At 32.3% G+C, this 101,494-nt stretch overlaps 10 protein-coding genes, 2 non-coding genes and 2 pseudogenes across 19 annotated transcripts; 8 read left to right on the top strand and 6 right to left on the bottom strand.

Annotated features, from left to right (window-relative positions):
- Window positions 1-3,043: 3,043 nt before the first annotated feature.
- LOC129888176 (small nucleolar RNA snoR83) lies at window positions 3,044-3,179 on the bottom strand. Its single transcript, XR_008766598.1, has one exon. It is a non-coding gene; the product is annotated as a small nucleolar RNA snoR83 (small nucleolar RNA).
- A 2,333-nt stretch (window positions 3,180-5,512) lies between these two features.
- On the bottom strand, window positions 5,513-5,584 carry TRNAG-UCC (transfer RNA glycine (anticodon UCC)). Its single transcript has one exon. It is a non-coding gene; the product is annotated as a tRNA-Gly (tRNA).
- A 742-nt stretch (window positions 5,585-6,326) lies between these two features.
- On the bottom strand, window positions 6,327-6,953 carry LOC129884493 (putative lipid-transfer protein DIR1). Its single transcript, XM_055958789.1, has one exon. It carries the CDS (start codon window positions 6,879-6,881, stop codon window positions 6,573-6,575), a length of 309 nt encoding a protein of 102 aa, XP_055814764.1. The 5' UTR covers window positions 6,882-6,953; the 3' UTR covers window positions 6,327-6,572.
- Window positions 6,954-11,186: 4,233 nt separating this feature from the next.
- Window positions 11,187-15,829, top strand: LOC129885470 (UPF0496 protein At4g34320-like). Of its 3 annotated transcripts, none has more exons than XM_055959752.1 (2): window positions 11,187-11,249; window positions 14,503-15,829. In XM_055959752.1, the coding sequence occupies exon 2, from the start codon at window positions 14,543-14,545 to the stop codon at window positions 15,653-15,655; it is 1,113 nt and encodes a 370-aa protein (XP_055815727.1). In that variant the 5' UTR covers window positions 11,187-11,249; window positions 14,503-14,542; the 3' UTR covers window positions 15,656-15,829. The 3 variants fall into 3 exon arrangements, with proteins under 3 accessions (XP_055815727.1, XP_055815726.1, XP_055815725.1); XM_055959751.1 differs by lacking the exon at window positions 11,187-11,249 and adding an exon at window positions 13,327-13,412; XM_055959750.1 differs by lacking the exon at window positions 11,187-11,249 and adding an exon at window positions 13,336-13,903 and having other exon boundaries at window positions 14,503-15,828.
- Window positions 15,830-16,630: 801 nt separating this feature from the next.
- On the bottom strand, window positions 16,631-19,791 carry LOC129885469 (probable 1-acyl-sn-glycerol-3-phosphate acyltransferase 5). The gene is made up of 4 exons (XM_055959749.1): window positions 19,556-19,791; window positions 18,422-19,168; window positions 18,146-18,276; window positions 16,631-17,100 (listed from the first exon to the last, which is right to left on the bottom strand). Exons 2-4 carry the CDS (start codon window positions 18,991-18,993, stop codon window positions 16,691-16,693), a joined length of 1,113 nt encoding a protein of 370 aa, XP_055815724.1. The 5' UTR covers window positions 18,994-19,168; window positions 19,556-19,791; the 3' UTR covers window positions 16,631-16,690.
- Window positions 19,792-22,136: 2,345 nt separating this feature from the next.
- LOC129885471 (tyrosine--tRNA ligase 1, cytoplasmic-like) lies at window positions 22,137-28,405 on the bottom strand. 2 transcript variants are annotated; one of them, XM_055959754.1, is made up of 12 exons: window positions 28,317-28,405; window positions 27,986-28,168; window positions 27,839-27,910; window positions 27,427-27,574; window positions 26,372-26,661; window positions 26,190-26,286; window positions 25,224-25,329; window positions 25,049-25,131; window positions 24,715-24,860; window positions 24,501-24,606; window positions 23,981-24,040; window positions 22,137-22,488 (listed from the first exon to the last, which is right to left on the bottom strand). In XM_055959754.1, exons 2-12 carry the CDS (start codon window positions 28,066-28,068, stop codon window positions 22,468-22,470), a joined length of 1,212 nt encoding a protein of 403 aa, XP_055815729.1. In that variant the 5' UTR covers window positions 28,069-28,168; window positions 28,317-28,405; the 3' UTR covers window positions 22,137-22,467. The 2 variants fall into 2 exon arrangements, with proteins under 2 accessions (XP_055815729.1, XP_055815728.1); XM_055959753.1 differs by having other exon boundaries at window positions 27,986-28,084; window positions 28,317-28,399.
- Window positions 28,406-31,807: 3,402 nt separating this feature from the next.
- Window positions 31,808-37,065, top strand: LOC129887515 (uncharacterized; annotated as a pseudogene).
- Window positions 37,066-39,454: 2,389 nt separating this feature from the next.
- On the top strand, window positions 39,455-41,744 carry LOC129885472 (uncharacterized). Its single transcript, XM_055959755.1, has 2 exons — window positions 39,455-39,673; window positions 40,747-41,744. Exon 2 carries the CDS (start codon window positions 40,771-40,773, stop codon window positions 41,431-41,433), a length of 663 nt encoding a protein of 220 aa, XP_055815730.1. The 5' UTR covers window positions 39,455-39,673; window positions 40,747-40,770; the 3' UTR covers window positions 41,434-41,744.
- Window positions 41,745-45,958: 4,214 nt separating this feature from the next.
- On the top strand, window positions 45,959-53,459 carry LOC129885473 (cytochrome c biogenesis protein CCS1, chloroplastic-like). 2 transcript variants are annotated; one of them, XM_055959756.1, is made up of 7 exons: window positions 45,959-46,402; window positions 50,885-51,104; window positions 51,192-51,303; window positions 52,003-52,275; window positions 52,389-52,559; window positions 52,672-52,755; window positions 52,846-53,459. In XM_055959756.1, exons 1-7 carry the CDS (start codon window positions 46,066-46,068, stop codon window positions 53,047-53,049), a joined length of 1,401 nt encoding a protein of 466 aa, XP_055815731.1. In that variant the 5' UTR covers window positions 45,959-46,065; the 3' UTR covers window positions 53,050-53,459. The 2 variants fall into 2 exon arrangements, with proteins under 2 accessions (XP_055815731.1, XP_055815732.1); XM_055959757.1 differs by having other exon boundaries at window positions 45,959-46,366.
- A 9,685-nt stretch (window positions 53,460-63,144) lies between these two features.
- LOC129885475 (protein DETOXIFICATION 32-like) lies at window positions 63,145-66,131 on the top strand. Of its 2 annotated transcripts, none has more exons than XM_055959758.1 (7): window positions 63,145-63,684; window positions 63,813-64,354; window positions 64,643-64,729; window positions 64,847-64,903; window positions 65,006-65,244; window positions 65,340-65,545; window positions 65,640-66,131. In XM_055959758.1, exons 1-7 carry the CDS (start codon window positions 63,421-63,423, stop codon window positions 65,736-65,738), a joined length of 1,494 nt encoding a protein of 497 aa, XP_055815733.1. In that variant the 5' UTR covers window positions 63,145-63,420; the 3' UTR covers window positions 65,739-66,131. The 2 variants fall into 2 exon arrangements, with proteins under 2 accessions (XP_055815733.1, XP_055815734.1); XM_055959759.1 differs by having other exon boundaries at window positions 63,600-63,684; window positions 63,817-64,354.
- A 3,062-nt stretch (window positions 66,132-69,193) lies between these two features.
- Window positions 69,194-71,711, top strand: LOC129887519 (protein DETOXIFICATION 33-like; annotated as a pseudogene).
- A 1,245-nt stretch (window positions 71,712-72,956) lies between these two features.
- On the bottom strand, window positions 72,957-78,250 carry LOC129885476 (4-hydroxy-3-methylbut-2-enyl diphosphate reductase, chloroplastic). Its single transcript, XM_055959761.1, has 10 exons — window positions 77,834-78,250; window positions 77,345-77,541; window positions 76,409-76,588; window positions 76,194-76,325; window positions 76,026-76,100; window positions 75,829-75,934; window positions 75,647-75,741; window positions 74,211-74,396; window positions 74,044-74,130; window positions 72,957-73,273 (listed from the first exon to the last, which is right to left on the bottom strand). Exons 1-10 carry the CDS (start codon window positions 78,093-78,095, stop codon window positions 73,208-73,210), a joined length of 1,386 nt encoding a protein of 461 aa, XP_055815736.1. The 5' UTR covers window positions 78,096-78,250; the 3' UTR covers window positions 72,957-73,207.
- A 6,070-nt stretch (window positions 78,251-84,320) lies between these two features.
- On the top strand, window positions 84,321-87,385 carry LOC129885477 (uncharacterized). The gene is made up of 7 exons (XM_055959762.1): window positions 84,321-84,488; window positions 84,562-84,658; window positions 84,769-84,907; window positions 86,048-86,130; window positions 86,271-86,405; window positions 86,604-86,708; window positions 86,859-87,385. Exons 1-7 carry the CDS (start codon window positions 84,415-84,417, stop codon window positions 86,985-86,987), a joined length of 762 nt encoding a protein of 253 aa, XP_055815737.1. The 5' UTR covers window positions 84,321-84,414; the 3' UTR covers window positions 86,988-87,385.
- Window positions 87,386-89,980: 2,595 nt separating this feature from the next.
- Window positions 89,981-98,093, top strand: LOC129885478 (probable E3 ubiquitin-protein ligase ARI2). Of its 3 annotated transcripts, none has more exons than XM_055959764.1 (7): window positions 89,981-90,349; window positions 90,802-90,834; window positions 90,921-91,200; window positions 91,681-92,161; window positions 95,237-95,785; window positions 95,858-96,024; window positions 97,540-97,661. In XM_055959764.1, the coding sequence occupies exons 1-7, from the start codon at window positions 90,230-90,232 to the stop codon at window positions 97,551-97,553; spliced, it is 1,644 nt and encodes a 547-aa protein (XP_055815739.1). In that variant the 5' UTR covers window positions 89,981-90,229; the 3' UTR covers window positions 97,554-97,661. The 3 variants fall into 3 exon arrangements, with proteins under 3 accessions (XP_055815739.1, XP_055815738.1, XP_055815740.1); XM_055959763.1 differs by having other exon boundaries at window positions 89,982-90,349; window positions 97,607-98,093; XM_055959765.1 differs by lacking the exons at window positions 89,981-90,349; window positions 90,802-90,834 and having other exon boundaries at window positions 90,980-91,067; window positions 97,607-98,093.
- Window positions 98,094-101,494: the final 3,401 nt, after the last annotated feature.

The following is a 101,494-nucleotide window of genomic DNA, read 5'->3' on the forward strand; positions in this document are numbered from 1 at the left end:
CCTGACTGTTCTGAAGTTGGCCATATTCCATCTGTCTATTGTCATGAGGCCCTTAATATCACTAGGAAGATCAACAAAATCTGGAAAAAGAGTGTTCTGATGATTATCATGACATAAAGAGGCTAACTTGTTAGCAACTTTGTTTGCCTCTCTATAACAATGCTGCAAAATGAGCCCGGTGTTCTCCATATGAATTTTTAGCTCTTCTACTTCTTTTTGAATTGTCCAAGGGGTAGTGTTCAGCTCGTTGATACACTCTACCAGAAGCTCTGAGTTACTCTCTGCTAAGATAAATTCATAGTCATTATTGATACACCATCTGATCCCATAAAGTAATGCCATAGCTTCAGCCCAATTACTAGTTCCTTCTAGATTTAAGGAGTATGCAAACAATAGACGGCCTTCACTATCTCTAATAACCCCTCCTTCTCCACATAGATCATTCTTGCAACTTCCATCAAAATTGAACTTTACAAAACTAGTTGAGGGTTTAAGCCATCTAACTATTATTCTTCTCTTGTTGTTAATGTTACTCCTCATCAGTTGAATGATTAACTCCCAATTAAGTTTCAATTTCACATTCACATATTGACTCATTACTAACTATGTTAGTGTGACAGAGATCTGATTCATGCACTTTCTAATGCAATGCTTCTTTTTTTCCATACTTTGCCACACATCTTGTTTTTCATGTTTCCCCGATCTCATGTCACTTTGTTAAGTTTTATTTAAATTGCTTCTTATTTTCTTATCTATATCCTAGCATTTGATGTTACATTAGAAAAATGTAAATTTTAAAAATAATTATATATAGATAGAATTAAAAAAAACCGTTTACTAATTTTCTGTCATTAGAAATTTAAATCACTAACTTCTTACAATTATTGCTCAAAATTTTTAGTTCAGAGCCTAGAGGTATGAGCCCATCACATAATGTATGAATTAAGCGTGTACTACAAATTCAAATCGAATAATATTTTTATTGAAGTGAAAAAAGATAAAAAGATGGATTCATTATCTATTGAGTTTCAAATTGTGCATCCTTGACTTTCACAATTTTCAACATAAGAAAAAAGAACTTTCTCATACTAGAGAAACCTAAAAACCAATATTTCTAAACTATAAGGACCCAAGTGATCATCAATGAACTTTATAAAAATCACCTAGTGTTTTGTTTCTTGAGATTTAAACCTAGGATCACTTGATGCTCAATCCACTTTATTGATTATTAGATCAATATTCCGGATGCTAGAAAACAAGTTTTACCACGCACATAACGAGTTAGTACTCGTTTCACAACTCAGGTGACCCACTGACTATTACAAAAATTATTTTTTTTTGGATAGTATTATATTGGAGTTAGATAGATGTGTTTAGACATGCTGAACATGGTAAGTGGGGTAGATTGTCAACGAGCTATCATTTCAAGCTCAAAGTAATTAAAAATGCATTAGTTGTTGAAGAAGTATTTGTTGAGTTTTACACGAGGTGAATGAGAAATAAATAATTGTGACCTTTATAAAAAAATTGTGTTTTTTTTAAAGGATTGTGACCGTTCTGAAAGGTTATCTCTTTTTCAAAAGATTGTGACATTTTTGAAAGGTCGTAATTATTTAAAGAGTTATGACTTTTCTGAAAAATTGTGACTTTTTAAAACGATTGTAACATTTTCGATAAGTCACAATAAATACATGTTCACACTATGTTTTGTTATCTATAAATAGAAGATTTTCCTCTTATTTTTCAACAAAGAATTTTTCTCTTGGATACATTCTTACAAATAAAATTGATAGAGTTTGTGTGTGATCTCGTTGTTGAATTTTGAGTTTGCCCAAATTATAAAAAATTGAAGGACCGCTATTTTTGTAATAGTTTATTATTTTATCTTGGGACGAAATAATTCATAACCTCGAACACATTGAGAGAATTAAATTTCTTAAGAATACATAATAAATTTTGTGAACTCAAATTTATTTTTATTTTTTATATTTATTATTTTTAATTTGCTAACTTTAATATTAGAGACAACGTTATAGACTTAAACTTCAAAATCATTAAAAGTCGAAATAGAATTGGTTGAGAGATGGGACAGCTTTCCATGTTATAAAAGGAGTCTCATAAACTGGATATACTAAACAAATAAATGGTCAAGTAAACTAGAACTGTTACTAGTATATGATAAAGTCATTGGCACCACTACTAATTTCACGAAATAACATGTAAGTTAATTCTTACAACCTTATTAATATCATTTTTTCTATAATGGTTTCATTAATTGCAATATTTAATCTAAATGTTCACTTTTAGAAGAAAAATAGGAAACTCAATTTTCAGTCTTAAAAATCTGAAATATACGTAGATTAATCTGAAACCAAACTTAAAAAATCTAATCCAATTGAAACTTACTTAGATTAAATTTGAATTATAATTTCTTTAAATTAAATAAAAAATCAAAAATCCAAATATCAAAACTTTCATATCAAATCCAAATTGACCAACGCACACCCTTATTTTTAGTCAGATCCTGAATAAAGCTTATTTAAGTGGAAGATTTTCAACTTTAAAATAGTTAATTAGAATAGAATCTTTCAAGTAATTGTTTTGTTCAGCAGCAATGGTTTTTTGGACACTTCAATATAAAATTGTATGCCTAAAATCCCCAAAGGAACCTTTGGTCTTGGCAAGTTCTTTCCGTTTATTCCAATTTATTACTTTGATTTACTTTTAGGGTAATTTAACCGGAGGCAAGTAAATATTTCTACTTATTAGATTACTCGAAAATTCCACTAATTTTCAGCGTCTATTATAGAATATATATTGAATGAATCACAATAGAGCCCCTCCATTCCTTTACTTTTTCGTATTGTGCCTAATTCAAAATTAAATTACGAAATTCATCTTAATTTATATGATTTGCCTCTCAAAAATAAAACAACAGTACGAATCTAACATGAACATCATGTTTCAAGATCCAAGTTCCAGAGAAGTTGCTGTATTTGGCTATCAAATACAGCTTTTAACTAAGAAGAAAAAAAAGGAGAAAATATGTATGGGAATGGTTACTAGTAAACGCCTCTGTTGAAAAAATAGAAAAGGCATTATCAGCGAAACCTCCATTCATTTCTGATTGATTTAGGCTTCCCATGAATCAAATAAGCACTTTGTAGCTTATTTGGGATTATGAAAGCCATTTACACTTACAATCAAAACAAACACATTTTAACAAGAAAACATAAAAAGAAGAAGAAATGGGAGAACCCTAGAGTACTAAAAGCGTGCGCGGCCATCTCTGCTTTATATAGTGAACAATGAACTGAAACCCTATGATTATTACTCTTTTGACCCCTTAAATTTGTTCAAATTCACTTTGTTCCTCCCACTGTAGGAAAATACCCACTCATATGACCCATCTATACTAACCGACCCGAATTTGCAAATAAAAAGCCCTTATATACGTCCACTTAAATAATTAGCTAGGTGACTCGAATAGAAACATGGCAAAATCTTTTTTTTTTTTTTTTTGGCTAAAAAAGAGGTCATGATTCAACCAATAAGTTAAGGATGATTATCTTTAGACTTTTAAACACTAGTTAAATATTTTTTGATAGCTTCTTCCTTCGGTCAATTTTGTTGTTTTGCTTGTTGGCTTTACATCATTGTGATGAAGGTACGGACATTAAAGCATAAGATTAAATTGATTTAAGTCTCCAAATTACTGGTGAACCAGGCAAATAGTGTTGTACAACAGTTGTACAAGGATGCTATTCTTCTCTTGCTGTGTATGAATCAAAATGTCACTAATGACAAATTTTTTTAGAACAAAATGCTAATTAATTTGAGAAAGCATTATAATTTATTTCAATTAGTACTCGTGAGCTTGAGTTATATATTGCTATTTAAGTAGATGTATGAGCACAATGAAAAGCTATAATTTTCATTTACATAGTTCAACTACAGTTATAATTAAAAATATTAAGGATGCAATAGAACTTGCTTAGAATCGATAAAGCTTTTGATCTTCTTACGTATTCTAATTAGCAATTTACTTATAATTATATAATCTAATAGCTTTGAGTTCAAAATATAAATGACTACTCAAACCTAACGTCCTTTTAGGCACACAGACTAATATTTCAAGGTTATCTAACTAAGAAGCAGATATCACGCTCAACAGGTGTCGTTTACTCTAAGTTTTCAAATATTCTTGGTAAGTTATTTTTGGGTAAAATTTTGATGGACCACAAATTTTCTCAAGTTTTGGTGAAGTTTTAAAAAATATTATTTTGTACCTTTAAGTTCTAAAAATTATTTAAAATACCCATAAGTTTGTGTTATCATTTTATAATGAACATGTTCCGTTAAGAAAACCTTATAGCATAATTAATAACAATCAACAACGACAAAATAACAATATAGGCATGAACAATACATTAGTCGAATTAAAAATACATTGTTCTTTTTTCTCAATACTGTCATTCAAACTATTCTTTTTCGGATGAGGTAATAGGAATGTGGTTGTTGACACGTTGAGAGAAGTTTCATTAAAGATGATTGGTGGACATTTTTATAGATAAATTTTATTTAAGATGGATTAATGGAGTGAGTTGTTAGATAAATATTTAATTGGAATTAATAAATGATTGATGTTTTTATAAAATATAAAAGTTTGGGATAATATTTAAATTTTTAAAACTTTTCAGATTCCCAAGTTCTACTTTTTTTTAAAACTTGGAAACTTGAGAATTTTGCCAAATATATTTGTCAAATAATGATAATTATACGAACAAACACAAGTTCTTAAGAATTTTTCAATTTTTTCTCAAACACTACTTGAAACCAAACACTTACATAAATTGGATTGTAACTTTTAATTAACATGTTGATACTAACAAGAAAAAGTATTATTCTAGATTTGGCAAGAACTCAAGGTGTTGTCTATCCCAACATCTTTCATTTTTAAAACTCGAAACCAAAGAAAGTAAACTTGAATAGATAGAGTATGGTGCGTTCTAATTAGATTTGACAAATGAATGATTTGGATTAAATTTGGACGGATCAAAATAAATTGAGTTAATAAATGAGCGGATTATTAACTCTCTTAATAATTACTTTGACTGAAATAAAATAGAGTTAAAATAGGCTAAAATACATATCAAAATTCGACCAGCACAATTCTTATCAAGTTTTAATTATTTTATTTATTCTTTTATAATTTTTCATCTTTCTTTATTATGATTATATAAAATATATCAACTAAAAATGTTTTTTAAAACTATTTTGATAAGATTTCTTATTAATCAATTTGAGTTATATATGAATGTAAAGTTTAATGAGCTTAAAGTAGATGGATCAATAAATAACTCAAAACTAAATGAATCAAACGCATTATGATTTTATGGGCTAATTTGCCACCTCTAACCGTAATCATTGTCGATCCCAAACTGAGTTATAAAGACAGGAAATAAAGCAAAAGGAAGAAGACACTCAACAAATAGACACAGCAAAAACAGTGTGCGTCTGCCGGGAGTCGAACCCGGGTCTATTGCTTGGAAGGCAATTATCCTAACCGTTGGACTACAAACGCTTCAGTCATTAAATATCCTCAAGACATAATAAAGTATGCTTTATATTTTAATTGACAATTATTTTTTTTTATAAAAAAACTCTTAAAATTTGTAATTTTAAAAAGTTATAGAAATTTGCATCATTATAAATCATCTCAAATCATCTCGGTAAGGGTACAATCGAACTTTATAAAGTTAAATTATTTCTAACTATACAATTATATTATAATTTTCATAACATTAAACAAAACAAATTGAATAGTTAATATGAATAAATTCATCCCTCCATTCAACAAGTCTTTCTCTCTCTACATATATAAATACATACACACGTATGTGTACAATTTTAATTTTTAATTAGATAAGTAATTATATATATATAGTCGGCTTGCTTGATAATTATATATATAGTCGATTTGCTTTCATTATTTTTTACTTAAAATCAACTTTTACCGTCCTCTAAAATAAAAAATCAAAATCAAATCAATTTTTACCAATTTCTAAAATGTCAAATCAAAATCAAAATCAAATCAAACCAAACCAAGTATCAGATTTATTTTTTCTTTGATTTAGTTCAATTTTTTGGTTTTCCATATATAAACTCTCCTAATATTTTGATAAGTTCTAATCCAATAATTTAATGAGTTAGTTTGAGTGCAATCAAGTCCATCATATTAACAAACACTTTGTATAACTCAACTTGTTTAAACTTGAAGGGATTAGAATTTAGACATATTACTAGATAATAAATTGATTTTGTAATTACTTCAACAAACAAAACGCCAAACTTTATTAAAATAACTGGTAAGATCAACCGCACAAAGTTGTTCAACATCAACTCTTGCCATAAAATACAACAAAACAAAACACATGACTATGGGAATCACACACTTAAAATTCAAACACCAACAAATTAATTCACCACATGATTATAATGAGTGAATTAAATATAAGAGAAATTAAAGGGGTAAGTGTCACCTTCAAACCCTAGATCCGTCTCTAATTTAATTAATTAACAGAGCAATCAGGAGACTTAAGTTTGCATTTAGAGGGAAGATCCATAGCAAGAGTGGAATTAATATTGAAAGTAGACAACAATGGACTGTTCTTGAAACTGCAAAGGCAAGGCAAATCTGCTTTGCCTAAAGCAGCACAGCATTTATCAGATGGTGGCAATGGTTTAGGCCCAGATACTGCTGGCTTGCATGTCATTAAGTCATTAATTGTTAAACCACACGAGGGACTCTCTGCACTCGCCATTATCGCTGCCACTATCACTAATGCTGCAAAAATGACAAACTTTTGCTTTGCTTCCATATTGATCGATCTCTCCTATTTTATTTTATTTTAAAAAATTATCTTATTTTTTGGTGTGGTTTTTGTGAAAGTGGTTAAGGACTTATATAGAGGATTATGAAGACCTTGGCTAGTTGATGATTTTTATTTTAGTTGATGACATTTCACGTGCAGTTCCAAATGATATGTCCTAGCTAGGAAAATATAATGTTTTTAGTACGTACCAGATAAGAACGTACAGTTACATTCTACCGTTACATTCTCGATCGGCTTAAGGGTGTGTTCCCTACAAATAGTTTGAGTTTAGTTTTGTTCGGTATGCAAATTAAAAATATTTATGTATAATTTAGACAAATAATATGAGAGGCGGGGGTGGGGTGTTAGGGGTAATATTGGCGTGGTGGGAATGGGGCTAGGGTTGAGGGGAAGGAGTGAAGATGAGGTGTGTTGTAGAGCGGGTATGACTCTATAATTACAGTATATGAATGAGTTAGACATCCCGTGAGTAGGGGATAAATGGATTTAAAGGAATAAAGTTTGGGAGAATCTTGAGAGCGACTAAGAAACAGGCAAATAGTAAGTTGGCAAAATTGGCTTCACATATCACGGACTTCATTTCCCTAATACTTATAAACCTTTTCTAAGAGAGTAGAAACAAAATTTGTAGTGCTTTTTAGCCTGTCTAATCAATTACTTTAGTGGTCACGAGAGTGATAATTTTAATGTAATATACTACTTGTATATGATAATTTTGACCCTTCTACTTATAGTTATTGATGCCCATGGTACTGTTGTGTTGTTAGACACTGGATAGCTATGTGGAGATAGAGAAGCCCAGTGCAGATCCCCAAGGTCTGGGTTGGATGAGAGAAAGAAGCCCTAAAGTGAGATAATATGGGAGATTTACACTATTAACCACTTTCCTGGACTTATATTTACAAGTTTAGCAACTTAATGAAAATAAGACAAGTTTGAAAGCAGTCACCTCCTCTGGAAATTAAATTCATAATCAAAACTAGTACTAAGGCCAGTGATCTGATTTCGGAAAAGTGGCAAACTTTTAAATACAAGGCACAAAGAACATGAAATGAGAAAATGATTATGTATCGTGTGGAATTAATTGTTGGTTTCTATTGTTGATAAGAGGTGACATGTATTTTATCGAATTAGTAGAGGTAGGTAAGCGCAAGCTTATTCGAATACCATAATTATAAAATAAAATAAAATAAGTTATTTAACCTAGGCCAGATTTTAATGGAATCGGTACCATCATTACTACGAGACTTTTTACTCTTTATTTCATCATTTCAATGGGGATGACAGTTCTAAAAGATATTCAGTCATTGAAATCATAATTTTACTTAAAGGTAAAGCTTTATTTATTTCCTAATTAACTAAAGTCAAATAATAAACCAAATTATAAAACAAACTCCAGTGCAGAGAGATGATGGTAAAATTAGCTCATAGAAATATAATCAGTTCAACTCATTTAAGTTTGGATGAATAATTTGTCCATATTTTTCAGCCCAATCATTTTAGCTCAACTTTTGAGTGAATCAATAACACGTCGATTTATTAACCCAACTCATTTAGAAGACCCACTCAAAAAAATAAAAATCTTTCCGTAGGAAACGGGAAGAAAACAAAATCAAAGCGTGTCTTCTGAACTTCTCCTTCAGTTTCTTTTTCTCGATAATATAAAAAAGAGTTTGGAACAAGACATATGTAAGAAATTATTACGAAATAGCTGCAAATGAGCATATTAAATAATAAAAATGTAAGATGTAAATATATGCAAGACAAATAAAAACGTTGCTAGTTTTTATCCAAAGTTTAAAAACTGTATTCATATTTCAAAAGGTTTTTTATTAGAAAATTTGAAGAGATAAAAAGTTAAGTAAAGAATGAGAAACATATGAGTGTATTATCACAGTCGATGGCCTTCAATATTGCAATGCTGCCTGATGATTCATTTAGGTTCAAGGACTAGAATTAAATGTAGTCCTAATATTTAAAACATTTTTTTTTGTGAAATTTGTTATATATATCACAAGCTAACAATATTAACTTCTAGTTAGGTGTATGGATTAAAATTGCACACTTTATTTAATTAGAGGTTAAATACTTAGTCTAATAATACAAGGATCAAAATCATAATATGACAATAATTCAAGGACTAAAATTACTTGAATTCATGCCGTATTAGACATGTTAAAGAAAAAGTGTTAGCGACTTAAAGTTTATGAATTTTTATAACAATGTTTAAGTAAATAACTATATTCACATTTTAATATGGATAAATAACGGAATTGCAATCCAGTTGTATCTTCACTGTTTTCTAGTCGTGTGTAAATGTAAATGGAATGAAAGAGAAAATGAAAATGGAGAGCCAAAAACGTTAGGAAGCACGTGAGGGATAAGAAATATATTGGTTTTCTGTATTTGACGTAGCGTACAATCCTTTTGAATCCTACATCAGGCGGCAACCACTGAAATGATGACACGCGTCTATCATCATGACGTGTCACTCCCTGAATACCTGGTTTGATAAAAAAACTCCCAACAGCTCCGAAAATAAAGTAGACGGTGCTGTTTTGTAACATAACTGTTTTTGCTTCTCCCTTTTTTAAAGCTCCCTCCAGTTCACTGAAATGACCAATATACCATTGTCAACCTTTTCCCTAAGATTCTATGTAATAAATAAATAAATGTTATTAAATAAACTAATTTAGCAAAATAAAAAAGAAAGATAGTAAGAGAAAGAGAGAGTTGAGAAGATATCAATGTGTATTAATTTCATAACACATGAGGCTATTTATAGCCAAATGTGAGTTAAAGAAAAAGCTATAATAATAGAAACACAATGATGACTATTAAGTGATAACATCATTATGTAGGGAATAAGAAGAAGAAACATTAGTGGGCAGAAAAAAGTGATAATGGACAGCCATAAATCCACAAACTATTTCACAACAAAAGAGGGATAAATATATCGATAAGTAGTGATTCTTTTAGTTGTGTAATATATATATTTTTAAAATTGCATTATATAAACAATATTCTTTTTTGTCCTTTAGATAAATAAATTTGACATCGATTAGTAGTCCAACCTTTTCTTTGGTTTTATATTGATTAATGTTTATTGAGGCGGTTCATTTCATTTATGAATATAATATTTTTGATATAAAATATAAATTTATGTGTGAAAATTGATTAAATTTTTTCTTAATAAATATTTAGATAAAATAATTCATAATTTTAAGGTTGAATGAGAATCTTAAAAATCAAAAATGTAGTGAATGTGGATAGTGATATATTACTATTGTCACAATAAAGAGGTGTATTTGCAGAAAATTTAGCAATAATTGCATTAATGTCATCGCATCACAGGTAATAGAAACTTCTTTTATCAGTTGACATCAAATGTAATTATTAATTGTGGAAATTTATGATGCATTATTTAAACCTTGGTACCTAAACATTACGTACAGAAATTTTAAAACCATTGCATTCAAACATCACAGTAGACACTTGTAACAATGACAACTGTCATCTAAACAACAAAAGAAGAACCAAAAAGATAAAAAGGGGGAAAAACAAGGCAACAACTAATGACTTTCATGGCAAGTTACTTGGTCTTCCACATAACTAATTTTGCCTATAAATATTGCTGCTGCCTAGGGGTGTACATGGACCGAGTTGGTTCGAATTTTTTATAAATTAAACCAAATCATTTGTGTCGGGTTATTAAATCTATAAATCAAACCAAACCAATAAAAGTCGGGTTTTTCGGTTTTTTTCGGGTTTTTTGGATTTTTTTTGGATTTTTTCGGGTTTCTCATAGTATCTAATAAAAAGCACAGAGCAGTGCTTCTTAAAAAGAGTTCTAGTACAAAATATCAACATATAAGATGGAAGCACAACACTGTTTGAAGTTTTAACTTTATAAGATAAGTTTTTTTTGTATATTATTTAGATGGGCTACTCAAGTCCAAATCTAAATGTAAGAAAGAAAACAAAAATTATGAAAAAATTTTAAAAAATATTTATAAATTACATTTTAATAAATATTTTTATGTATAACATAATTTAAAAGTAGTATATCTATAATCGGGTCGGTTTGGGTTCGGTTTGACTTTTTTGAGTTAAAACCAAACCAACCCTATAATGGTCGGTTTTTTTTTTTCAAACACCAAATCAAGTCAAACCAAACCACTAGTCGGGTTTTTTTTCCGGTTTGATTCGGTTTGTCGGTTTGATGCGGTTTATCGGTTTGTCTTGTACAACCCTACTGCTGCCCATCATAATTTTTACCCAACAAAACCACAGCTAGTATAATAAGATACTTCTCAAGTACGATTGAAGATTTAACACACTTTGAGATCATTGGTAAGTTAAATTCTCCATTAGTTCCTTACTACATTTACATTGTGAATTAACAAATGGCTTACCATCGGTAAACAATACAAAACGAATGCAATGCATTAGTAAAAGATTTGTTGTTCCTTGAAAACATCATATATATAGCAATAAGCTAATCGAGACCTAACAAAAATGTACCTTCACTCAGCTCTGTGTAGGTAAATTTTATACCATTTTCTTTAATTTTACTAACGACAATTAATGGTGCTTTAAAACAAATTTTTGATGATAAAATGTGTCAACATTCACCGTGGAGGGATGTGAAGGTTTGAATACATGGTTTTGTGTAATATCACATGACTATGAGCTAATATTTAAAATTTGAGTTAGAGATTCAATAATGTTGATTTTTATCGTAGTTTATTATAGTCAAATTCATTTCATTTTTTGATAAATCCGTTGTTGGGTTTTCTTATTATGTTATCCTAGCTTCACTTGTGGCAAAACCTAAGCAGTGGCGGATTCAAGACTGCAAATTGGGAATAGTATTCGAGGTCTAAATTTGGGAGTCTAGTGCCACTAGGCTATCTTTCCTATTTGATCTAGATGGTTCAAAATTAGTATATGTACAAAAATATAGAAAAATCTAGCTTATATACTATGTAATTTTTTGCCGAGGAGGGTCGGGTGAACCTCCTGGCACCCACGTAGGTCCCCCGGCACCCACGTGACATGCAAGGGGTACTGTTTAAATTGTTCCACATCAGTTGTAGAAGAATGAGAAGATTTCTTTATAGGATCGTGAATAATTTCTCAGTTTTTTTATTATATGTAATTTAGATAAACACAATGCAATAAGCCTAAATATATCAATAGACCATAAAATAATCTCATCGCTAAAAATATATCATTAGAGATCATATTTTAAGCTCGATATTAAATTTTAGTCCCTAATAACCCTTTTTCTTATAGGGAAGGTAAGCGTAGAGGCAAAGAGGCTGAGGGCACCCCGAAGGGGGTGGGGGGGGGGGATTGATCGGTGAGAGTAGAAATGATCAGATCATCAATCTAGAATAAGTTTAAACTTATTTTTTTTATTCTTACTGAAAAAGAAATTAAAATTTCTAAAAAAATCTTTCTTTCTTTAAAAAAAAAATATTTTTCAAAATATTTGGATAAGCCACATGCCAAACACACCCTAAAAGGACACTCATTTGTATCTATATAGAGAATTGAGTCTCTAGTAGTACGTAAGTGGCTCGACTTTATCATCTATCTCATACCAATTTCACCAAGGAAGATTTATATAATTTTGTTTCTTCATTTCCTTTCTACTCTCAGTAATGATTATCGTTTTTCTTTTCTACCATAGTTGATCAGATTAATATTGAAACCATATGGTCCAAATTTGACTTTTTCTCAGCCCAATTGGTCGTGGAATCTATTGCTTTGTGTTCAAGGTTGACTCTTGAGTACATCAACTACCCTCCAGATTAATTAAACCAGTCAATATGCAAGTAAATGTGCTGTCCATCCCTATAATTTAACATGCTGCAGCTGGTTGTTTATTTTATTTTTTTAAATACTAAAGTTATTATTTATATTTATCTTTTAGGTGATTTGTTAATATATTTTTAAAATGTGCATTGTTAATATATAAAGGATATGCAAATCTTATTATTACCTCGTGGATCAATCTAAGTAAAAGAAAAAGAGAACGATGAGAAAACATAGCAGTTAATAAGAAAAACATTGTAAAGTCTACGAGAAATAAATAATAACAATAATAAAAAAGTGCGATAATCGAAACACAAATAAACAACATATGACAAGAATTACAAGGGTACAACTAGTACTTCAATATGCACTATAACAAATATAACTCTTCCTAAAGCTAGACAACATTTTATCTCTACTAGTTTTCTACCCTGATACTCGACCGCCACTATATTTACTTCTTGAAATATAAATAGGTGTTTTGGTCATTTCATCAAACAAACAAAAAAAAGAGTCAACTTTTGTTCAGGCTTTGGTCATTTTCTAGATCTTTACCTTTATAAAAATGAAAATCTTATTGAAACATTTATTTTTAAAAAGAAATAATAAACAAAAGACCCATGTTTTCTTCTCGTCTCTCTCTCAACTCACTCTTTCTTTTCTTTAAGCTGAAGTTTCACAGTTTCTTACTTGGTATCCTTCATCATTTTCCCTTGCTTTCCGCGTTAAATTAGAACTAACTCTGTTAGCATTTACATTACTCTTTATATATATCTATTATTCTATATGAAATTTTTATACATATCTACACTGAAAAATTAAGCTTGAACCAGAAAGAACATTGCTTCCCGTGTTTTCCATCTGAAATTTTGTTTAATTAAACTCATGCGTGCAAGCTATTTGTTCTAATTTGTGTTGTGTCAACCCCAAAGCATTTTGCTTGGCTCTTAACACTTTCATTTCTCTATAAGCTTCTTCCTTTATCCCTAGCCTTTAATCTTTATCTTCCCCTTTTTTTTATAAATACCTGCTGCTTACCCCTCTTTGATTTTTCAAACTCCATTCTTGAACAGAGCATCATAACTTGAAAGATTGTCTTTTTTTAGCTGAAAATTACATTTATTAGCTGCCCCATTTGAGATCTTGGGTCAATTTCTTGCTGACAAGTTGGGGGAATCTATGATGTAAGAATCTGTTGGATAAAAATTGGATCTTTTTCTGTTTCTGGGTACTTCATATTTTAGGTGAATTTGTTCAGTTGCTACTGTTTCTTGGTTGTTTTGTTTTGATTTGATGTTATGTTGTGAAAGTGATTTTTTTTTGGGTGGGACCTTGTTTTTGGCATTTATTATTTTGTTCTCCAAACTTAGATTCTTGAATAAAGCATCATAATGTTAAAAAGCTTCTCATTTTAGCTGAAAATCTTGAAAAGTTTTACATGTATCTCAGTTGCTTGTTTGTGATCTTGATTTATCTCTTGCTGCAAAGTTGGGGAATGTATGAAGTATGGTTCTGTTAGGATAAAGATTGGATCTTTTCTATTTCTGGGTACTGCATATTTCAGTTTTTGCTCTTTTTTTTGTTAAGTTGTTGCAGCTTCTTGTTGTTTGTGTTTGATGTTATATGTATGAAAGTGATGTTCTGGTTGGACCTTTTTTGTTTGAGTGTAACAAATTGTTCCCTTTTGAATTTGGAGTTTAGCTTAAAGAGGATTATTTGTTTTGGGTTTCTGTCATAGTTTTAAGTTGTTAAATTTCATTTCTAAAATTCTGCATTTTTGCAGCTTGTGTAAAGATTTGTACTGAAATTGAGCTTTGAGAAATATGGGAGGACACATGAGCAAAAAGCCTGGTGAAACTTCAGCTGGAATCGACAATCTGCAGTTCAAAATCGAGCTGAATTCATATGAAGCTGCGTGCAGGGCTGACACGGACTTACAGTCCTTTGATACGAATCTACAAGCTCGAACCAGTCATATTATCAATACCCTTGCTGATGGGGTTGAAGTTAGAGCACTTTCGTTTGATTCCTTGAAGGAAGTAACCGGATGCCTATTGGAAATGAATCAGGAAGTTGTGAAGGTGATATTGGATTGCAAGAAAGACATATGGAAGAATCAAGAATTGTTTGAGCTAGTTGAGGAGTATTTTGACAATAGCCTCAAAACTCTGGATTTCCTGGCTGCTTTAGAGAAATGCCTAAAACGTGCTCGGGATAGCCAATTGCTGATTCTTGTGGCACTTCAACAATTTGAAGAAGAAAGTGGGGTTGAAGGGAATAGATACACCAAGACTCTAGAGGAACTGAAGAATTTCAGAGCTGCAGGGGATCCTTTCACAGAGGAATTTTTCCAAATTTTCCAGTCTGTTTATACACAGCAAATGCTGATGCTTGAAAAGCTGCAGCTAAAAAAGAACAAGCTTGATAAGAGGCTTAAGTACATCCATGCTTGGAGGAAAGTGTCAAACATTATATTTGTGGCTACATTTGCAGCTGTTTTGATTTGCTCAGTAGTGGCTGCTGCTATAGCTGCACCTCCGGTAGCATCTGCTCTGGCTGCTGCAGCGTCGATTCCATTGGGCTCAATGGGCAAATGGATAAATTCCCTTCTCAAGAACTATGAAGATGCTGTCAAAGGACAGAAAGAATTGGTCAACACAATGCATGTAGGTACTTTTATCACAATTAAGGATTTGGATAGTATCAGGGTGCTGATAGATCGATTGGAAATCGAGATTGAATCACTCTTGAAGAAAGTTGAGTTTGCTATTGATGAGAATGCTGTTAAGGTTGCTATAGAAGAGATCAGGAAAAAGCTGGATGTTTTTATGAAGAATGTTGAAGATCTTGGAGTGCAAGCTGATGTGTGTAGCAGGGATATTCGTCGGGCCAGGACTGTTATCTTACAAAGAATCATCAAACCCCCAAACCATTGAAGGTTACAGCATGCTGAAATTTGCCTAAGCACTGAACATTTATCTAATTTTCATAGCTTGTGATGTTAAATATATATATATATGAAACTTAATCTGAAACATATATCATGGTTAGAGAACTCCTTAGCCTTTATACCATGAATAATAAGATTTTTATTGGATTCTTTTTATAAAGTATATCAATTACTTCTTTTATTTGTTATTCGTTTATTCTTTACATGAATAAATAAAAATACGCAAATTACTCTATTATACATGTTAAGTTTACCTTCTGAATCTGATACATGCTGAGGCTGCTTTTGTCAATGCTTTTCAGTGGCTATATTCGCTTCCCTTCAATGATAATGTCCAAGTTTGGTACAATAAAATCTGATCTTTCTCTGAAAATGGACAACTACTCGAAAAGAAAACGTTTTACCCCCTTTTAACTTGCTTACCCGGTGCATATCTAGTTTAGTCGAGCTTGTGAATTTCGAATAGCAGATAGTTAAACCCAAAATGCAATATTTTCTTTCCTTTCTTGCTCTCTCGTCTTTCTTCATTTGACGGGAAAAAAAAATTTATATATGATTTTTCCACTCATACCTTCAGACCATTTAAGAGTCAACATGTTAGGATGGTCCCAAACCCTTTGAAAGTTTCATCAAGGATTCGGTCAAGAAAAGGAAATAAGAAATTTACGCGTTTAATTGTTAGAGCCAACATAAAAATAGTCAATATATGATGAATATTCACCTCACAGTACAGAATTGGGGTCTATCAGAAACCTCTCTACCCCACAAAGGTAAGGGTAACGTCTGCTGTATCCTACCTGCCCAGACTCCACCTGTGGAATTACACTGGGTATTACGTTGTTGTTGTTGTATTCATCTGACAATACTAATAACTATAGAAACATGATAACTGAGGATTCACATAGACCAATCTCAATGGGATTGAAGAAAGGAACTTCAAGGGATCACAACAGACAATGAATTCAACACAACACAGGGAAACTTGTACTAAATTAAGGCTCGCTATAAAAGGCGACTACAATCATAAAGATACAATGGGCGAAGGCCGAAAATTGAAGTAAGTAGCTGTTGCCAAGTATGCACAGACAGAGGAAACATATATCTTGAACCAAATGGACGAGAAAAGTGTAAGATATGTACAAAGTGCAGTCAATGTTAGCACAAAGATGAAGTTTGCTAAACACTTGGCTGTAGACAGCTCACTTTCTGTTCCTTCACGAGGGAAATGACCTTGTGAATGAAAATCAGACAGTAATTTATCCTTGTCACAAAATGTATCCATCAACCATGAAGCAGCCTCATTTTCAGATTCTGGTATATCCGCAATAGCAATACAGCGTACATGCATATGAACTTCAGCTGGATCAACCCCAAAAGCATTGTCCAAAAAAGAAGGGCAACGATGCTTGTAGCCAATTGTGATGTCATAAACTGAAATAGCGTGAAATGGATAGTCAAAAGAAGCGTAATTGCTAGTCTCATTGACTGGTCATTTATAGACTAGCAACCAAATGAAAGTATACTTGAGAGATAACTGCTTGAAGAAATTATGCTTAATTATTTTAATGAGAAAAATAAAACCAATAGGGCAAGACCATAATGAATATAGTATGGCTCATGTGAAGTTCTCATTCTAATGCATATGCAACTAAAAGCATGGTATATTAGTAAAGACATTAAGACAGACATCTGCTTGATGGTACTCTGCTCTCTCTTAAGTGGACTACTGGACCGTAACTATAAATATCTAAAAGATATGGAACTTCTATTTTTGATATGTGAGGCACTAATGCCACATATATCAAAAGGAAAAGAAAACAGCAAAGATACTAAATCTAATCGGACACCCTTGTCCACCACGGTCAGCATTGACATGACAAGCTTCTAATATACCAACTACTTATCCACAGTACACCTACGAGTCTAAGAATATCCCTGAACCAAGATGAGCCGATTCTGACTTCACAGAGGAAAGCATGATTATTATGTTCTACCTCTTATATTACCAAATACCAGTAGAAGATGCGTTGTTGCTAGCTTACAGAATATTAGATGTCCAGGAAACCACACCAATTACGTTACAACCAAATCTGAAGGCAAACTATTGACAACCAAATGCCACAAAACAGATTCATATCTGAAGGCAATTAGTTATTGTACTGCCATTAAATTTAGTCCAAAAGCAGACTCCATCTAAATAAATCCACTAAATGCCTTATGCCCCTCATTGTTTAGGCAGGACAAATGAGGAAGTAATAGCAAATACTTGGGTCACCTTGGTGAGAACAAGGAGGAAGGATACTGGATTCAAGATATGCAATCCATATTCAGAGTAAATAGAGAACTTATGCGACTGAAGTAATTCAATATAGCATCAGAAAATATTACTCCTGCCTTATGGAAGGTCAAAAATAGGAAAATTATTATTATTATCAGCCAAATAATTACACAAGGAAGAAGATAAAAGAAATGCTACCTGCATCCAAGGAACCTCTCAATTCCTCCAAACACGCATAAAAACCCTTTGTCTTTGGAAGAAGTATGTTGTTCAGGATTGGCAATCCGTTTTCAGAAGCATATTTTTTACTACGAATGCACTTCTGTTCTCTGTATTAAAAGTAAGGAAGCCAGTAAGTTCTTTAACTAGTACTGGAGAGAAAATGCACTAATTTATCATGGCATATGTGACACACACTCAAACATAAATATACATTAGAATTGAAATACAGAGTTAAAAGGTAACAGGAAATACGTGAAATCAGTGCCTTCTGGAAAAACAACAAGCCACAGTGGATCTTGAGGATCATTATAGGTGCAAAGCATATGATGCAGCTTCACTGCATCAGCCTCCCATCTTCTCTCAACAGGTATGAACTCCATGACATGAAAAACCCATCCAAACACAGGCAATTTCATCAAACTACTCTTAAGTATATACCTGAGTGAACCGACACATCCCTTGCGCAAAGCAAGATCCCACAAGTACATCCAATCAACCTCAGTTCGATGGTTTGCAATAACAAAGACTCGCTTCGCAGGTGGAACAGAATCTCCAGAGATTACCACTTTGGTTTTGTTAATTTTTTCAAACCAAAAGGGCCACAAAGCTAACCAACATCCAAAACAGAAGGATGTTCCCACTCTGCTATAATGGACACTGATAGCTCGCAAGCCAGTAGCAGTCCAAAAGCCAAAATACACTAACACCATAAATGCAGAGAGTAGTAACACAATTAGACAGAAAATACCCCTCACCATCCTCAGCGGGGATAATTTACGGTGCCTTGGTTGCTTTCCAGAATCATCACCCATTTGAACATTCATGGCTGTTGGGGAAAGCAGAGTACAAGTACCAAAAGATCCTTATGTATTTCGTGTTGAGCTTAAATTTGAACTTCCTCTCACATCTCATCACAGATTAGGCATCAAAATGCCAATTAACCAAGTGGGATTTGGTATATGTGCCAAACAAAGGCCTCCCTAACCCTAGTCCCCTACCCTGTAAAACATGAACAAAATGTTATTTTGTTAGCTAAACCAAAAAGAACAGCTCTACACTTGCTATAAACTCATGAAAAATTAAATCTTGATGTAAATAAAAACATTAGAACTTAAACATAAAGTTGAAGCTTTTTAGCTTAATGTGGCTTTAACTGTAATTCTTCTCTTTCAAGAAACACATACAGTTAATTTTAGAAACAAGCAGCATTATTCCTAATCTAAACACCCAAGTCAGCAACCTTAAACTTAAGGGTAAAATTTTCACTAATCAATCAGCTAGACTATAAAAAAAATTAAAAGAATAAAAATTGAGCTCAAATTCAAGAACACAAAACACAAATTCTTGAAATGTACAAAAATTCAGAAATGTAAATCTAGAGGATACCTGAAGTAGCTGACAACTTTGATGAGTTTGAAGGATCCAATGTGGCTCGACTATCAACGGTACACTTTCAGCTGAAGACCGAAGAAAGTTTGTATATGGAAATTAGGCTTCGGGTCGGGTCTTTCATAAGGTCTAATAATTGCTCTGCGCTTCTCTGCTTTGGGTGGCAATCAATGATGGGTACGTTTTTCCTTTCAGCCACATTCTCCTGATGGTGACCCTAATATTTTTATTTTGTATTTATTACGCTTTGCCACATAACTAAATCGATATATGTTAGATTAGATTGATACAAAAAATAACTTAGCGTTATCTTTGGGATACATGCTAATTAATTTTATTTGATGTATTTTTTCATTTGAAATAATACATCAAATTTTTCATTTCAAACTTACCAGCATAATTTACTTTAATATTTTAATTATAGGAATTTAAATACTCTCTTAAATTTTTCAAATGAATTAAATATCACTTTATAGATGCAATACCAATTTCACAAATGAAAGGTGATATACACGCGCGTCATACGTCGAAAAGTGAACAAATTGACTTTCCATTTCATTTTTAGTGTTCATCCATCTTCTTCCTCACTCCATCTTCTTCATAATCTCAATAGAATACAAAGTAAAAATTATCCTTCCTTTTTACAAAAAAATCCAGATCCTTTGCTTCATTTCAAACTTCCATTTCTCATATTGAAGAACCCATTTATTAGATTCTCTTCAAATTTTCTTTGGTACCCATAAAGATTTAAATCGAACAAATAACTTAAACCCCACACACAAATCAAAAACTATGAAAACACATAAAAGAAAGAATGAAAGAAAGTCAAGAAAAAGGGTAGGATGTACACAAACTTTATCACTATCTCATGGAGAAAGAGAAACTGTTTTCGAAAAATCCTCAACTCAAAAATCACAGTCCCAAGTAAGAGAAAAACAATATATATAGCATAATGACAAAAAAAAAAAAACGATGCAAATTTACAAGACAAAGAACAATAACGATAGCAAAGTAGTATGATAATCAAAGGCAATAACAATACAACTATAAAGGCACGCCTAGACCTACGACCATCCTAAACCAACAAGCAAGACACCACTCTATTTCTACTAGCCTTCTCCCCTAATCCGCAACCTCCACTCCTTTCTATCTAAGGTCATGTCATCAGTGATATGGAGTATTTTTTTTGAAACTTTAAAAACTTATTTAAACTTTTAAAAAAAGACTAAAAATTCCGTTATTTGACTAAACCTTATTTATCTAATTAAAAGTAAGGCTGAACCCATCGATGACCCCCTAAAGTTGACACCAACTTTCACTTAGACACCTCAACTAAGCTTTGTTCATTTTAGACACCTTATGTTAGGCCCAAATGTGTCATTTTGACACTTTTCGCTGATTTGGCACATGGTGTGTATTGCACGGACATCTGAGCGCGTGAAAAGATTTTTTTGTATAATATATTTTTTTTCCTTCATCTTCTTCTTCACCTTTTCTCTCTTCCGTCAACTACACCTTCCACCACCACACATTTTCCCCTCTATATTACCACCGGAACCATCCATCTCCTTCATTTACTTTTTTCTCCACCAAGAATCACCAAATTTCCACTCTTCTAATTCATCTGTAACAATAATTCGAAAAAATTAAATCTGGATCTAAAATAATTTTCAATGAAACCTCATTTTCATATATCCACAACTTGAAAATTCTTATTGAATAAAAGCTATGTAATTAATTTTATTAAGTAAGGATCGGGAGAGTGTGAAGTTGACTGAAAAAAAAGTTGGAAGATTGTGAATGAGTTGTGCTTTGAATCTGCGAAGAAAGGAGCATTTTTGTTAAGATCCGGAGAATTCTTATCTTCAAGAAGACATTTCTATGCCTATTTTTCGTCTTTGCCCTTGAATCTTTTCAAAAGTAAAGTTTCTAAAAAAAAAATCTCAAAAAGCTGGAAAAAATATTGAGTGCTAAATTTTATTTGGAATGAACAATAATAGTATTCGTATTGCAATGCTTGATTTAAACATTGTTCCATCACTTTGGATTGAAGTATTTGAGATAGAAATTAGAAGACTCCATTAAAGATCATTTGAAGCTTCTTGCAAAATAAGCCCAGAAATGATTTTAATAAAATATTTTTTACTTTTCTTTTTATTAAAAAATCGTTATTTAAAAATTATTTGAACACAAATGACAAATGTCATCATTTCATTTGACATTTTATACGTCATTTCGCAAGTGTAAAACACACACACGTTATATTTTGTTGACTGTGAAAAAAGTGTCAAAATGACACATTTGGACCTGACATAAGGTGTCTAAAATGAACAAATCTTAATTAAGGTGTCTAAGTGAAAGTTAGTGCCAACTTTAGGAGCCACCGATGGGTTCGCCCTAAAAGTAATGAAAGTGTCACTCTACCTTCACATGGTATGAATAAGATTAGGAATAAGATAGCATACACACCACCCTATTCAGATCTCAATTACGGGGATTACAATAGGTATGTTGTTGTAAAAGTAATGGAGCTCTAGCCAATTCGTTTATTGCAAATTTTGCCCATAAAAAAGAAATACACCGTTAAAACACATGGTAGATCATCATATAAGATTACGTACGGTACAATCAAATGGATGAGAAATGACACACTTAGAAACTGAATAAAAATACTATCTGGAAATCACCATGTGAGCTAACAAATGTTACAGCATTTTCTCTGTGAAATGCCTGCATTTCAATAACAGCAGAAGTACAAGAAAAATACTAAATCAAAAATGATGGGTGTCTATGATGTCAAAACTTTCTTTTGAAACCAAGTCACTTAAGCGTAGTGACGAAAAACGGAATGGAAATTCCAGACAGCCATCACCATCTCTCAATCCACTTACACTTCATTCAACTATACCTCATCTTGTTACCTTGAAACTCTGAACAACAGAATACAGCAAAATTGAGATCAGAAAGTTGCCATAAAACTAGTTTTGAACACTCACCCCATCAAATATAGTCAGGACAAGAGCCACAAAAATGATATACTATAGTGCTATTGTTTCTGAATGTTCAACTTTCAAATTATCTTTTAAGCTTGCTTACAGAATATCTACACTGGGCTAAAATGTTTGAGTGCATTGGACTATGTGAAATAGTGTTTCTGTGATTGGCACAAATGTGTTTTGCCTTTCTCACCTAAATTGTGTGCTTTGTCATTGTCATTTTTTCATTAGAAATTGTATGTATTGCGCGGGAAGGAATGTACTCTCAACAGTCTAGGAGAGAAAGTATTCAATTTGAGCCATATAATTAAACAATCAATCATCCCTTTTGAAAAAGGAGTAAATCTGACTGTAACTCAGCCCATAATTCAGATTACTCTTTTCTTGTATCAAGAAGCCTCACTAACTAGTAAGGAAAGCAATCACATGGAAAAGGTGAAAAAGACATGGGGACCAAAACAGTAGATATAAGAAACAAGAGCATCATAATTTTAGCTCTGGCTTAACGTTACGAGCAAAAAAAAAAAAACATTTATGTAGGGGCCAAAATGAGCCCAAATATAGATAACCCGCCCAAACTTTTATGGGTTGGGCTCAAGATAATTTGTATTGGGTTCAATCTCAATCTATTCAAGCCTTAACCCATTTTTAAAAAATCTTCAATTGAGCCCAATTTAATCTTCAATTTCAACCCGTTTTAAGACTTTTTTTTGCATTGGTGTAATGTATGTTCTCATATTAAAGGTATGAATTACTATCTATTTTATATCTTTTAGGATTAATCTATCAATTTGTAAACTTTTATTTTTATTTTCTTGAGTTGAAATTCAAATTGTGGTTATAAAAGGTAAAAATAATATGTTTAAATTATTGAGATTATGTGGGTCAAATTGGAGGGGTCATGACCCAACCCGAATTTTAGCCCAATTGAGCCCAACCCATTTGAGACCAAAGTAAATTTGGGCAGGTCATGACCCAACCCGATTTTTATTTCATTCCATTTTAATATTCTCAATTTCAACCCAACCCGCCCATTTGATACCCCTACATTTATGGTTTAGTCCAGGTTAAGGTGGGTGTAACTGATGAAAGAATGATACAAGGGGATCACTGTAACCCAACCCACAACTTGAAGATAGTCCATGTAGAATTACCTCTCACAGAACTCATGAAAAAATTCAATAATCTATTCTATTATTCAATCATAATTTGCTTTTTCAATAATCTTCATTTTGATAAACAGAGCAACTTAAACAAACAGTAGTTGCACTTTCGTCAAGGTAGAATTCGGAAAATATATTCACCTTCACAATTATTTTGGAACTAAACAATTGTACCCTGACCCCTCAAGTGACAAAGTCTAGTTAACACCGATGAGCCATTATATCCCAACACAGAACATTTAGGCAAATTCAAGAACGCATACCTTCACCCTTTTCATAAGGTCTTTGGCTGTCTGATCATTCTTAAAATGATCACGCACCGGCTGCATATCATATTAAAAACTAGGTCAGGCACAAAACTGAAGAAAGGTAGAATTACAAATATATTGAACTACAAAAAATAAAATTTGTGGTGTATCAATGTGAGACAGTACTAGGCATCAAGTGTGCAATATCTTAAATTTAGTATTAGTTGATATTAAATTGCCGATATGATTGATTACTGATTATTTTTATCAAGTAAGAAATGAGGTACGCTACAACGAAGTTATTCTAGGGTGTTGGGACTATATTAATTGTATATATCAAACTCAAAGAATTATGAGGTAATAACACCAACAATCAAGCTATCACTTTTCACATTAGAGCTACTAAAGTAAAAGTAGAATATCAAAATGCAGAGTCAATGCAGACAAACAGGGCAAAATTGGTAAATTTATCAATTCGTAGCTAATACAAGGACAGCAGAGGAGATTGGATAATGAATTGTATCAATGTATCAACCTGTAATATCTTATTGACTGCTTTCGATAATGCAGGTTTCAGGTCTGCAGGATGCAAGCTCCCACTTTCATAGTCAGCAGCTAATTCTTCAAAATTCTTGTAGGTCCTAGTGTGGGAAGAAGAACAAAATGAAAAACGATAAATTGAATAAATGAGTGTGCTGTTGTTAGTAAATCAGCTATATGGATATGAGAAAATGTGTGAGATGACTCACTTGTCACCACCATTCTCAGCACTTCGCTCAATTTTGAACTCATTAAACCAAGGGAGGATGATATACTTGATGTACTCCAGACATGGATTCTTTTCTACAACCTTTGGTGGACAAAAAGCCTTCTTTATCTTGACATTTACTTCTGCCTTCGGTGTTCATGCATGGCACAGGAATAACATACTGTCATTGCACTAAAACCTCGAAGGCAACGAAATCACAGGCTAGAAAAATCTATTACGAACACTGACACTCTACACCTAAAAACAATTGTAGCACAGTGTTACAGGTGACAATATATATAGCTAGATAGCCTAGAGGTAAAATCTGTAAATACCTCTTCATCCTCCATGTAAATGGAAGAAGAAGGGTCACTCTTGGACATCTTCTCTTGACCTTCCTGCAAACCAGGGAGCATATCTGCACGCCAAGATCATAAGGAAACAAACAAATCAAAAAGAAGAGTTAGTTAAGTAAAAAAGAGTTTGAATTCTAGAAAAAAAAGGTCTTACGATGGGACAATATGATAGGCTTGTTTTTTCTCTTGATGTCATCACAGTACTCTCTTGCAAGTACATTAACCTTTCGCTGGTCCATGCCAAGTTGACAGATGTCAGCCTATAAACAACAAAATTCCTTATTTAGCTGGTACAATCATAATTTAAACAAGTAATTACCATTGAACAAAAACACACATAATAGTACAGGCAACAAATGAAGCAAAAAGTACGCAGCTCTCATATCTGTCCATATCAAGAAGCATATGCTATTGAAACTAGAAACTCAAGGCAAGCCAGCTATATGCATAGAAACAGCTGGCAATGCATTTTTTACTCATTGATAACCTAGACAAGCAATAAACATAATGGCATTGCAGGGTTTTTCAAGACAAGCAAGAAGCAGATTATTGACATTAGAGGAGTACTTCGCATGTCTTAAAAAAGACAGTGAAGGTGCATCTATTTTTGATGAAGTCTCACAAAAGACGCTTATATTTGACAGATCCTTTCTTTAAGAAAATTCACTCCTTTTTTTCCCACCCCTCCCCTAAGAGGATCAATAGTGTTCCCACTTATCCTCCAGCATGACTCAAACCCTCAGCCTATCGGTTGATGGTGGAGGTGCTCAACCACGCGAACAGCCTCATTTGTCTTTTAAAAAAATTCATTAGTTATTCCATCTTTCAAAGCTGCTCTGATTTTGCTGCGGAGAGAAAGAATTAGCATTTAGGAGTGGTTGAAGAAGATGATGGTGCCATTCATAAAATATACAAGAAATAGCATTCTGACAAGTGCATGGCGCAGCTAAAAATGCGGGACAACTCATCTTTGTTGGTGGGATATCGAATCCTCACCAATAAAGTGAAATTTCAAGTAGCCAACCAACTAACTGAGCTACTAAGATTCCCCTTTGACTTATCCAGCTAACTGAACAAGAAAGAAAATATTTCCTAACAGTTAGTTATAAAAACAGATTACCTTAAGGAAGAATATGTCAGCACATTGCATGCACGGGTAAAAAATCTGGGCTGCAGTCAACTCATCTTGCTCAGACCGACCCATAATTTGGCAGCACCTTATAATGAAGAAAAAGTATGTGAGCAATAACTGACTGCTCCTTTTAGAAGAAATAAGAGAGGTTGAAATGCCTTAGCCTTTACCTTAAAACCCTTGGAAGCTTGTTCCTTCGAGCTATGTCCATAACAAGAGGCCAGTACTCATGAGCTCTGGAGTTAATCTCTTTTGAAGACCACAAAAATTCTACTTGATCCCCTTCAAGATTCATTCCCACAGCCTTCCATATCTCAATCAAATATTGACCAACAACCTCAATTTTCTTCAAATCACCTCCCATCTTGTTATTTAGCTGGGCAAACCAATCTGCAATCCAGATCTTCACCTTGCAGCCAGCCGAAGTCAGTTTGTTGACATTTAGTGCCTTCAAAACTCCCTGTTTAGCAAAGAAATTGCAAAAGAGAAAAAAAAACACAATCATGAGATGCTAAAAATAACACATAACTGCACAGGAGCCCCTCCACTAATTTCAGTAGTTGACCTGCACAAATGTAACAGGAAGAAAGAATGGCATAAATTAAAAGTAAATTCTAGTGAAACATAAACAATGAAACTTTTAGGTGTTAAAAAGAAAGTAGGACAAGAACCTAAGCTTCAGAAAGGTGGCTCCATAGGCCCCTCATGCGAAAGTATTATTATGTTAATGGAAAAAAATAGGAATTTGACCATTGTAGGGACTGGACTTTTCAGCATCTTAAAATACTTGGGATCAATAAGAATGACAGGTAGAATTGAGATTAAATTACAACACTCGCACAGCAGAATCTGAAGTTGTTTGGCTTACTAGGCAAGTATAAAGTGGAGTGTGACCGTTGATTTGATCTGACTCCCCACCCAACCATAGAACAAAGACAAATCTTCCCCTCCCCAAATCTGGCAACCACTTGAAGTCAACCCATGAGTTTCTTTATTTATTTATTCCTTTTATTTTATTTTATTCACAAGTGAAAAAAAACCTGCTTTTATTTTATTCACAAGTGAAAAAAACCCTGCATCTGAAAGAAGTAGATTACTGATCAGGGGGCAATTCTGAAACAAAATAAGCCACACGCATTCTGCAAACCAGAAACTTGGCAAGTGGTAAATTTTTATCATCTTCACTGTTGCAGTTAAAATGTGGATGGAATTCAAGTTTACATACCTGAGCAATGTGCATTCGACCAGAAGGCTCAAACCCATCATAGCAAACGGGCTGTGGCTTCTTTGCCAAAAGATTCCTCAACTCATCCTCCTGTATGCACTCCTCCCCAATACTCCTAACAATATTGAACTTTTCCTCCAAAGTCATCCTAAAACATCAGTATGCAACAAATTCAATATCACGTATGAACAAGACTAGAAAACCCAAAGGGATGCTTTCATAGACTAACAAAAAATAAAATCCAATGATACTATCAAACAACCAATCCTCTACTCCGAACTAAGTGGATCCTCTATAACTGTTTCATGCTATTCAGTGTGCATTCATTTCAATACTCAATAACTAAGATTACAGGTATTTAACAGATTGTCACAAATAGAAATGACATTACCCCGAGAGCATATTGACTTACTGTGAAGCTGAAATGGAAGCTGTCAATGATAGTGCATCAATAGCTTCTGAAGCTTCTTGGTTATCCATCTTCCTGCGTCCACGTAGAATTACGGTATTAACTGATTTTTCTGGTAATTTTTACAACTTATTGTAGAGAGAGACTTACTGGGGTGTGGAAATAGAGTGATCAGATGAAGAAGCCGCGGGAGTGAGTGCATCAATGGCGTGCGAAGCCTCTTTGCTATCCATCTTTCAAAGCTGTTCTCTGAACAAGAATTAGGGTTTAGGAATGGTTGAAGAAGATGATGGTGACATACAACAAGTAGTACTCTGGCATGTGCATGCGCAGCTAAGAATGCGGGTCAACAAGCAATTTAAAATTGATTAAGAAAGGAAATCTAAAGATTGTAACAGAAGTACAACAAGCAGTATATTGTAAGAAAACCAATATACTGCTAGAAATTTGACACGACAAAGAAAGAGAGAGAAAACCAAACCTCAGAAATGGCAGAGATGGAAGGAGAAGATGAAGGGGAAAGAAAGAAAGCGATATAAATTAGGGCTTTTGTTTGAGGGCTGTTTTTGGCTTCCTTTTTATTTCCCCAACCCCATCCCCTCCCTTTTTTTTTCCAACAATGTGAAAGATGAGTTCCCCGGACAAAGAGCCCGTTTGGATGAGTTTAAAAAAGTAACTTTTATATATGAATTGCTTTTAGAACTTTAAAGTGCTGAAAGTTATTTTTATAAATAAGAAGTTGAGTGTTTGGATAAAAGTGCTTAAATGAGGAAAATTATGTGAATTTTATTCTTTAAAAGAATAAAAAGAGTAGTTTGGGAATTTAGTTAAGATATAAGGGATATAAAAGTAATTTTCATGGTCAAAGAAAATGACTTTAAGCACTTAGAAAAAAAAAGTTAGGAATCCTAACTTTTCATTTTTGACTGACTTTAAGAACTTTCTGGCTTAAAGTTAGCATTAGGCAAACACGTCTAAAAGCTGAAAAGGGGCTTTAAGTTGGTTTTGACCAACTTAAAGCCAATCCAAACGGGCTCTATCATTTTCCCCGAAATTTAGTTTTAAAATCAAAATTTTTCCTCAACTTTTAACAATAATTATTTTTCTCTTTTTATTCTAATTAATTTTTCAAAATATCAGTTTTACCTTTTGTATTATTATTCTTGATCTTTTTTATCATGAGTTTTTTTTATTCTAGGTAACAAATTTTCTATTAAAAACAAAAAAAAATTATTCAAAAAACTAAAGTAAAAAAATCTTAATTGAATATATAAATTATTGACGTTCTATAATAAAATAAATGAGTAGAGTAAAAATTAAATATTTTAATAATAATCAAAACTCTAATGTATACTATTTATCCTTCTTAATCTAAGTATTTATAGATTTTTATTTAAGCACATTAAAATTATAAGTAGAATAATTTTTTTATCAGTTTATAATTAAAATTTATGTTATTATTTATGATTATTATTTTAATTATACATGTATTTAATATGTATATATATATATATATATATATATACATGTTTCAATTCTCTCTTATTATTAAATGTCTGAATAGATAAACGATTTTTGTTTGTTAATAATAGAGTATTTTTTAAATAAAAAAATACTTACAATACAAATAGATAATCTTTTAATTTTTTTTATAGGATATACCTTTATTTTTATTAATATTTTTGTATTATTTTTGAAATATATTTAAAAGCTATTATATTAATTATTATTTTTTATTTGTATAAATAGTTGATGATATATAGAAAATTAATGGCAAAATAGATATTGCATGAGATAAGGGGAGGAAAATAATTATTATTGAAAGTTGGGAGAAAGTTTAATTTTTAAACCAAACTTCAAAGGAGGATTGGGGGGGTGGGGGGAATTATTTTGACCCACGAGGTAACATCCAATTAAGCTATTAAAATTATCCTACTTAGCTATTTTCCTTGTTTTCTTTTATTTGTTTCTTATATTACATAAAAAATATTATTTCATCTTTTTTTGTCACTTTGCATATCAGGAGAGATACATATTTCATTGTATAGTATTAATTATTTATTTTAAATTATTTCATAAAACATAATATTATACATCAATTGATATACAACAATAACAACGATCCAGTGAAATCCCACAACGTGAGATCTGGGGAGGGTAAAGTATACACAGATCTGACTCCTACCAAGGTAGGATGGCTGTTTTCGAAAGACACTCGGCTCAGTAAAATTAAAAAAAAAAGTCAAAGAAGAATAAGAAGTTCAAAGCGATATGGAAAAACAAGTATCGAAAGCAACCCAAATAAAGATACATCAATTGATATATCATGATAAAATTATTCATATTAATTATTTGTTTATTAAGAAGCATGCAACGTCTAAAAAAAATTAGGACCTTTTCAAAAAGTCATTATGGAAATTGAATTCAGTGTAATTGCACAGTTTGACATGTTTGATTGGTCAAGTAATTACTTGGTCAGCAGGTAATTGACAAAAAATAATTACACTCTTCAATTCTCAAGTGGAGTTGTAAATTGTTGGTAATTACATAGTGTAATTACAAGATGATTACTTTTTAATTTCTTTCTTTTATTTTTATTTTTATTTTTATTTTTTTCGTTTTAATTTATGTTTTATTTCTATTATTTTATGATTTCTATTATTCTAATTTTTTTAATTTTTTTTTATATTATATTATTTATATTTCATAATTTCCTTCTTATTTCTCAACTTCTACTTCTTGTGATTCCATGCAATTGTTCGTATTATCTATTTTTATTTATATTATATTTATTTTTTCATTTAGCATAATTTTGTTAGTATTCTAATTTCTTAATCAAAGTAAAATTCATTGTTGAATAAGGTTATAGACTTGCGTTTTACTTTCCAATCATATATGTACCTTATGTTGAAATTTGACATAAAAGTATTGTGTTGATTTTTTTATTTGAATTTTTAACTAATGTTGTATTTTTAGTTCTAATTGATTTTTTTTAATAGTATTAATTTGATATTTCACAATAATAATATGTAGTTTCCACTCAAATCTATAGTTATTACTATTAAAGTTCAATTCACCGTTAATGTAAATGCTGAACAAAAATAATTTTTTACCTAGCAAATAACTTGTATTTTGCTGGTAATAATTTCAAATCACTTATATATTTGTATTTTATATAAGGGACTTGACATTCTCACTTATGCGATCACAAGAGTGATATTTATTTGAAAATGGATAGCAACTTCAACGAAGAGAGCAGATCCATTACAGACCTATTTTCTTCTTGTTCAACTCGTAGTTAGATACTTTTTTACACATATAAAAATAATAGATAATTTCATGAAATCACTCATGCATAGCGTAAAAATTAAGAAAAATAATTTTACGTGACATTTTGTTTGTATGGTTGTTACCCGTTATATTGTATTGTATTGTTAGTTCAAATACAATGTTTGTTTTGATTGTTATTTAAGTATATTAATATCGTATCGTTTAAATCTATCGCTAGATAACGACGAAAAGATCCATTTTGTGTAACTATCGATTTGGTGTATTGCATAGTTATTTTAGTTTTTTTGTTACCTTAATATTTTCTTCTCATTTTGTCCTTACTTATTATTAAATAATTCTATTTTATCAACTACTCTTTTTTTGTTTAATTAGAGTAGTTCTATCACATATACTACAATTTCTTTTATATTTTTTTATTAAATTATGAATATGTCGTCGCATTATTTTTTTCCCCACCCTATAAAGTTTAGCTTGCTATTATAACTTCGCACAAGAAAGAAAAGGTAAATTAGGGGAAAATTACCCTAAAGAAAGAAAGGTAAAAACTCTCTTTCAACTACCTAAGTCATAGTAGCCACTGCTATATCGTAACTGCAATTTGTAAATGTCCTCTATTTCCTTGATTTCTTACATTGTGATATTTCTTATCCGATTGTCTCCTTCTAATGGTGGACGTGAAATCACTGTGTTGCAGATGGAGTCTGTGTCCAACGCCTAGAGCATCCCTGCTGTGTTTGGGATGCCAAATTCTTAGACAACGGCGACATTGTGACCGCATGCTCTGACGGTGTTGTGCGCATTTGGACTGTCCATCAGGATAAGATTGCTGACCCGCTAGAACTAGAGTCATATGCTGCCCAACTCTCACAGTACACGCTCAGTAGTTTTGCCATCCAAACTCTTCTAATTCGTCTTTCTCTGCCATATTTTTGTGGATTCTAATGAGTCCTTACTATATTCTTCGGCTGGCATAAAGCTTTTCTGTGATTAATAGTGTAAGATGAATACTTCGGCATGCTGCACTTGTTTATGATAATCACTATGTCACAAGTCTACCATTTTCATGTTATCTTTATGTTTTTGTTTTGTCCTTTGCCCTTTTTATGGATTCTAAAGGTGCTTGCTCTCTTTGGAGATTCTAAATTCCTAGTTTGGTTTGTGCATGAAGTTTGTCAAAACTAAACGTTTTTCTTTCTCTTCATTTTCTCTTACATGCGGCCGTTGAATAAAAGATGCTCACAGATGCATTGCTGTTTGGATACCAAATTATATATTGGTGGTCTAATTCAAGTTATATTTCATTTTATCTTAGGAAGAGAGTTGGAAGGTTGAAATTGGAAGAGTTTCCTGGGCTTGAGGCCTTACGAACCACAGGTGTGAATATGATAATGCCTATTGCTATTGTCCTAAGTATCAATGATTTGAATCGTCTCATCATTTTTCATAAGTTGTCTCGTCAATTTACTGTTGGACCAATTAAAAAGAAGTGTCCGGAACTGAGTAAAAGTTGGATGAGTGACCCATCAAAAGTAGAAAAGGAAAAGAACAAGTAGTGCTTATGTGACTATTTTTGCTTCTATTTCAATATTCAAAACTAAGAACCTGCTCAAAAAAACCTGAGTGTAATATGAAAAATCTAATATCTGGCACTGCCTGAAACCTTTATTATTGGAAGTGAATACTGGATCGAGGTTCTCTCCTCTCTGTAACGTTTTTCTTTTGATTTGTTGAGCAGGTACTAGTGATGGACAGACCAAAGTTGTCCGTGAAGGAGACAATTGAGTGGCGTATGCATGGAATATGATGGAACAAAAGTGGGATAAAGTAATAATAATATTTATGTTTGTATTTTCCTTTCAATGATATATTCTCCATATATTTGGTCATTTTCGCATCCAACGGTGTGGCCTAGTGGTCAATGACGTGGTTTGAAAACCATGAGGTCTCAAGTTTAAATCTCCAACAGTGACAAAAAAAACTAGGTGATTTCTTCCCATCTGGTCTAGCCTAGGTGGACATAGTTACTTGGTAAGTGTCGCTGGTGGGAGGTCTGCAAGTACCCTGTGGAATTAATCGAGGTGTGCGAAAGCTAGTCCGGACACCACGGTTGTACAAAAAAATTTCGGTCATTTTCATTCCTAGTCTCGTGTATATTTGATTGTTTCTTGTGCTCTATTGCTAAAATTTTGGTCTGAATATGCATGAACATCCTTGTAGCTAATTTGTATTAGTTTATGTCACTGTCTGCATTTTACAGGGTCTGCATTTGTGGTGGATTTACGTTCTTCTGTGTAGTCAAAATTGCAGTTGAGTAGTTTCTGTTGCTAGCCTGTCTACATACTTGACGCCTTGGTCATATGCATGCTGTTGTTTTCTCATTTATCTATTATTAATTTTAAATTGTCTATGAGTTGTGGTCCTCTGTTCTTATGCTTTTTGTCATCAATTTAGATTGGTGAAGTGGTTCACGAGCCTGATGATGGCATGGCACGCCCTCTTCTTGATGGAATCCAATATGATCATGGTCAGTACTGCTTATTCCACTCTACCCTCTTCACACTGGTCTTTTATATCATCTTTTTACTTCCAATCACCATTTAATTTTGTTGTTGGATACAGTGTTTGATGTTGATATTGGAGATGGTGAACCTGTTCGCAAATTGCCCTGCAATCGCTCAGGTATTTTAGTTTTCCGTTTTGAGTTATTTAGGGGGATGTTTCTGTAGTATCTGGAATTTGGGTCTTCCTCAGCTTTTTGTAGGCATGGCGTGGTGTAGTTGTAATACTTGGCCACATCTTACTCTTGAGTTTTCTAGGAATAACCTTGCATGCTTGACTTGTTTGAGTTTGTAGATATTTTTTTGTAAGGGATTTTGCAGGTGTTTTATCTGTCTTATATGGGAGACTATGGGTGCTTCGATTTGCTTTTTTAAAGTGGTTTATAAGTTAAAAACCATAAGTTGGCTTTTGGCCTTTTGGCTACTTTTTCAGCCTTAAAAAAGTGTTTTTAAGCACTTTTTGAGTTACCTAAATACTTTCAAAACTAAAAAAGAGCTTAAAAGCCACAAGTCAAAAATAAGCCAATTCAAACACACACTGATATTATTAAAGGGTCTTTGAATAGATATGAGACTTTTATGATGGTTTTGTTTGGGCGCGGTTATTATGATACTAATGGATTTTAGTGAGGTATTGTCAATGCATTTGCAATGAGGACTGTGGATAGGTTTGGAAAATGTGTTATCCAATTGGGGAATGTATTTGCGATTGTCACTACTGCCTTCCGATCATTATTTCACATGCCATTTACTTAACGATGAACCAAAATTTAAAATCTATATTTATGTGAGTTTTAGGCATGAAACCATTAATAGCATGATTTAGGTTTTTCTTGGCTATTGAATTAAAAATTATCAGAATTCTTTAATTATATTATTTGCTGGAAGAAAAAGGAGAGAATTCAAGAAACCAAGGGCTTCTTGGACCTTTGTTATTGTTTGTTTATTCGTTCGATTTTTTTTTCTTTTTTGGTGTTTATTATATATAATTTAGTACAACTAACTTAAAAAAACAATTTAAGTAGGTGGTGGTAGGAGTTTTTAAGTAGGTCTAGGGATGGGCAAATTACCCCATGAAAATATGACCTGCCCAAAGCAGGTTGGGTTATTTTTCTGTCGGGTCAATTTGCGCACCATCCAAGTCGACCTATCTAAAAGTTGGATTGATTAGGGGTAAATATGCAACCCATATTAACCAATAAACAAATTTGTCAGTATATATTTTTTAATTTTATTGTTTGATATGTTAGATATAGCCATAATATTGAACAAAAAGTTCTATTAGTTTTGTTTGGTAATTTATCAAATTATCAGAAAAGAAATTAAAATTTGGTCACAATTGGGTGGGTTGCTCTATGGCCCGTTGTTTAGCCCATTTTGACTCATCTCATCTCAGCCAAAGTAACATTTTCATTGATTTAGCCTATTTTCACCCACCCAAATTCAGGTGAGCTCGTCCATTTGACAGTCAAAAGTAGGTTGTATCACTTACAAATCGTATTTAGCTAAACCACATTTTGAATAGAAGATGAAACTCTAGAAGCAAGCTGAGGAGATTAAGTTTGAAAGCTTTGGGAATTTTCCTTGGAAAAGACGTGTCTGTGTTGTTAAAGATATTATTAAGCAAATAAATCAAAAATGTAGTCTCTCTAGCAATTTAACTTTTAGATGAGAGGATCACACACTTAAATATGGTATCAATGTAAGCAAAGGTCATATTTTGAGTCTCACTGCCTCCATTATAAAAAGTATATTCACGTGTTTGGCTCATGAGAAAGAGTAAGGCTTGCACTTGAGGGGCTGTTTTGAAGATGCTATTAAGTAAATAAATTAGAAGTGTATGCATTTCTTCTCTCAAAACAAAGTGTGTGTTTTATCCTTTCTTCATTCTTATAAACCTTCTTCTGTTTTAACTTTTTAGGGAAGTTGCGCTCGTTCCTGCATGACTTCTGCATGGATTTTTATGTTTTGAGGATTATGCGTTCTTTTTTGCCATCAATCTCTATCTAATTTCTTAGTAAAAGGGGCATAACTTCTCTGTTTCTTAGACAACTCTTCGTGACCTGACATCCAAAACTTCTTTTGATTAATTGACAGATAATCCATATGACATTGCTGACAAGTGGCTACTCAAGGAGAATCTGCCTCTTTCTTACCGTGAACAAATTGTGGAGTTCATTCTTCAAAATACTGGTCAGAAACAGTTTACTCCGGATCCATCATTCCGTGACCCCTACACTGGCAGTTAGAAATATTTATTTGGCTATGGAATAATACTTCGATTTTGATTTTGCTGCTGCCTCCGCTTTGTCCCTCTGGTTAAACATGTCTCATATTTGTTCCTATGTCTTACTTGCAGGTAGCGCTTATACAGCTGGTCAACCTTCAAAGCCTATATATCTATTTCTGCACTACCTTTATTCTTATATTATCCAACTTCCACAAGTTCTTTCGTGTTCTTGTTCTAACCCAGTAATTTATTGAATTTGCAGCTACGCTGTACTCTTAATTGAAAAGAAGGATGAAGAGGGACAGTCTCAAGTTCTTTCGGCTGCACTTGAGGTTTTTACCATTTAGTGATTGCTTCTGCCTTGCCCTTCCGAATTCTGTCTCTCCCCTCCCGTGCATTTCACTGGCTACTTCTGAGAAACAAAGTATTAATGCACTTCTGGTGGGAATATCTTTTCTATCTGCAGATTGCAGAAGAGGAAAGTGTTGAAGCTGATGCAAAATTTTGGGCTTTAGTTGCCATAGGATCACTGGTATGTTCTCGTAGCTCTTTTCTTGAATTCTAAGTAGGAAATATGCCTCAATCCTAAAATCTGTTTATTTTCCCGTTATTTAATTCATAATACCTCATTAAGTGATGCTTGAGGGTGTTGTTAAAAGAATTGCGATGGACTTTGATGTTGCTAATATTGCAAAAGCAGCAAAGGCATCTAAAGACACAAAGATTGCTGAAGTTGGAGCCGACATTGAGCTCATCACAAAGCAGAGTTGAGCTGGTAACTTAACATGGGTCACGATTTTAGGACATTTTTTGCCAGAGTGAAGATGCGCACGCAAGAGAATTATGCTCTGGTTGTTTACAGCTTTGGTCAACAAGAAGGATGTGGATAGTCCCTTCGGCAGCTAGTATGTTTGTTGCTGTAGGAGGGTACCTTTATCTGTCTACCTTCGAGTTTATTCCTGAAACAATGTCACTACTTCTCTCCGTAGAACAGATATTTTCAGTTTTGTTATTTTTGTGGTCGACCACAATGGTGAAACTGGTATTGCAAGGAAAAGAAAAAAAGGATGAATGTGATGAGAGAAGGGAGTAAAACTTGTAAAAGCAGTCAAAATTGGCAATGAAATCTGAAGCAGCGTGTCCTTGACCTTGCTTCGTTTTCATTTTTTTATTTTTTTTTAAGAAACCACTTAAGTGACAAGCGTATATCCTCTCGATCCCCAAACTATAAAAAGTTAAAAATTCCTATGCTACATGCTACTACATGTTTAGGAGCTTTAGAAAGTCAAATTTAATTTGTGCCAAAGTGGATATGGTTGCCTAAAATTATAAGACTTTATAAAAGATTCTAAAATTAGGCAGGAGTTGACGTAAAAAGCCTATCTAATTTAAGAAATATGTTATATGTGGCGTTTTGCATTAGCCAATAGGAGTTCGAATGTCAATTATCAAAAAATTATTAATTCACTAATCCAACTAAAATTCCTGGTTTATAATTGGTTGTTTTTTCTTTAATTGATTGTTTTAGACTCGGATAGTTTGGTTTGAATACAAATTATGTTAAGATCAATTGTCTTGATTTTATTTTTTATTGATTTTTTTTTTTGTTAACTGAAATTTTTCATTCATAACTAAAATAGTTCGTTACAAAACAAAGTAGTAATGGGACTGCTATCTCATTCTATCCATCTATCTTCGTACTCATATGACATACAAATCAAGAAATCTAAGTTATTACATTGCAAAATGTCTATACTCTAAGGATACTGATTGAGGGACCGAAGTACTAGTTGCCATTTGCCTTGTGCTGACCTCTAATATAGATATGCATTATAACCTCTCTAAAAATCTAGTCTGTGCACAATTTTCCTACTGAAATCTGATTTTATGCACAATCTTCTAGCTGAAATCTAATTTTATTCCTTTCTCTCCATATAACAAAGACTGTTATTACAAACGCACTAGTAACAATTTCAGCTCGTCCTATAATCTTCTTAGAAATAGTACTAGTCCAAGGTAATTATATTCTTTAGTCAGCTCTAAAATGGCATGAGGTTGCAGCACCCGTTTCACCTTCAGAAACCATGATTTGCTTTCCACTCCTTTGAGTTGGGTTTTCTCCCATTATACCTGACCTCTGCATCACCTCATGTGTTGGTAGCATCTCAATAGTATTACATCGATTCTCAGAGGTGTTACCCTTGTCACTGCCCAGTTATGACTTGCCACTCCTTTGAGTTGGGTCTTCTCCATTATGCCTGACCTCTGCATCGTCCCATGTGTTGGTGGCATCTCAACAGTATTGAAGTGATTTTCAGAGGTGTTACCTTTGTCGCTGCCTAGTTTTGGCTTAACAGCTTGTCAAACTTGTTGCTTTTTTCTTTGCTTCCTCAAATTTCTCCTCTACACTCTAGGAGCTGCCACATTCTTCTCTTGCCCAAGCTCAGTATGCTATGCATTAGTCTCTTGATTGGCCTCCTTTTTATACTAGTATTCATTATTTTCAAATTTCAGGTATTCATTGCAATATTTTGGTCTCCAATCATACTCCACTGATTGATCCCTTGGTATTCATTGCAATATTTAGATGTGAAGCTATTTGTGTGTAGAGATCGATCCACTGCACTAACAATTTTACTTAACGCGTCTACTGACCAGTAGCTCACAGATAGCTCAGGAACTTTACCATAGAGGAATTAAGCTAAGTACCTCCTTATCTAGCTCAAAGTCTAGTTCCTATTACTTGAGAACCAATGATCTATTATTAATACAGTATGGTGCTTCAGTAAGTACCCTCTCCTTTTCTAGCTTATTCTAAAATTTATAGATAGAATACTTATCATCATGAAAAAGAACCTCGAGGCCTGACCTTCCACATTCTAGCTGAGTAATTCTATATTTGATTAATCGAAGGTGTGTCACCACCTAGTACATAACCAATTAGGGCAGATTCTCAAGTCTTCACATGATCCTTGTTATTACCTTCCTCTATTTGCACAGTCAAAATTCCACTCTTTAATGTTGGAGGAACATAGTTTAGTGACGTACCTTCACTGCGGTTTCTCCATTCTGGTCCATTGGTTGGAGTTGGATGAGTGGAGGCTTCAGCATCAGGAAAACATAGATGCTGAAATATTGGTTCTCTACTTTACTACTTGACAAATCTCAGTTGCACCTCATCTCAATTATAGCTTGAAATCTTGGGGGTAGATAGCTCCCAAACATGATAGAGTCCAATAGTCAGAGTGACGGATTCTTTGCTAGGAATCGTAGCTCTATGCTGTGCCATAACTAATTTCGATCATAATTGCTTCCTTGTGTGCCAAAATTCAGCTAAGAGTGTCAAACATGCGCCCTTTGTTCACTTTTGATTATTTGATTTATTGTATTAAAATAATGTAAATTGTATAATTTTTTTAAAAAAATTGCTTGCCTATAAAAATATCCTCCATTTTACGATAACAATAAATTCGTGTATCTTAATTTTATCTTAAGAAGATAAATCGGCTATTTTTGACATACCTAACTTATTTAGTTTGAAAAAAGGTTGGAGGACCACAGTACCAAATTAACATTGAGAAAACTACCCAAGTAGATTCGTGAGTGTACAAATTAGGTACCTACCGACAGTAGAGCTAGAAAACCCCTTTTTGGTATTGGCCATACCCATTCTTGATTTCCCTTTTCATTTCATGTGGGTGTCTGTCATCCATTTTCTTTTCTCAGCTCACTTCAAGATTCCTCGTCTTCTGATTCCAGGTGGATTCTTTCTTTCTTTTTTAACTTAATGTGTCAAATATTGTACTATTTTGCTGTGTGATTGGATCTGTTTTTACCAGTTTTTAGGTTAGAGAATTGATTGTTAACTACCCAGAATGTTTCCTGATTTTTTTTTTTACTTTTGAGAAGATAAATTGTGAGGAAATGAAGTAAATTATGTTTGAATTGAGATCCGTGGAGTAACTTTTGGTGGGTTTAAGTTCCACTATGCTAGGATCTTGTTCTGGAATATTGCCTCAAATAGAGGTTTCTAATTTTATCTTGTTGGTAGTTTCTTTTGATTTTATCATACTTTAGGTTTGCTATCTTATATCATGGCTTTCTATTGGTATAAGAGTATTAAGGTTAGATGGTCAACATTATGGTCAAAGTTGATTATCAAACATTTGGAGACTCTGTCAGTTTTCACTTCATGGAAAAAATCCTTTCTTTTTGATAAGCAATGTTTCATTACCAAAAAAAAAAAAGCACTTATAGAGGGCAGCCCTGTAGGCTATGTGCAGGTTTCGGGGAAGGGTGCACTATGTTGGATCTATAGTACACAATCTTACTTTGCATTTCTGCGAGAGGTGGTTTCCACAACTTGAATTGTGACCTCCTGGTCATACGGTGACAACTCTTACCTTGGTGCTAGAGACCACCCTTCATGACAGAGAAAGCTCTAACTAATGTCTAGAAATCTTCTGCACTTGTAGTCAGGAATGAGTGTCTTTGGGAGTTACTATCCCCCGTTTCAATTTGTTGTCTCGTTTTGGTGGCACGGAGTTTAAGAAAATAAAGAAGGTGATTTAAGTTATTGTTCATGGTTCTATGTAAATATATGGACACAGAAGTAGTTATTTCTGTCTGGTTGGCACGGAGTTTAAGAAAATAAAGAAGGTGATTTAAGTTATTGTTCATGGTTCTATGTAAATATATGGACACAGAAGTAATTATTTCTGTCTGGTTAACATTTTCCGCTCTCACTTGTTCTTTGTTTCTTTCTTGTCATTTCATTCAATGATGTCACTAGGTTAATTAAAGTCCGGCCTCTGCTTATGATTTGCTGGCAGGTTTTCGATTCTTGGTTTGTGGATATGGATTGTAGGACAGGTGAATCATTGGATGCTTTGCATTCAGCAGATATGAATTCTGACTTTGGTGATTTTGAATGCAATATCTGCTTTGAATTAGCTCAAGATCCTATAGTGACTCTTTGTGGACACCTTTATTGTTGGCCATGCCTTTACGAATGGTTACAGGTTCATTCACATTCCCACGAGTGTCCAATATGTAAGGCTCTCATAGAAGAGCACAAGTTGGTTCCAATATATGGACGAGGCAAAGCAAGTTCTGACCCAAGATCTCGGTTAAGACCAGGAATCAATATTCCTAAACGTCCAGTGGGTCAGAGACCTCAATCCGCTCCAGCTGTAGATATGGACTATCTCCGACATGATGAATTCGATTCCATAGGGGGGCTCATGCCTATGCCCATACCGAGTGCAGGGTTTGGAAACTCAACGTTATCTGCTCTTGTTGGAGCTATTCCAGCTTTGTTTAGTCTTAATGTACATGGATTTCATGATGCCACTGTTTATGGGGCGACTACTGGAGTTCCATACCTCTTTTCTGGTTCATTTCACGGGGGTTATGCTCATGGTTTCCATCACCCAAACCACCTAGATGGGACAAAGTTCTTTATGAAGGTGCTTTTCTTGATCGTCGGTTTCCTCTTAATTATTTCCTTAATTTCATAAATATACTAGTGTATATCCTATAGTGTGCTAGACCTACATGTGTGTAGTAAACCAGTGCAACTATCTTGCATGTCGTCGTTAGGAGTTAGGATTATGTATTTACTGTTATTAATTAGCACTAGAATCTGCACCAAGTTTTTAATTCTCTCCAATAAAAAGATGGTGGGAGCTTCTCCTTCAAATTGTTGTATAACTAATTAACACAAAAGGGTGATGGTTAAGTGAATTCTTGATTCACATCCATGGTAATTTCTCTCCTGTCCATTTGTATAAACCCGTACAGTTGTGTATGAAGTTTTTGGTGGGTAATATGTTTGGGCTTGAATTTTTCAAAGTAGGAAAATTACGCTAATAAGCAAACATATAATGAGAAAAACCCCAAAATCATACACTTTTTTTGATTTTAGACTCAAAATAATATATATTCTTTATATGGAGCACTAATAGTCCTCTTTCTTTAATAAAGTGGTGCACTTTTAGTCATAATCCTATACACCGTTGCTTTCTTAACAGAAGACTCCTCACATGCATATCATGACATGATTTTCTTTCGAAAATGGCTCTCACGTCATTGGAAAAAAATGGAACCCTTTTTTCAGCAGAAATAGAAGTAGTAACTCTTTTATTCACTTCAATAAGCTTGCTGTCTTAGTATGTTCTTTATTAGTAATTTTTAGCTGACATTCTAAATTATTTTTGATAAGTTACAATCAATAGATCTGTAGATTTTTTGGTTCATCTACATGATTTTTTGAGCCGAGGATCTATTGAAACAAGCTCTTTGCATCTTATCTTTCCCAAACTTCACTTGTAGGATTATACTAGGCAGTGGCGGAGGCAGAATTTTAAGTAATGAGATTTAAAATTTGAAAAAGTAGACAGATGAACTATCCGAAGGAGGTTCGACATTTACTATATATACATAAAAAATTATTTAACTATATATAAATTGTATAAATTTTTGTCGAAGAAGGTTCGGATGAACTCCCTCATTGTAAGGTGGCCCCGCCCCTGATATTAGGTATGCTGTTGTTTTATGCTTTAAAAGTTCTCCTAAAGAGACCGTAGCTATTCTTTTGGAGGGAAAGTAATAAATCATGTCATGATATGCATGGGAGGAGTCTTCCGTTAAGAAAGTAACGGTGTTTAGGGTTATGATTAAAAGTGCACCACTTTATTAAAGAAAGAGGACTATTAGAGCTTCATATAAAAGAATATGTACTACTTTGAGTCTAAAATCAAAGAAAGTATATGATTTTGGACCCTTTCTCAACATATACTAGTTAATTAGTTAACATAAATATAGTTTAGCTAATTTATAATTCGCCACTAACATTTAGCGTTAATTACGGTTCGAGTTTGTATAATTCACACGTTTGTATAGTTTAAAATTTGTATAACTTTTGTATAATGTAATTTTGTATGATATAATTTGTATAACTGTTTAAAGTTCAGATGTTTGTATTTGTGTAAATTCGTTATTGGCATAATACACAAATATGCCCTTTAATTTGGTCTCATTTCACATTTATACATAAAATTGTCATGTAGAACGAATGTGTCTATTTGTTCAAATTTTGTATAGATAAAGTGTTTACTCCTATACTAGTAAAGTTGGAGGTGATAGTTGCTAACTGAAGTCAAATTAAAAGTCATATTTATGTATTATGCTTTTGTTATTTCGAATTTATACAAAAATAACTCATTTACACAAACGTACCTATGAATTATACAAACTCACCTGTGAGTTATAAAAATAAGGCAATTTAAATTATACCTACAACTCGTAAATATGCAAATTATACCTAAGGAGCCTAATTAAGTTTATTATAGTGCTTATTTGTGAAGTTTCTCCTTCAATTACAGTTATTCATGTTGGACTAAGTGACAGCCCAAGGTGAAAGTCCAAAATGAGTTCTTGTTTGGCCCAAAAGGGTTAGGTCCATGCTTTGGATTGCTTGCATCGTATCACTCTTTAAATTCTGTCCCCCATTACGCAAATTTAGCTCTGGAATTGGGGCCTCAAAAGGCCATTTGTGCAAATGTTTCCACGTTGTGCTTCTAGTTTTGATTAAGTTGTGTATGTTTGCTACTTCTCTCTTGTAATAATCAACTTTTTTCTGTAACAATGATATTATTCTTTTCAATAATTATTATTAATATATCAAATTAAAGATATACCCCACAAGTAAATCAATTACACTTGAGAATTGTTGGAGTGCATTGGATATATTCATCCTTGTACGTAAAGGTAAATATCAAGTCCTTATTCTTGTTGTTTTAACTCGTGGCTGACTTTCTAAGGTTGGAATCAAACCATTTTCAACCCTTTGCATAAATGGGATATTAAAATATTAATTAGCACTAAAGCAAGCAACATATGTTTAAACAAGACGCGTGTCTTTTTTCCCTAAAGAGAGAGAAGTTAGAGATGAGACAAATGTAAAATCAAAATGAAGTGAAAAGGTTGAAAATGGTAATTCACTCCGCAAGAAATGAGACTTTTGTTGAAAGGAGTGTATAAATTGGTTAGTATATAGTCCAATGGAAGTCTTACAAATAGCACATGTCGCGTGTAGTTTAATGCAAGTTGTGGGCTTATGCTAGCACGCAATGCATGGCTGTTGATGTCGCAGTTAATTCAAAATCTCAAGTTTATGAGACTTACAGACTACATCGATCTCAAATTATTATTATTATAATAAAATTAAGTTCATCATCAAATATTTACAAATATGTGGGTAGGGTCTGAATAAACGACATTTGTGCAAATTATGGCCTGTTAATGTGACCTAAGTCTTTCTTTATTAAGCGATGGTGTTATTCTTTATGAAAATTATTATTATATTAATAGATATATCAAATTAAAGATGATATATATTAGCTAGCTAGGATATCCCACAAGTAAAGAAAATACTTGAGAATTGTTGGAGGGCATTGCACATATTCCTTATACGTAAAGGTAAAGAATAAGTTCCTTATTCTAGCTGTTTTCATGGCTCACTTTTTAAGGTTGGAATCTTGCATTATCAACCTTTTGCATAAATGGGCAATTTAACAATATTAGCACCTAAATTCAAGCAACTAATTTCTCTGAAGCATACGTATTGTTATTTGTCCCAAAGTAACAAGTTTGAGATAAATCAAAATGAAGTTTCCTCCTTATTGGGAAGTGATTGAAAATGTTTTGATTTCGTAAGAAATGAGACTTTAGTTGAAACACGAAAGGAGTGTAGAGATTGGTTAGATTAAAGCACATGCATATGGTCATGGAGATAGTGTGTATTATAATGCAAGTTGTAGGCTTATAGAAGCACGTCATGCATGGTTGTCTTTATCCATCCCTTGCTCCATTGTTGTATCATTCACTACACTACATTATCAATAATTCGACTACAAAAAAGTATCTTTTTTTGGGTATTTTTCAACATATATACCATCTACTGTAATCCACGAGCAAGGTTTGGGGATCGGAGTGTACTAGTGTGTACACAATCTTACCCCTATTTTATGAAGGCTGAGAGTTTGCTTCCGAAAGACACTAAAACATATATAGAAAAAAATCAAACGTGTAAAACAAACAACATAACTGAAGAAACCATGCTGAAAACAATTAACAAGAGAACAACTGGTAACAACAAATTATACGATAACTGAAGCAAAGAAAATAACATGCAATACTAAAATTGAAAAATATAATAAGATAGTATAATAGTAATAATAACAATATTGATAAGCGAATTATACAACACTTGGCTACCTACCAATATTCTACATCTTTAGCCATGACGGTTGTTTCTATGTCTGGTTCAATGAAATGAGAGTTTGTACCATCATCTTTTATTTTTGATGTACTCACTTTTAATTTGAGTAGTAATTGAGAAAGGCAGATTTTTTTAAAAAATAAAAAGTAGACTTATGTACTAATTTGATCCAACAATAACTACGTCTACATCGCAAACCGCTTTAGTTTCAACATCACGCTTTTAGTACGTTAAACTTACATTTGCTATGTGTAAATTGTAATGTGTGTGACAAGAGTTTTGATCAAAATATGCATAGATTTCAATTTATTTCCCTCTTCTAGATCATGGAGAATGACAGTTTTAATTACGAGAATCAAAACATCTCTATTTAATTTTGTGTGAATTGATCATCAAATATTGATTCTTCAGTTTTTCTTTAATAGAATAAAATTTAATTATATACTGTGGTTATTAAGATTAATGTAAAGAGTAAAAAAATAAATAAATTTTAATTAAAAATAAAAACTTTTCTATCTCAAATATAAGTAAAATAATTATATCATACAGAACGAATCATGATGCAGTAATATTGTTGAACTTAAGACAATTCAGAGAAATGAAAAGGATCTTATGCATTAATGTAATTTGGTTTGCTTAGAATGTTGCCCAAGTACTATAATTTGTATAAAGTACGTTGGAGTAAGTACTAAGCAATATTAAGGAAGTACTAAAAGTAAACATGTATAAATAGTTGTGTAGTACACACCCTCTCTCCCACCCCTTAGATATGTAGATGTAGATAAATTAACCAAAAAACGGTCGTTACAACTCCATCACAAAACCAAATTAATTAAATTCTAATCTCTTTTAAAATTCCCACACATCAATGGAGACTCTTAAATTTTCAATTAAACCCCATTTCCAAAATCATTTCTGTGTTCCTCAAAATTCAAGAATTGGTGTTTATAACGAAAAAGGTCGCACCTTTTCATTTACTCTTACTTGTAAGTTCAAGACTTCAAAAGGGAAGAAAATTAGCAAAAAAAAGAAAATTTCTTGGCCGGACTATGACGGAGCGCCACCGCTTTTGGAGCGGAAGAAGGCGGAGGAAGCCACCACTAGGAATAATGGCCTTAAGACCAAAAGGGTATTATTGGGAGGACTGTTGAATTTGCCTTTGGCAATTGGTGAGATGTTTTCTGTTGCTGCCTTAATGGCCTTAGGTAATTATTATCATTACATATTTTTAACAACAAAGTTTCAACTTTCAAGTTGGTGCAATTTTTTTCACACATGAACAATCTCTTTATTCATTCGTCACACATGTGGGGATAGGTATCTATTTCTATTTAATTATAATAATATGTCGATGATTTTTTTCTCATGAGTAAATAATTGTGCTCTTCTTTCCTTCATGCAGTTAAGAACGTACGGGTTCAACTGAACCCAACATTTTTAACACATATGCTTGTAAAACATATCTAAATTTTCAACATACTAAATTTTAACCAATGATCAATGAAGTGCAATTGTTCAGTGATAAAAACATAAAGACTTGGGTGGCTATAATTATTAGTAATTCCTAGACAAATAAGCTAATCCGTATGCATGTCTCGTTTATTGCACATATTTTTATACATATAACATATGCATAATATGTATGCACACCTACAAAGTCAATCATAAACTAATTGGGGTTCGTTATATGAATCTTCAATGTCTATACCGTGTTCAATTGTACATGTGTGTTTGTATTCTTATGATCAGAGATTGCATCATATGCTTGGATGTTTTTTCATTCTTCTATTTTTCGATTGGAAAAAGGCTCAAATATGCCATCGAACTTTGAGAAAAGGCTCATTTATGTCATCCGTTAAAAGTTTGACTCATCTATGCCATTTTTTGTAATCGTCCATGGCATTATTTGTAAATTAAAAATATTTTCCATTTTGTAAAACTATTTTGTACACTGGTCAATTATGATTCGGCCACATCATTACTAAATTATTTTTTTAAATGGAAAAGGTTTAAATATGCCATTGAACTTTGAGAAAAGACTCATCTATGCCATCCGTTAAAAGTTTAGCTCATCTATGCCCTTTCAGTTAACAAATAATGGCATGGATGAGACTTTTCTCAAATGAAAATATCATAAATGAGCCAAACTTTTAACGGATGAAATAAATGAGCCTTTTCTCAAAGTTCGATGACATATTTGAGCCTGTCCCCTTTTCGATTTTAGAATAGAGAAAGCTGGAGTAGTCCTTAGTTATTTGGCTTAGAGCTCTCTATGTTTATGATCTTTTTTCCATATGACATCAAAGAAGAGAACAAAATATAGAGCCTGCATTGTTTCAATGATAGTAGGACTTGGGTATATTAGACGATGCCTAGATATGTACTGAACATTATTGTTCTTACTAGAATTCACCTTGATTATCAGATTTCCTGTCTGCTTAAACTAACAGGAAACCTTGATTTTACTCCTTCTTGCTATTTGTCCATACTAGTAGTCGTGGTATAGCTCCTGTAGTTTCTTGTACTTCGATTATCGTTATTTTGTTGTAGTTACTATTCTGTTACTATCTGTTGTTTCTTGTACTTTTGTTACTTTTTTTTTCTGTATTGCTTTGGACTGTTTTTCCTTGAGTTGAGGGTTTACTGGAAACAACCGCTCTACCTCTGACCACACACTTTGTGGGACTGCACTGGATATGTTGTTGTTTATATAGTTGATAACACTCTAGTATTGAATGCCTCGCTTGTTCTTTCTTTTTTAAATTTCCCTATTATGTGTATATTAAGTTTGAGAATTCTTTCTGAGAAGAAAAAGATCAAAACAGAACTGAAACTATATTGAACAATTGAACTACATTCTAGCACAATTTGGAATTACTCCGATCCATTGATTCAATCAATCCAATCTGTACATAGACCCCTCTTTATATAGAAGTGATTTTCTTATACAAAGTCTAACTAACTTCACATGATGCACATGTGCTTGTAACAAACTTCTAATAACCAACTGGCACAACTCTAACAACCAACTAGCACGTGCCTAACAACTTTCTAACTAACAACTTTCTAACCGATCTTTCACAACTGTTGATCTTTTACAGCAAATACATCAACTTAGTAATTCAATACACCCCCTCAAACTGAAGGGTGGAATATATCGAACACACCGAGTTTGGTTAAAAGAAGTTGATGTTGAGTAGAACCTAAACCCTTAGTAAGGATGTCAGCAGGCTGCATGTTAGGACAAAGATACTTAGGATTAATAAAATTGGATTTCACCCTTTCTCAAATGAAGTGACAATCAATGTCGATGTGTTTTGTACGCTCATGAAAGACTGGATTTTCAGCTATTTGAATAGCTGATTTGCTATCTGTATATACCAAGATTGGAGTAGCAACTGGGAAATGCCATTCATCAAGTAATCCTGCCAACCATACCAATTTTGCAACAAGAGTTGCCAAACTTTTATATTCGGCTTCAGCTGAGTTTTTACTGACTGTTTGTTTTTTCTTGGACTTCTAAGAGATTAAAGAATCTCCAAGTTTCACCATGTAGCCAGTGACTAATCTTCGTGTATTGGGACATGAGGCCCAATCTGAGTCACAATATCCAGTGAGCTCTATATAGGACCAGTTCCCCTTTTCAGCATTATTCCAAGTCCTGAAGATTTCTTGATATACTTAACAACTCTTAGTGTAGCAGCCCAGTGTGACTCCTTAGGATGCTGCATAAATTGACTCAAAACTTGCACACTAAAACATATGTCAGGTCTTGTGTTTGTCAAATATAGTAATTTCCCAATTAACCTTTGATATGCTGTAACATCCTCCAATTCTGGATCAGTAGAATTAGAATTTCCAACATGTTGATCAAATTATATACTTGTTAACTTGTGATTAAACTTTAAAGGAGTGCTTGCAATCTTTGCTCCACTGAGGCCAGCTTCTGATATAAGTTGTAGAGCATAATTTCGTTGGTTTAATAATAGTCCTTTCTTTGACTTCAGGGCTTCTATGCCTAAGAAATATCTGAGATGCCCCAAATCTTTCATTTTGAAATGCTGATGCAGTGTGGCTTTGGCCTCTTGAATCATATGAGAGCTAGTTCCAGTGATCAAGAGATCATCTAAATACACTAAAATCACAACTAAGTTAGTGCCCTCCTTTATGATGAATAACGAATGATCATGAGCACTATGTGAGTAGCCTGCTGACAATAATGCTTCAGTGAACTTGATGTTCTATTGCCTGGATGGCTGTTTGAGACCATAAAGTGACTTCTTTAATTTGCACACCTTAGTATCCTCTTGTTCCTGAACCCAAGAGGAAGAGTCATGTAAATGTCTTCAACTAAATCTCCTTGTAAAAAAGCATTATTTACATCCATTTGAGAGAGTTCCCAACCATGTGATGTTGCCAGGCTAAGTATGGTTCTTATGGTAACCATTTTTGCAACTGGAGAGAAAGTATCATGATAATCAAGGCCCTGTCTTTGAGTATAACCCTTAGCAACTAATCTAGCTTTGTATCTGTCCACCTTACCATTTGCCTTATATTTAATTTTGTATACCCATTTTGAACCAATAGGCTTGGCACCTGGGGGTAAGTCTACAATGTCCCGAGTTTCATTTTCTTCCAAATCTTGAATTTCTTGCTGCATGGCATCAATCCATAGCTTGTCATGAGATGCCTCATGAAAAGATTGAGGCTCTAAGGCTGCTGAAAAAACATGCAGATAAGCTTGATAACCTGTGGACACATTGTCATAACAAACATGATTAGTGATGGAATGAGGACTGGACTTCTTGGGCACAACATAGTCCTTGATCCACACAGGAGGTCTACAGGTTCTACTAGTCTTCCTTGGTTAGCACCGAATGTGGACTCTTCAATAGGTACAGAGGTAACAGGTGTAGAAGAAGCATCAGAATAAATATGAGGTGTTGTGTTAATCTCTATAGGATGCACAGTTGCAGGCTGGGAAAGGTCCTCTATAGACAAATCTGGAACTTGAATATGAGGATTTTCTGCATGTTCTACAAATCCTAGTTTGTTTTTAACTAGAAGTGCCAGACGCATGGGTCTGCTCCACAGTCCATAATTTTCTGGTCCTGTGAGCTTCATAGGAATCAAAGCAACACCAGGAATATCAGACACTTGTAAGTGAAGTGGATGATTGTGATTTGTTTGCGGATCTTCTACTGTTTTATTTCTGTGTGTCTCCACCATTGTTGAAGCTTCAGTAATCAACGAGTGACAGCTTCAATCCTTCAATTTTTCCCTGTGATCAGAGCTCTGATACCATATTAAGTTTGTGAATTCTTTCTGAGAAGAAGAAGATCAAAACAGAACTGAAACTATATTGAACAATTGAACTACATTCTAGCACAATTTGGAATTACTCCATTGATTCAATCAATCCAATCTGTACATAGACCCCTCTTTATATAGAAGTGATTTTCTTATGCAAAGTCTAACCAACTTCAAATGATGCACACGTGCTTGTAACAAACTTCTAATAACCAACTGGCACAACTCTAACAACCACCTAGCACGTGCCTAACAACTTTCTAACCGATCTTTTACAGCAAACACATCAACTTAGTAATTCAATAGTGTGCCTCTCTATTTGAAGATTCTGCAATAACTGGATTTCTTTCTATTTTCCAATTTTTTCTTGCCTGCAGGAAGTTCTATCATTGACCAAAGCGAGGTTCCAGAATTTGTCTTTCAGAATTTTCCTGAAGATCATCCTCTCTTCTGCTTTTTCTCTTGGAAATGGATCACCCTCAGCCTTGATCACATGTTCTCATCGCCTATTTTCCTGGGGACATTGGCTCTATTAGGTGCATCATTGATGGCTTCCACATACACAACACAAACTCCACTTGTGAAGGTAGCAAGAAGGTCTGCTTTTGATTTCCAGTTTGAGTGAATTTTTTCCTCAAGTCTCTAAAGGAGATTAAAATTAACACTTGCTGATTAAATCTGCAGGAGGTCTTTCTCGAATTCAGCTGAGGCTATTCATAAGAAAGATGATGTAGACACTCTGCCTAGAGCATCGGTTGAAGACACGGGTGTCACACTGATGGGAGCTGGATATGAGGTATATACATCACAATGTCTTCTAACTGATTAGTCTATGGTTTATTTTAGTCCTTAATGTAATATCTAAAATGACAGGGGATACTGCCCTGTAATTGAATGGATGAATCAAGATATATTAAGCTTTACTCATACGACAGATGCTAGATTACATGTATGAATAGACAATTATCAACAAGGTTGCTCAAGCACTACCCTTTCTTTTTCGAAAAAATTCTCGAAAGTTACTAAAATGTAAACAATATGCCAAACTTTATCGAGGTAAAGATATAGAGTGGTTTGAAATTGGATCATTTGTGTTTTCCCATTACTCAACAACAACATACCCAGTGTAATCTCACAAGTGGGAGTTTGGGGAGGGTAGGATGTACGTATTACCTTACCCCTACCTTTGTGGAGTAGAGAGGTTGCTACCAGTAGACCCTAGGCTCAAAGGAAGAAGAATCAAAGTAGAATTGAAAGGAAAATAATGACAGCAGAATAGCAAGATGAACAAGTAAACGAATCAATGAGGAATAAGATGGATGAAGAAAATAGAGATTTTGGTTTGCTGTAATACAGAACAGAAGTGTTATAATTTAAAATCAGATCGCTTTAATCATGGATCCGTGCATGACTAGTTAGACACAACATCTTTCAGTTTCTTAATTTAGTTAACAATGACTTCATATTAACATTTCAGCAACCTTTGCATCTTTAGGTATTCTTAAAAGGGCCAGCTCTACATGCACTTAAGGGGTTGGCTGATCGAATTGTTTCAATTGGAGTACATTTGGCGCTGCTGCTTGTAATGTCAGGAGGAACTCTCGATGCAGCAAGTAGTTTAGGAGAGGATGTGACTGTTCCACAGGGTTTAAATTCTGTTGTGGAGGATGTTCTTACACCGTCAGGGATTCTATCGTCATCTTCTGATGCATCTCATACTGAGTATCATGTCAATCGATTCTACGTGGACTATGATGAAAGTGGAGAGGTATGCACATTCAATTTACGTGAACTAACTAACTACAGTTTCCCTTTCCACAAACTCCTGAATAACTCATTTCGTCGTTTCTATTTTTCTGTTGTCTATACTATGTATTGCAGGTTTCGCAGTTCCATACTGATATTTCTCTGTTTGACCTTAATGGAAAGGAAGTACTGAGGAAAACCATACGTACTGGAGTTAGAGGACCAAACTCCAAACTCCCAATTGAGATTGACGGATCAAAAACTGTCATTGCAGACGCGATTGGTAGTCGTGACTTGGACCTAAAGGTACAAGAAAAATTAATCCTCATTAGAAGTAGCAACATATATAGTTTTTTTAATTATTTTTTTTATGTTATGTGTGCATTGTTTGTTGAGTGTGTAGTATGTTTGGCTACAGATTGATTCAGAAGCACCAATTGTCTATGCTGGTTTTGGTTCTCTAATGCTTTCAACTTGCATTAGTTATTTGTCACATGCACAGGTAAAAATCTGTCCCATTTAGTCAACAACTTTGACCTAGTAAATTCAACAATTTCTGAATAGTTTTGGCTTGTATAAGTATTTTCGACAGCTCTCTACCTTACAAGAAGGAATAACTGAGGTGGTTCGTGGTAAGACTAACCGAGCGAAGAGCGAGTCCTTAGACACAGTGGATCGCTCGCTCGATCAAACCCCTGAGGTATTTGAATCATCTTGTACAGAGGAATCTGATAGTTTCATTGGCATCAGAATCCAAGTTGGAATTTGGAACAAAAAACATCAAAAAAGAGTTTGATATGCAAGTAGCTCTGAAGTTAGTACAAAAATGAGAATGCAGAAGTCAAAAAAATTGATCACAAAATCTTGATTTGATAAAGACCTGGGTTTCAAATTTAATTCATTGTCAGGGTAGGACAAGTTATAGATCAAATTATTGACTTTGTAATGTAATTAGTTGTCTATTTCTCTCGTTTTGGCGGCTGATTAGGTAGAGGTATTACAATTTACAGGTGTATAAATTAGTATGTATTTTATGGGGGAAAAAAGGTTCTTAGGATAGATTTTGACCTTTATACATCACTAAAATTGTTCTGTTTCTGTTTATAGCCAGAAGGAGTTGTATATCTACATGTAAATAGTAGTTGTTCTTACAAAACAGTATAACAAAAAATACATTTTAGGTAACCTGTCTTATTTTTCGATTTATTAATTCCACTCTTTGCGGATCGATTTTGTGGGTATGCTGCTACATTTTCAGATATAGCTTAATGTCACCGGTAGGGGCGGACTGAGAGTGTCAATAATAGGTTCAACTGAACTCAATAATTTTGGTTCAAATTTTATATCTTGTCTTGAAAATTCATTGAATATATACAAATAATTAATTTAGATGAACTTAGAAGATTCAAATCTTGACTTCATCTCTGATTATCAAGTTCATCTAAATCCGATATTTTCAATGCGCAACATCATTTCCTCTCGATATTTGCAAGCCATAACTTTAGAAATATAATACACCATTTATTGATCGTTTTATGCGTAGAAACATAATTTCCTCGTATAGTGTTCTTTCTTTTTGTGATTTGCAAGTGACAATTTTAATTAATGAGGGTTGTGTTGGTGGGGGTTTTGATTGTTAGTCAATAGAGTTTGGTGTGACTTGTTTTTAATAAGATGTAAAGAAATTGAACACGAATTTGTTTCGTGGAGCCAACTTTGACAACCAGGTTTGCTAAACGCCAAACCTTAGCATTTCCTATCTACCTATATTATGGCTGAGCTTTGACCATTTAATGATCGTTTATTTCTTTTTCTTTTATACACATACATTTAGTAAGGGAAGAAATGTGAGCTCCAAACACCACCAAGGATGTGAGGGATACGATTCCACCTTTCTTAATCAGATGTATTAGATTTAATCCTTGAGAATGGAAAAATCTTTAATAAAGAGCATTTTTCTGTTTAATATGTCTTATATAATGTGAATTTGAATTAATTAGACCAACAAATTTGAGTGTCATATAATTATATAAAAAAGAAAAAATTGACTAAATGACATATTAAAAACTATATACTACTAGTTCTAATGGGACTCTTTAAATTTCAATACCTAGCAATAGAAATCTAACAATACATAACAATTATTAAAGCTACATTTTTTAATTAAAAAAATAACCTGAAAATAATAAATAATAATGTAATTAATAGAGAAGATATTTATTCCATAATTAAAGGTATTATAACTAACATAATATTGGAATTTCTTAATTATCTCTCAATTTGTTTGCTTTGTGGTTTTTATCTCCCTAATTAGAATTTCTATTTCCTTCTTTTCTCTTTTTGCTCTGCACCATTTTTGTTGTCGTTAATTTCAACATGAAATATTATTTGTGCTCAATATTAATTCAACACATAGATTGATGTGATTCAGCAGGTTTGCTTTAATGTTTTTAAATTTTTTTGTGTCTTTTTTTTCTTTTTTTGGTAAAGTATTTTTTTCATACTATAGGTTCGTTTGCCTGATTTTATAATTTTTGGTGATTTGTTTTTTGCTAATTTTTTCTTTTGTAATGGATATTGATTTTTTTCGCAATGTTAAATATTAATTATACACATAACAATGGCTTAATTAATATTCTGTCGGTTCAACTTGATATAACCACCACTATTTAGGCTTGATTAATGTAATCAATTTAAGTTAAAGGGTTAGGTATAGTTTTTTGTCTCACAAAATGTATATAAATTGATTTTGTGCAGTAACTCGTACAGGAAAATTTCTGTATAGGAAGAAATTATAAATTTTGATCTATATTGTTCAAATGTAGAATAATATTGTGTTGTATTAATTTAGGTATAATTCGTGGTGTCAAATTTAAATGAATATGCTATATGATTTTGATTTATTTTGTGGTTTCGCAAGTTAATGAATCAAATGCATGGTATTGGTATGAATTGTGATTTCAAACAAATGTTCATAAACTGTTCAAAATTAATATTTTCTCATAATTACTTGTGTATAATTGATTCATAAACTGATTTTTTATTGTTCAAATTTTTTAAACTGGTCTATTATATAAGTTTGGTATGCTACATGGTTTTTAAAAATAAAAATTTTCAACTATATTATATTGATATATATTCTGGTTTCAAGAAATATATAAATTTGATTTTGTTGTATGATTATGCTTTAATTTATGGTTTTAAAAAAATATTTATAAACTGTTTAAGATTAATTCTGAACCACAAAAAATATCATTATGAATTTTACTCCAAACCACTTTATAAATATCATTTCAAAAATACAATTCATACCAATTACGGTAGGTCCATTTAATTTTGAAATCATATTTCATACCAATGTCATATAATTAAGTACAAACCACATAGTTTAAATCATTATTTATACCACAATTCATACAGTTCATATTGTTTATTGTTGATATGAAATAAGATTTTTTGAATATACCCATTTGAAATCGCGATTTATACAAATATATCAAATTAGTATATAATTTTTTTTTTGTAATCATGATTCATACAAAAATATCATACACTAGATCACATTATGAACCATTTTTATACACAAAAATATTTGTAAAATGTATTAGTATAAACTGATTTACAAGGTCATTTCAAAATAAGCCACAATTCATATCAATATCATACAATTGTGCAGTATGATGAATTAAAAATTAAAAATTAAAATTAATATATATATATATATATATATATATATATATATATAAGCTTTTTAATTCATTGATAGAGAGTAACAAATTGAATATCAAATTTATTTGAAGAGACTGTGTAAGAACAAGAAATATTTGGAGAGAGAATGATGTAACTTTGTTTTTATTTTTAAAAATTGAATATAAAGAAAGAAAGAGGAATAAAATGTGCTCATAATTGGTTCCTTAATTTTAGCCTACTTAATCGATATCTTTAATAACGATCCTTAGATATCACACTAATACGGTAAGGAATATAAAGTGAAGAGAGAAAAATATAATACTTAAAAATGAAATGTTAAAGATAGTAACTCATTAAATTTGAAAATAAAAATGAATTAAATAAATTAACTCAGATCTGTTATAACTCATAATTAAGTTATTTTATTAGTAATTCCTAATTAATAATTTCATGTGATGTAATATAGAATCTTAAATACATATATAGAGTAATTTTCACTATAAAAAAAGCCCCAAAGACAAATAAAAAAGGATGAATAAAAAATTAACAATCAACGTAAAATTAGTTAGCTCGTGATGATACAGCCAAATTTAGCTAATACCCATTTTAATAATAAATAATGATGGAGACTCAATTGGACGAATGGTTCCATCTTTTTTGGTACATTGAACAAATTTTTCACGAGGGTACAGAATTTGAACTCTGTAACATGGTATTGAAATTATTTCTTGATTTCATATATTAGACAAATATTATTTGACATTTATTTTTAGTATAGTGGACAAGTAAAGATGGACGGAAGGAGTAGATTATTTTTTTTGTTATGTACGATCAAACCTCGTTATAGTGGTAGGGTTTGTCTAGAAATTTTATGACTATTGTAGTGATCGGGTGTTATTATATATGTATACTGACATTTGAGATTTAGATTTCATTTAATTATTATAAGTAGAAGTACACAAAAAGTTAATTTAATAATTTTGTTTAGTTTAATAATTTTGTGTACGAAGAAGGAATGCATTTTTAACCAATTTAATCTAAAAATTGAAAGAGTATGAATGTAAAAAAGACAAATATCATTCATGACCATAATTGATAGGCATCATTTAAATACAATACTAGCTTTTAAATATTCATACTTAAAATTTACTATGTGAATGACACTAATAATGATTACTATAAATATTTTACGTAATATTTTATTGTAATACATAATATATTTCTTACAAATATCATTGCACAATATTTGAATATACTTGTTATGGTGGAATAATTCTACAGAGAATGTATTATTATAATGTTTAATGAATGTCAATGATGTTATGAGTAGAATATTATTAGTGAGAAGTAAATATAATATGAAAAATCCTGGAGAAAATCAATTCATTATAATGAAATATTGTTATAACGAAGTTTGACTATACCTAATAAAATAGTCTATTTATGTTGATGAGAAATATCATATATCTTAATTAGTTAAAAAATTAAGGTACATGTAAATTGGCCAATTCTTCATTGTTATTTCCATTTTAACCATCATTTTACCTGATTTTCTGCCTATTGTTTTTATGATATTTTTTTTGATACTAATAGTATAGTTGAAAATGAATATCAATTTAAATTTATAAAATGACAGTTATATTGGAAGTGTTATAAAATACACTAACTTAACAAAATAAGGAGGAGAGAGTAAAAGAAAAGAAAGAGCGAATTGAGAGATGTATTCGTCCTTTTTTTTTCTGTGTATCATCCTTTTACATTGCAAAGCATGCCATTTATAGACTAAAAAAATGATGGACACAAGTGGACAACTTGCCCACTTACAAGGAAAAGTAATCAAAGTCGAATGTGCCTCGTTAAAAACCTTGGATGTCCACGTGAAATGTGCCTCGTTAAAAACCTTACTAGAGAAAATTCAGTGGAAAAAAGCCTAATGAAAGAAAAAAAGTACAAACATCTGGTAATACGCCTTAAGTGCTGCCTCATTAAAAACCTTGCCAGAAAAATCCAGTGGGACAAAACTTAAACTAAGAAAAAAAGAGTGCAACGCGTATTATACCCCCCTAATGAAGACATCATCTAATATCTCGAAGATGAAGCATTCCAATTTTGTATCTCAATTTCGCAAAGGTTAAAGTTGGCAATGCCTTAGTGAACATGTCTGTTAAATTATCACTTGAACGAACTTGTTGAACATCTATTTCACCTTTCTGTTGAAGATCGTGAGTAAAAAAGAATTTTGGTGAAATGTGTTTTGTTTTGTCTCTTTTGATGTATCCTCCCTTTAATTGAGCTATACATATAGCATTATCTTCGTACAATATTGTTGGAACGTCTTTTATCAAAGAAAGGTCATATGTTTCTTGAATGTGTTGAGTTATTAATCTTAACCAAACGCATTCTCGACTTGCTTCATGAATGACTATTATTTCTGCATGATTTGAAGAAGTGGCAACCATAGTTTGCTTTGTTGAACGTCATGATATAGTTGTACCACCACATGTAAATAAGTAGCCCATCTGCGATCGACATTTATGGAGATCAGACAAATATCCTGCATCTGCATAACCAATCAATTCTGACATGGATTTATTTGTGTAAAATAATCTCATATTTGTGTTCCCTCGAAGGTATCTTAATATATGCTTAATTCCATTTTAGTGTTTTCGCGTTGGGGAAGTACTAAATCTCGCTAACAAATTTACTGAGAAAGCTATATCTAATCTAGAATTGTTGGTAAGATACATTAATGCACCAATTGCACTAAGATATGGTATTTCAGCACCAATAAGCTTTTCATCATTTTCATGAGGTCGAAATGGATCTTTATTAATATCAAGAGATCTCACAATCATTGGGGCACTCAGTGGGTGTGCTTTATTCAAGATCCCCATTTTATTGCATTATTTCAATAGCGACATTATAAGCAAAATTGTTGTCGACAATTACATTATTTCAATCCCATATTTTTCCTCATGAGACATAATTTATTAAAATTTCTTCATTATTTATAGGCGTCTTAACCTCTTCCAAGGTTTTATCAATTGTTATGTCTCCTCGCTCTTCTTGAGCAGGTTCTTTCATATCATACCATCTTGATTGTTTATTCCTTTTCTTTTTTGAGGATTTTTATCTTTGGAACTGATCGGTCTACCACGTTTTAAATGTGGTTTAAATTTATTTGCATTCATTAATTGTCCTACTGGACATCAACTCGAATTGGAGCATTAGCAGCTGGAATATGAGATTTAGTAACTCTTGATAGGTCACTGAATGCATCTGGCAGTTGATTTGTAATATTTTGCAAATGAATTATCTTTTGAACTTTCAGTTCACATTTATTTGTACGAGGATCTAAATGAGATAGTGATAATGCATTCCAATCTATTTCCTTTTTCAGCTGCTTATTTTCTCCCCCTAATACTGGGTATATTGATTCATCAAAATGACAATCAACAAATCTTGTGGTAAATAAATCTTCAGTCATATATTCTAAATATTTTATGATAGAAGGAGATTCATATCCAACATATATCCCTAATCTTCTTTGGAGTCCCATTTTTGTGCATTGTGGTGGAGCAATTGAAACATATACTGCACATCCAAATATTCTAAGATGGGAAATGTTCGATTCCTGACCAAAAGTCAATTATAAGGGGGAGACTTTATGATAACTTGCGAGTCTGATCCGAACAAGACTTACTACATGCAAAATAGCATGACTCTATAATGAAATGGAAAGTTTTGTTCTAATAAGCATTGATCTAGCAATTAATTGAAAATGTTTAATCAATGATTCAGCTAGACCATTTTAAGTATAAACATGAGCAATCGGATGCTCAACTGTTATCCCAGTGGACAAACAATAATCATTAAATGTTTAAGATATGAACTCACCAACATTATCAAGACGAATTGTCTTTATTGCATAATCTGGAAATTGTGCTTTTAACTTGATTATTTGAGCAAGTAATCTTGCAAATGCCATATTACGAGTTGATAATAAGCACACATGTGGTCATCTTATAGATGCATCTATTAAAACCATATAATATTTAAATGATCCACATGATGGGTGAATGGGCCCACATATATCACCATGTGTACGTTCCAAAAATATTGGAGATTCATTTCCCACTTTGTTTACTGATGGTCTAGTAATCAATTTACCTTGAGAATATGCAGCATAAGAGAATTCTTTAAATTGAAGAATCTTTTAGTTCTTCAAAGAGTGTCCATGTGAACTCTCAATTATTTTGTGTATCATATTACAACCGGATGATCCAATCGTTCATGCCAAATAATAAAATTATTTGAGTTAGCAAATCAGGTTTACTATGGCATGTATTTCAACCATGCTAATACTTGTGAAGTATAAGTCAGGTGAAAGAGCGGATAACTTTTCAAGTATAAACTTTTTGCTCGAACTCATTGTAAATGTAAAGATATTCATTCTTTTCATCATTTGTAGTCTCAATATGATAACTATTTTGACGAATGTCTTTGAAACTTAATAAGTTTTTTTGAGACTTACTACAATATAATGCTTCATTAATTGTTAAATTTGTTCCTTCGACAAGTACAACTTTAGCTTTTCCGGATCTTTCAATTAATCTTGTGCTACCAAATATTGTATTAACATTAGCTTCTTTCATAATCAAATAAGAGAAATATTTCTTATCTCTTAAAATAGTGTGTGTTGTGGCACTATCAATAAGACATATATCATCATAATTATTTTTGGATCCAACTAATGACTGAGGAATTTCCATATTCTGATATAAAAATTAATTTATCTGAAGAAAATTAAAACTTCGTGCTGACAACGTATTATAAAATATACTAACTTAACAAAATAAGGAGGAGAGAGTAAGAGAAAAGAAAGAGAGAATTGAGAGATGTATTCGTCCTTTTTTCTTTCTTTGTATCATCATTTTACATTACAAAACATGCAATTTATAAACAAAAAAATGATAGCACAAGTGGGCAACTTACCAACTTACAAGAAAAAATAATCAAAATGGACAACCACCCCAGTTATTCTTTAACAAGAAAGAAACTTTTTGAACTAAAAGACATTTAAAATGGGACCCAAGGGAATAGGAAAAAAATACCAACCGACATTCCTCTAATAACTTCCTTATTGACTTTTCTACCATTCTATTTCTGTGAAAGAGAAACTGACAAGACATTTGATAAAATTATTTTACTCAAATATAGGTAGTAGTAATTAGTCACATAATTAATATATATGAGTACCACGTATGAAAAAAATAATGATAATTTCAAAATTTAGGGGTTGGTAAGACGAACATATGTATAGTTATTTTTTGCTGTCTAATAACGAGGTGGATATCATATCATTATCAAATATTATATGATAAGAGAGAGTCAAAGATTTTACTTCCAAGTACAACTTGCATCACACCAACTATTTATCCTTTTACATCATTCAAATTAAATATATATTTTTGAATATTAATAGTAATTTTAAGGATAAGAAAAATTGAGAATTTGAAATATTCATTTGTACTTACTGAATATTGTTTAATTTCGTACTCAAGACAAATTAACACATGTAAAATAAGAAAGAGGGATAGTAAATATACTCCATTCCAAGTTTTAAATAAGGTATCTTTGACTATGGGGTGTAATTTGAATAAATATTCCACTTTCAACTTTGTTTGTGCTATTGTCACTTTTACTTTTAAAATTTGGTAATCTATTCCTTTATACCTTCTTTTTTTTTTTAACCATAATTTATATTTAGATATTCCGTATGGTTTTCTTTAGTTTTGCATTTTTCTTTATAAATTCAAGAAAGGGAAAATCTCCATGTCAAAACTCAAAATTCACTCAATTTGCCAAAAATATTTAATGATATGAACAAGAATATTAATTAGTTGTGCCCTTTTAATTATTATATCGTGCAATTGGCGTGCAATTAGTACGTTATATGAAGATTACTGTTTAATTTATATTGTCATTTATTTCATTAAAAAATCCATAATCTAATCCACAGGTAGTAAACGTCCCTTTTTTACCTCATAATTCATATAGAATAAAACCTCGATAAAGTAATAATCTCGCCAAATGAATATTTTTTTTCGATCTCGATTTAAGCCAGTTATATTAAAGTAATATTCTCGCTAAATGCATTAGATAGATCAACCGAACGAGTACTACAATATGAACAGGAATATTTATTAGTTAACCCTTTTAATAATTAGTACATACCACCGGTAGTAGGATAGCTGTGGTTTAGTGGTCAATGAAATAATTTGAGAACCATAAAATATCAAATTTATAGCCCAACAAAGACCCCCACCCCACCCCACCCCCAAAAAACCATTCATTTTATGACTTATGTGACACCTTTTTTCTTTTTAGTTTGTTTCAAAAAAAGTCACCTTACTATGATTTAAAACAATTTATCATATCTTCTTTTACTCTTAATGGAATAATTTACAAGTACACAAATATGTAAAAATTATTTTAGACCACAAATTTCAGAAGTCTTTTTAAAAAAAAACTAGTGTCAAATCAAACGATGCCATATAAAAAAGAATAGAAGGAGAATAGGTAATTTCTTCTTAGAGATTATAATTAGACACCATGGTTATCCAAAAAAATCCACTTGTATGGTGCAAAATTCTATATCCGATTTTGTTTGAGTGCAATTATTTATACATACATACAATAATGTATATATGTGTATATGTTATATGTCTATGTTAATATATATAGTTCTACTATTTTTCTACTTGATATAATTGATATATATAAAAAAATTAAAAAAGAAGAAAGATAGAGAAATGATAACAGAAATGCGAACAAAGTGGTTGAGTTGTATTGAAAGTCAACTATGCCTTGCACCAAAAATTTTCAATATTTATTTTTCCGTCATGAATGATCTAATAATTAATTCGATTTTTGCTCATTTTTCAACCAATCAGTTCCTAATTTCATGGATAATTAACAACTTATCATTAATAATAATAATAATAATAATAATAATATTAATATGGTCCGCTACTATTTTTGCAACATGTACTGATTGAGAATTTGTCGACAAGTTTCCTCCTCCATTCGTTATAACTAGTGTCACCAAAAAAAAAAAAAAACTTTGATTTTTTGTTTATGGTCAAAGTAATTAAACTAGTAACTCAATTTTTTAGAACTCTTAAGTGACCCCTTTCGAGGAAGAGTATGCATAACTGAACATTTCAATTTCTCTATCTGTCACGCCTCTAAACATATATCGTGAATAACAATCGATTTTTCACACAACAAAGTGAAAACAAAAAGATCAGTTTTTCATTCTTTTTAGTCTATTATTAGTGACTTTCTATTCGTAAGCACGTAGGCTGTACCTATCAAATTGTATATAATATAGTTGAATTTAACTAACAAGCAAGCAGGTAATTGGGAAAAATAAACAAAAAAAACAGAGGAAGGAAACAGGGATTTTGTTACAATGGCAGTAGAACCATTGAGGAATTTTGAAATGGAAAGGAGATTTGAAGGTGATGATTGTGATGATGCTAAGAAGATGAGCAAAAAGAGCTTGAATGAATCCAAGAAGTTGTGGGAAATAGCTGCTCCTGCCATTATCACCGCGGTTTCTCAGTTCTCTATTGGCTTTGTCAGCATTGCATTCGTCGGGCATCTTGGTTCTTTGGAGCTAGCAGCCATCTCTGTTGTTCAGAATGTTGTTGAAGGTTTTGTTTTTGGAATTATGGTACGTAACCGCAATGTGTTCGTTAAATTGTGCTACCATAAGCTTAAGGTGTCAGAGAGAACATACTTTTAATTTGGATTGAATGTTTCCTTTGTTCTTTGTTGTGTTTTTAAAATGTGTTGTATTAGTTAGGGATGGGAAGTGCCCTTGAGACACTTTGTGGACAAGCTGTTGGAGCAGGACAATTTGATATGCTTGGCGTAAATCTGCAAAGATCATGTGTGATTACTCTAGTGACGGCGTTGTTATTGACACCCTTTTATGTATTTACATCACCAATATTGAAGCTCCTACATCAGGACAAGGATATTTCAGAACTTGCGGGGAAGTACGCGATCTGGGTGATTCCTCAACTCTATGCTTACGCGTTGAACTTTCCTGTTCAGAAGTTCCTGCAAGCTCAAAGCAAAATATGGGTTATGACTGTAATCAATATTGTCATATTGGTATTTCATATTGTATTGAATTGGGTGCTCGTGACAAAGCTCGGGCATGGCCTTCTTGGTGCTGCTATGGCAGGGAATGTCTCGTGGTGGCTCGTGGTTTTAGCTCAGATTTTCTATGTTATTTCTGGTTTTTTCCCTAAATCATGGACCGGACTTTCCATGTTAGCTTTCAAATCTCTCTGGAGTTTTGTTAAATTATCACTTGCATCAGCTGTCATGTTATGGTAAGTTCTATTGATTTCTGTTGGTGTATATTACACCAACAATTTCTAGTCATCAGCTGTTGGTGATTTCTGAGTTGTTTCACACTTCAACTATCAGTTGTTCTGATGTAATAAAACATACCTTAACTATCAGCTGATAGTTCAGATAGGAAAAGTAAACAATTGATAGTTGAGGTGTGAAACTCGCGAAATTAATGATAGTTTAGATGTGTTTTTAACCATTCTCTTTATTCTTGTATGATTGTTATGATGATTCAAGGATAAATTTGACTTGTGAAACATTGGCAGCCTGGAGCTTTGGTATTTTACTGTAGTGATCCTTATGGTTGGCTGGTTAAAGAATCCAGAAATTGCAGTAGATGCTATATCAACCAGGTTGGTAGAGCGCTTAATCAAATCCTCTAGTAAATTTTTGACTTTTAATAGAATTTGATTAGTTTTTTCTAGGCTTGCCTTTCTGTTATTCTTACTCTTTTCTCATGTTTGTCACAGCTTAGCATTGCAACTTTGGGTACTAATGATCACTCTAGGTTTCAATGCTGCAATCAGGTTTTAAAAAAAATTCCATTTCTGTGCTATATATTTTACTTCAAGTATTCCTCTTTAACATTTCGAATTCCATGGTTTTAAATTGTTCTTGTCATGATGCAGTGTTCGTGTTTCAAATGAACTGGGAGCTGGTCGTCCAAAAGCTGCAAAGTTCTCCATATTGATTGCTGTTATTACATCAACTCTAGTTGGAGTTGTATTTACAGTTGCTGTAATTGTTACCCAGAACTATTACCCGCGATTGTTTTCTGATAAACCGGAAGTCATACATGAGACATCCAAATTGGCCTACTTCTTGGCTGTTACTATCTTCCTAATGAGCATCCAACCTATACTTCATGGTAATCAAAAGTCTTCCCAAATATTGAAAAAAAAAAAGACGCTAAAAAATTGCCTAAGTGCTAATTTATTTGAACGATTTCTTGTGCAAGGGCAGGGGTAGCAGTAGGAGCTGGATGGCAATATTCAGTTGCGATTATAAACGTGGTTTGCTACTATATAGTTGGCCTTCCATTAGGTGCCTGTCTTGGTTACATTGCCAATATTGGTGTTAAGGGAATTTGGACAGGAATGCTCGTTGGTACCCTGCTTCAAACAATAGTTTTGACGTTCAAAATGTGGAAAGCTAATTGGCGAAGAGAGGTATATTTAGTGCATTTTCAAGTTTACAAATCTCAAATTTGATCTATTAGGCCTTTTATTCCAGGAATGTGAATGTATATTTTATCTGGTGCAGGCAATTCATGCTGAAAAGCGCATCCGAACATATGGCGATCAGCCTTCTCAGGATGAAATTGAGAACATTGGTTCGCGTAGTACCTCGCCTCTGCAATAAACACAGGCCATTATAAGTAGATCATACAAGAATCGGATAGGTATATAGTTTAGTAAAACTGGTTCCTAGTGAAAATTTTGCATTAGATTTGTTCAGGACTGCAACAAAAATTTGGACCTGATTGCAAGTCTTACATTTTTCCTACTTATAATATTTGGTGTTTACCAAACGCAATGAGTGGTGCAATGGCTGGAATTTCTAACCATGAAAATGTAAAGAATTGCACTCTTTTATATTCTAAATAAATTGTGTTACTGCTAATCTTCCATCTTGGACCAAACTCTTGAACAATATTCCGTTAGGATTTGCCCTGAATTTTCTAGGTCGATTAAAAGTTCTTTTCTTGGAAAAGATGTCATTCCATCTTTGATTAGTTTGTATGGTTTTATATTACTTTTTATTTATAGATCAATTGATCAAATCTAAATGCTTCTCCATTTCCCATTTTATTTTAGTTCATGCCTATTTTTCTTTAACGCTCTGTTTGGATGGTGATTTTTTATGGTTTCATAAGGTACGGTACTGTATGATATGGTATGGTATTGTACAGTACAATATTATATTTGGATAGACTGTATGGTTTGCTATTGTTTAATGATAATTATGTTTTTCGTTTGCCTGTATGATGTTATATCGTAACTGATAACTTTACGAAAAATGCCCTTAATAAAGGGTAAATTAGAATTATTTAAAATTAAGTAAGGGTATAATTGGAAAAAAAATAAGCAAACAATGGGATACCGCCAAATTGGTGGTTTCAAAAAGTGAGGGTTTTCATGATTATAAAATCATGAAACCAAATCATACCATACCATGTAATTAAAGAAACAATCAAAACAAACATAGTTTCCTTACTAACTATACCATATCATACCACGAAAAATCACTATCGTAAGGGAAAAGATTGGAGAGGAAGAGAAAGAAAATGAAAACAGGCTAGATTAAAGAAAATATGCTTAAAAAAATAAAATTGAGGGAAATGGAAATCATTTATTACTGCCTTTATATAGTGTTTCTTGATGTTCTTTTGAATTCCTTTTAATATATGTATTTATTAAATTAACCTATATTTAATTATTTAATGAACTATTCAAATTCTACTGATCTTTGTATTAAGACCATCTCCAATCCACTTCTATTTTACTCTTTATTTTCTATATTTGGAGAGTAAAATAGAGAATGCCAGAATGGACTCTCCAACCACCCTCTATTTTACTCTCTACACTCCATTTATAGAGAGGTGAATAGTAGTTTTTCAAATTTAGAGAACTACTATTAATCCTCTCTATTTCACTTTTTGATTATTATATTACTATTTATATTATATAATACTTATAATTAACACATTATAAATCATATAAGACCATTAATTAAATGTCTAATATTCCAAGTTATTTTTTAATGTAATATAACATTTTAAAACATATATTATTTAATATATACTACTTTCATTCCGAATTAATAATATTTTCAATTGATTTACTTTTTAATTTTTTCGTCACTTTAAAAATATAATTTAAAATTATTATTATTTTTCACTACGAAGAATGCACAAAATTAAATGATAATATGATTTTTTTTCCTTTAAAAATACAATACATTACATAATAATTTAAATACAAGATAACAATACAATACATAACATAATAATTTTAAAAATTACAACAATAATTTAGTAATCCGATAGGTCATTCTAGATTCACCAATATTCGGAAAAAAATTAGTGTATGATCCAAATAAATGCTCACTTTGAACTCCATAATGCATTAATAGAGTATTTATGAGAGTAACGTAATAATCTTGAAACTTAAATATTTATGTAATGTTTATGTAATTGTATTTCATTAATGACTTCACTTTTATTTGAATTATCCACTAATACGTATAATATATAATGTTTGCTTGCAATTTATATTATTTTGAAATTTAGAATAAAATATAATTTTATATTAATTAAAAAATTGAAAAGAATAAAGTTTTATATACATAAAGATTACATGAGGTGATTATTTGAAAAAAGAAGAAACGATTTATATTATGAAATAAGAAAATATATTGAAGAGAGAAGATAATTCCTTTTAGAGAGTAAAATAGAGAATTGGATTAAAATTGATTGTCTCCAAATATAGAAAACTCTATATTTGAAGAGTAAAATAGAGAATAAGGTTGGAGTCCTAACAAAGATTAGTTACTGATTTATGAAGTCTTAGAAAGTCAAAGTTGAGAAAATAAAAAGACAAATTATAGGAATGGTAGAAGTTAATATATGATTTACTAGCATTTATGAGAACTTATAAAATTCAAAATGCTGGTAATGTAGTCAAAGATTACATGAATCCTTGTCAATTGGTAATTCTTTGCCATTTATTTATGTTGGAGCTCTATATAACATCATTAAATAAAGAACTTTTTTATGATGAACAGAATTAATAGCCCTTTCAACAAATTATAAGGTCAGATGCCTGTTTTTTTTAACCTTTTATAAAGTCTATATGCAATGTTGGCTCATTGTTGATAATTTGAACTGTGTTTCGTTTGTTACTTTTGATAGTTCAATTTATTTCTTTACTGAATTAAGATCTGATGTTATAAAGTTTACCTCAGTAACATGGCTGGATTCCCCTCTCTGCAGCCCTTTTTTTTTTAATAATTATTTTCTCATATAAAGTTTTCCACAATAAAAAGTCTTACTTTTTAAATTCAATATCAAGTTAAAATCAGACAAATAAATTGAAACGGAATATGATAGATATGATATCAGTCATTGCTTAGATAGAACTGAATCTACACTTTTAGGAGTAATTAAAGACTATTTTTTTTGTGGTTTTTTTTTAAATGAAAGGAAATTATAAGAGAAAAAATTGGAGTCAAACATAGAAGTCCACCTGACCAAATTCATATTTTAAGGAATATATTTCTTTGGAAAAAGGACTAGTAAAGCTGCTCTAGAACAAAGATAGATCTGCTCACATAGAACCGTGGAAAATTCAAATATTTGACAGATCAATTTGGCAGTACTAAACTCCGTTTCAATGCTTCCGTTTGACTTGACACAATTTAAAAAATAAATGAAGACTTATGAATATTGTGATCGTAAATTAAAGATATGTGTAGTCATTCAAATATTATTATCATAAACTTGTCACGTAGAATGTTGAAATTGAAAAACTTGCTAAATAATGAAAAGCGCCTTCTTTTTGGGACAGACAAAGTACTAATTAATTTGGTTGTTGTGGAGACAAATTCGACAAATTACTTATATATTTACTGCAGTAGACTAAAATAGCTAGAAACGTACACACAACTCTGCATTCAAGAATAACTTTTGACATCCACATTATTCCTCTATGAATTCATTGTGTTCTTGATGAACTAGAGAAAATATTATCCCCTTTTTTAAAAAAACGATAAAATGGAGGGACCGATAAAGAGCATAGGCAAAACCAGAATTTAGAATGGGTGGATTTTCAAATGTATGTGATTATATTATACGTATATATTTAAATTATTTTGCATATATACATAGTTCGAGCTAAGAGACCACTAATTTTGTATGCTAGTACAACAGAAAGTGACATTGAAGTGTTGCAAGAGCATCAGAAAATGGCAGAAAAGCCTATGAGATTATGGAAGAAAGTAATGTACTTTGCTTATAGGAAACAAATAGCAAATAAATGGACGGATGAATTCAAAAAAGTGTGGCACATAGCAGGACCTGCTATTATAACTTCAGTTTCTGTATTCTCTTTGGACTGTATCACTGCTGCCTTTGCTGGTCAACTTGGAAATGCTGAGCTTGCTGCAGTCTCTGAAGTTCAAAATGTTCTACTAGGATTTGTAACTGGAATAATGGTATGTTACCATAAGTCCCTTAATAATGTTCGAGCTGAAAACAATGAATTCAGTTGAACTAACAAAACTTGCCTTAGATATGAATCTACTTATATATGATTGATTCACATTCTGCCTAATTGACTCGTTTCGTGTTAATGTCTTGAATATTAGTTAGGATTAGGAAGTGCACTCGAGACACTTTGTGGTCAAGCAGTTGGTGCAGGGGAATTCAACATGCTTGGAATTTACCTACAAAGATCATGGATTATCAGTATAGTGGCAGGATTGCTATTGACACCGACTTATGTGTTTGCGTCTCAAATACTGAAGCTCCTACATCAGGATCCAAAAATATCTGATCTATCTGGTAAATATGCAATTTGGATAATTCCTGAAATATTTGCAAGTGCGCTAAACTATCCCACAGAGAAGTTTCTTCAGGCTCAGAGCAAAGTTTGGTTCATGGCTTTTAGTTCAATGTTGACATTGGCAATTCATGTGTTGTTGAATTGGATTTTTGTGACAAAGTTGGGTATGGGCCTTGTTGGTGCTGCAATAGCTGGGAATATATCTTTCTGGATTTTGGTTGTGGCTAAGATTATTTATGTTGTCTGTGGTTGGCTTCCTGAGGCATGGACTGGTTTTTCATTTTTGGCTTTCAAGTCATTAACCCAATTCTTGAAGCTCTCAATTTCCTCAGCGGTAATGTTATGGTAAGTGTGGTGAATGACTACCAATTCCTATGTTGTTCAGACTCTCCGAAAATGATGTTGCACCCATGTCGAATCCTTCGAAAATGTACTACTTTTTGAAGGATCTGACATATACCGGTCGACGTATTTGAAGAGCTTCCAAATACACTCTGAATGCAATTTTTCTTTCTTTCTGATGAATGGATCTAATGATGGCAGTTTAGAGGTATGGTACTACACAGCAGTGATCTTAGTTGTAGGAGGCTTGAAGGATGCTGCAATTGCTGTTGACTCATTATCAATCTGGTAAAATATATTCCATGAATTCACTCTTAAGTACCTTTCATTCCGAGAAATCTTAGTAGTTCAATTGGTTGACTACCTAAACTTTCACCTTGTTGATGAGGGTTTGATTCTGCATTTCCCCATTTCCCCATACCCTATCCCCATTTCTTTCTTCTATTTTTTTTTTTAAAAAAAAAGTTTTGTTTTTAGCATTCTGAATCCTTAGTACTTTTTTGGCTATTGCAGCATGAATTTGCAAGTATGGGCACTAATGTTTGCCCTTGGTTTCACTATATCAGCCAGGTTAGCAGTTTCAAACATATATTTGTTTGGGGTTATTTTAGTAATTGATATTAGTACTTTGGCTAAATATTATGTTCCACATTTCAGTGTGAGAGTTTCAAATGAACTTGGGGCAGGAAATCCCAAAGGTGCAAAATTCACAATTGTAGTCAATGTCTTCATATCAACAATAGTTGGAACTGTTTTTTCAGTTATCATATTGGCCACAAAAACACAGTTTCCAAGAATGTTCTCAAATGAGCCAAAGGTTATAAGTGAGACATCCAAGTTGGGCTATATTCTTGCATTAACCATCCTCATTACCAGCATCCAAACTGTTCTCCATGGTATGTATTTTTATACCTCACATTAACAAAAAAAACACTTAAATTTTACCAACTATAACAGTAACGCCGCTAATTGTTTTATCCCCTATAACAGTAAAGTCAGATACTAAATGAATGAAACATCTTGTAGGGGTAGCAATTGGTGCAGGATGGCAGTTTCTAGTGGCCTTTGTAAACTTTGGATGTTACTATGGTTTGGGTTTGCCATTAGGAGCACTTCTTGGCTACAAGTTTAATCTTGGTGTACAGGGGGTATGGTATGGAATGCTTGGTGGCAGCTTGCTTCAAACAATCATCATACTTGTTATTATTGGTCGAACCAATTGGGACAAAGAGGTAATTGAGATCCAGTTTACTGTAATTCCCTGTAATAATGAAGTAGAACTAGCTATTTGAAAAATAAGATAGACAATGTACTAGGTTAAACTGTATTCATAGTGTAAAACTAAGAAATCACATGATTGCAGGCAGTTCAAGCTGAGATGAGGGTGAGGACATGGGGTGGATCAATGGAGGATCAGCAAGAATTGTGATGACGTGGTTTTTTTTGTTTTAATATATGATATGCTACCATTAATACTCAGTTTTAGGCCTTGCAAGGATAGTTCCATTTCTCCGCTAGCCGGGGACATGACTTCCAGCTGATAAACCTGATCTTGCTCCATTCGCTGAATCTGGAGATTTATACCCATGGATTAAAGACTGCCTTGACCCTGGGAATATAAGAAATCGAAGTATTTAGGAATTCGACGCTTATCATCTGCCAAACGCAAAAGAAATGAAAAACCAAATATGAAAAACTTTTGACATACCATCTTATCTTGAAAAGCTCACTGAGCAATTCAAGAAAATAAGTTTCTCTCCACTACCCAGAGAAAAAAGAAGTTCGCGGATGCATTGGTTTTCAAGTTAACAAAGTGTACTTATAGTTCTTTGGAAAAATTACACGGATAAGCAAACATATGCTAGTTAATTAGCTAACATAGCTATAATTTGAATTAATTATGGCTCACGGCAAACATCTAACTGTAATTACAATTTGAGTTTTGTATAATTTGTGCGATTATACAGTTGAGTTTTGTATAATTCGTGCAATTTATACAAACATTGTGCGTGAATCGAATTGTATAGCGAATTATACAAATGTTGTGCATGAACTGTATAGTGAAATATACAAATGTTATACAAAAACTGCAAATTGTATAGCAAATTATACAAAAGTATACAAATACTGCGCGAATCATACAAATATTGATATAACTATAACTACGAATTGTAATTAGCAAACTATAGCTATGAAGTATAATTAAAGTATTTTTGAGTAGTTATATGGGAAGATTTCCCTAATTCTTTTCCCACAAAAAATGAGGGAAGGCGTCATTTTCAACTCTCTTTTTCTCCATTTTTTTTGGCTAAACATTTACTCTAAACTTTTGTGTTAGACTTTGGTCACATGAATTACAGCATCTAATATGTGTTTCAATTGGCTCTTGGTTCAAACAGGTGACTAATTCATTTTTCTTATATGATGACAATGGATAATATTTTCCCTCTAAATATTCAAGAATTAGGCATAAATTACTAACACGACTCTGCGTCACTTGTATTCAAATTGGAGAGAAATTTCAAACTTCAATCAGATTTTGCATACGAAAATAGGCGGTCGTCAAAATTATAAAAAATATTGATCTGTTTGCTTTTTAGATTAAGCTAATTTATCAAATATTTCCTCTTATTGACCAATAATCTTCTCACTCTAAGAACTGCATATTACTGTATCTAAAAACGGACTTACCGGCAAATTGACATTGATTCTGGCAAGGTTTACATTACTACAGAGAGCTGGACAGTAGCAAATTAATATTAAAAAACTTGAATTATAAATATACAAGAACATATTATTGCATAGTTGAGCTAGCACTTGCAGCATATCCTACAGCTTTTTTTTTTTTTTTTTTTTTTTTTTTGGGGGGGGGGGGGGGGGGAATCAAATTGCAGCACTCCAATTATCTTGGAGTTCCAATCTTGTTTAGGCCAATTGTAAGGCTTCTTCGCGCTTTAAATCAAACACCTTGATAAGGACATCTTCCACAACCTACAAAAGTCCATTTTCTCATTAAGATAATGTGGTCATGCTAGAGCCATATGTGTTTGGCACAGCTTCATAGTTGGAAACATCACTTGGATTGGCAACACAAGAACTAGAGGGAAAAGGGGGAAAAAAGAAGCACAATAACAAATGCCTTATCTGTCATCATTTTTCTTAGTTTTTGGGAACCCGTATAAAAGTGGGGCCTAACCCTTAAGGGTGAGGTAATACATCTAAAAATCGATACTATTCCATTCCAAATCCTTCCCCGTACCTTCAAGGAAAATTGGGTATGTTCTATAATTTCACACGTGAGACTCTTTAGAAGTTGGACAGGTAAGGAAATTTCTTGTTGAGCAGGAAATTTTATTGATAAGACCTTTTCAATTGTAATCAGCCTTTCGATACAATCAAATAGAAAGCTCAAGGGCGCAGTGAAGTAAGACCAAGTTCATGAGCTTATCATCTTAGGTCGGAACAAGTTAATAGCCTTTCATGTCCTCATTTTCCCATGCACAGTGACAAACGGAAAGAGGGGGATGGGCTCTTTTTATTAACTCTTTAATATTTTCTGAAATTGATTCAAATGATAAAATTATTGATTAAGTTGCTAATTATGAACTAATGAACTAGCCCTTTATTGGAATGGGAAAATATAAGGTCTGTTGAGCACAAGTAAAATACAGAATACACATTATCAACTCTGCTGATTAGCTTGAATAAGGGAGTAATATAAGCAGGAAGTGCAACAATATTAACAGGTTCAGTAGAGTTACCTTATCGGGGGTGGATGCACCAGATGTCACCCCAACTGTAATAGGACCCTCTGGTAAGAAGTTCTCTTTCTCAACCAATTCACCATGCTGTCAAAATAAGGAGGGTATGAGAACCAAAATACTCTCTTCAAATTTAGTTGCAAATCACAGGGTGTAAGTCAGCTCACCATTAACTTGTAACTTATTTTGTTTCCAGGACCTATTCTCTGCTCACTGTCAATCCAGTATGAGGGAATCCCACGTTCCTCTGCAATCTCCTGTAGATGTGAAGTGTTACTTGAGTTCCAACCACCAACCACTAACATAAGATCCAGCTTTTGCTCAACCAGCTTATACATTGCATCTTGACGCTCCTGTTATAAGTAGGGATGATAAGTTATAGGTCAAGAAATAATGATATAAAGCAACAGAAGAAAGGAAAATACAAAAGGTCCTACAATGGTTTGGTAAGAAAGAATATATCCAATGTTCAGACCTTCATGCAACAAATTCTGTATTTTCTTAATCCAAAGAAAAATAATAGCAGATGACTTTTATAAAAGAAATAAATGAGGGCAGATGGGTGCACAAAGCATCCCGCATTTATGCAGCGTCTGGGGAAGGGCCGCACCCTAAGGGGAGTAATATAGACAGCCTACCCTAGTGCAAGCATTAGTGCCTGCTTCCACGGCTTGAACCCATGACCTATAGGTCACACGGAAACAACTTTGCCGTTGCTCCAAATCTCCCCTTCTTTTAAGAAAGAAATAGATAACAATAAATGACTCTAGAAGACCATGTCAAAAATCCATCCTTCTAGTGCCAGCAGCAAGAGAAACTTTGACATGTAATATTAGTGTCTAGTTAATCATGCCTAGCACGAACATGTCATGGTGTGTGCACATAGTACATCCACATATAGACAAAGCAATCTTAAGCATCAGAGTTATGTACAAAGGAGTGGGAAACCATGGATTATGGGGGAAAAGAAAAGGAAAGAAATGCAGGCTTTTTTTCATAACTGTAATTTCCATCAATTAGTCCCATCTAAATGGGAAGAGTACAAATTCTCCAACTTAACCATTGTTAGGAGAAGGCATTATCCACCCAAACATTGTGGTCATCTGTTAGCATGAGGTGAGAAGACCAAGACTTGTCCTAAATAGGGATCACTCGTCTCCACTCCCCCAACCACCTCCAATCAAAGAAATATGACTGTAATGTTAAACGAAAGACGAAGACTTAGTAGTTTGGGCTAGGAAATAAACAAATTACACTAGAGAGTAGACTGAATTTACCTTCTTCGACATGTTACATCACTTTTTGTAAAATTATATTATTAATTAGGTAATTAAAATCTAAAAAATGATATATGAACAGACGTACTGCTGAAGAAATTGAGGTTGACACTATGGGAGGAAAATAAATACCAAAAATGGATGTGCATCACACAGAATGATAGATATAGAAAATCGATTTGTAACAGACTATAACATTTAAGTCAGACTGTAATTGTCTAAAGGCAAAGAGGAAGAAAGGAACAGATGATGCAATAAACAAGCATATAACACGTCATCTGTATGTACAGTGAAATTTAGGGACTCGAGGATGTATGAGAACTTACTTGAGTTGCATCGCATATAGTGTTGAAACTAACGAAGTGGTTGTTAATATTTTCCACCCCATATCTTTGCATCATGGTCTTCTCGACCAACTTCCCTGTATATCAAAAGAAACCAAATCACTACATGATTGTAGTCCGGAGGAATTCTATAATAGGGAGCGATACTCTGAATATAATCTAACCAATATCTTCTGTTTCTCCCTTCAACATCGTAGTTTGGTTTGCGATACCAGCTTTCACAAGATCAACATCCGGATCAAACCCTTCAGAAACCGCATATTTAAATTTCTATACACAAAAATATTCACAGAAAATATCAGTATTAACGCAAAGTACTGCAACTGTAGACTGCAGGTCAAATAGACAACTCAGACAGAACCTGCATAAATGCCTCTTTGGTTGAGCTAGAACCATCAAGTTTGCCTCCAAGAATATAATCACAGACATAAGTTGCCTGTATCAAGGAAAAATTCCCATAGAATAAGCAAGATGAGATTCCAACTCATCATTTCAAGCAAAGAACACTTATGGTGTGAGGTTGAAATACCTCTGCCATGCTCTTCACAATGATGTATTTCCCAGCGAAGGATGCAGTCGCAACAGTTTCCTCATGAGCATATTTGCCGTGGATAATAGAGGTATATTCTCCCTTCTTGTGCTTTTCAACGGTGTTCCAAACCTGTACTAAGAATTATGAGGAACTCTAATATAGTTCAAATGACATAGAGGCGAACGATTCATGTTAGCAACTATATCACGAACCTTAGTCACCCACGGGCAGGTTGTATCAACAATTTGTACGTTTTTATCACTCAAAACCAACATTTCATCAACAGCAGCCCCAAAAGCGGGCAAAACCACAACATCATCCTTGTCAACAACATCAAAGTTTTTCTTCCCATCCTCAAGAGGAATGTTCTTAACTTCCATATCCTCTAGCCTCTGATCCAGACAAAATAATTTATCAGAATTTATACGAGATAAGATGAGAACACAAACAGACAACCGGCATCAACCAGAACATAGCCTGCCTAAAAAACTACAAAAAGCACAAAATGCAGAGGTGGTTATCAGAAATATACTTCAAATTAAGAATATTCACCAGCTATATATCCCATTTGAAAATTCTGCACCAGAAAATTAATTATACTGCTTTAGCTCTTCAGCATCAAGAATAACTTTAATCTTTCTTCTCACATATTCCTTCTCAATTTTCATGCCATTCAAGGTCTTTTTATGTCTAGAAGAAGGGAAACAGACAAACAAACCTATCGAAGAGGAATGGGGCACCAGAGAAAATCTACACATGATTTGAGGTAATAATTACATATCAAAGGGACTTCTTAAAAATCATCTATATGATCCCAGCATCCGAAAAAGTAGTAGAAGCCGGAACTCTTCTAGTGTAATTAGTCTCACATAAGACTGAAAGGCAATGTCTTAAAGCATGAGAGCAACAGTTCCTATCCTTATCTGTAACTTATTCTGAGTAAGCAGCTACTCCATTATATATACGAAACCACTAACAGCCTAAAAGTTGAGGCAAATTGAGGAAATTCCTAACACTACAAAGATATATGTAGAGTAAGGAAGAAGGAGCAAAATGATGTATACAATTTCACAGTCTTCCTCCTACAATAAAGAAAAACTGAAAATCTTGAAAAATGGCATGCACATCTGAGGATTATAAGCAGAAACCTTATTCACAGTGGGGTTGTGAATAATTTCATTGGTTATCCAAATCCTCTCTGTTGGAAACTGTTTCCTCGCTTCATAAGCAATCTGAACTGCACGCTCAACCCCCCAACAGAAACCATAGGACTCTGCAAGTTTTACGGTAACGTTTCCCCATGTATACTCATATCCATTCTCCTTCAATTTCTTTATGATATCACCTGAAATTCATGAGAACAAATGAATAAAAGATGTTATTTATCATCCAATTCGATATAAGAACTTTACAGTTTCTTGAAGAAAAGAAATCGGAAGACTTTTTACCCAAACAAGTTCTCTAATTTTTTCTATTGTTAAAAAAATTTCATGCCCAAGCCTTCTATATCTTTGAATCGCAAATAATTGATTATCGGTAACAGATCCTAAAGTAAGCATTTTAAGCAACTGAACTCCGTCCGATTCTAATTTTTGCTAAGTTTATGCTGTGAAATTGATATGGAGGCAAAAACTTACTAGTATACTCTCGATTCATGAGTTCAAGAGTAGCGTCTTTGTGTCCAAAACCTTTACGATTATAATTAGAACTTCTGGTCAAGTTCTTCCGAAAAACCTTAGCATCGAACTCTGACTCGGTAGTAGCCGACGAGGAAGGAACAGCTTCGCCGGCGGAGCATCTGACGACGGAGAAAGGTTTCGGCAACCGGAAAGTTCTAGTCTCCGGTAAGGAGAGGTCTGTGCGAGTGGATATACTTGAGAATTGGAGAGGAATAGCCATGGAAACACTGAGAAAATGAGGATGCGCACGTTAGCGAACTGCGTTTTGGCAGAGCAAAGTGGGTTAAGTTACTAATGGTGCGCGCAATTTATCCCTGCCGAGCTACTACATTTCATGACCACATGCTTTTCTCGTTTGTTTATATTTTTTTTGTTTTTTTACCCCTTATTCTATTTATACGTCATCCTTTCTAAAAATAAATAAAATGACATTATGCTTTCTGTTTTATTTTTTTGAATTATTAGCCTTAAAAATATATATTTAACTAATATTAAAAAATTAAATAAATAATTTATATTTATTAATTAAATTAATTAATCAAAATAAATTAATTTATGTTCATTGATTGAAAATTTGACTTAAAAATATTAAATAAGAATAAAATAATAAATTTATTTAGTTTTTTAATGTACATAAAATCTAAAATTATGACATATAAATAGAAACGAAGGAAATAGTTGATCGGTACTCTCTCAGTTTTAATTCATGTGTCACTTTTTTATTTTTTTGCGTGTCAAATAATTTGCATTTTATCGAGAATTTATCTTCATGAAATCTTCAAAAAAATTTGAAATAAAATTTATATATTTATAAATTACGTAAAAAATATTATAAATTATAATAATTAATAATTTAAAAATATATAAAAAAATTAACTTATTTAAATCTTAAAATTTAAAATGAGTCACGTAAATTGAATAAAGGGGTGTATTTAATTATTATGGTGGGGGGTTTGGGGGAGTTTGGCCTTACGCTTGAAGAGGATCCGTAAGTAAACCGGCACGTTGATACTGTCGAGCCTAATATGAAATCGGATGAAATATTTGTATTGGTTAAGTTTCTTTTTAACATATGAAAAGAATAATATTTTTAATATATTTTATTCTTAATAGTAATTATTTATTTTTAATGATTTAAATTAAATACCAATTAATGTAATTATTGTGATAAAATACGCTTTATAATCACATAATCTATATATAATATAAAGCTAGATTAAAAAAAAGTGATATGACAACTCTTTTTGGTCAAGAATTCTATTTATTTTTTTTATTTATTTTTTATTACTATACAAAAATAAATGTGTCAATTACTACTCCATTTATTCATATTCTTTAATATCAAAATTTAATTGTCTTTATTTTCATTACTCCCATGACTATTGATAATCAAAACTCCTAAATCATATTAATGGTCATATTCATGATATCACTTGGTATTCCATATTATGTGCTATAAATAGAGGCATAAGAAAATTTTGTTACAAAAGAAATAATCAAATTTATATGTATAATAAAGTTACGGATTAACTGAGTGAAGCAATTTTTTTTACTTATATAAGATTTGTTCATTTTATTGCAGATATTTTTTTTGTTAAATGAAAATTTTTCACTTTTTTTATGACATTCTTTTGATAAACAGATCGAACTTCAATCTAGCAATTTAGTGAGAAAATCTAAACAAGCTCCTGCAAGATTATTGACGGAAAGGTATAATCCTTTTTTATTTACATCTAATTCATATTTTTCTATTACATAAATTTTATTGTAAGAACTTAACAAGAGTTTCAAGTGATGTAAATTTTAGTATATTATGTCAATAAAAGTGTTGAATAAAAAGTTATGCAAATACAAAGATAAATCGTATAAAATCAAAAGGCTTAGTTAAGAAAGTTAAAAAATAAATATAGAAGAGGAAAGCTAGCTATTGAAAAAAAAAATACATAACGATGTAGGAAAAAAATAAGCCAAATCGTTGTGCAAATAAATTTTTCCGTCAAACTTTCCTAATGGCTATACTTTGACCTTTACATAAGTTTTTGTGATTGCTTTGTAGGGTAGGATGCTTATCTTACAAATTTTTATTGTTTTGTAGGATAGAAGATGCTCTTTAAATAACCATTATGATAAATATATTATAAGAAAATAATAATAATTTATATTTATATATAATAACAAAACTAGAAATATTTTTTTTTCATTAAATTTTCCTAATGGTTATACTTTCATCTTTATATAAGAAGATTGTGAGTTGATTTTATGAATTTTTTTAATGTTTAATGATTGAGATCGTAATAATGATGTATTATTTATTTATTTATTTTAGTTTTCAAGATTTCTCTTTCTTTTGTATTTTATATAAAGTTTTAATTATCGTAAATTTATAATTTCTTTTAATTCAAAATAGTAACTTATAATTTATAACTTTATTGGACATAATTATATAAAAAAAATTATTTTTTTTTGGCATTTACTTTCTTGAAAATGTCTAATTATAATTTTTTTCCATGAATTTTCAATTAGAAATCCTTCATGGTAAACTTTAAATAACAGTAAAATCAACAAAATAATATTTTGAGTCTCTTGAGTTTATCTTTATTATAACTCTATATTAAATATGTTAATTAACAGTTCATTCACCTTCTTTAATGCAAAACTTAATCGTATTTATTTTCATAGCTATCATAATTTTTATTATCATAACCCCTAAAATAATTAATAGTTATATTCATGACATTATTTTGTATTCATATTATAGTCCTATAAACAGAAGCATTGTAAGACTTTGTAGAAATGATCACATTAGCCTATTAATTTCATATTTTTTATTTTTATTCTTTAATGATTCAGACTGTAAGAATAGTGTTTAATTATTTATTTACTTTTTGTGGTCCTCTTTATAATTTCTCTTTATTTTGTATTTTGTATAAATTACTTCCTATAAATAGAAGTATTGTAAGACTTTGTAGAAATGAGCATGTTAGCCTATTAATTTTGTATTTTTTCCTTTTTTATTTTTTAATGATTAAGATTATAAGAATAATGTTGCATTATTTTTTTTATGTAGTTCTCTTTATGATTTCTCTTATTTCGTTTTTTTACATAAAAAAAATATTATTGTAAGTTTATATTTTCTTTTGGTCCATAATAGTAACTTATGACTTTGTTGGGAGTCATCTAATTACTAACCAAACATTTTTTTCTCTATGAAATCAATTACATGTCTGGATAAATATATATTGATATCTTATCGTCTTTCATAATAGTGCGAAGCGCAAACAAATTCACCAGTGGATAAATAAGAGCGAAAGAGGGAGTAATTATTACTTTCAGAATTGTAATAATTCACTAGTAGTAAATGTTTTTGTAATTAATTGTTAGTGTGACATTTTAATATTAATAAAAACATATCATATGTCACGTTATGATCATGTTTTGTCCATTGGTGCATTTGTGCATGTTTACTCTCATCAATGATGGTAGAATATGGTCATTAGTTGTTAGTAATTTTTGTAACCACCAATTCTTCATTTCACCATTAGTTTATCTCTTTATTCTTGTAACTTATGTAACCTTTGGCCATTCATTTAGCCAATTTACTATCCATAATCTTCCTATTCATTGCAAGGAAGAATTCATTGCTTATAAATAATGATGGATTTGTGTACAAGATATGAATAAGAGAAAAGAGTGTAAGAAAAAGTGAGAAGGTTATATTGTGTTTATATTGAGGTTAATGTAATGAAAGAGAGAGTTGAGACAAAGAAATTATTCTAAGTCTTCAACTATATTCACTATACAAAAGAGAGTATTTATATGTTGAAGGAAAATGTTCTTTATTTGAAACTTTGAACTCTTCAACTAATCTAGAGTTGCTTGAGTTGTACAAATTTGTTGGGTTGTTGTATCCTGAAGGGGAAAAGTTAAAAATATTACTGCTGGATCGGTGTAGATTATGCCGTAGTGAGTTTGAATCTCTTTAAAGAGAGCGAGATATCCACGATTTTTTATTTATTTTATTTTTAACTATAATACATTGTAATTGTGGTATATTACACCAACATTAATAATTGAAAAAATTTGTAAGTCCACCCAAAAAAATTTGACTTCCTAACCAGTATTGACTATATTGTGTCATTATGTTTTGTTATGGAGGAAGTGTTCAAAAATATTAGGTTCTCACACTAATTCATTTTGCCGTATTTAAGGTGTGTTTATAATAGAAATTATTTTCCAATTTTTCATTTGATTTGGTAAAATATATTTCAAAAATATTTTTTCCTGAGAAAATAAACTTTTTAAAAATATTTTTTTTAATAATAATAATAATAGCAAATCAAACTAGTGACATTCCACGACATTATTTTACTTCTTACCCTAAATTTAGAATGAGTATATGGTGCAAAGAATAAGAGCTCATTTTGATTGACTTATAAGTTGTTTGTAAGTTATTTTCAGTCTTTTTGAATGATTGATCGATCAATTTAAAGTTATTTTGTGCTTAAAATAAACTCAAAAAGTAATTGAGTTTGTTTGACATAACTTATTTAAAACTACTTATAAGTCAAAAAAATAAATTGGATTATCCAACTTATTATTTTTTTTAGCTTATAAAACTTTATAAGTTATTTAAAATAAATTAAGTCTCCTGTGTTTTGTTTCCACCACGGATGTTGGAACTTTCGTATTCACGGTGATCTGGAGCTTTCTTATTTTTTTTTAGAGGCTACAAAAGAATTGGGGATACAGAAATTTAGGAACGGAGTACTTAAGAAAATAATTGATGGTTGTACAAGTCTTGTTGTGGATTCAAGTGAGGACAAGATCAACGATGGTGACATCCAAACTTGTCGGAGAGATCTAAGCCGTTGTTTTTTTCAATAAGATTATGTCTCAAATCAGTGGATGCCACGTGTTTAGGTACTTTTGGTCCTCATACGAGATCAATATTTTATTTCCCGAGAAGGACTACTCCTCGTTTCCATTTTATGATTTAAAGATTCAAACAAATTTATTTTTTATTATAATTTTTTTATATATCATTTAATTATTTTAAATTATTAATTATTGTGATATATAATATTTTTTATGTAATTTTAAAATATATAAATTTTATTTTTAAAAAATTGAAAATTTCATAAGCAAATTCTCGATCAAATTTAAAATGTTTAACTTTCAAAAAAACTAAAAATGTCACATAATTAAAACAGAGGAAGTAATATAAGTGGACGTTATATGCTTAGTGGTAAAATTTGAAAAAATAATTTTTATGTTTAAAGTTAGGGGCCGTTTGATAAAGTGTGTTAGCAAAAATAATGCATGTATTAAATCTGTATATTAGTAGTATTTTGTTTGATACACTTTTTCAAGATATGTATAACTAATGCAAACATTAGTTGAAGGAAAATATTTTATTTATAAACTCAAAATTTCTTGAATCTCACTAGAAGAACTCTTTTGATCTTTCTAATCTATATATTCTTGTGTGTTTTTGTGTATTGAAAATAATCTAACAACATCCATATTTATTTTAGTAAGAAATCAAATTAAATTAGTACTAGAAAACTTATTCCTATATAAATTAGGACAAACAAATTCTAATTAGACATGAATTAAATAAATAATAAAATAAGAAATCATAAACAACTTAGGATTCTTACTCCAACTTTTAATTATTATTCCAACACTAGTTATATACTCTATTGTGTATTAGGGCTTGCATTACTAATTCCATGAATTTATAGGTATTAGTAATGCAAGCATTTTAACACCTGCATTAGATTAGCTAATGACAAAAATACCCTCAAAGCCCTTTTAAAAGTGTACAAAGAAAAAATGTGTGAAGGATATTTTTGTAAACAACTATTTTCTAATAAAATTTATGCAAGACTTGTTATTTCTAATACATCAAACCAAATGATGTATAAGAAATTTTGATGTATAAGAAATAATGCACGCATAAGTAATGCAAGTATTACTAATGCAAATATTACTAATACATCCTATTTAACATTATTTTTATACACTTTATCAAACGAATCCTTAGTTCTTTTGACCCATTAATTAAATAATAGAGACATTTTGGAAAGAAACTTTATCAAATTATTAAGATATTTTTATTTAATTTTGCATAGTTTAATTATTTTTTTTGACTTTTTTACGTAAAATCTATGAATTCTTAGACTTCCACATTTTATTTTATTTTTTGTAATTTTTGATAAAAAAAATTTAAAAAATACTATAGCCTATTTATGATAAAGGAACTCTTCAATTTAATATTTCACTTGATTTCAAACACTAATTTGAACTAGAACTTGAATGAATTTCAATTGATTGATAAGTATAAAATCAACCAATAAAGTGAAGAAAAACGAAAGAAATGAGGAATTATGGAAGGGAAGGGGAATATAATTTAGAATTTATTTTTTTTTAAAAAAACTTGGAAATAAATCTCTCAAATTGTCCAAAAAATTAAAACAAATAATTGGTGAATTAAGGTTTAGGGCTTTCATCAACGAAGCGCCCCCATTTTCATCGTCATGGACCGGCGGGAGCCGGAAAAACCCGATGTCCTTCCTTCTACTGCTTTGGCATATCTTGATCGGAACTACTGGTGAGTGAGTTGCAGAATGTTAATTCTTCAGAACAATTCGGTTTCTCCTTTTAATCTCCTTTTCACATTTCAGGGATAAGAGATTCGCTCAAGAGGAACACTACGAATGGTTCAAAGATTATTCACACTTCCGTCACATTGTTCTTCAACACATCAAACCTCAATCTTCTGTACATTTCTCTCTCTCCCTCTTGGTCTAATTCAATCTACCAAGTATTGATGTTGAAAATAAGGGAGAATTTATTGTATAAGTGGAACTTAGTTTTAGCTGAGGTGACAGGTGTTGGAGCTAGGATGTGGAAATTCCCAGTTGTGTGAGGAATTATATAGAGATGGCATTACTGAATTGACCTGCATTGATTTGTCCCCTATTGCAGTGGAGAAGATGAAACAAAGATTGATAAACAAGGGATACAAAGGTATGAGAGACTTTCTACTTGTTCAAATTTATGCTATTTGATTGGTTGCTTTAGTTTATGGTTAGCTGTTATAGAACAAATTGGTTCGTCTTTTTGCTGTATGATTGCCTTAGAGTATGATTCTGTTTGACATGTGACTATTTTATATACAGAAGTCCACCCCCCTCTTAGAGCTGGACATGATTAACTATTTTCCTCGTACGTTAACGCAAAGAGAGGAGGTTACCAACTACTAATGTAATTCCATCTTAACTACTAGGAAGGAGAAGGAAAGGAGAGGATCACTACCTCCTGCTTTTTTTTTTTCACTCAAATTTCCTACAGTCTTCTTCAAATTGATTATCTATTTTCTTTATGAGTTGATCAGCGAAGTCTAATGATTTTTGGACTTTCCTTTGGTTTCATTGGATTTTGACCAATGGAACTGTAAAACTAAAAGATACTTCATTAGCTAGAGTGGTTTGTGATGGATGATCCTTCGTATTAAGATTGAGGTCACAGGTTTGGACCTAGGATCTCATTTGCTTGCCCACTCTAAATAAATTATTCATCGACACCCAAAAGAAAAGACAAATTTTACCAATGATGGCATGTAGAAGTTAGGAGGAGTTCTCGAGTAAAAATAATATCTTCTAAGAGAGAAAAAGGAGCAAGAAGATGCTAACAGTCAGGTTATTTTTGAAAGTTGATGGTAACTTATATGTGCATGGCTGCATTATAGATGAGCTCGTCCAACCCTTGGCTCTAAGCTGCCCGAATATTCTGTCTAATAATTCGCTTGCTGGTTGAGATAGAGTCTTCCCAATTTTCATGCTTATGAAATGCTCTGTGCGAAGTCAAAAATAGGTTTGACCAGGAATTTCGATGGCAGCTTAGCCAACATTTATCTGTCATTCAGATTAGATGATAGAGATTTGTGTTTTATAAGAATATTCATTTTTTTAGTATCCCGTCCAGAGTTTAAGCGTAATTTTGTCTACAAAAACTTAAACAAGAGTATTCGCATTTGATAATTCCAAGTAAAAGAGTTCAATTGTATTGGATAAAAGAAGGCTAACTCATAACAAAAGTAATATGTCTGAGAAATTAAGGGTGTTGAGATGCTCCACTGCTGATGTTCTATGTTATCAATGTCGACAGAAATAAAAGTGCTGGAAGCTGATATGCTAGACCTGCCTTTTGAAGATGGATGTTTTGATGTGGTTATAGAGAAAGGCACAATGGTATTATTAGAAGTTTTATTTTGCATGTACTACCTAGTGCAGTACTGGCTGCCAATCATTTTTCCTTTTCAAATGATCAGCTAATTATATGTAAGTTTTTGAACTTCGTTATTAAAAACACATATTATTTGAACTTGAAGGATGTCTTATTCGTGGACAGTGGTGACCCTTGGAATCCACACCCTGCGACAGTGGAGAAGGTGATGAAAATGCTTCACGAAATTCATAGAGTTCTGAAACCTGAGGGCATATTTATATCGATCACATTTGGCCAGGTAGTAAGTGCAATTTTTGGTTTATTTTTGTAATTTGCAAACATTAAGAGCAGATGACTTAACCAACACCTTATGTCAGCAGCATGACTTAACCAATACCTTATGTCCTTTCTATCAATTCCTTTACTCAAAGCCTGTTTTTTCCTAATTCTGTTTCTTAATGCTTCTAAATTGCTTCATTTTGTTTTTATTGGCCAGCCACACTTCAGGCGTCGGTTCTTTAGTCATCCTGAGTTTACCTGGTCTGTTGAGTATAATACTTTTGGAGAAACATTCCACTACTTTTTCTACATCTTGAAAAAGGTAAGTCACAGGTCCAGAAAAGTTGTCTCACTCCACATGATGTTGGCCTGTATGATTTTTCCTCAGACCTGTTAAACCTAAAGAAAATACGGATTTTAAATTGGTTCAATACCAAGTTAGATACTGAATGCAAATACTAAACTAATACAGGCACAAAGATCATCAGAGAGCGAGGAGTGCGGGGAAAAAAATCGTATTCCATCAATATCTCTATACCATGACGAATTAGAGGGTGAAGACTTTTTATTCAGAACCAACATTGATGAGATGGAAAGCTAGAAGTGAAATATATATTGTGACTCCACTTAGCACCCTGTATTGCTTTATTTCTTTTGTTATAGGACTCAGATTCTACATTAAATGTCATCTTTCCATCACTATGTTCATTAGTTAATTTCATTTTTAAGAATTTGGCTGACAGACAGAAAATAATTAATTGATATCACTAGAGGAAAGGGTTGAACCTTCGACCTTGTGGTTAACAGCCACACGCCCTAACCAACCGTGCTACTCTAGCTTCTTGTTATTGCCATCGTTTGAGGATAGTATAACAAGTTTTAATATAGCAAGTTGTTACATAAAAATATAGTGAGGTGTATTAGCAGACCTACTCAAGTTGTATTACTATTTACCTGTTATTCAACACAAAATTAAGCAAAATTACAGGTTAATTGTTATGTTCCTCCTTGCTTATATATTCTTAATTCTCTTGGCCATGCAATGGACATTGAAAAATGGTTAATTTTTGTTCTTCCATTTCTTAGTTCTAATGGCTAAAATTATTTCTTGATTCTATTCATTTATTCATTTGTTTGGTAGCTAGATAAGAAACAAGTATTCATGTATTAATTTTCGTATAACTTATACAACGTTTGTTAGGTAGGTAGAAAATAATTATAAAATTAATACTATGTTTGGTTGACAATTTAAAAACGTGCATAACTAATATATGTATAAATCATGATGAAATCTATGTATTATTTTATGCAAAATAGAAGGTCGAATAATTAATACATAAATATCTAATCCTTGAATAACTAATACATATATAAAATAATACATAAATTCACTCATAATTAATTTCTACATTACTAATACCTGCATAATTTTAATCAGCTATCAAACGAGCCCTCAATTCACAGCATCAGAGGCTAGAAGGACTTTTAATCTACTAGTGGTCGCATATTTACAAATTTGTTATGTCGGGATTATGATATGTGTATTGAATAACGATATAATTATTTTATAAATATATATTTATTTGTCATTTTTTATTCATTCGACTAAAAATGAGATATATTTCATACGCGCGTAGCTTATATTTGATTTATACTAAATAAACTTTAATTTTCAATTTTGACTTTGACTTTCTTAAAAGACTTGGACGAAAACATTTGAAGAAAGGCACATATGTCATGTTATTATTTTGTTCAAGGATTGTTATTCCGTGTGAAATATAACACTCACTTTGTCTCAAAATAATTAGCATGTTACATTTTTTATAGTCAAACTGCTTAAATTTAGATCAATATTTTTGAATGTATATTTCATCATAATGATACAATATATATATTTTTTGCGAATTATAGTATTTTTATATAATTTTAAATATTTTAAATTTAATTTTAATATTAAATTAATTTAATTTAATATTAGCTTAAAAAATTGATCAAACTAAGTCTCAAAATAAAAAGTGATAACTACTATTAGACGGAGAGAGTACTATGATATAAAACTACTAGATAGACACGCTAGTAAAGACCCAATATATGTTACTTATTTGACTCAATTTATGTAACGCATATACAAAGAGTAAAACAAATTTTTAAAATGCTTTTTAGATATTTTAAGTTGTTAATTATTGTGTATAATATTTTTTTCATAATTTTCAAATAATATATGATACTTCCTTCGTGTAAATTTATGTGATACTAATAGAACTTAGAAAATCATTTATAATTTTTATGTCTTTTAAAATTTTAAGTTGTTAATTATTGCGATTTATAATACTCGTCATTTCAAATAATAGATGTTGCTTTCTTTGTCCCAATTATGTGATATTAATAGAATTTCGAGAGTCAACCAATTTTTTTTATATGTCTTTAAAATATTTTAAATTGCTTATTATATAAAATAATTCTAAAATTGCTAATTTTGGAGTTAATACTATTGCGATTCTGTCAAAAGTAAATATAAAACAATCTCATGATTTATTAGGAGATTATAATTCAATTGTAACCAACTCGCCATTAAGGCTTTGAAATAACCTTGACTAGATGCATGTATATCGACGGACAACTGATTGTATCTGGCTGCTTCTAGTAGTGAAGTAATTACGACAATTATAATATAAAATAATTTCAAAATTGCTAATCTTAGAATTAATATTTCTATCAAAAGTAAATATAAAATAACCTCATATTTTAATACGAGATTATAATTCAATTGTAGCCAAACTATCGCTAAAGCTTTGAAATAACTTTGACCATATGCAGTCATGTCGACAAACAGTTGGTTGTATCTGACTCTCCTAGTAGCAAAGTAATTACTATAATTATAATATTTATTATTCTAAAATTACTAATATCCAAGTTAAAATTTCTACCAAAATAAATAAAAATAATTTTATATTATTACGAGATTATAATTCAATTATAACCAAATCGCCGCTAAGGCTTTAAAATAACTTTGATGAGATGCAGACATATCGACAGACAACTGATTGTATGTGGCCGCTTTTAATAGCAAAGTAATTACTATCACTATAATATAAAACAATTCTAAAATTGCTAATCTCAAAGTTAAAATTTCTACAAAAAAAAATAGTAAATAATTTTATATTTTATTATGAGATTATAATTCAATTATAATCAAAATGTCATTAAGATTTTGAAATAACATTGATCAAATGCAGATATATCGACCGACATCTGGCTATATCTGGCCTTCTAGTAGCAAATAATTACAACAATTATAACATAAAACAATTCTGAAATTGCCAATCTCAAAATTAAAATTTTTACCAAAAATAAATATTAAATAATTTTATATTTTATTGTGAGATTATAATCCAATTGTAACTAAACCACCGCTAAGGCCTTGTGAAGGGTCTCTTCAATCTTTTCCACATCAAAACGCGTCGTTCCGTTAAATTTTTCCTGTGGAAGCCTCTCCAACGACGTCGTATAGCTTTCCCAACTCGAACTCGGATTCCCAGCCTCAAGCTCCGCAGAAGCTCAAAAATAAGTAAAGGTCATTTTTCCCATTCAGTATAGAATAATTAACGCTTCTATAAAATTAAAAAAAAAACACATATTTTTCTCTATATCCTCTCTCCGGCCCGGAGATATACCTCGCCGGGAAAACGAAAACTTTAACCGATTAACCTGCTTTTGTCTATATCATCTTTGGTGTGAAGCTGATTGGAACGCTCGAATTTTCACTTCGATCCATCGGTTCTTTGATTCATACATTTTTCTTTTTTTTTCTTGGTTTTTAATCTGTGCAGCGGCGAGAAGTGAATGGAGGATTACGGGAGCAGCGACGAAGATATATATTCATCTGATCAAGACTCTCTCGAAGGACTAGAGAATGAGGAGGCTGATTCTCAATGGGGCTCTTCCACAGGAAATTCCTGCAAGGTGCTTTAAAATCCCTAGAATTTTTCTTTATGACTGATTTTTTAGTATACTCGTTTCGCTCTTTGTGTTGAACCTACAATTTTGATGATCATGTATGTGATAGGAGTAATAGTTTTAATAATTTCAAACATCTAGGATTTCAGGTCAGTAAGCCTTTGTGTAATTCTCTTGCTAGTTGGGATTAGGGCATAGTTGATTGATTGAAATTTACGGTATTTACCAGGCTTTTTTTTTCCAAATAAATTTTTATGTTTATAGGTTTTAAGTTTTTGTAAATTTCTTTATCTAAACTGTGGTAAAGAAAGTGTCTTTGAAATTACCACCTTCAATTTTGGGTGGTTATTCTGTGGATTTCAATTGAATGCTTCGCCATTGTTGTTGGCTCCCTTTTTTTTTCTTTTTTTGGCCCTCTCTTTATAGGTTTGTTTGATAATTTACACTTTGTTTTACAGGTAATCACAAGGGAGTCTCTCTTGGTGGCACAGGTAAGAAGACTTAGTTTTTCTTGACACTTGAGGTTTGTATTGTATTGTTCGTGTTTAGTATCTGAGATGTTTCACATTTGTGCTAGAGAGAAGATTTGCGGAGAGTGATGGACCTGCTCTCGCTAAGAGAACACCATGCAAGAACCTTGCTCATTCACTACCGTTGGGATGTTGAGAGGTTGTTTGCGGTTCTTGTTGAGAAGGGAAAAACTTGCTTATTTGCTGAAGCAGGGGTAACTGTTCTTGAAGAAGTTGATGTTGACTTGTCTGTGTCTTCTTCGACTGTGATGTGCGATATATGCATGGAAGAGGTAGCAGGGAGTGAGGTCACGAAAATGGACTGTGGTCACTGCTTCTGCAATGACTGTGAGAACTAATTCTTTGAGTAGAACCACTTCCTTATTAGTTTCACCAGATTTCATTCTACTTCTTATAAACTTGTTAATCTTGGATTTTTGGCCTTTTGGTTCTAATTAGCATAAAATACAATTTTGTTTCGACTGTTTTTAAGAATAGCGAGGGTCTATGGAAAACAATCTCTCTACCTCTGACTTTTGAGGTAGTGGTTAGGTCCACCTACACTCTACCCATCCAGACCCCACTTTGTGAAGACTATACTGGGTATGTTGTTTTTAAGATTTATGAGGTTCTTGCTTCTATATCTAAAGGTGTGCTCTTTTTTTTTTTTTCAAATGGTGTCTACATTTGGTTTCTTTAAGACCTGTCTAACTAAAGTAGTTCCAGTGTTCTCTTTTTTGTTACATGCTAATCAAATTGCAAATTTTTCTGCTACTAATTTTTATTTTTTGTGCTGGAAATAGAGTAATTCTTATTTTGTTTGTCTAGGTTGGACAGAGCATTTCATTGTGAAAATAAAGGAGGGGCAGAGTAAGAGAATAAAGTGTATGGCTCATAAATGCTTTGCTATTTGCGATGAAGCTGTTATCAGAAAGCTAGTTAGTAGAAGGCATCCTGATTTGGCAGATAAATTTGATCGGTTTCTCCTTGAATCATACATTGAGGACAATAAAATGGTGAAATGGTGTCCAAGTATCCCTCATTGTGGGAATGCTATACGGGTAGAGACCGACGAATTCTGTGAAGTAGAATGTTCATGTGGTTTACAGTTCTGTTTCAGTTGCTTATCAGAAGCACATTCCCCTTGTTCTTGCTGGATGTGGGAACTTTGGACCAAGAAATGTCGAGACGAATCAGAGACTGTTAACTGGATTACAGTTCATACTAAGCCTTGTCCAAAGTGTCACAAACCTGTTGAGAAGAATGGAGGTTGCAACTTAGTTAGTTGCATTTGTGGGCAAGCATTTTGGTGAGTTTATTCTTGATGTCTATTTTGTCCCTAGATTTCTCGCAACTGAAAGCTCATTCTGATGTTATTGATGAATAAACAATCTGGATATATGTCAGCACTGTTGGTGCCCCATTTGCAGAGAACATGGCTTGATAGCACAACTTTTTGTTTTACCCTTGTACTTTAAAAAACTTGAAAAACCTGAAAGATTGAGACTCCTTTTGGAATTTTAGGATCAGGGTCAGATTTGATCCTATACTTTCTGTTATAACTGAGATATCCCCGAGGATTAGAGGTGCACAGTCCAAAACTCAGCGGACAGTGGGTCCACCTCTCATTCCTTCTCCACTTAAATACCAAACTTTTATCAGCGGCAAGATTTGAACCCATGATGTGCACCTAATTCACACATCACTTGCTGCGGTGCACTGTTACCACTAGACTAAAGCTTGGGGGCGATCCAAAATTTTAATATTGTTTGAAGTCAACATAGATTCTAGTTTAACTTAGGTTGTATTGGTCTTTGCTTGGAAGAATTTGGATTTCTAGGACTTACTGTCTTGTCTTTAGTTAAGTTTCCTTTTTTTTTATTATAAAGTAAATAATTTTATTGATGATAGGAGAAAAGAACTCCAGAAATATACCATAAGTAGGGAACCTAATTTTGATTCTCTATGGAAGTCAACTACTCATCTATACAAGTAGGAATGTCGTGGGTGCGCCACACAACATTAACAACTACGCCTTAGGGGTGGGTGCACCAAAACGAAGCTCATCCTCAAATGTACACTGTCATTCTCAACCCCTAAGAATGCTCTCATATTCCTCTCTTTCCAAGTCACCCACATTAAGGTTGGAGGGGCAACATCCCATGCCGTGCGTCTTCTCTTTATTTTCCCAAAAGCCATGGTACAACATCCCAGTCTTTAATTAAGGTTTCTTAAACTAGAAATTCTAGACCCCGCACTTATTTCAACACTAACAATGTCTAACCAAACCCAAAAGGTTCATCTCAACACATATAAGTATACCAACAATAACTAAATATTAATCTCAATTAGTTGGTATCTCCTGTGTGTATACTTTGTTTACATTGTGTTCTGTGCTTTACTAAGTCTGCATGAGGAAATTATATGCCTTTTGAGACAGCTTTTCCTCCATGTATTTTTTAAGTTTATTTTGTCCCATATTAATATCTCCAATGATCATGCTGTCAGTGCTACGAGCTTGTGCATTTGGATGTCTATGTAAGACATGACTTAATCATCTCAGCAATCTCATCTCATTCATCTGCATGTTTCTACTTGAACTATGTCATATGTGATGATTTCTAGTGTTGTCTAGTCTTGAATGATTACACATATATCTCAGTGCATCCACACTGCTATAACATTTATCTTATGGGTATGGCTAGATTTAGTGGCCAATATGCATGCCTATTTACATCGTTGGTCTTACAATTGTTTACCAGGATTTTCTCTACACTAGGTATTCTCTTATCACATAATACTCCCTTAGCACCCTTCATTTCAAACATCTTTTTTAATTGCATCATCTATCATGATAATATTCCCAAAGATTGAGTTTAAATATCTTAATTGTGTATGTTTTAGGCACTAACAACAGTACAACCTTGTCTAATCTCACTTCAACCTCATTTTTGTGTAATTGGCTAAACTTGCAATGCTTATACTGTCTTGACTTGAACTGTGTTAGAGTTATATAATTGTCTTTATGTGGACTGTGTAACGGCTTCCAAATTGGTCTATGAAGATTTTATACTACTACACCTTAACTTTAAAGTTTTGAGATGTTCAAATTCTCTTGCCTGGTGCGCATATTCACACTCTCATAAGTTTGCATTAAAGTATGTTTATGAATATCAAATTGGATTACTTGTGTACGAGGTTGTTAAGTTATAAAATTGTCACACATAAATTTTCTAAGTTCTAAAGCGACTTGTTAAAGGTCTTGGCCTACTCTAATCATTGCCTAAAAGTTTTGGTTAAGATTCTGTCACATACTTGTCTTATAATCTTTACTATCTAAAGTGTTTATATAGTTCAAGCTTGGTTCACTCCCTAGTTAATTTTATCAATCATGATATGTTTGCAAATAACATCCCTTTGAACTAAGGTATACAAGTACTTGCTGAAGATAGATCCCTAGGCTTTAAACCTGGACACCATAGAATATGTTATTTCATTTTCATTTCATAACCAAGGAGAGCAGGTTAATTTTTAGACTTTGGAGATAGTTAGAAGTATGACATCTCATTCTTCCTTGTTCTGGATTGAATAATTGATTCGCGTTGTAACCAGTTTGCATTGACAAATTAAGGTGGTCTGTTAAGGCATGAAATAAAAGAAAGTAGAGAAAGTTGGTCAAAAATAGTGAAGCTGTTAGTACTGTTGTTGTGGTAATACTATTACCTGTACATTCTATATGTTACAACATATTATGCTTATGTTAGAGCAAAATGTGTTGTCGGTAGAAAATGTAGAGAAGTTTCTTAGCGTTAAGAAACCCAAACCATTGATTATTGGAATGAAATGGGTCAAAATGGAGCAACATGAATGTGAAGATTTATATGTCCAACTCTAGTTAGTTTGGGATTGAGGTAGTAGAACTAATTGTTTTTACTTTTGATTAAGCAGTAGTACTAATTGCTGTTTGAACTACCAAATTTATTTCTTATTGTTTGCATTAGATACTTTTATGATACTTGTTTTTTATGCCGTTTTAATGATTTTTCTATTCTCGTGATGTCATAATAACATTCTACACTTGTGTGAATTTCTTTTTTAAGTTGAAAAAAGATGTGAGAACTCGTTGTCATTTAGATGAAATTCTTAAAGACATATTTGTTCTTTAGTATATTTGAAAGTTCTTAAAGGTTCAACAACTTGTTCTTGGGAAACATGAGACTCTTGAAATTGAATTAGCAGTTACAACATTTAACTCGAGCCATATGATATAATTAGCAGCTACTCTTTCTTTGAGTGTTGTTTGACATTACTTACGCCAGCGCTAAAGGAAATTTTCTTCCCAGTTTAGTTGGTTGATCTTGTTACACTTTTCTTTGTGCTGTAGTTGGCTATGTGGTGGAGCTACTGGCCGAGATCATACTTGGTCGAGTATCGCTGGTCACAGCTGTGGTCGTTATAAAGAAGATCAGGAGAAAAAGTCTGAACGGGCTAAGCGTGATCTCTATCGCTACATGCATTATCACAACCGTTATAAAGCTCATACGGATTCTTTTACACAAGAGTCTCGTCTGAGGGAGACCATAAAAGAAAAGGTAGCAAATTTGGAATCAAGGGATTCAAGATTGAGAGATTTTAGTTGGGTTACAAATGGACTTTACAGGCTTTTCAGATCAAGACGGGCTCTCTCGTTTTCATACCCATTTGCGTTTTATATGTTTGGTGATGACTTATTTAAGGATGAAATGACAAATGAGGAAAAGGAAATAAAACAGCATTTATTTGAGGACCAGCAGCAACAGCTTGAGGCAAATGTTGAAAAGTTATCAAAAGTTTTTGAGGATCCATTTGATGATTACGAAGAGACACGGGTTATGGAAATGAGGATGCAAGTCTTGAATCTCTCTGTGGTAACTGATACACTATGTAAGAAAATGTAAGTAGGCATCTGGGTGTCCTAAGTTATTGGTAGTTTTAGTGAGAAGCTGATTGTAATGCTGATTTGCAGGTATGAATGCATCGAGACTGATTTATTGGGAGCTCTACAGTTCAGTTGTCACAATATAGCTCCATACCAGTCTAAGGGCATTGAGAGAGCAACAGAGCTTAATGGAGGCTGGAGCGCCAAAGCAAACAACAACATTACATGTCAAAAAGCTCATGACCAGACACATGGTGAAGTTTCCATCCTCTCTCATGCCAGAGTACCTATGTAGATCAGTCATCTCTGCCTACTGGGGTGTGGTAGTTTATTGTGTCTACCTCTACAATTCTGATTGCTTTTGCAAGTGATACAAATACTTTACATCATCTCATAGTTAACCTCATCAGTTTTATTCCCCCCCAAAAATGTTACCCCACGTCATAGAATGGTAGTATGTTTTTGACTTGCTTTGGGAATGAGTTACTTTTAAGCATTTTGGACATGCTATTAGTTGTTTGGAAGGTTTTACTTTAAGTATTTTAGGCATTCTCTTATTCAATAATGCTTTGCATCATCATCATTCAGTTGAGCCAGTGGACTGGCAGACTGTTTATTGAGAATGGTCCGCTATGAACCAGTTAATCTGAAGATAGAAGTGAATAATGTATATCAGAAAAATAAATAAGGAGATCGTCAAAGGGAAAGCAAGTTGCCTATCTTTATTTATCATCTTAGAGAGGGGTGATATTCTATGGTATTGCTGTTTAAGGTAGTGGGTGCTAGTTGGAGTGGTGAGAGAGTTGGAGAAATGGAAAAGTAGCCTTAGTCTCAAGCCAATCTTGCTGAAGCTACTATGAGAAATTAGTATGTTTAATTTAAAGAAATGCGTAATTAGTAAAATTTTTACTTATCAAAGAGAGAAAGAGAAAGAAATGTTGTGATTGGTAGTTGCCCAAGCCCCTTTTCTTTTCCCTTGAAGAGGGAGAAAGGTAATGGTAGAAAGCCCCTATCTCCAGGAACTAAACCTATAAGAGAACCTGGCACTATTGATGATGTCTTTGATTATTTTATGTGATGAATTTGTTAAGCATTAGGCAAGAGCTAGTCGTAATTTGCAATTTTGCAAAAATAATTTGCTGTTCTAGTAACTTAATTGGTTGATCCAAATACTAGACAAGTTTTCTGGTCATGTTGCAATTTCACCACACCAAGCATATGAGTTCAATATTATAATTCTGAACTTTCAGTGTTTGAAAACATCTCTTCTTATTTCATCCTTGCAGTCACCCACAATGAAATTAACTCATGTACTAACTTGTAGTGTTAATCTCATAAACAAATTTGTGTTTAACTGTTTACTTTCTTTTCCATATCCATAAAACATCTTCATCAATTTGTTACCGAAAAACACTTTGAGAACTATGGTTCCAAACATCAACAGTCAGTGTCACCATACAGCAGTTTTTACCTCCCATAGAAGAGCTTTGTGATGGTTAATTATGCTATTTTATTCTATTAAATCTTACTCAGTTCAATCTTACACTGCTAATTTTGTAGACTATCAAAGCAATGCAGTTACGTGAAATGTCTATTTTCTTTAGACATGCTTCTGTTCTTGCCTACGTTCCTTCTTCTCCCGTATTCTCTTTTGCAGGATACATCTTCCCTCTGTTTTTTTGGGGGAGGGTTTCTTTGGGATGTACAGTGACTGCTTATCTAAGTTTGTTTCCTTTATTTTCATATTTTCCTTTGTTTTGGTAATGCAGGTTGTACATTATAACCAGAAAAAGAGTTAGTAATTGAACATTGTACTGCTTCTTGTACATCTTGCAGGAGGTTCCATAGAATTGGTTCAGCCATCAGGTTGTGGGACTTCAGATGAGAGTGGATGCTCCTCAAGGAAGCGTACAAGAACGGATTCAAGTGGTGGCTTTTTCGATCTTAACTTGCCTGCTGAGCTCATTGATAGGAATTGACCTTGTTGAGTTGCTGATTATTTTGAACCAAGTGTACAGCCCTGAAAAAGAAAAAAGAAAAAAAGACAGCTATTCTCAGAGAGTTGAGATGATAGTTCAATGGGTGATGCATTTCACTGTGTCATCCTCTTCAGTCTTGAAATTTTTTGAGATTCCCTGTTACCTTAAAAAGTCCTTAGTTTTGGTCCAGATTTCAAATGTATAGCCTATATTTGGCTTCTTCGGGGTTAGGTAGTTATGTATTTTCTTACTGTCCCTTCCCGCACCCTCCTGCACTCTAAACGGGCAATGCTCCCTTGGAACTTTTGGTTTCAAGTCCATAATGGGAAATATATTTGGTGAAATTTTTACCTAAGTGTTGTTTGCTGGTTTCATTTCTCTCTTATGTTCTATTCATGTAACTGTACTAGCACTGGATTAGCTTACCAAAAAAAAAAAAAGAGGTCTAAAATGTGTGCATGTTCTGCAGTCTCTAGATCATTTAGACGACTCTTTTCATATCTGATGGGATTTGATTCATGTAAATGACATAAACAGAGGCCTATTTCTATTGAAATGTAGCTAGAGAGTCTTATTAAATACTAAAATATTGCTGTTTTAAAATATTCCTTCAATATTCATACAGTTAAGTCACTTATTATAACATGAAAATTTCTGTTACAAATATTGTACGCGACATAAAATCCCACTTATATATGTTGGGAGTAGTCGCTGGAACTGTGTTATAAAATTTACACTTGCATTTTACAATTTTAAGTACCACATGTAATATGTTTTCCAACAAGTCTTTAGAAGTTCTTTACTGTCTTTTCTAGAATCACACAATTGCAAATACAACACAAAGTGTACATTTATCTATGCATTATTTTTATTAAAAGAGATATGGTTTTGTTTTCTTATCTTATATCTGGACGGCTATGGTATCCAAATAAACAAAATAAGAAATATACTAGTATTTTACCCCATTAATTCCGCTCTCCATTAAAAAGGAATTTGAAGCAGCACAAAAGCAGAGAAACTCGTTGTTGCAAAGTCAGACAATCAGTCACACGTGGATGTTGGTCATCGATCTCTGGACCAAGAAAGTATCAACCCTTTAAACCAAAGAATGCATGTTTGTCTATTCTCTTTCAATTCACTTTATAACTTTTACAAAGAATGTCTTTCAATTCACGATCCAAAATGCACACAGTCCCATGCATCTTACTATCTGTTGAGCTGTGACACAATATATAGGTGCACCTTTTCGGTCGTCAACATTTTTTTTTTAAAATTTTATTTTTATTCTGATATCTTAGATTTAGTAATATAGATTTCACTAGAGAAAGAACTGTTTCCTAACTATCAGTTTTTTTTTTAAATTTAGATTTAAATTCATGACTTTTGATAAAAATTAACTGTTAACGGATCATATTCATCTCGTCACGCTGCGTCTTTAATATTTACAACATAAAATGAAGATAAATTAGCAAATTACTAGACTAGTCATTTCAATTTCTTACATTCTTTTTGTATTTGCTTTCAGCCCTTTTGAGGTGATCTCTCTTGTTAGTGCATCTCCTTAAAAGGATAAAACCCACCAACTTACCTTTTTAATATACCCTTCCCCCCCCCCCCCCCCACCCCACAACTACTGATAAGGTTTGTTTCCTCCCGTGATTGGATTTGGGTGATATGATCTTAGTTTACTCTCTTAGAATGAAATGATTTAAAAGGAACAGAGAAGTAGAAAATATTTTAAAACGAGAGAGACATATATTATAAGAAATGCGAAGTACTTGTGAGGTTGTGACAACCATGATAGAGGGCGGGTCAATAAGGGTAGATCACAGAGAAATTGACAAACTTCTGGGATAACAAGTTTCTAATTAAGAAGTGTGCACGTGATATTTTAAGCGAAACATCAAAGTGAATAATACGTCTCATGAGCTTGAATCATGACAATACCTTGCTAATTAGTTTAACTAGATTATATCTCGAATTTAGTTAGCAAATTAGCATTGTAACTTTGTTTCATGATAAGCAACCAGTAAATTGGTTTGTGAGTTTGAATGTAGCAGAAAGAAACTTGTAAACGAGTTTGTTTTATCATTAAATGAGAACTACAAGCTCCTTGATAGAGGACTACTTGTGAAGGTCTAGCTGTAAAAGCAAAGTAGTTAGAGTTTGCCCTGAATTTCTTACTCTATTTTCGGAGAAAACAATATAGTTATGTTGTTTATATTGATTTCCAATATGTAGCTCACTTATTCAAATCATATTAAAAATTATGTTTTTTAAGTTAGTATACGTTTCTTTGTCATCTCATTTATCAATGTTCAAGATTTAGTAAACGTTTGACCTCAAGTAGTTTTTAGGAAAAACGTGAAATTTTTTTGGCAACTAGCTAGTATTTGTTCATATAATTTGCCATTATTTGGCAAATATATATTTGACAAAAATCCCAACTTCCCAACTTCTAGAAAAAAACAAGAACTTGGGAACTTGAGAAGTTTTAAAAATTTAAAAATTATCCCAAACTTTTATATTTTATAAAAACGCCCATCATTTATTAATTCTAACTAAATATTTATCTACCAACTTACTCCATTTCTTTGTTTTCTCGGTCATCTGATATAGAAATGAAAGCTTGTCGGGAAGAGATTGTTCGTACAATGTGGAAAGATTTTATAAAAGAATAGTTTGTTATTATTTCTCCGGAAAAGAATAGTTTGAGTGACAAGATTGAGAAAAATAATAATTTATTTTTAATTCGATTAATGTGTTGCTCTTGCCCATATTGTTATTTTGTTGTTGTTGATTGTTATCAATTATGTTATAATTTTTTTTTAACAGAACATGTTCGTTATAAAATAATACTACAAACTTATGAGTATTTTTAATAATTTTTAGAACTTACAAGTACAAAATAATATTTTTTGAAACTTCACCAAAACTTGAAAATTTTTGTGGCCAAATGAATGGTGAAACTTCACCAATACTTCACTCAAGAATAACTTGCCAAGAATATTTGGAAATTTGAAGCCAAACGACACCTTACAATTGTTAACTTTTATATGACGCTTTGATTATTTTGATCCCAACAAAGTGAGGTCTACTTTCTAGTGGCAAGGCATTTCACCATCAACTAATATGTAAGACGGTCAAATCACACAAGATTAATTCTAACAACAATATACCTAGTAACACAAGATCAATTTAATAAAAGAAAAAAAAGGTCAATTTGAGTCGACCTTGAAACAATTCAGGCTAAGTGAGTGCGGTATATTGATCCTCCTAAATAGGTGGAGTTAAAAAATAAAAAAAGAAGGGTAAATTTGTGAATTGTGATGGTTTATGTCTATTACTCCATGTTTGGAGAAATATGAAATAAAAATTGGGAACATGTTCATGTGTAAGATAGGAGGACCCTTGGGTAAATTCATCAGTCCATTCCTGTCGGATATGTAGTGTGATATATAGTACTGCTAAACTTGTTTCACAGGTCAATTTTTTAACGTCAGGTACTTTTTTCCTGTACATACATTAATTAAATATTACAATTTCCTTTTGTCATTTGGTAATAATTGGGCAAATGCATTAAAAAAAATCTAGGTAGGTACTTTTTTAGCATGGTGTATATCCCAAAGTCTAAAATGTGACTTTCTTGAAATAAAAAAGGTTACCAGCTAATTTACTTCTTTTAATGCAACAAAAAGCTCCCGGCCCCCTTCTAATAAAAGGAAAAAAAGTAGTCCACTATAAA

This window comes from Solanum dulcamara, chromosome 4 (assembly GCF_947179165.1).
Source record: "Solanum dulcamara chromosome 4, daSolDulc1.2, whole genome shotgun sequence".
Lineage (NCBI taxonomy): Eukaryota > Viridiplantae > Streptophyta > Magnoliopsida > Solanales > Solanaceae > Solanum > Solanum dulcamara.

Excerpts from the sequence above, each read along its gene's own strand:
- LOC129884493 (XM_055958789.1), bottom strand. The coding sequence starts at position 6,881 with ATGGAAGCAAAGCAAAAGTTTGTCATTTTTGCAGCATTAGTGATAGTG.
- LOC129885470 (XM_055959752.1), top strand. The coding sequence starts at position 14,543 with ATGGGAGGACACATGAGCAAAAAGCCTGGTGAAACTTCAGCTGGAATC.
- LOC129885469 (XM_055959749.1), bottom strand. The coding sequence starts at position 18,993 with ATGAATGTTCAAATGGGTGATGATTCTGGAAAGCAACCAAGGCACCGT. Across the intron at positions 18,277-18,421 it reads CCAGAAGGCACTGATTTCAC|AGAACAGAAGTGCATTCGTA; the intron begins GTATTTCCTGTT and ends CTTTTAATACAG. Across the intron at positions 17,101-18,145 it reads GAGAGGTTCCTTGGATGCAG|TTTATGACATCACAATTGGC; the intron begins GTAGCATTTCTT and ends ACGCTATTTCAG.
- LOC129885471 (XM_055959754.1), bottom strand. The coding sequence starts at position 28,068 with ATGGATAGCAAAGAGGCTTCGCACGCCATTGATGCACTCACTCCCGCG. Across the intron at positions 27,911-27,985 it reads CACTCTATTTCCACACCCCA|GAAGATGGATAACCAAGAAG; the intron begins GTAAGTCTCTCT and ends ACGTGGACGCAG. Across the intron at positions 26,662-27,426 it reads GTCGAATGCACATTGCTCAG|GGAGTTTTGAAGGCACTAAA; the intron begins GTATGTAAACTT and ends TTTGCTAAACAG.
- LOC129885472 (XM_055959755.1), top strand. The coding sequence starts at position 40,771 with ATGGATTGTAGGACAGGTGAATCATTGGATGCTTTGCATTCAGCAGAT.
- LOC129885473 (XM_055959756.1), top strand. The coding sequence starts at position 46,066 with ATGGAGACTCTTAAATTTTCAATTAAACCCCATTTCCAAAATCATTTC. Across the intron at positions 46,403-50,884 it reads TGCTGCCTTAATGGCCTTAG|GAAGTTCTATCATTGACCAA; the intron begins GTAATTATTATC and ends TCTTGCCTGCAG. Across the intron at positions 51,304-52,002 it reads TGATGGGAGCTGGATATGAG|GTATTCTTAAAAGGGCCAGC; the intron begins GTATATACATCA and ends TTGCATCTTTAG.
- LOC129885475 (XM_055959758.1), top strand. The coding sequence starts at position 63,421 with ATGGCAGTAGAACCATTGAGGAATTTTGAAATGGAAAGGAGATTTGAA. Across the intron at positions 63,685-63,812 it reads GTTTTGTTTTTGGAATTATG|TTAGGGATGGGAAGTGCCCT; the intron begins GTACGTAACCGC and ends GTGTTGTATTAG. Across the intron at positions 64,904-65,005 it reads GGTTTCAATGCTGCAATCAG|TGTTCGTGTTTCAAATGAAC; the intron begins GTTTTAAAAAAA and ends GTCATGATGCAG.
- LOC129885476 (XM_055959761.1), bottom strand. The coding sequence starts at position 78,095 with ATGGCTATTCCTCTCCAATTCTCAAGTATATCCACTCGCACAGACCTC. Across the intron at positions 76,101-76,193 it reads TTGTGAAGAGCATGGCAGAG|GCAACTTATGTCTGTGATTA; the intron begins GTATTTCAACCT and ends TCCTTGATACAG. Across the intron at positions 74,397-75,646 it reads CTATATGCGATGCAACTCAA|GAGCGTCAAGATGCAATGTA; the intron begins GTAAGTTCTCAT and ends TACTTATAACAG.
- LOC129885477 (XM_055959762.1), top strand. The coding sequence starts at position 84,415 with ATGGACCGGCGGGAGCCGGAAAAACCCGATGTCCTTCCTTCTACTGCT. Across the intron at positions 84,489-84,561 it reads TATCTTGATCGGAACTACTG|GGATAAGAGATTCGCTCAAG; the intron begins GTGAGTGAGTTG and ends TTCACATTTCAG. Across the intron at positions 84,908-86,047 it reads GATAAACAAGGGATACAAAG|AAATAAAAGTGCTGGAAGCT; the intron begins GTATGAGAGACT and ends CAATGTCGACAG.
- LOC129885478 (XM_055959763.1), top strand. The coding sequence starts at position 90,230 with ATGGAGGATTACGGGAGCAGCGACGAAGATATATATTCATCTGATCAA. Across the intron at positions 90,835-90,920 it reads AGTCTCTCTTGGTGGCACAG|AGAGAAGATTTGCGGAGAGT; the intron begins GTAAGAAGACTT and ends CATTTGTGCTAG. Across the intron at positions 91,201-91,680 it reads TCACTGCTTCTGCAATGACT|GTTGGACAGAGCATTTCATT; the intron begins GTGAGAACTAAT and ends TTGTTTGTCTAG.